This window comes from Lynx rufus, unplaced genomic scaffold (assembly GCF_022079265.1).
Source record: "Lynx rufus isolate CCGP_SWC_20201006 ecotype Redwood Valley unplaced genomic scaffold, mLynRuf1.p SCAF_26, whole genome shotgun sequence".
Lineage (NCBI taxonomy): Eukaryota > Metazoa > Chordata > Mammalia > Carnivora > Felidae > Lynx > Lynx rufus.
The window spans coordinates 6859797-6985413 of record NW_025814841.1 but is presented as its reverse complement, the minus strand read 5'-3'; the positions used below and the strand labels follow the sequence as shown (position 1 = coordinate 6985413).

At 39.3% G+C, this 125617-nt stretch overlaps 3 protein-coding genes, 1 non-coding gene and 2 pseudogenes across 5 annotated transcripts; 4 read left to right on the top strand and 2 right to left on the bottom strand.

Annotated features, from left to right (window-relative positions):
- Positions 1 to 17899: 17899 nt before the first annotated feature.
- FBXO43 (F-box protein 43) lies at positions 17900 to 32582 on the bottom strand. The gene is given in 8 exon segments (XM_047088838.1): positions 17900 to 18148; positions 18252 to 18455; positions 22524 to 22626; positions 25406 to 26876; positions 31550 to 31578; positions 31580 to 31618; positions 31821 to 32110; positions 32208 to 32582. Coding segments are annotated over 8 exon segments (2760 nt in total).
- Positions 32583 to 36511: 3929 nt separating this feature from the next.
- On the top strand, positions 36512 to 39780 carry POLR2K (RNA polymerase II, I and III subunit K). Its single transcript, XM_047088936.1, has 4 exons — positions 36512 to 36584; positions 37174 to 37241; positions 37959 to 38051; positions 38871 to 39780. The coding sequence occupies exons 2-4, from the start codon at positions 37181 to 37183 to the stop codon at positions 38891 to 38893; spliced, it is 177 nt and encodes a 58-aa protein (XP_046944892.1). The 5' UTR covers positions 36512 to 36584; positions 37174 to 37180; the 3' UTR covers positions 38894 to 39780.
- Positions 39781 to 44083: 4303 nt separating this feature from the next.
- SPAG1 (sperm associated antigen 1) lies at positions 44084 to 111444 on the top strand. Of its 2 annotated transcripts, XM_047088925.1 has the most exons (19): positions 44084 to 44197; positions 46789 to 46930; positions 48727 to 48886; positions 56020 to 56145; positions 60303 to 60367; positions 60973 to 61079; positions 61684 to 61789; positions 65075 to 65205; positions 68665 to 68771; positions 73496 to 73655; positions 84321 to 84695; positions 85019 to 85118; positions 90431 to 90583; positions 94883 to 95049; positions 98194 to 98326; positions 100207 to 100333; positions 108861 to 109016; positions 109990 to 110361; positions 110464 to 111444. In XM_047088925.1, exons 2-19 carry the CDS (start codon positions 46791 to 46793, stop codon positions 110593 to 110595), a joined length of 2817 nt encoding a protein of 938 aa, XP_046944881.1. In that variant the 5' UTR covers positions 44084 to 44197; positions 46789 to 46790; the 3' UTR covers positions 110596 to 111444. The 2 variants fall into 2 exon arrangements, with proteins under 2 accessions (XP_046944881.1, XP_046944880.1); XM_047088924.1 differs by lacking the exon at positions 44084 to 44197 and having other exon boundaries at positions 46411 to 46930.
- On the bottom strand, positions 61846 to 61918 carry TRNAR-CCU (transfer RNA arginine (anticodon CCU)). The gene has a single exon. It is a non-coding gene; the product is annotated as a tRNA-Arg (tRNA).
- Positions 71551 to 72657, top strand: LOC124519005 (39S ribosomal protein L39, mitochondrial-like; annotated as a pseudogene).
- Positions 111445 to 116748: 5304 nt separating the features above from the next.
- On the top strand, positions 116749 to 118014 carry LOC124519052 (40S ribosomal protein S2-like; annotated as a pseudogene).
- Positions 118015 to 125617: the final 7603 nt, after the last annotated feature.

Below are 125617 nucleotides of genomic sequence, written 5' to 3'. Positions count from 1 at the left end.
TGGGAAAGAGAGGGGGAGGGTAACCAAGACAGAACTCTGCAGCAAAGGCAAGAAGGGCAGTTTGGCCAGGGCAGAAGGTATGTGGACATACTCTATAATCCCCCAAACAGTATGACATTATCTACCACACAGAAAGTAGTGGGAAGGAAGGTTTAAAAAGTCTGAAAAGTTATATAGGGACACATTGCCTGACATTCACATGTAATATAGAAAATACTGTGAGTGCCAAAGGGAGGTGTTTGACATTCTGGCTCTGCCAGTTATTAGATGTGTGGCCTCAGGCCAAGTTGGTTAGCACTGTGAACTTGAACTTCCTCGCCTGTGAAATGTGGGTGATAATAACCACCCAATGGAGTTGTTTTGAGGTTAAATACTACGTAGTCAGCATTCAATAAACAGTAGGATTCATAAAAGAGCTGAGTCATTAAGTAATACGGTAATTTTTTTTAGAGTTCATAACAATCTTTCAGCCAGGGTAGGAGGGATGGGAGAAGGAAAATGTAAAGATAGACAGAGCAAAGAAATATCATCCAGCACAGTCAATGCTCAGGAGTTTGCACTTTAAGCTTCAGGCCAAGAAAAATTGGAGTTGACAGAAGGACTATTGGAGGCAGTGATATCAGTTAGGACAACTGCCAAAGTCCAGGCCCAGGGATAAGGGCCTGAAATAAGACAGTAGCTGTGAGGATGGAGAAAAATATCTGGCTATGAAAGGAACTTGGTAAATGATTGCAGGCAGGACGTGAAGAAAGGGGAAGAAAGGTTCTGGCTTGGATGACTGAATGGCCAGTGGTACCATTCACCAAAACAAGAAAAAGAGGAAGAAAAACAGCATGGGGCGCAGGGGAGCAGAGAGGTAAGTTCACCTGACCACACTCTTGAAAAACAGAGGTAAAGGGGCACCTGGGTGGCTCAGTCGGTTAAGCAACTGACTTCGGCTCAGGTCATGATCTCATGGTTCGTGGGTTCAAGCCCCGCATCAGCCTCTGTGCTGACAGCTCAGAGCCAGGAGCCTGCTTCAGATTCTGTGTCTCCCTCTCTCTGCCCCTCCCCCACTTGGTGTGCACGCGCTCGCTCTCTCTCTCTCCCTCTCAAAAATAAATAAAATATAAAAAAAAGAAAAAGAAAAACAGAGGTAAATATGTGTGGAATGTGACTGTGGAGGTGAAACAGGGACATCCAGATGATGAAGGTGCCTGATGACCCAACAGATATTGAGTTCTGGAATCAGAAATGGTGCCTAGGCTGGAGATGTATAGATCCGGAAGCCCGGTGAAATAAGGGTGGCTAAAACTATACACGATCTCGCGGTCCGTGAGTTCGAGCCCCTCGTCGGGCTCTGGGCTGATGGCTCAGAGCCTGGAGCCTGTTTCCGATTCTGTGTCTCCCTCTCTCTCTGCCCCTCCCCCGTTCATGCTCTGTCTCTCTCTGTCCCAAAAATAAATAAACGTTGAAAAAAAAAAATTTTTTTTTAATAAAAAAAAAAAAAAAAAAACTATAGAAGAAGAAGAGGTCCTCCAGAGAGAGCCTGTGGATCAGAATCCCGAAGAAGGTCAACGCTTTCGTGGGCAAAGAAAGAGAAGCCAGAAATGGGAACGTCGACATGACAGATGGGAGAACTGGGAGATGGTGGTAACACAGACACCAAGAGAAAAAAGGGGTAGCTAATAAAGCCTTCTCTTAAGAGTTCCCAAACGGCTGCAAAGACCTGAAAAGGTCAGCAGCCTGCTCAAATGGTTAAGTGCAATGCTGCTGAGTGCCCCTCGGAGACTTGATGCTGGAATTGTATGGAAAAGATTGGCTCCAGGGGCGCCTCGGTGACTCAGTCAATTAAGCATCAGACTCGTGATTTCAGCTCAGGTCATGATCTCACAGTGCATGAGTTGAAGCCCGCGTCAGGCTCCATGCTGACAGCGCAGAGCCTGCTTGGGATTCTCTCTCCCTCTCTCTCTCTGCCCCTCCCTGGCTCTATCAAAATAAATAAATAAACTTAAAAAAAAAGAATATGAAAAAATGCCCAAAAAATAAGAAAGAAAGAAAGAAAGAAAGAAAGAAAGAAAGAAAGAAAGAAAGAAAGAAAGAAAGAAAAGAAAGAAAGATTGATTGGCTCGAGAAATGCTGACCTCCTGCTGGAATGTAGAATAGTTCTGGAAGCAGCTTAAAGAAATCTGCTACAACACAGGGTTACGCCAAGGCAACGAGAAGATGGGTGGAGTTGCTGACATGCTTTTTGTGCCTCTATCCTGATGTCTGTCTGTCTGTCTGTCTCTCTCCGAAGTGGACCAACGGTGTGGAAGGGTGAAAATGGAAGGTGCTAGCAGATATAGCCTAAGCCCTAAGCTTAGCCTAAGCTTTTTGAGACTTATCTTCAGCATCTAGCACTGCACGGTGGATATAGAAGCACCGGTGTCTGTTGAATAAAAAGCCAAAAGCAAATAAGATACTTGTCCAAGAAGAGAAATAAGTACCGGAGGACATAAGCAAATAACATCGAGAAATGGTGAAGAGAAGGAAAAATTTTTCTCTGCCCTTCATGGTCTTCCAGCTAGACTGAGTATTAAATTTACATGGGACAGATTAACAGATCAGATTCAACAGTGTACATATGGGGAATTCACCAAGACGTGGAAATTCCAAAGACAGGCAAAATGAGGCATATAGGTCATTCTGAACTAAGAAGGGGGCACGGGTCTGGGACTTCAAAGGGAAAAAATGTAATTCACAGGAAAATGAAAAGGAGTAAATGTTTGGTAAACAAATGTGTCCTGGGGACACTTGGAAATCATGGGACTTAGAGGACTTTGATCAAACAGGCCTTGCTAGGTTCCTCCCTGTCTACCACACCTAGTTCATATCATAACGTAGTTCTTTGTGGTGATGGTTCCCTTCCTGGTGCAGGTCCTCTACCTAAATTCTTTTTAGGCTGTTGTGGGAGAGGTTAGGAGCTTTTCTTGAATCTGCTGGGTTTCAACTACTTTTTAACCCAAAATAATCTTCATGCCAAAGTGACCCATCTTGGAGCAGCCTATCCTTGGCCCCTTCAGTGGTTAGAGCTGTTGGAATCAAACTCAGACCTTAGTGGGAAACAGGCACTGCTACCTCCTCTCTCTGTTTACCTTTGGGCAAGTTCCTTAAATACACAACAGGAATTACAATAGAACCCATCCTAGATATAGCACTCACCTAAATGACAAAGTAAATAATGTACTACTTAGCAAAGTACTTGTTACTACTCACCAGAAGTCTGACCTGAAAACATTTAGTACATTTTTATTTTTTTTAAGTTTATTTATTTTGAGAGAGACAGACACAGCACAAGTGGGGGAGGGGTAGAGAGAGGAGAGAGTAAGAATCCCAAGCAGGCTCCGTGTTGCCACAACAGAGTCTGATGTGGGGCTTGAACCCATGAAGCCGTGAGATCATGACCCAAGTCGAAACCAAGAGTCCCACGCTTAACCACCTGAGCCACCCAGGCTCACCCATTTAGTACATTTTTAAAGTACTTTAAAAATGTAATTATAACTATAAACCGACCACTTGTTTTCAATCAATCAACTGCACAACCACATCACCGTAAAACCACAGAGATAAAACGTTCCTCTCACAGAGTCATTAAAGAGTTTAGAGAAATAAAATGAAGTCATTTATGTAAAAGAACTTGAACAATAAATAGCACCCACCATAAAAATCAATTGGCCTCTTTTTAAAAAATGTACCTGTTAAAGAATGTAAAAAGGTCTTGTACTCAGCACCATTGTTGCCGAACCAAAGCTTCTATTACATTCATCTGGCAAAAAGGAGAAAAGAAAACCTACAGCTTTTTTCTACAATCTATGATTTGCTCTTTTTAAAGAGCCACGGGGGGAGGGGGAGATAGCCCTCTAAATGGTACTTACAAATTCTTCTTCTGTAATATCTGGTGGCTCTGAAACAAGATAAAATATGGCATTATCTCACTCAAATCTGATTTCCTCTTAAAGTAAATGAAATAATTTGAGACGGCACCTAGGCCTGCTTTCTACGTGGGCAAGCTCAGTAAAATGTTGGCCCTCTGTTCATTCTTTGCACATGGATTGAATTTTAAGTTGGAATTCAAGGTGGAAGGGGGGAGGAAAGGCCTCTGGAATCCAGCTTGGTCACTAATTCACTGTGACCCTGGAGTTAACCTTGTAGGCTTCCATTATTCCAGCTGCAAAACGGAGAATTAAGGAAGACAAAATAAGACGGTGCGAACGAGGCGATGCAAACGGGGGTCGGGGCTAGAGGTGGGGGGTGAGGAAGTTCGTAATAAAACGCCGTGAGAGGCGCAGTGGAGCCAGGTTTTCTAAAGCGCGGACGGTGGGGGGCGCCCGGGCGAGGAGAGGTCAAGTCCGGAGGCGGGTGTGTGGTCCCCGCCGCCGCACCTACCCGCGGTGAGCCGCTTCTCCGGCATGCCGCCGCCGTTGCCCGCGCCCGGCGCCCGCGCGGGGCCCTCAGGGCGCCACCGCCGGGCAGCGCCCGTCTCTCCCCGGGAGAGGGAGCCGGACGGGAGCGGACGCCGACGCAGAGCGGACGCCGACGCAGAGCGGACGCCGACGCAGAGCGGCGCGCGTGGCCCCCGCCGCGGCTGAGTTGCTATGGAGCTGAGACAATGCGGGCCGCCGCAGCCCGTCCTCCTCCGGGGCAGGGGGCGGGCGCCGCCGCCAGGGGCTGGGGGACCCCGCGCAGGGTCCCAACTCGCCGGGCCTCGTTCTTGTGGGGACCGCGACTCGGGCCTGGACCCTCGAGCAAAATCCCGGCCGCCCCGTCCAGGAAATTTGGTGTCTCCTAGTGAGAAGGGACTCGCGGGCGAGTGGGGGCGGGAGAGCGGCCCTGATGAGCTGGTCCTGAGAAAAGCAGGCAGAAAGGGGAGTCGGGCCCCAGGAGTTTTCTTGATACTGAAGGAGGGCAGAGCCACACACAGCGCCTGACCTCACCCTCGCTGTGAAAATTGCACATATTCGTGCGCTTTGGGAACCAGATCTGCCCCACATTTTTTGCTCCAGTCGGTTACGACTGCTGCGTTTTCAAGATATCATCTAAGCTTTAAAAATTACCCGAGGAGGCAGTGACGAAAGGACAATAAATTGAGTATGCCCATAGTGTGTATTCCAGAGAGTTTAAAAGTGAAATTCGAAAAAAAGAAAAACGGTACTTCTAATTAGGATTAGGAGGAGGAGGGGGAGGAGATTTTTAGAAAAGTCATGTCAACTCACATTTCCCAACCAACCAGATTTCCACCTCAGGCTCCCTCTGAGCCTAAGAACCCTAAATCCAATTCCTTGCTGTACATTACTCAGTGGTAGCTCTTCCTTGGATGCTTCCTAATCAACATATCCAAAAGGATATGTACATTTTCCATATTCATTATCTTTGAATTTCATCCTTCTAGGTAAATCCCATGTTCAGTAAGTGGTACCTTCATCTTCCAAGGGACTCAAGCCAGAAACCCCGTACTTAGCCAAGTCTACATTGAAGCATTTCTGGAATCCGGAGTCTTCTCTCCACTCCCATGAACAACAATTGCCTTAGCACAGGCCCCCGTTTGGAGTGTTGTAAAAACTTCCTAACTTGTCCCTTGTCCACTGTTTGCTTCCAGAGGAGTTCCCCGTAAATCCCTTCCCCATGCTGAAAGCCAAGCAATCTAAATGCAAATATGACCTATTTAAACCTTCAGTGGCTCCACATTTGCCTCCTAAGGCTATATGGAGGACAACCAAAGCCTGCCAGGGTCCTGCAAGTATGCGAATGCTTAAGCAAGCAAGGAGTCAGACAATGGATGCTTGTAGAACAAGGAACTGTAACACCTGCCTAGCTATATTTATTCCCTTTTCAGTAGTACATAGGCAAAGAGAAAAAACTGTAAACCACTACTTTGACCAACCAAAATCAGAGGGCCAAATGAAGTCAAGGGTGAGTAAGTAAATAGAAAGGTAAAGGGAGGTGTGAGGCAAAAAATCATAGAAGGGTTTTGTCAGCCCTTGCAAGGATCCCAGCTTTGATTCTGTCAAAATGCAAACCATAGAAGTTTTAGGCGGAGAAGTATCATGATCGCATTTTTATGTAAAAGGATCACTCTGGGGGCTGGATAGAGAACGTACCTGAGCACAGGTAGAAGTGGACAGGGGCTGATGGTGGCTCAACCCACGGTGGTAGCAGTGACAGGTTTGAGAACTCAGATTCTGCATGTATTTTAAAGGTAGAGCCAAGCAGATTTCCTGACAAGTTGACTGTGGGAATGAAACAAAGGAAGTAGTTGAGAGTAACTCCAAGGATTCTGGCAGGAACAAACAGAAGGATAGAGGTGCCATCACTGGAGATGAGGAAAGCTGTGAGTGGACCACGTTGTGAGGGAGAGTTTAAGAAGTCTATGAGCCATCCAAGTGAAGATTTTGAACTTGCACTTGATATAGAAGCCCGGAATGTAGGAGATGTGAGTTTGAGAGCTGACATATAAATAGGCTTTTTAGGCATTTGCCTGCGCTGTTTTTGCTGCTAGGGAAGCCTTTTGGCCTTTTTCAAGCAAAAATTTCTCATTCTCCAATAGTGAGCTTGAGTGTCATCTTCTCGAATGTACCTTCCCATTAATTCCTTTCACTGGCCTCTCCTATTGTTCCTGTATCCTTGGTAAAAAAAAAAAAAACTCGTATCTCAAAAACATACTAATATTAAAATAATCTGTACAGAGAGGTGCACCCTCTACCTTCAGTGTCACCTAGCAGACAGTAAACTCCTGGGGATTGAAAGAGATACATCTTATTTCACCCCCAATCCCAACCTCCAACTCACTCTATGGAGTGCTTGCCACTTTGTAAATATTTGTTGAAATATCTTCTCTGCATTGTAGTTATTCTGCACTGTGCCCTGTTCACAGAAAAGATTTGTTTATCCCTGTTTCAGATAACCACACCAGTGGGAGGTCAATTGTTGTTTTATCATCAAGTGTGGCTAACACTAATTGCACACTTACTATGGGCCTCTAACAATATCTGTAAGAGACTGGTATTATTCCCAACAGTTTAGGAAACTGAGTCTTCCAGAGGTGAGATAATTTGCTCAAAGACGAACAGCTTTAAAGTGTTCAAGCCGCAAGCTGATCCAGGTCTGATTCCAAAGCCTTGCTCTTTTACAACCATGCTATGTAGACTTTCTTTCTAAAAATAATCTCATGAGATTTAAAAAACAACCCAAGAACGACAAAGACTGTAATTTGAACCCAAATGCATAGGTTGTCAGTTATTCTAACGTTTTGGTGATTTTATTTTTCTAACAGCTTTATTAGATGTGATTCATATATCATCCAATTCACCTATCTAAAGTGTATGCTTTAGGGGCGCCTCAGTGGCCCAGTCAGTTAAGCATCTGACTCGTGATTTCAGCTCAGGACATGATCTCACGGTTCATGAGTTCAAGCCCCACATTGGGCTCTGCGCTGACAGTGAGGAGGCTACTTGGGAATTCTGTCTCCCTTTCTCTCTGTCCTTTCCTTGCTCACTTGCTATCTCTCTTGAAACAAAAAAACAATAAAACTTTAATAAAATTTTATAAAAAATAAAGTATACACTTCAATGATTTTTAGTACATTCAAAGTTGTGCAACTATCAGCAGAATGAATTTTAGAACATTTTTATTACCTCAAAAAAGTCTCATACCCTTTAGCTATTATCCCCAATTCCTCCTTCCCCCACCCCTAAGCAACCAGTAAACTACCTTCTGTTTCTGTGTATTTTCCTATTCTAGACATTTCATATCAATGGAATCATACCATATGTTGGGCTTTCATGACTGGTTTCTTTCACTTAGCATAATGTTTCTAAGATCCATTCATATTGTGGTATGAATCAGTGCTTCATTCCTTGTTATTGCTGAATAATCTTCCATTGTGCAGATATATCACAATTTGTCCATTCATCAGTTGGTAGACATTGGGTTGTTTCTACTTTTTGGCTATTATGAATGATGCTTCTATTAACAGTCATGTACAAGTTTTTGCGTGGACATATGTTTTCATTTCTCTTGAATATATACCTAGGAGTAGAATTGCTGGGTCAAAAGGTAATCCTGTGTTTGTTTGGCAACTCTTTGTAACTTTACTACCAGTAGCGGATTGAGGGTTCTGGTTTCACCTCATCCTCACTAACATTTGTTATCACCTTTTTTATTACAGCCATTCCACTGGGCGTGAAATGGTTGTTATCTCTTGGTAGGTTTGATTTGCATTACCCTGATGACTAGATTTTATTTATTTTAAAAATATTTTATTCTGTCTCTACTCCCCAAACTAGCTAGTTTTTCCAAAAAGGCCTTTGTCTACAACTAGTCTGTTTCACTGTTGAAAACCAATGCAGTCCCAAACCCAAAGTTTATAATGGGAATTATATCTACATAAATGGAATTAAGTTTCTGTTTATTCTGATTCTGCACATATTGTTAGCAAATTTGAAGGATGTGTTTGAGATGCCTTTGCTTAAAAATAGACTTTGCGGGGGCACCTGTGTGGCTTAGTCGGTTGAGCATCCAACTTCGACTCAAATCATGATCTCGAGGTCTGTGAATTCGAGCCTGACATCGGGCTCTGTGCTGACAGCTCAGAGCCTGGAGCCTGCTTCAGATTCTGTGTCTCCCTCTCTCTCTGCCCCTCCCCTGCTCATGCTCTGCCTCTCTCTCTGTCAAAAATAAATAAACATTAAGGGAACTCTGGAGAGCATCTCAATCTCCCTGTAAAACAGCTAAAATTGTAATGAGAAGCCAACATAACCATGGAACAGAAGTGATATCATGTTAAGCTGCTGTGGACAAAGAAAAATGATCAGGTTTCAAATACGAGGCCCAAACCAAATGTTTCAAGGGCTGGCCTAAATTGCAAAGATTAATTTACATAAAGGCTACTCTGTGGCCTGCTCAGGGGGAGAAGGTACAAGGATTTATTCAGTGATTTTCCCAAGTACTGCTGGAGAGATGTGCTAGGATGTGTATGTGTATGTGTATATATATCTCCTTGACAATCAAAAGTAAACTTTCAGGCATCCTAGCTGTTTAATGATTTAGAAGTACTACTCCTTTCTTGAGTTTGGTGTGGTTAGGTCCCACTTAAGCCTAGTCCTAAACTTTGTTGAACGTGAACAGGAATAGCACCAAAGGCTAAAATTTGTATTATCACTGTGATTTTAATTCTTAATAGTAATGAGACTTTTTTTTAATGGCTGAGAGTCTGAATATACAAATGGACAATGACCAGACCATATATCCCAATAGAACTCGGACTCAAACCCCTGCAGCAACCAGTCTTAGAAACCAGATAACAACCTCTGCAGCAGTAGACCCAGAATGGTCAAGACTTGGTCAGTAACTGCCAGTTTCCCTAATTTTTGTCCCTATTTCCAATTAAGAACCAACCAGAGAAAACCAAGTATGCTTTCCAAATCAATCACATAGGATGCCCTCGAGATTCCAGCTAGCATGCTTCCCTCTCCCCCATGCCAACAACCTCCAATCAGAGCATACCTGAAGTCTTCCCCTTTTTTCACTGTATAGCTTTCCCCCTCTCTTGCTTGCCTTTGAGTCTCTACCAAATGCGTGTGATGGTGACTGACTCCTTTTCCATATATGTAAGCTCTGAATAAATACCCTTTGTTTGTTCTTATTTGGATTGTTTTCATTTATTTCCACATAGCTAAACCATATTTTTAATTTTTACACACAAATGAATCAAAATGACAGAACAGTGCAGTAGATGTTTTCCCTGGCAGCTGGAGGGCAACATCTAATAACTTATGATACCAACCCCCACGGCAGTCCCTAAAGTAACTGCTGTTGTGGCAAGGAGATCAGAAACACAAATTATAAAATTTATATTTTTTTATTTATATTCTTTTTGATAATACCTTTCCTTTCTATGACATTACATATCTATATTAGATAACAACTATATATCCGTATCACGTTTAACTGGAAAACAGCGTTGTTTTTCTATTTCTTAACAGTTCATGATTTTTCGAAGAAAGAATATAATTAGTTTAATACTAGGCAATTTATTAACTTATCCAAGATAACTACCATCTGGACTTGCTGGTTTAGATTTATTATAATTATCAATATATTCCATTACATTACTTTGCTTCTTGCACAGACTGATGAGATCATTCAATTTTTAACCCTTACCCAGTTAAAGTTTTAAACTCTAATATTGCTCTAGGCTATTGTAGTTTTTACAAACAGAGGATATAGTTGACACTTGAACAACATGGGGGTTAGGGAAACCAAACCCCTGCACAGTTGAAAATCCATGCATATCTTCTGACCCCCCCCCCCCGCCAAATTTAACTCCTAATAGCCTACTGTTGATCAGAAGCCTTACCGAAAATATCAAAAGTCAGACAACACGTATTTTGTATGTTATATGTATTATATAATGTATTCTTACAATAAAGTAAGCTAGGGAGAAAGTATTAAAATCCTGAGAAAGAAAATACACTGGGGTGCCTGTGTGGCTCAGTTAAGCATCTGACTTCGGCTCAGGTCATGATCTCCTGGTTCATGGGTTCGAGCCCGCAGATGACTCTGTGCTGACAGCTCGGAGCCTGAAGCCTGCTTCAGATTCTGTGTCTCATTCTCTCTCTGCCCCTCCCCCACTCACACTCTATCTCTGTCTCTCTCTGTCTCAAAAATAAACATTTAAAAAAAAGAAAGAAAATACACTGACAGTACTCTACTGTTTCGAAAAAAATCTACATACCTACATATAAGTAGACCCAGTCAGCTTAAATCCATGTTGTTGAAGGGTCAACTGTACTTGAAAGTTGCTTAGAGAGTAGATCTTAAATGTTCTCATCACAGAAAAAATGTTAACTACGTGATGGGATGAAGGTGTTAGCTAATATGATGGTGGTGATCATTGTGCAATATAAAAGTGTATCAAATGTTGTACACCTTAAATATGCACAATCTTTATGTCAATATCTCAATTAAGCTGAAAAAAGGGAATATTACTTTTCTTCTTTTATTTTAATATTAGTACAATGTCTTGAATGTATATTTCCCTCTTTTTAAATTTTTTTAAATATTTATTTTTGAGAGAGAGAGAGAGAGAGACAGAGCGTGAGCAAGAGAGGGGCAGAGAGAGAGGGAGACACAGAATCCAAAGCAGACTCCAGGCTCTGAGCTGTCAGCACAGAGCCTGATGCGGGGCTGGAACTCACGAACCAGGAGATCATGACCTGAGCCAAAGTCAGACACTTAACCGACTGTGCCACCCAGGCGCCCCAATGTATTTCCCTCTTTTGGTACCAACGCAAAATATCTCAGCTGCCCTAGTGCATAAAAATGTGAACATCATGCTGTTTACTTTCTGCATGTGTAGTTTTTTACCACTTAATTCTAAAATGATGCATATTTCACCTCCAAAGGCCAATATCTTCTACCCCTACACACCTAATGTGTGTATACACACACATTTTAATTCAGCAAATGATTATCATATGGTTCATTATCATATCATGTGACAATCATTATTAATACAACAATTAATGTTTGCTCCATCATCTATCATGCACAAGACATTCTGCTAAAGGAGGTGGAGGGGTGAGTAAAACAGTTCTACTGATGGGGCGCCTGGGTGGCTCAGTCGGTTAAGCGTCCGACTTCAGCTCAGGTCGTGATCTCACAGTTCGTGGGTTCGAGCCCCGCGTCGGGCTCTGTGCTGACAGTGCAGAGCCTGGAGCCTGTTTCGGATTCTGTGTCTCCCTCTCTCTCTCTGACCCTCCCCTACTCATGCTCTGTCTCTCTCTGTCTCAAAAATAAATAAAAAACGTTAAAACAAATTAAAAAAAAAAAACAGTTCTACTGTTAAGGAACTTGCTAATGGTAGAAAACTACAAGAATTTTATACAAATTAAGACATGCCAGAAACACTGTAGTGTTATTTATACAAAAGTATAAATAAACACTAGATTCAAAGAAGGTAAAAATTTCATCTTGTTAGAGAGATCGTTGAAAATGACTCGTGGAAAGAAACTCAGGATTAGCTGGATTTGATGGGATTTGGTATAGCAAGGGAGAGGGGAGGTGGGAAAAAGCAGAGGGGAGATTTAGGAAACCGTAAGGAGTCTAGTTTGGCTGGAACAAAGTGTATAGAGTGGAATAGTGAGAGAGATTGCTAGAAAGTTAGGACCATTAGGAGATCCTGAGTTCAGCTACATTTTTAATAGGAAGCAACATAATTGGAGCCACATTTCAGTACAAATTACCTGGCAATGGCTATTTAGGACAGATTTAGATGGGGAGGAAGTAAAGGCAAAGAGACCTGTTAGGAAGTATTTACAGAAACTAGGTAAGCTGTGATTAGGACCTGAACCAAGCAAGCTCCACCTTCCTGCAGAAATGAGAATACCAGAGGGAAATAATTGGTAGCACACCACTGTTCAAACCAGGACTCACCATCATGGCTCTACTGCTCCTTCCACTCCTCTGGCTCCACTGTCCATGATGAGGGAGCCAGGAGGGCAGAGCCATTGAGCAAGTAAGTACAGACGGCCAAGGCAAAGACCCAGGTGCTAACAAGGTGTTCTAAGTCATCCCAGAAAACAGTGCACTCTTGCAATCCAGCTAAAATATTTTAATTAGCAACTCTGAGTAATAACTATTACCTAAATTTATTACACATGCATTTTTAAAGTTAAGTCAAGGAACATTTCCCCTATCTGGCAATGTCACATTACATCAACGTGAAATACATAAAAGTGAAATGAACTTTTTCAAAGGAGACCCAAAATCACCATAAATGAGTCTTTGGTGCCCCCTTGTGGAATGTTTAGTGTGAGCTTTGAAGTAAGTTACCTTCCACACAGAAACAGTAGTGGGTTATTTCCATCTTTTAAGACATTTAAAGTACTTTCTATATAGGCTACATTATTTTTAAGAGACACAACTTAAAGTAAGGCCATATAGGGGTGCCTAAGTGGTTCAGTCAGTTAAGCGTCCGACTTGATTCCAGCTCAGATCGTGATCTCACTGTTCGCGGGTTGGAGCCCACATCAGGCTGTTCACTGAAGGTGCAGAGCCTGCTTGGGATTCTCTCTTTGCCTCTCTCTCTCTGCCCCTCCCCTGCGTGCATGCACTCTTTGTCACTCAAAAATAAACAAACATTAAAAAGTAGCTTGAACTAAGGCCATATAAATAACCTAATTCAAACAAGAAACATAAAAGATCATATGTTGAAAATGTTCAGTACATTTTTGTCCTAAATTTACCATTTGTGTGTGTGTGTGTGAATCATAAATTAAGAAAAAGTAATGGAAAAACTTAGCTTTTTACAGGGCTAGGTAAGTACCAAAACTGTTTTCTCAATCGCACTTCTACCCTCAACTTTATTTATTAAAGTATTTAAATAGCTGGAATAATTCTTAACATCCATATTTATGCCCATACAAATGTTAGTGCAAAATGATCAGATAACTCTTAAAATGTTGTTTCTCCTTATATCACTTACCATAAGTTTCTGACCATTTGTTTTCCAAACCAGGGGATCAGAAATAAGAAAGTCCTCTCTTTACTGGAAATAGGTAGAAGCCAAAAAGAAAAATAATATTCCTGTCCATTGGCTAACAACGCTGTCGAGGGGGCAGACCATTGTGGGAAAAGATTGTTTCCTATCCTAAATCAGTAGAAGGTAAAGTATTTGTTGGTTTTCCCCAGATTTAACACGCATTTTTCCCTTATGTCCTTATTAAGCAGAAAAAAATTTAAAAATAAAGTGCCATTTTTAATCATCTATCTTGTTTTGCAATCTTTTGGGGAACACAGAATAGACCTATCAATAATCATTTGGTGAAATTTTACTTGTTACTTTCACTCAGTAATCAAAATGTGTAAGAATATAGTAATTACTGGAATGTGTTAATACTTATTTTCATGCCTTGTGTCTTTAGGTTGCAAAGACCTTAGACTGAAACAGTAGCCTTTCTCTGGAACTGAGTTCTCAGATAATAGTATATTCACGTGGTTCATTTAGTTTTCCAAATTATAAAGTTGCAAGGAACTACCAAGATAAGGAACTACTTCATTCAGGCAGAGTTGTTTTTAAATTAGAATTTTTCCCCCAACATGCCAATAGACTTTTCTCTCTTTTTAAGCTTATTTATTAGTAAATAAATATTTATTATTTTATAGAGAGAGGGAGAGAGAGAATTCCAAGCAGGTTCAGCGCCGCCAGAGCAGAGCCCAATATGTGGCTTGAACTCATGAGCCATGAGATCATGACCTGAGCTGAAACCAAGAGTCAGGCGCTTAACCGACTGAGCCACCGAGGTGCCACTAGATTTTTCTTTAATGGCAAAACAATCTTCCTTTTAAGACATGGTAATTATATGCATATTGAATTTATCACTGGGATCCTGCAAAGAGTTTTGTCATGTAAAAGTGACAGACTCCCTCTGGTGGAATCTCCACTTGTTGCCTGTGTGATCTTAGATTATTCAACCTACTTCTTGGTTTACCTGATATATATAAAAACATAAGATAATAACTGCCTTATAGAGTCACTGTGAAGAATAAATGAATTAACACATGTAAGGGATTTAGAACAGTCCCTATACGTAGTAAATGCTCAATTTAGGATTGAATTTTTTTTTCCAAGCAGACATCTTTTATAAGCAAGTTAGAGGTTGACTTTATAGTTTCATTCAGCATAATGCTAATGATATCAAGATCATATATTCTATCCTCATAAATGGTATCTTGTCTTATTCTATTCATATGTAGCCAAATGTGTAGCTATACAAATTAGTACAACACTTTTAAAGAGTTTCAACAGTGATTTCATCGTACACCATTTATTTTCATTTCTCTCACTTATATATAGAAGAAATGGGTTCAGAACCAATAAGTAACTTGCAGAAGGGCACAGCTAGTAAGTAGTTCAGGATATCCACTCAGGCTTTTTGACTCCTAACCTAGCACTCCTATTACATTGTAAGAAAAGTAGCTTCAAAAAATGAGTAAACCAAACAAATCCACTGATTACATGTTTGAAGCTACTTAAATCATTTAGATCCCACTTTTTTGTATAATGAAGCATTAATCACTAAAATCAAGTATTAAGAGATTACCAGATCATTAGGATAGAGTTGTAATGATTTACTTGATAAAAGTTACTAGTGGCACTAAAAAAAATCTACTCGTTCAATAAATATTTATGGAGCACCTTCTACTTGCCTGGCACTAGGCAAGGTCCTAGGGCTGTAATAGTATTTAAATCAAACATGATATAGTCCAGGTCTTCACAGAGTTTATAATCTGATGCAGAAAGAAAATTAAACAAATAGTTTGAATAAAGTAATCTAAGTACCATCCTATACACAGGAAGTACAGGATGCTATGGCAGACACCGTAGGGTAACTGCTCCAGTGGGTTACTGTAATACCTAATAATTTACAATAATTAGGGTGGTGGTGATTATTTTTTGGATAGTTAGAGCCTTTGTTTAATAAAGTTATTCAGGAATACTACATGATTTTCTTCCACTTAACCTACCCCTTAACCTCATTACAAATATAAAACCTACCAATAAAAAGCTTATCTTTTGAATTCCTACCCTGATCTTTTTTTTCTTAAGAATTGTTATTATAAAATCATTAAAATATGTGGTACTAAGCCCTTACACTATTTTCCTTATAACTACTTGACCATGATACTCAAATCCCAATTGAAACCAGAGATATAAAAAATTTGAAACTTCATTGCTAACACTACCTGTAGTAGACAAAAATACATGTAGATTATTGATTTCTAAAACTAACTGTGGTAAATCTATGTTTTCAAAAGCAGAGTAAGATAAAATATTACACTTCAATAGACTGGGCAGCCACAAGACCACAAAGGTGATCCCATGGAGAGGGCAGTGTAATTGCAACACATAAGACAACTACAAAGTGCTTCCTAATGGACAGGAACTAGGATTCCAGATTCTTACACTGCACTACTTACAATTTCAAGGATAAAGAGGCAAAAGAAATGCTTATCCTTCCTTTTTCATTATTCTGTGATAAAATAATAAAAATCAGTAAGATATAGGGAAATAAACTTTTAAAATTATATAGAATAGAAAATCTTGCATTTCAGCTTTTAAAAACATCATAAAATTGGATCTGTGCTTTTTAAGGCTTAAGAAGTCACTTCTGGAAAAAAAAGGGGGGGGGATGGGGGGTTACTTCTGGAATGGCATTTAAGCTAGGAAGAAATCCAGAGCATAAAATAGCAAAAATGTTCATATGACAGAAGATATGATTCGATCTGAGCCACAGAAAGAGAGGTCAAGACAGATTAAATCAGAGTCATCTTTTATTAAAAGAATCAAGACTGGGAATAAGTTTCCTAAACACAAAGAAAATTCAATGAGGTTAATTAAATGATGCTAATAAGTATATTGACCCTGATGTGGAAGATATCTCAGGAAATTACATAGACACTGAAAACTAAACTTGATTCACATCAGTCAGAAAATGTGATATAAAATTCACGGACTGTGTAACTTATTAAAGACAAGTGACAATTTACTTATATTTATATTTAGCCTCCAAACATTCTTTGTGGAATTAGAAGGGTTATAGATGAAATTTAATATTTAGAAGTTAATTTTTTTAGTGAGTTAAACAACAAATTAAAATTTAGAACAGATTTTTGCAAATATCTCTCTAATTCACACTTTAAAATCGTCTTAAAATAAGCGTAAGAAGAGCTTCATTTTACATCTCTGTGTAGAGTGTGTACACAGACATATACACACATCAGTTACCTAAAGACAAAGAAACTGTGACACTATACTCAAATTTTCCCCTCGTTTTAGTAATTTTTTCAACAACAGAACTTACCTCTTTCTTGTTGCTATTCTACAAATGGAACATCCCACCTCAAACCATTTTTGGAAAGAGGTACATTATAAACAATTTAGTAAATCTGATTATTAAAAAAACCCAATCTTGTCCAACTAGTCCGAATTTGTCACAATACTGATGCCCAGCCTAGATAAAACAAGTGGAATCTGTGATTATAGTTCTGGAATGTTTACGTTTATTTTTATTTACTTGGAGAGATAGAGAGCAAGCAGGGGAGGGACAGAGACAGGGAGACAGAATCCCAGGCAGGATCCATGCTGTCAAGCTCAGGGCCCGATGTGGGGCTTAAACTCACGACCCGAACTGTGAGATCATGACCTAAGCCAAAGTCAAGAGTTGGACGCTTAACCGACTGAGCCACCCAGGCACCCTTATAGTTCTGGAATTTTAAAAAATACTTATGTGAAATGCATGACTTTACTAAGATTCTCATTGTGAATAATCATGTCTAATAATTTACTTTTTATGTCTTCTTAGAAATCAATATGAAGTAAATTTTCTTTAACCAGAAGTCTGCTCAAATATGACACTAAATTGAAAGATTGAAATTACTGAGTGAATTCAATAGAACTTCTGAAAACGTTTTATTTATATTTCATTTCAGATACTCATTTTCCAAATCTATAAGGCCATCTGTCTCAAGTTCAAAATTTGTAATATTATTTGGAAAACTATTTTTAAAAAGTGATTGAAGAACATTTCAACACATAGTGATGAAATGCACAATTTTTAAAGGTTACATGAAACAGTTAAATACATACATAAGATAACATTAAAAATTCTTTATTTAAAAACACTGTTATTAAAATGGGTAAATATGACACAGTAAAATACTTTAAAGAAAACAGACATGGAATATGATATATACAAAATAGGAAATAAATCATCATCTGTCATTAATGGGAAAATTTGCATACTTTCAAAATATTCATAATTTTAAGTCAGACAAAACGTTGTTTAGAGGGAATGCTTCTTTTATATTTAAAGTCTCTTTAAAGGCGTTTTAAATTCCGCTTACTCTGGGCACTTCCTGGAAGAGCATCTTTTCTATTTCTTGGCTTTGCTGCTCCTCTGCTACATTCTTCAGACCCATGATAAGCACACAAACATAACACACAAAAGTCAAAACCACAGGCTGTGCGGCTACAGAGTCCCCTTTTCTTATATGGCTGGTACTTAGCAGGGGATTGGCACCTCGGGCAAGGTTTTAATGCTTCATCAATAAAAAGTGTTTTGGCAACCTGCAGTGAAAGCATACACACTAAATCTTCCAGTTTCATATAGAGAAACACTTTAGGTCAAACTCTGAGTATTTATTTCTAATAATTGATGATAAATACTCACCTTAACATATTCTTCCTGTTTACTACTTAAGTGAGTAACAGAAGAGCTTGCTAGAGGTGTCAAAACTTCTCCCCAAGGAGAACGTGTTGAAACTTGTTCTTTCTGAAAACCTGGTATCCTAGCCTGAGCTTGTACAGATCTTAAAGCTGATCGATTTAAAAGATGGAGCCTAGTGGCAGCGTCCTCAACATTTAATAGAGCCCCCTGCGGCAAAAGATAAGAGGGGTCAATACGGTAATATCAAAAGTTCCAGAACAGTTTTCTGATGCACATGTATTTAAATGTTGAAAGTGGTTTCACACTAAATTCCACAAGAATTTTCTCCCTAAGCTTTCCCTTTTGGAAAATTTTTTCTCTCTCATCTAACATTTAAATGTCAAAGAAATATAAATGAACAAAATTAAAACAATAAATGTTAGCTTTAAGTTTGCAAGATTGGTTATTTTTCTCTTTAAGGCATGGGTTGGCAAACTTTTCCTGAAAAGGGCCAGATGGTATATATTTTACATTTTGCAGGCCAGATAGTCACAGCTACTCAACTGCCATTTTAGCAAAAGCAGCTGTAGAGATATGTAAATGAAAGAGCAAGGCTATGTTCCAATGCAACTGACTTTAAAAGCAGAAGTGACGGACAGGATTTGGCCCACAGACTGGCGTTTGCCAACCCTTGTTTTAAGGCAAGGTTTAAGAAGAGGTGAATCTTTTTCAAGTTTGCCACGGGATATCATGGAATTCTCTGAAGGTTTCTTACCTTAGCCACACATCAGAAAAATAATGGGCCTGGTTAGACCATGAAATCCCATTGGGTTGGCTAGTTTTTACATGTAAATACTAGAGTCATTTTTACACTTACATTTTAAACAAGGAGGAAAAAAGGTACCTCTTATCTGAACCAGATTTCCATATTACTTCAATATTCAGCCAAGAAATATTTTCAGTAAGCCTTCTATTTTGTGAAGGTTGATAACTGGCATTCTTAACCAATTATCAAAATACAATGTGAAGCTCCTCGTGTGTCTAACTAAAATTGTGTTTCTTCTCCCTTAATTGTCTCCCTTTCTCACAATTGGCTCCTAACAGTGAGAAGAGTGAAAATATGAGAAATTATAGTAGGATAAGTATAGGAAATAAGGTTAGCTGATCATGAAAAATTCCGTGATTAAGCTTAACAACATATACATAAGTGTGAAGGATAAATATTCATTTTCTGAAATTAAAATGAATACAACTGAACTTTTTCAAGGACTCGATGCATCTCTTTATAGTACATTTGTATAAATAATTTGCAGCCTAGGCCACAAGCACACAACACTGGAGCACACCAAAATTCTGACAAATTTTGATGCAGTTGGTAAACACAGTGTGCATAAATTTAAAAAAATGAAGAGATACATTGTTGAAACACATTTCAGCCACAGATTAAACATTCACTTATTTAATAAATATTTCTAGAACTCCTAAAGGTACCAAGTGAATAAAACAGTGTAACTCCTGTCCTCCTCGAGTTAAAATGTGTGCTGCCATCTCAGAACAAAAGGAGGCAAAGCAGTAAACAAAGGCACATGTTCGTGAATGCCAAAATTTTTCAAACATAGTCACATCATGTTGCCAGAAAATATTTAAATGTGAGAGTGAAGTCACCATGTGGTTGTTCATTTCCATGATTATAAAAGAACAGTGAAGAATACAGTAAACTAAGAAATGCGATGGAAAAGGTGTGGTATCCCAATTCTTATGCTCATTCTTATGGCTGCAAAGCAAAGAGATAGAATTGTGATCTTAATACACACAGCTGGTGTGTGCCTTCCAATTTTCACACATAAGGAGCTTTCAGAGATATTACACAAGTATGAGGAAAACCATTAAACAACTTTGTTTTACAATGTTTCTTTTTGGGTTAATGATACACATTAGGATAGCTCAAGTGGAAAGCAACTAGTCCATATCAGAACAGGAGTGCAAAGTGCACCGGGAAGAATGTTTCTAGGGACAAGAAGGAACAGGAAGAATACCTGATTTGTTTGGACTTACACAGAGGAGATTTCCAGTTCTGGTGGATAATAGGAGATGAATCAGGGATCTGTATAGAGAAACACTAAGCAAAACAAAAGAAAGAAACTGGGCAATTATTAACTCTGGAAAAAAAAAAGTTATATAGGAAAAAAGGTGTATTCATAGTGTACTGCATGTTACAGCTGTCAATAACTCATAATAATCTCGACACATTCTTCATAATGTCAGCACCTAATTCTGACCGACTCCCACATGATGGTGTGGTTACAATGGTGAGACAGGAGAAAGGAATTCAGAGAGACAGGTGGGTGGGTAGGTAGTGGTAGTGGCGGTGAGAAGTTAGAGAACAAACGCTCTCTCTAAAAAGTCAAGAAATAGCAGTAAAGGTGTGCTATTTAGAAATGTGGAGGTAAATCTCAGGAGGAACAACTGAAGAGTTGGAGGTAAGTGACTTGGGCGCAAGAATCAAGAGTGAGAAGGGATAGGCAGGAGAATGTGTTTTGACCTAAGCCTCACAGTCCAATTGGACTTTTTAGACCATGTACTTGTTTTACTCTGAAAAAAAAATTAAAAAGCAAACGAAAATAAGAAAAAAGTTCAAGTAAGGAAAAAAAACTATAGTCTTTGAGAAACAAAGTTAGAAAAGAAAAGTGGTGGCCAGGATATAAAGACAGAATATTTTATCTAGAATTACCTGAAGTGTTGCAAAACACAAGCAGGTTTCTTTCCCTGTAGGATGTACAATGTAAATGGAGCTAACAGGTTAATATTATTAGGTGTTTGCTTAAAAACTGTTTTTTTAAGTAGGTCCTCAGCATATAGAGCAGCACTCTAATAAGATAAGAAGAAGGCAATTAATAATTTCACTATTATAAGCTCCCAGGATCAGAAGGCAGCAGTAAGTAGCCAGGGGCTGTGAATAAGTTGTAAGGCAATATCATAGGTAAGAAAGTAAAACTTTTCTTCAAAGTCAAATAGAAAGTCAATGTTTAAGTTAACTCAGTCCCTAGTATTTCATTGCTATGAGAAACCCACCAATCTGTGTCTAGGTGTTTATATCTGTTTGTACCATGCTTCATCTCAAGTATTGTATTTTGTCAAATTAGAAATTTACATTATTTACGTTACCTAATGAAATAATAATTTATTAAATACTTTTTACTAGAACAAGAATAAGAGCATGAACTCACAGTTTCTTTCAGTAATGATGGGTAGGAAAAGGTTAAAAGTTGTGTATATAATACATAATGGGTGCCAGAGTCATTAGATGCATTACATAAAGTTGTGTCCACAGGAAAAATTAGTCAGCTTCTACAGGACTTTTCCTGTACCCTCAAAGCTGGTCCTCAAATCTTCAAGAAAATACAAGCTTATGATACTTTACCAGTCCTAATCTGCCATGCTGACTCACCTCCAGGCCTTCCTGGATGCTAAACTCTCAGCTGAAACACTCTTCCCTGTCTTCACCTGGCTAACCACTCATTGGTCCTTCAGGTCTCAGTTGAGTTGCACTTTTTCTGAAAAGCCTTCTGTTGATTCTCAAGCATCAAATACTCCGTTTAAATGTTCCAACAGAGGGGCGCCTGGGTGGCTCAGTCAGTTGGGCGTAGGACTTCTGCTCAGGTCATGATTTCATGGTTCATGGGTTTGAGCCCCTCGTCGGGCTCTGTGCTGACAGCTCAGAGCCTGGAGCCTTGCTTCCGATTCTGTGTCTCCCTCTCTCTGCCCCTCCCCTGTTCGTGCTTTGTCTCTCAAAAATAAATAAGCGTTAAAAAAAAAAAAAAATGTTTTCTTAATGTTCCAATAGAACTAATTCTGGCCTTCCTCTAACACACCCGTATTGTAATCACCTGTTTACTTGTAACACCCACAGGGCATCAGCTCCAAGAGAGCAGAGATCATTTCAAAAAGGTTCACAATTGTAATCTGAGCAATTGGCACAATAATAGCCACTCAAAAGGCTAAATAGAAAATGCTATAAGGATATCTAATTATGAATAAGACCCAGCATAGCACCAGTATTCAAACACTGCACACACACCCAAACAACATAATCCCACAAGACGCTCTTGATATTAGGTTATCTACTCCACTTATGGACTGGAAGGAAATGGAGTTGGGGAAAAGTAAAACATTCATGAGTGAATGTTTGGTAAATGGAAAAAGTTAAAAGATAGCAGGAAAACCAAATTAGGCTGTCCAGCAATATGAGATTATTATTTTCACAAATCCATTTGAGAAAAGTATTATATACGTTACCTCAGAATCTGTTTTCAGTTGTGAGATGTAAAATTTCCTCCTCCGATTTGCGTTTTTATCTTGAACAATAATTTCACGCCAATTTCTGCTTACTTTCCAAACACTATAACATAAAGGTCAGTTTTATATTGTATATATTCCACAAAATTAACTTTTTTTTTTTTTTTTGCCAATGGCAATAAGAAAAAGTTAAAGATTCTGGACAATAAATTTAAACCTAAATATTTACATTAAAAATATGATTTGATCTACATTGTTGTTTCATATTATTTCACCATATGAAAGAATTCCTATTAAAACATTAAATATATGCCAGCATTATATCAATACATCATCTTATAAATGGTTAACAGAAAAACATAGTTTTGTATAAGACCAATATGAGCCCACTGAGAGACTGATTAAGAGGATTTAACTTCAAATGTGACCCAACAATAAAAAAATTAGAACACAACATGCAGAAAATGATTATCATCTATACAGTCCAAGAGGTTTTTTATCTGTTTCTCCTATTAAATGTATAGGAAGAAATCTACCATTGTTGATTAAACTTAGCAAATCTATCATTGTTGATTAAACAAATGTAACAACTATCAATAATTCATTAGAAGTAGTAGATGCCAAATAACGATCATTATGATGGCTAGCACTCCAAAGTTCCTATTTTATAAACCAAAGTTTATGAGAATGAAGCAGCTAAAGAAAAAAACCCTCAACTTACATCCAGTGATTGCCTATTTGTCAATAACTTTGGCTATACTAATTATTAAAGAAAAATAATCTTTCAAGTGTTACTCTGCTCTTTTTTTACTACTCTAACTTAAATCACTCAAAGGGAGTAAGACCAGACAGCTAAAAAAAAAAAAAAAAAAAAAAGTCCCTTGTTGTTACAGAGGTAATAAGTACTTGAGTTGTTAAGCTGGCGTACTTCCCAGCTGTCATGGCCACTTCAGTTGCCTTGCCTCTCCCCAAGCCAATACATGGGTCTTATATCAGATTAAGGAGAGAGAAAGGCAGATAGACACCTATTAATGGGGAAGAAATGAACTATATAATTGGATATTTGCCCGTTATTTCAACTGACCATAATCTCTCACATTACCAAGAATAAACACTACTAACATTATACATGCATTCTACAGTACAAATACTATAAATCTGAAGGGGTGGGGAGAAGAGGTAATTATTAAAATATGTTTGAATATCAACTACTCTCACAAATGAGCACCCAAAAGTATTACTCAATTTTTAACTGGTCTATATCCAAATACTCCAGCATATAAAAATAAAATTCCTGTATTTCAGCCATCCCTTTGATTTTATTAAACAACTATCCCATTTGAACATTTTTTTAAAGGCACATACACACAGGTGCACTAATGTTTATTATCCTACTTGGGTTACACCAAGTACGTTCCTGATCAAGTCTATTTAGAAAGGCCTTAAACCTTAATGTGAGTTTGTGGGACACTGTTGGATTAGAAATCAGAGGGCTCAGTTATAGACCTAGATATATTCCTATGTCCTTGAATGACTGCTGGCAGATCACTTAACTTCTCTGGAACTCAGTTTCCTCATCTGAAAAATATGTGACTAGACTAGATGTTTAATGACTAGACTTCCATCTATGAAATTCTATGATCTTCTACAATAGCCTACAATTAATTTGTGGAGGAAAGGTGAAGAAGGGTTCAAAGAGAGGTAGTGGCCATAAAAACAGCAAGGATTCTATGAACCAAACTTTTGACATATCCCTATGGAAAAACAAGTTTACAAACTCTCCCACATGTCGTCCCCCAACTGCCACTTGCAGAAGTCCTGTTCCACAAGGCTTCCCTCCTTCCGGCCATGGCATTCCCAAGGGTCTCGTCTTCTGATAGTCCTGCAACTCCCCAAAATTACCAGTATGAACACAGTCTCACTTTAGTCTTTGTAACCCTAGTTCCCACCCTTAATAATCCTAAATGTCTGTTTCTCTTTAATTATGTAGCAGCATTTAACATACTGAAATTTCTGTTAGCACAAATTCTTGTTTCTAATTCCTTGAAATTTTCAAAAGCAATTACCTTCCATGGCACTGTTGGCAATGAAAATGAACTAATCCGTATTCCCTTGGTCTCTAGAAAAACTAAGCCCTAAAATGAAAGCTAACCGTCGTTTTGTATTCTAGAACTTAGATTCAATAACTAAATGGTATCCTTTGTATGTTGCCCTTTCTTAGACAACATGACATTTTACAATATTTCTGACCAAGTGTCCTAACATTAATCCAATTTGCAATCTGACAACAGGATGTGGACTATTAAATCATCAAATAATTTTCATGGAATAAAGCTTGCCAGTCTTGAAAATTTAAAGTTCGACTTTTAGAAACTCTCTTCCCAAATGACAGTGCCATGAACCTTACCCAGAAGACTATATTGACGCATCTGAAACAGGATTTAAATTTTTTTTAATGTTTATTTATTTTTGAGACAGAGAGAGACAGAGCATGAAAAGGGGAGGGTCAGAGAGAGGGAGACAGAATCTGAAGCAGGCTCCAGGCTCTGAGCTGTCAGCACAGAGCCTGACGCGGGGCTCAAACTCACGGACTGTGAGATCATGAGCTGAGCTGAAGCCAGATGCTTAACCGACTGAGCCACCCAGGCACCCCTGAAACAGGATTTTAAACAGAAGGAACCTATGTTACTAAGCTCTAGTAATATAGTAACTTTAGGGAAGTTCACTAAACCACCTTTGATAAAGTGTGAGACAACCAAAGAGAGAGATAATAAAACAAATAAAAAACAGGACAACTGTTCAACTCATAGAAAAGCTTTCCAATTAAAAAAAAAAAGTGATAAGAAGGAAGTTTTATTTCAGAAAAAAAAATTATTTCTTACCTGAATAGGCTTTCTGCAGTCAAGGAATCTAAAACCATAGCAAGAATATGCTTTAAATTTCTGTATTTTAATTCTGTTAAGACGTCCAGTTTCTCTATACCCATTTTCTTGCCAATCAGTCCTGTAAGTATACACTGAAGCACGGCTATTTGCCCCCCATCCCTTTCTTCTAAGAATTCATGTGCACCATTCTGCTGGAATCTTTTTCTTTTGTTTCTCATGAAGAGCTCGTGCACTAACTGCAAGGCTGGGGTCTTTGATAAATTCTTAAAGCTTAACATCTTAGTGTCACTGCTCAGCTGACTCTCTGAGGGGTCTGAGGCAGCTGCTGGTGTTGTTTTAGAGTCAGAGTGGTCAGTCTGCTTTTCCCCTTCTGTCTCAGATTGTGAGCCATGCTCCTCCAGGGTGGACAATCTTCTCAGCCTTCTAAGATGCCTTGACTTTTTTATGGTGCTCCCCACTCTGACAGTTCCCTTATGTTTCTGAAGTTCTTGAAAAGAACCCTCCTGGTCAGAGAGGGAATCTTCTGATTTTTCCAAGCAAAGTGAGTTAAAACCACTGTCTTCAGGTGTTGAAATATTGCCCCTCACTTTAGTTGAAGGGGAGAGCCTTTGACTTGCATTAAATTTAATGTTTGCTACAAGATTACTTATTGGAGTCACACGTATGTCCTCATCTGTCCCACAAGTTGTTCCACTAACAGAGGAGCCCAGAGGTTTGGGATATGTATTCTCATCATTAACAAACAGACTGCTATCACTAAGGTCATATGTGATAGAGTCTCTAAAACTATTGCCCTGAATCGGAGATAGACATTCAACTTCAAACAGGCTACAGTCATCTTTGGAATCATCAACCGTGGAAGTCTTCTGTTGAGAAAAATTAAGTCTCAGTTTTTGACTGCTAGAGGTTGCTTCTTCTGTCTTCAAAGTACTAGTAACTAAAGGACTAAAACTGTTTTGCCGTGGAAGACCTGAAACATGGCTTGGAATATTTTTTTCTAAGTTGAGAACTTGGTTCATACTACTTTCTAGAGAACCATTTTGTGATTCAAAGTCCCCTGTTAGAAGAGAGAAAGATATGTCCAACCTTCTGCGCTGCAAAAATTTTTTCCCACTGAGTTTAGGAGTTTCACAAAGTTCGGGGCTTTTCTCCTTTTCCTTCCTAGAAAAGACACCTCTCTTTTTTTGAGTTGGAGATTCTAAAGGATGAGTCAAGCCCAGATCTGAAGTTTCAGGATGTTCATGGATTAATGGTGGGCCTTTTCCCTTCTTTCCAAATAATTCTTTACCTGTATTCTCATCGTTGCAAGGCTGTAACAACTCATTGTAGCCACTGTCTTGAAATGAAGATGTGGAACAGTAGCCTCTGAAGCTGGAATACGTGAAATTGACAGGAGAGTCCACCTCATTTTCTGCTCCAGGGCAAGTCTGACCTAAAAGTCTCTCTGACATCTTCAAAAGCTCTGTTTCTACAGAGGAAAACAAATTTTATTCTTCCTTTGAAATGAGGAGTTTGGCAGCTTACACCAAAATACATTTGTTAGGACTATAGATAATAATAGAAAATGTTATGGCAATAAAAAAAAAAGTTACTTTAAAAAACAAATCTACTCTCGGGGCACCTGGGTGGCGCAGTCGGTTAAGCGTCCGACTTCAGCCAGGTCACGATCTCGCGGTCCGTGAGTTCGAGCCCCGCGTCAGGCTCTGGGCTGATGGCTCGGAGCCTGGAGCCTGTTTCCGATTCTGTGTCTCCCTCTCTCTCTGCCCCTCCCCCGTTCATGCTCTGTCTCTCTCTGTCCCAAAAATACATAAAAAAAAAAAAAGTTGAAAATAAAAAACAAATCTACTCTAATATATACTCAAGTGTATCTTACTTAAGCCAACTTTTAACATCCTAAAAACCAAAACTTTTGGGTTATACATATTCACGGATTACTTGATAAGCTTAGTCTAAGCACCATGCACAAATATTTTCTTGAACTACACTTGAGAAAAAAATCTGATGGCATCATTTTTAGATAACCTTATGATATTAACAGCATTGATGTGCATAATTATAGTTTTAATATTTTAGCTATTTCTCTTGGCCTGTATCTAGTCAGTTGGATATTTCCCTTCAAAATTCTGGGTTATAAGTAAAGCTGCTTAAACAAACTATATGCTAATTTTTAAACACGTCTCTGGAAAGGTGTCAAATGAATGCTGTCACTAGATTTAACTGCAATTTGGCTAAGCAACTCCAGGATAATGTTATTCATACTTGTAACATAGGCCTGTCACAGAAATCCAGTCCCCATGACTGCTCTCAACGTCTGAATTTCCAGACTTATTACTTTGAAAAGACTCCCTGGCTTATTGATAAATTACTAATACATTCTTCTTGAGCTAACTAAAATGAACCAGTGCCACATAGACATAGGGCCATTACAAACTTGGCATGTTATGCTTATTCATGTGTCATTTTGTAAATATTTTGAGACATAACATCCACTTGCAGGCCTTATTTCACAGATAACAGACAACTATTCACGGGAAACGCACCCTTTATAATATTCTTGAAATTGCAAAGACAGAATTCAAGTAAATTACTTAATAAGTTACTCAGTAATTATATTTGTAAGAAACAACACAAGGAAATACTCTATTCCTTAACCTTTTTAAACAGTATTATCACATTCCTTCTTTTTATAAACTCAAATCTTAACCCAGAGGGCACGAAGGGAAGAAAATCATCACAGTTTCTGATATTTTTCCAGATTATTCAAAGGACACTAAGAAAACTGTCATTCTTTTAAAGTTTTCTCCAGACCAAATGCATGGTTTTTCTCTATTAAAAGATCCTAGGAAGAAAAATTTTAGTTGACTACAATGGGAAAGGAATATATTTATGCCTAGGTTACACCAGCTAAGTATACAAGTGAATGAGTTCTTAAAAACAACAAATCACTACTCCAACCACAAAACAAAACAGTTTCTTTATGGTAAAATGATCACTGGAAGATTATTACTGGGCAAAGTATCTATGTGTTTTTCAACCTTTTAAACTTACATTCAATTTTGGTAAATTTGATACATGTTCTCTTCCCATCTAGATCCCCTCAGATCATGAGAATGGCTGCTATCTTCTGTACGTGCTTACCAGCCAAGATCATCAAACTTTGCTTTCTATAATTTGTATTATATTTTCAAACAAAATATTAAGTTAATGATATATAATGAGCTTCCAAATTACACCTCTACCCATGAATATTTGCCCCTGAGAATCATTCTATTAAGTTAAAACTAGGTCGCGAAATCTTTCTAAAAAGAGCAAATGTAACAATTCAACGTCACCACTAGGTGTCTCACAGTGCTAGAATCTGGGAAACCGAGGCAAATTGTTAGAAACAAAATGGGGATGCAGATATCATTCTCTCCCCCCAGCAACCATAGGCCACTTGATACAAACACACACACACACACACACACACACACACACACACACATAAATCTAACTTCTGTTCATCTATACATCCGAAGTTGCCTCCAATGTGCTTGTCTCTGCTGTCATCATGCTCATCTTTCCATTTTCCCAAGATGTTGGTCTTAAGCAAAACTTGGTTGTTCAAAACTTAATTTTTAAATCTTTTAAACAGACACATGCAGAATTATGAAATTCCCATTGACATATTTAATTTTACCGACTCAACAGTTCACTGATTAATCAAATGAGCCTCCTTAATACTCATGTTTAAAAAATGTTAAAGCTTATTTATTTATTTTGAGAGAGAGAAAGTGAGAGTGAGAGTGAGAGAGAGAGAGAGAGAAAGTGAGCCAGCAGGGAACGGGCAGAGAGAGGGAGGGAGAGAATCCCAAGCAGGTTCTGTGCTGTCAGCACAGAGCCCAATGCAGGGCTTGATCTCATGATGATCCGTGAGATTATGACCTGAGCCAAAATCAAGAGTCAGAATCTTAACCAACTGAGCCACGGAGGCACCCCTCCTTGACACTCATTTTTAAAAACCAGATTCCTGAATGTTGAGAACATTTATCTCTACAGTGCTCTCAAGAAAGAAAAAATTGGCAAGGATGGGGAGAAAAGGGAACCTTCATGAACTGTTGGTGGGAATGCAAATTGGTTCAGCTACTATGGAAAACAGTATGGAGGTTCCTTAAAAATTAAAGATAGAACTATCAAACGATCAGTAATTCTGCTTCTGGATATTTATCCAAAGAAAATGAAAACACTAATTTGAAAAGATGTATGCACCCCATGCTCATTGCAGCATTATTTACAATAGCCAAGATATGGAAGCAACCTAAGCGTCCATCAACAGATGAACTAATAAAAATAAGGTACATATATGCAATAAAATATTACTCTGCCATAAAAAAAAACTCTTGCCATTTGTGACAACATGGATGGACTCATAGGGTATTATGCTAAGAAGAATGAGTCAGACAAAAACAAATACCATATGATTTCACTTATATGTGGAATCTAAGAAACAAAACAAATTAACAAACAAAACAGAAACAGACTCATAGAGAACAAACTTGTGGTTGCCAGAGGCGATGAGGGTAGGGGGTGGTCTAAATACGTGAAGGGGATTAAGAGGTACAAACTTCTACAGCGACATGCAGAAGAATGAACCTGGATCACTTTCTTACACCATACACAAAAATAAACTCAAAATGGATGAAAGACCTCAATGTAAGACAGGAAGCCATCAAAATCCTCCAGGAGAAAGCAGGCAAAAACCTCTTTGATCTTGGTGGCAGCAACTTCTTACTCAACATGTTTCCGGAGGCAAGGGAAACAAAAGCGAAATTTATTTAGATGGAACCTTATCAAAATAAAAAGCTTCTGCTCAGCAAAGGAAACAATCAACAAAACCAAAAGGCAACTGACAGAATGAGAGAAGATATTTGCAAATGATATGTCAGATAAAGGGTTAGTATCCAAAATCTATAAAGAACTTATCAAACTCAACACCCAAAAAACAAATAATCCAGTGAAGAAATGGGCAAAAGACTCAAATAGACACTTCTCCAAAGAAGACATCCAGATCGGTAACCGACACATGAAAAAATGCTCAACATCACTCACCATCAGGGAAATACAAATCAAAAGCACAATGAGATACCACCTCACACCTGTCAGAATGGCTAACATTAACAACTCAGGCAACAACAGATGTTGGCGAGGATGCAGAGAAAGAGGATCTCTTTTGCATTGTTGGTGGCAATGCAAGCTGGTGCAGCCACTCTGTCAAACAGTATGGAGGTTCCTCAAAAAACTAAAAATAGAACTACCCTACGAGCCAGCAGTTGCACTACTAGGCATTTATCCATGGGATACAGGTGTGCTGTTTCCAAGGGACACATACACCCCCATGTTTATAGCAGCACTATCAACAATAGCCAAAGTATGGAAAGAGCCCAAATGCCCAGTGATGGGTGAATGGATAAAGATGTGGTATACATATACAATGGAGTACTACTCGGCAATCAAAAAGAATGAAATCTTGCCATTTGCAACTACGTGGATGGAACTGGAGGGTATTATGCTAAGCGAAATTAGTCAGAGAAAGACAAAAATCATATGCCTTCACTCATATGAGGACTTGAAGAGACACAACACATGAACATAAGGGAAGGGAAACAAAAATAATATAAAAACAGGGAGGGGGACAAAACAGAAGAGACTCATAAATATGGAGAACAAACTGAGGGTTGCTGGAGGGGTTGTGGGAGGGGGATGGGCTAAATGGGTAAGAGGCACTAAGGAATCTACTCCTGAAATCATTGTTGCACTATATGCTAACCAATTTGGATGTAAATTTTAAAAAATTAAAAAAATTTAAAAAAAAAAGAGGTACAAACTTCTAGTTGTAAAATAAGTCATGGGAGTGTAATATATGCCATAGGGAATATAGTGAATAATGCTGTAGCAACTTTTTATAATGACAGATAATAAATAGACCTATCAAGGTGATCACTTTGTAATATATAAAAATATAGAATCATTGTGTTGTACACCTGACACTAATATTGTATGTCAATTATAATTCAATTTTTAAGAACACTTGTTAGAGAATGAAATACTACTTAACTATATAAAAAACAAATTTTCTTCATTTGTTAAATTGGAAAATCTTACCATCAGTAAATCTTGAGCTCTTAGATGTCAGTTATGAGGGCTTCCAAACAAGAAAATCTTTCACTCTGCCTTTAAAATTCATGCCAAAGTAATACCACTTAAAGAGAAACGTGCAGCAGCACGTGACTGCTAAAATCGGAAAGGTACATAAAGCACATGCTGCAGGGATTATTTCTAACATATGAAAAGGCCTAAATCACTTCGAATTTCCTCCAGCTTTCCAAATAATAGTAATTTCAATATCCTGGTTTTCTCCAGCTAGTCTCGGAACTGAGGAATCTTCCCAAAATCGGGTTTTTGAAAATGCAGTGTAAGCCGCAGCGCTGTCATTGACTTCCCCAAGGTGCTATCGGCGGGTGGGTGGTTAACGGTCTCACCAGGGCGTCCTTTGGCCCGGCTCGTCCCTCCCCGACCTTCCCAAGGCCAGGCTGGCGGCGGCCCGGGGTCGCCTCGGTTCCGCCGCCACGGCTCAGGGCCCAGAACGCCACCGAGAGGCCGAGGGCGGGTGGGCGTCACCAGGAGCGGAGCGAGCGGGCAAGAGGCCGGCTTCGGGGCCCCTCTCTAGTCCCAGCACCTAGAAAGCAAAGTGGGCCCCGGGCGGGCGGACGACCAGAGGCCCGCTAGCGGGCACACACCTGGGCCCCCCACTCCCGCCCACCTGGAGACCGAGACGCGCCCGCACCGACCGGGCCGCGGGGCCAGGCGGGAGGGGAGACAGGCAGCCGCCGCTGGGTGCGTCAGGCAGGAGCCGCCGCCTCGCCCCCAGGGATGCCCGGCTATGGCAACCCCCACGCCACGTTCGCGTGGGGCCGCCGAGATTCCCTCCTTCAGTTTGAACTGCCCGCCCTGAGTAACCGCTACGCGCCGCCGCGCCGCCCCGCCTCGCCCCGCGCCGCCCCTTCCTCCAGCTCCGCGACGCCCCCGCCGGCCGCCAGGGGTTCCGCAGGCTCTGGTCCGGCTTCTCCCAGAGGAGTCTCGTCCTTTTCCCACCCTTCCACCCCACCACAAGCGCAGCCGGGCTTTCTAACTTCATGGGCTCTGTCTCTCCCCATTCTCACTTTGGGAAGCATTGTGTATCCAAGCTACTAGGTCCTGCAGTGAGATGCCAATAAAAATAACGTAGGTGAACGTTTGCTTGACAATGTTTCCGAGATAATCAGGTATAAAAAGCAGGTTACAAACCAAATGACGCCTTTTAGAAGTATAGATACACACAGGATATAGATATACACAGGATGAGGTCGGAACGGTATGACTTTACAGTATCTCTACATGGGATATGCTTGATTATGCTAGACGGGATGTTTTATATTACTCATTGGGCACCTATTCTATGCCAGGCTCCATCCTTCCGCTCTTGGCAGCTTCATACTAGTCTCCTTTATCTGGCTGTTTTCCCCTCTGCCTTTTCCCTACATGAGGCATCCTACCTCAGCATTTTATTTGGGGGGGGGGCTTTACCATTATGTGCTTACATAATTCTCATGCAGAGTTTCACCCATTACTTTTAAGCCAGCAATAGCAGCTACCACCACTCTCCTCCAACTGGACATTTCTGTGTCTGGATGCCCTTTAGCCATCCAAAATGGAACATATCCAAAGTCAAACTCACTAACACCTATTAAGCTCTGCTCTATGTGCCAAGCACTGGGCTAGGTACTGGAAAAGCAAAGATGAGTACACCACAGTTACTGGCCTTAAGGGGTTCACAAGTGCTGTAAGGGAGGAACAGTAGTAGTACTAAGGAAAGAGGACCAACTAACCCTAAGGAAGAAGAGGGGGTGGAACTAACTTTATAAAGACCATGACTTTGGGATGGATTTTGAAGCACAAGTGGCAATTTAAAAGTCAGACAACAGGTGATTGCAATCTCAAAACAAAATGTACAAGAGCAGGAAAATTGAAACAGTTGGGAAAACTATAGTTTGTTATAGCTAGAAACTAAGACTTATTTGAGGAAAGACCGAAGAAAATTCTTGAGAAGGGGAAGAAGCCAAGTCATGGAGAATTTTGGATGCATTTAAGAGAAGTTTATCCTCTAGGCCATGCAGAGCATTTTAGAAAGATCACTCCCATGGCAGAGTGGAGAACAGAAGGAAAAGAAGTGAGGGTGGTTGCAAGAAGACCACTTAGGAAGCTACTACATTACTCTGGAAGCCAGTGGGGCTGAAGAACCTGAATTCAGCATATTCAGTCAGCAGAATCAACTGCATGGGGTGGGGGGAGCACAGAGAACAGGTCTGGAAGAAAATAAATTGAATTTAGTATGTGGTTAGGGGACCTCGGTCTTAGTTGGTTAAGCATCTGACTTCAGCTCAGGTCATGATTTCACAGTTCATGGGTTTGAGCCTTGTGTCGGGCTCTGTGCCGATAGCTCAGAGCCTGGAGCCTGCTTCGAATTCTGTGTCTCCCCCTCTCTCTGCCCCTCCCCTGTTTGCACTCTGTCTCTCTCTCTCAAAAATAAACATTAAAAAAAATTTAGTATGAGGTTGTTAAGTTTGAGGTACCTGTAGGACTTAAGGAATTGATGAATTACATATGCTTCAAGATAGCACCTCTCTGAAGCTGCCCCCATACACCCAGGTAGAGTGAATAGTGCTCTCCCTAGCTCTTCAAACAAATCTCTATGACAGCCATTTTGCCTTTCTCCACACAACATTTGTAATCCTCTGCTGAATTTTGTCCATGTAGCTTATCACCTTCTAAAATACCATATTATTTACTTATCTTGTTTAATGTCTGCTCCCCACTCCTACTTTAATGTAAACAGGGCAGGGAATTTTGCCTATGGTTTTAAAAAATTCACACAGTCCCAAACACCATTTAAATGCTGCCCTTTTCTTTCTCTAGTTAATTTATTTTTTTCAGATATTACGACTGAAGAGCAGAAAAGTATATAACTCCCTTCTATCATTCAAAGAATAATCTTTACCTCCTCCCCCCCCCGCCACCAAAAGTGCAAAAAGGAACCGAGTTACATGTAGCTTGTCCTGACTTTACTCACATATCCCAAATATAAATCACTCACATTTTCCTATTCTTTACCCATCACAGTCCTTGGCCTTTTTGTTTCCCTTTCTGGATTGGATGTTATCCCATTTCTTACCTCAGTAGTCTAAACCCATCTATTTCCCACAAGATCTAATTCTTCTTTTGGGGACCATCCAGCAAAACATAATGAAAGACTTTTCCAATCACCAAGACATGCAAGCTATGCAGGTATATTTAAAAGAATACGATCAAAGAAAATTAAAAACAGAGATTCAGGAGGAATATAGCAACTTGCATCTTCATAACCATATTACAAGGAGTTAAAAGCACTAGTATCCAAGATAACAAGACATCCACCCTCATTGGGAGAAGGCAGTACAGCGGTATCTGGTGCATATTAAATGCTCAAGAAAAGTTAGCTGTTACCAATGATAACAGCTTCCACTGACCACGCTCCCTACTGATCCTAAAACTATCAGTTCCTGCTAATTGGAAAAAGGGTGTTGGAGTGAGAACTAGCATCTACATGGACTCTTGTTGAAATTCTGGATTTCCTTGACACCACTTGTAATTAATCTACCCTTCCATAGGGTCCCAAGACCCATTTGTGTTCTACATGTGTTGATCCATTCTGATCTCCATAGACTGTGTTATGTGCCAGAATCATCTTGATACCTCAACTGGAGAGTCAGAATCCAGGAAAGTTTGCAATGATTTGTTAAACTTTCTGGATCAATCCATTATCTTTTTCTTATGATAACAATAGTTTTATTTAATAATTCTTGTAGTAAAGCCTATTTTGACTGTTGTATTGAATTACCTTCTTCTCTTTGGTTGAGAGGAGGGATATTTTGTAAGAGAGCTAATGGTCAAAATATTTATGCTGTATGTCAGCCTGTCTGTGAAGGAAGAAGCAGGAAAATCCATTGTTTTCCTGGAAATTAAAAAACTGGCAGCGAGGAAGACTAGGAATATGAAGTAGTTGTATCCCCTATGCTGGTCTGTAGAGGTGTAACCAGTTGGAACTCCTCAAAGCAAAAGGTGAAGCTCAAAGTTCTCACGTTGCTGGATGGAAGACTGGAAAGCAGTATATTCTGCTTAATAACAAATCAAAGACAAAATAAATCAAAGATATTAACCTGTTTCTCTGCTGAACTATAATCGTTAACAACTGATCATCCCCTAGATTTTAGTTACTTCATTTTCTTCCTCCTTCTGATATAAAACGTCTGCTATGAAAGAAGCAAACGAATGTAAATGTTGTGAACCAAACTGATATTAATCCCATGATATTTTGATCTCTCAAAAAACACACCTCCACTGAGCAGATCGTTTGTTTCATCTAGGGAGGAATACATGAGATGGAAGGTCAGTAAATAGTTACTGCTACCAATATCCCTTAGTTTTAGGTAGAATTAGTTGGTGTAGCTGCCCTCATACCCACCTTTGCTTTAAAATGAGTAAAAGGAGTGGGTCATGACAAAAGCCTATGAAAGTTTCGAAAAGCAAAAATGAAATTATGCGAAAGATAGGGGGCAGCTGCTTCACTGGTCCAGCACAGGTATCAATCCACTGGAAAAAACGTTATTTGAAAAGTGCTTTTCTACGTGAAAATCAGTGATGGGAGTTGTTGCCGTTGTGTACCTCTGAGTAACGGCTAACCTAGGATTCCAGGGGCACTTGGCATTTTCTTTTAACCCTCAGCCCTCCTGGAAAAGTGTTACTTTCTACTGACTTCCTTAGAGAAACAGACTTCCTCCGATTTGAGGAACTATTGGAATGCTTTGCTTTCCTTAAAAACGAAATAAACTGGGGCGAAACAAGAAAGCCGCAGAAACTAACACAAAAGTTCAAGCTTTGCCGCCTGTGTGCAATCCGGGTTCTCGGCCACGCCTGGGGCGGAAGGGGCGGAGACTCCATGCATCATATACCAGCGCCGGAAGTTGGTTGAGACACAGCGTACGAGCCGTAATCTGGTTAAAGCGCGGAGTGTGAAGGTTCGCCGCGTTACGTGCGTAGGGAATTGGCTGGTTGGGAGTAAGAGGTGGGTATTTGGGTTGAAACTGGAAAGACCCTCAAGGTTAAAAAGGTCCGGTATGGAAATCGGGAGAAGTTGGAGATTGAGGAGTGAATGGTGTTAGTACTTTGGTTTCGTTCAGTTTAGTTTGGCTTTTGGGAGTTACTCTTCTTAACTTCTGTTCGCATGTTTTCCTATTGAGGGATACAGTTTTTTGCTTTCTGCTAAAGTTTGGAAAAACAGGACTTGTGTTAAGTGGAACGCGAGCTTTGCAGTCAGATTCCAGTACCCCTGCCTCTTAGTAGCTGAATAATCCTGCGCAAATTAATTTACAAGCCTGGGTTTCTTCATCTGAAAAGTAAGGGCAGTACCTCCTAGGATTGTTGTAAAGATTATAATGAAATAACGTGTAAAATGTTATCGTGTCCGGTTTGGGGGTAAGCGCGCAATACATTGTGTTTTTGTTTCGTCCTTTAGCTCTACCTATACAGTTTGAAAAAGTACAGGTTAGGAATTGGGACTTTTTTAGATTTCCCTGAGAAAAAATGAGGTATGGTTGGATTTGCAAGGAGCCCCTTTGAGATATTCAATATTTGAGTCTGTGATTTGATTTCAGACTATCAATGGATACTCAGAAGGACGTTCAACCCCCAAAGCAGCAGCCAATGATATATATCTGTGGAGGTAAGGGCACTTACATACATAAAGTGGGAGTGTTTTACTTCAGTTTTGAAATAATTACATTATACTTAGTCTTAAACGAGTCTTTAAAGTTACAAAGCAGAACACCAGCAACCCTAAAAAAACCTCTCATTAAGAGCTCATTTACTCACCAAGAAAAAGTGCAGCGCCCACTACTCTTTTTTCTTTCCTCCTTAATATGTTGATTGTTAAATAACAAAAGTTCAACTGAGTACATTTTAAAGATGTAATAGGCTTTATTAATCCATTCATGAATCTGGCAGCATCCTGTCTAGCAAGTAGATGAGAACTCCAAAGGGTTACAGGAAAGGAAAGGTTGGTAAAGGTAGAGAGGAGTGGAAAAATGAAAATTATTAGCGAAGAATCCTGTGTTTAAGGTAAGGTCACCCTTCTAAGAGGAATGGAAAAATCAGTAAATTTCCTACCGCTGACAAGGAAATTCCCATATTGACTGGTCAAAGGTTGCATTTCTGCAGGGCTGAAACTGCAGTTAGGTTAGGTGTTAGGTCTTGGTTTACTGATTTGGGGCCTCAACCCAAGTGAGGTCATTTGGGGCCTGTAGTTTTCTTTTTAGCATGGCCATAGCACCATACTCTTGAGATTGAGTACATTTTAGTGCTTTGGGTGAAAAATACAGTTAATTTGCTTGTCTGTAATATTTTTCCTCTAGACATTGAATAAACATGCTTTCTTTTTTAGAATGTCACACAGAAAATGAAATAAAATCCAGGGATCCAATCAGATGCAGAGAATGTGGATACAGAATAATGTACAAGAAAAGGACTAAAAGATGTATCCTTTTAACTTGTTAAATATGAAGTAGATGGAAGTGAAGAAAAATGCTTGGGTTGCTAGTCAAAGACTAATTTCTGGTAAATGGTAATAATTTTTGGTCTACTTATCAAAAAAAAAAGCATGATTAGGATTTTCATAATCATTTTTATTTTCATAATAATTAATTCAGATGCATATACTAAATATATACTAGATTTTGGATCTCATAAGTCTATTTTTCAGGCTTCTATATTTAACTTATTTTACTTATACTCATTTTTGAGTTTGAGTTCATGGACAAACTAAATTATACAAAGAGAAATACAAATACTGTATATGAATGCTACCTTATGGAAAAAGCGAGGCTTACAAATTGGCCATAAGACTGAGAGTACATTGTTATGTGGTAACTACAAATACAATATTTTTTAAACCAGTAAGTTACCTTGCCAGCATTGCTTTAGTGTTTTTTGGTGCATTGATCTTTTGTATCATGGAAAGGGGACTAATGAAAATTGAAATCTTTTTTTGTAGTTCTTTTCTAGTTGTTATAGTAAATAGTGAGTTCCGTTCTTTTGTGTGTTTTATTTTATTAAAGTCATTTATTTAATCTCTACACCCAACGTGGGCCTCGAACTCACAGCCTGAGATTAAGCATCACATGCTGTTCCAACTTAACCAGTTAGGCACCCCCCCTTTTTTTTTTAAGTTTATTTATTTAATCTCTCTTTTTTGCATTTTAGATCACATAACTAGCAAATAGAAAGTGACTTGGAAGTGTTAATCTTTCATATAATTTTTAAATATGTGTTTTGTCCTTAACTCAGCTTAATACAGTGGTGGTTTTTGATGCTCGATGAAACATGGAATTCAGAAGATTATCTTCATTTGGACTTGGACTTGCTGTTAATGTTGTATAGCTTTTGATGAGTGTATTTATCTTTATGAATACAACTACATACACATGATTTCGTTTTAAAATTCATCTTGTATTTAGGCATCTATTAATAATGTCTATAAAGAAAAATTCTTTGTTCAATTACATTATTTATAATTTCCTTTTTTTTTAATGTTTATTTTTGAGAGAGTACGAGCAAGGGAGGGGCAGAGAGAGGGGGACAGCATATCTGAAGTAGGTTCTTGGATCTGTGCACTGACAGCAGCAAGCCTGATGTGGGTCTCAAACTCAAGAACCGTGAGATCATGACCTGAGCCCAAGTGGGACACTCAACTGTTTCAGCCACCTGGGCACCCCTAATTCACTTTTATTGTATGTGTAATCTGACACATAGGGAAAGTTAAAAGTGCTTCCCTAAATCACACTTTTAATCAAGACCTAGAATCTTGTAGGGGCCTTGTTGAGAATGAAGTTTACCAGGGCCCTGTGAAGGTCTGATTAAGTAAGTTCCTTGGAAACTACTGTTTTACATCAAATTTGTAAACCCTCCAGCATCATTTTGTATTGAGTATACCAGTGTACTTACTGTCACACACATAATGCATGCATTATTTTGAGTTATATTTTTCATTTGTTACTTGGTATAGGCCTTCTGATAAAATGCTTAACTATTTTTTAAATCTTGGGTGAGGGAAAAGAAACTTCAATGGTTGTTTCTGTAAGGCAAAGTCAACCCTAAGTAAAGTGGATGAGGCAGACTATTAAGGCAGGTGTAGTTTCTGAGGTGCAGTCATTAAGGTAAAAAATTCTGCTTTCAGGATATTAAAAAAGGGACTAGTTTACACTGAACTGTGGTTGGATGTTTAAAACTTTTGCCTTGATCTTAGGGATATGGATACTCAGACACTCCATCTGTTCCAGGATTCCATCACTATGGAATGTCCTCTGATAATCATCTCAACGTTTATTTATTTTTGGGACAGAGAGAGACAGAGCATGAACGGGGGAGGGGCAGAGAGAGAGGGAGACACAGAATCGGAAACAGGCTCCAGGCTCTGAGCCATCAGCCCAGAGCCCGACGCGGGGCTCGAACTCACGGACCGCGAGATCGTGACCTGGCTGAAGTCGGATGCTTAACCGACTGCGCCACCCAGGCGCCCCTGATAATCATTTCAAAGAGTAGATACATTCCACCTTCACTAATAGCTATGTGTATCTGAAATTCAAAATCTTCATCATGCCATTTAAAAAAAAAAACCCTGTGTTTCTACCACCGTCTTTGAATATTAAGTTCTGTAAATTTATTATGTGCTATACAAAGTACTACCATGCTGAAATTTTTAAAGAGTGCTTCCTAGGTCTAGGTTTTCTTTAGCCATGGCTTTCATAATTTTGTAATTCTGCTATGTTCCTTGACCTTGTCTCTTTTAGATAAAAGAGTCCCAATAAATATGATACGACAGTCCCCTAAAAAACTCCCAATACTTTGGATAATGTTGCTGTTAACTTTTTTGTTTCATCCTAGGTCTTTTACATATTGTTAGTTTAATTGAATATTCTTAGCTTGTTAGTTAGACAGTGGTTTAATGGAAAAAGTATTACCACTGGAATCCAAGACCAACATTTCAATCAGTCACCTCTTTGTGTCCCTTTCATCTATAAAAATGGAAGTAATTTTACCTCTTGCCTTTTTAAGGAAAAAAAAAAAGACAAAAGATATATAATTGCTTTAAAAGATTCTTTTGAATAGTGATGTATAAATATAAAAATCTGTAAATCTGAGCTTAAAGTTGAAATATAACTTGTTCCCTACTTAAACTGCTTACCAATGACTATGGATATGTATGTTCATGAAAAATGCATGGAAACAGGTTCAAATCCAGCCTTGCTACTCAGTGACTGGCCAGTTCATTTAACTTCAGCTTCATTGTCAAAATGGAGGAATTTATGATGGTCAGTACAGTGCTTTGAGATTCTGAAGTTACCTTCAGAGATTGAAGTTATGAAAAATTTAAAAATAGTAGATGAAATCAGAAATGGCCACTCTTAATAAAATACATAAGGTATGAAAGTGTAAACAGAAGATGTAAAAATGAGTTGCCTCTTCACATATACAAATCCATGGACACTTCCACCCCTCCTAGAACAATTCTGTGTAGAATATTGGTCAAGGGGGACTGGCTCTTTGAGCAGAGGGCTGGAGGATGAGAAGGAACCTGACATAGCAAGACAAGAGGAAGGAGTATCCCTGAAATTGAGGAAATAGCCAGTATAATGGCTCAGGGGTTGAAAGTAAGCTTGCCTTGTTCACACTTCAGAATGAAGCCCTTGTGATACACACTTTGAGGTAGGCAGGGAGGCCTGCTCACTTACGGTCTCTTGATGGGAGTAAGCAGGAGAGTGATACGGATTAAGATTTGAGCTGTTCGGTGAGAATGGACAATGTAGGAATGGGTGATGGATGGGCAAGCCAGTTAAGGGCCACATGTAAATAGTTCAGGATAATAATGATGGCTGAGCCAGGGTGGTAGCTGTGGAGGGAAGTAAGAAGTACTTGGTTGTAACATAACATTTTGAAGTTGAGGTTAATGAGACTTATTGGTTAGTACTTAAGAGCTTAGTAAACAGTATGGACTTTGGTAAAAGGCTTTGGGGGGCGCCTGGGTGGCGCAGTCGGTTAAGCGTCCGACTTCAGCCAGGTCACGATCTCGCGGTCCGTGAGTTCGAGCCCCGCGTCGGGCTCTGGGCTGATGGCTCGGAGCCTGGAGCCTGTTTCCCATTCTGTGTCTCCCTCTCTCTCTGCCCCTCCCCCGTTTATGCTCTGTCTCTGTCCCAAAAAATAAATAAAAAAACGTTAAAAAAAAAAAAAAAGGCTTTGGGATCAGATATCCACAGTGTCCTTTATTGACTGGCCGTGTGACTTCACCAGGATTCGTTTTCCTCATTTGTAGTATAGGCATGAAATAATAGCACCTACCTCAGAGGTTAGTTGCAAAATAAAATCCATAAAAGCTTTTACCGTAACAAATGTTAACTATTACCACCATTACTGTCTAAGTATTACTGTTTTCCACAAAGGTGATTTTGTTAGTTTTAGGATTAGTCTCCCAGCTACAGGCCTTGCTGTCTCCATACTCTTGAGATTGCTCTTTCTGAAATACAGATTTCATGGCGCTGTCCTGCCGAAAATCCTCAGTAGCTCTCCATTTTGATAAAGTCAAAACTATTGGGAATGGTATATTTGGTTCTTGATAATATGACTCCTTTTCTATCTCTGTCACAAGTTCAGCCCACTTAAACTACTTAATCTTTTGGTTCTAAGGAGATCTCTGCAGTTCCTTAAGCAGGTAACAGGACTTATTTCTTTCTTATCTGTCCTTTCCCATGCTTTTCCCCCTGCGTTGAAATGATCTTTTCTGGTGTTCTTCACCAGCATCAGAATTTTGAAGGATTGTTTTATAGTCCACTAGTTTCCAATCGATATTGGACTCAACGATTTGAGAAGTCCAAAACCATTCTTCTATCTAATTCTTTGTGTGTGATGCCTTTTCTTTCTGGAAAATTAGAGTTTTCCTTGCCAGTGTATCGAAATTTTATAATATGTGCCTTGGTATGGGGCTCTTTTCCACTGTTCTGGTCACTTGGGTGGGTACTTTCAACCTGGAAAGTAAAGCTCTTCAATTCTGGGAAATATTCTTGAATTGTTTAGTAACTTCCTGCCCTCGATATTTTCTTCTCTCTAGGTCTTTTTTTAAAAATCTAGCATTAGACTTCATTGACCTGACTTTCTCATCTTTCCTTTTCCTTTGTTTCTTTGCTCTTTAAAAGGTGCCTTCAATTTTTCTTTCTTTTTTTTTTTTTTTTTTTTTTTTTTTTGTCTAAAGTAAGCTCTACACACAACATGGGGCCTCAGTTCATGACCCCCAAATCAAGAGTCACAGGCTCCACTAACAGCCAGCCAGGCACCCCTCAATTTTAGTTTCTAATCCATTTATTGGGATTTTCATTTCTGGTATAATTTTAATTTCTACAAGGTTATTAGTTTTTCTTCAGAATGATATTTGAATATATATACATTCAAAGAAAAAGTATATATCCATCCTTGTTTCTTGGATGGAAAGTCTTAACTCTATGAAGATGATAGTGATAATTTTCTTTTGCCTACATAGTCTATTCCAGTCATGTTACTTTTTATCCTACTTGTTTATTCAGCATAAATGTATATACATAATTATAACCAGAAGAAAACAGTGAAAAGAAAATTACAGGGCATGTGGAATTACAACCATTTCACCGAATATTTAAAGGATTTCTCCCATGCTGGAAGTTAGAATAGCCAGTATTTTAAACCTAAGACATAGTTTTGAGTGAAGTTTGTTGGCTGGAATGAGGTGTGAAATGGTTATGCATGGATTGGGGCATGTGATGACGTTCCCCATGACAATTTAATAAAGTTTACTAAGGATTATGCTAAAGTTTGAATCTGCCTATAAATATTCAAATTTAACATTCTCTAGCACTGGCAATGGAAATAATAATGTATTGTTAATCATGTTTTTAGCAGAGTTTTTACCACTATTGGTGCCTGCTAAAGGACTGTAGATTTAATTTAAGTGCAGAGAGGAGGGCGAATTGCATTAATTAATTCCTGTTATGTGCCAGGCACTAATCTGAAATTATAAAGTGAAATATATTTCCCCACAAATGATCTCTATTGCTTTATTCATTTGGATTATATTGTGCCTTATTTGCTTTTGTATCCCGATGCCCAGTACAATGTCTGACTCATAACCAGCGCTCAGAAAATGTTGAACACCTGCAAAGGAAGGCAGAATCTTTCATTTACTCTTTTGTCTAAAGGGGAAGGGCTAAATCTGGATTGCCTTGTAGATATCCTGAACATTTAATTATATTTCTAAAATTGAAATGGAATGGTTATCAATTTACAGTTCTTGGTAGTTTTAACTATCCAGAACTGTAACGGCGTTTTAACGCCATCAAAAACGAATGCAAAACAGAAAGGGAACCCTCTCACTTGGACTCTTAACTTCTCCCTAATGATCTGTGCCGGCAAAGCTGGGCGCGGAGGCCAATCAGTGCGGCAGATCGAGGGCCAGCCAATCATTCGCAGAGGCCCTAGTCCCGCCCCCGGCGCTCAGCCTCTGGCCTTTGGGTGCCCAAGCGGGGCGACACTCCCCCCATCTCGGCACCTGCGGTGAATTGTGTAGCGGTCTCGTCCTTCCGCAACGCTGGGTCTGAGAGCCAGGTGAGTACCCGCCGGCCAGGAGTAAATTAAATCTCCCCATCGCAGTTCCCTCAGGGAGCTGGGGTGAAAGGCGGACCCCAAGAAGCAAATGTACGGTCGGACTCGATTGAGGGAGCGAGTTATGGGATGAACAAACGGGCTTTAGTTTCCTGCAGCTGACGGTGGCCGATGTTGGGACGGGGGTTGCTGGGGTCCGCCGGCGGCGACCAGAGCTGGGGAATGGGGAGCAATCTCAGTGTCCTCAAGGGCCCGTTGACCTTTGGGTTGGCTGTAGAGCTGAGGGTTCCCGGCCTGTCCCTGAACAGCCTCCCCCGCCCCTCGGCGGCCGCGCTGTACACAAACCGTTGCTATGGCTGAGGAAGCCATTTCCTTTCGATCTCCGCCTGCAGGGGGCGCTCGGCCCCGTGGTTTCTGGAAAGAAGGTGCCCGGGTGGAAGAAAACCGGTTTTCTTGTTGCGCATCACACTTTGCACTGGAGGTTATTTCTGCCCGCTGATTAGGGCATATGGAAAATGGATGTGGATCAGGATGATGATGAAGAGATTAAATCCAACTAGGACCGAGGTTTTTCCTAATCAAATTCCAAACAGATGTGGAAAGGTTCAAATGAGAGCGAATATTGTATGACTTCCTCTTTGGAACTTGAGAATTAACATTTAGTAAGATGCGCATTGTGCCGGAAAACAACCCAAACAAACATGGTAGTTTTCAAAAAGGATTTTCAGGGAAATGTTAAAACTGTGCAGAATGAAATTCATTTGCTTAGGTAAGACATGGCTCTGTTCTTTCAAATGCTTTTCACTGATGTCTTCAAATCGTGAAATTTCAGGGGTTGCAAGATAAATTCAATTTGAGATCATGTATTTTAATCCTGTTGGATGTTTTTAAGTTTCTCCCATGAAAGATCCTCCAACTCTTTGGAAAAATTCTACTAATGCAACCCATTCTTTTCTGGGCAGCGGCAATCATTTAAAAGTTCTTCATGTTGCTCTCCAGTAACTTCTACCCTTAAGGCTGTCCTTGTGATGGGACATATTCATCATCCTGGGCCTTGCCAGTATAGTGTGCAAACCATAATCTCAGTTCTCAGTTGGATTTCATCCAAGAGCTGATGAACTGTCAATCCCTTTTCTATGCCCAAGTCAAAGCCAGCAGGAACATGGAGGACCAGAAGCACCTCTCTTTCTGCAGGTCTGATGTAGGACCAGAATCCCAGAGGGCAGGCATGCTGGAGGAAATACTCCTGGTGAATTAGACCCATTGCTACTTAATTGTTTTAGAATTTATAAACCAATATGTTTTACTGCAGTGTTTTTAAACAATTTTGACAATGACTCATGATAAGAAATTTATTTGCAACGTGCATGTATTTCCACACATTTGTCATTTGTATAGACATGAAATAAAAGTTTTTACAAGACAAGTATTTAATGGTATGTGAAGTAGTCAGATATTTTTGTTGCTGTTCTGTTCTGTCTCATTATAAGACAGTGCTAATCGCAACTCACTAAATTGATTTCAGGGGTTGCCACCTGCAGATGAAAAGCCTGGGTGTGATGCTAAGTATGTAGGCTCTGCAGTTGCCAACTGAGATTCAGATCCCCAGTTCACTATTTAGTAGTTACATGACTTTGAGCAGGTTACTTAAAATGCCAACTTCCTTATCTGTAAAATAGTAGTTATTAATTCCCCTCTCGAGAGTGGTTTTGAAGATTATGTGAGATAATCCATGGCATACAGTAACTTAGATCCCTAAGTGTTAACTGTTATTACAGCTCTTTACTTAAAATAAAACCTACCTGTTACAGTAGTTGAAAGATTAAATGAGGTAATGTATGTAAAGTTCTTAGGGTGGTGCCCAGCACTCATTTAGAACTGTGTATTTTTTGCCGTTATTATTATCATCATAATTAGCAGCAGTATCCTTAAAGTGAAACTGTGCAAGGCCCCCATTCCCATTTCAGCTCAGCATTTCTTTTTTTAAAAAAAAATTTTTTTTAATGTTTATTTTTTTGAGAGAGAGATAGAGTACGAGCAGGGGAGGGGCAGAGAGGGAGACGCAGAATCCAAAGCAGGCTCCAGGCTCCGAGCTGTCAGCACAGAGCCCGATGCGGGGTTCGAACTCATGAACCATGAGATCATGACCTGAGCTGAAGTTGGACACTTAACCAACTGAGCCACCAAGGTGCCCCTCAGCAAGTGTTTCTTAAAGGTCTAAGGCACTACTTATGTTAGTCCTGAATATATGATGATGAATAAAGTAAGATCTCACAGTCTAGAAGGGAAGACAAAAATACATAATTAAAATACATGTCATGAGAAAGGTATGGGCACAGTGCCATTAGAACACAGATCTGGGAGCTGTTCGTTGATGTGACGGCAGCAGGGAATGTAAAGGCAGGGAATGACTTAACTGTTGTTATCAGGGAGAGAGAGTTTAAAGTGAGCAGCCTTCCTTCTTAGAAAAAACACAGCTCCTTTTCCATAGACTTGAAAAATAAATGTTACAGAAATGCCTAGATGGTTACTACTATCCAAATTAAGTCTTACTATGTATATACTTCATAACTTTTTTCTGTGCTACATTTCAGCCATGACTACCAAAGATTATCCATCATTGTGGGGTTTTGGAACAACAAAAACATTTAAAATTCCCGTTGAACATTTGGATTTCAAGTATATTGAAAAATGTTCAGATGTTAAACACTTGGAAAAAATTCTTTGTGTGCTCAGGTAAGCATTCAAAAATCATTTTATGTTTCAGTGTGCCAATTATATTGTGCCTTCTGAAAGTTGAAACTCTCAGAAATATTGCAGAAATTTTTCAAACATTGATGTTGGTTTTTTTGTTTTGTTTTGTTTTTCCCCCAAGTTAGGTTCCAAAATCATTGTTTTGATCCAGTGGTTAGTTTGGAGGGTTCTGGCTAGGTCTACTTCCAGCATGCCATTTAGGCTCATTAGTATTCAAGAGGATGTTTTTCTTGCTTCCTCCACGTTTTCTAGGAGAAGGTAAAGTAGCCGTGGGAGTAGCCATTGGGAGATAACGTTAGCTCACCAGCCTACCGGTTGATAAAGTTCTTTGGTACTCTCCCCCTCCATACTATCTGCCAACAAAGATGCCAACTTACTGTGAGCTGGTCACAAGGAGAGGATGACGGGAAGATCAGGAAGTAGGACCAGAAGGCAGGGGATCTGGGCCTTCTCAGGGGGAGGACCCCGTGGTGGTGATTGTTAGACTTTAATATACATCAGATATGGTTGTTAAAAATGCAAATTTGAGGGTCCCATTCCCAGAGATCCTGCCTCAGGAAATCTGGAGTGGGCCCCAGGAACATATGTTTTTAAACAAGTGCCTGGCTGGTTGACATGCAGGTGGTCAAGGGAGCCCATGCCAAGAAACACTGCCCTGTGGCATACCAATCTGTGCCACCTATTTTGGATGTGATGGGGGGTGTTTCCTTTCCTTCCTAATATTGCAGAAGCACTTGTGGAGCAGGAATTGTTCCTTTTGAGCACATCAGTAGTATTCCTTTTGCTTGGTGGCAGTTCTGTATTTTTTCCCTTGTGACCCCCTTCCTCATCACTGTGTCCTCTCCTTTTTTTCTCTGTTACCACCTTCAGCCTCCTGTCCTCCCTAAGCATCCCTGCTTATGCCCAGGCAGCGTAGATGTCATAACCTCATCATTTCTGAAATGGAACGATGAAAGATACCATATTTTTCCTTTTTTTCTCAGCAGTGTATGCACCTTTTCATTTATGTTTGGTCAAGGACTGATAAAGCAAATGAGAAGTTTGCATGATGGAAGAGTTTAAAAGCCACGTTATGTTGGTTCCAAGAAATTCTGTGAATGGCTTAATTAAATTACATTGCATTGGTTTGGAACTTATTTTAAAATTTTTAATTTGAAAGTGGGATTTTTTTTCAATTTTTCTAAAAATTTAAAAGTAAACGGACTTACAAGAGAAATGGAAAAGATTGATTTTCCTTAAACAGCCATGAACAGAGTTTTCCATTTAACTCTCTAGGAGTGAATTCTGTTCCTGGAATGGTTGGTTAGAGACGTGTTGTTCTGAACCCTTCCTTCGCCATTTTCTTCCTATCCCTTTGGGGGAAAAAATTGAGCTGCAAACTCCTCCTTGGAAGGGAAATCCAGTCTCACTGTGTGCCTATCTCTAATATTGAATTTCCATTTGTAAGTTAAAATTATCTTATGTAACAAAGTGAACACATGTTACAGAGGAGAGAAAATGTTACTTACTCAACTTTCAAAGTGTGTGATGGAAACTGGTGTCTTTGGGGCTCCATTTTTTCCTTCGCAGCTTCACTCCATAGAGTAACGTAAAAATGGAGGTTGTGCTGGTTGAGGAAGGGGAGTGGGGAGCCCACACTCCGGCCTTCATCCCTGTGCAGGGGCTGCCCTGGAGATCTCCACAGAACCCCTCTGCTCCACAGAGCCCAGCCTGTAAACCACCAGACTACATGATCTCTAAATAAAGTGGTAACTCCAAAGTCTGAATTTTTTTTAAAGGTCTGGTGAGGAAGGATATTATCCTGAACTTACGGAATTTTGTGAAAAGCGCCTTGAAGGCTTGGCTCCTGAAAGTAGAGCTTTGAGGAAAGATAAGCCTGCAGCAACAGCATCCAGCTTTACAGCAGAAGAATGGGAAAAAATTGACGGTGATATAAAGGTATAGAGTGACCCCGGTTTTTGTGGGTTTTGTGACATTGTCACATTAAATATATGTCCACTTCACTTTTCCAAAATCGTAGACTTCTTTGCTTTTTTGTCAGTGAAGGGCTTTTAGTGGCAATCACTTACGTAGTATTGGTTGCTTCTCATACGCAGGAGAATATTGTGAATGTGTATGTTTGTGTCTGTACATCCACGTGTGTATTTTGTTTTATTTGATATGTTTTTTGGTGTTTATTTATTTTTGAGAGAGAGGGAAAAACAGAGCACAAGTGGGGACGGGCAGAGAGAGAGGGAAACACAGAACCTGAAGCAGGCTCCAGGCTCTGAACTGTCAGCACAAAGCCCGACGCGGGGCTTGAACTCTCGAAGCAGGAGAGCATGCCCTGAGCCAAAGTCCGACACTTAACTGACTGAGCCATCCAGGTGCCCCACGTGTGTATTTTAAATGACTGAACAAAATTCTATCCTATCAAAGAAAAATAATTCACTCAGCTTCTGTAAATAGAGCTCTACAAACATGTTGATTTATAATTTCTTTTGTAGGGGCGCCTGGGTGGCGCAGTCGGTTAAGCGTCCGATTTCAGCCAGGTCACGATCTCACGGTCCGTGAGTTCGAGCCCCGCGTCGGGCTCTGGGCTGATGGCTCAGAGCCTGGAGCCTGTTTCCGATTCTGTGTCTCCCTCTCTCTCTGCCCCTCCCCCGTTCATGCTCTGTCTCTCTCTGTCCCAAAAATAAATAAACGTTGAAAAAAAAAAAAAGTTATAATTTCTTTTGTACCATCCTGGTTATTTCCTCAGGATAAATTATTAGTATTCAAGCTGCTTGATCAAAGGATTTGAATAATTCTAAGACTGTTGAAACACATTTGCATATTCTCAGAAAAGTTGTGCCTTTTTGCCAACAGTATATAAGAATGCCCGTTTAAGGCATTCTTCACGGGGGCCCTTGGGTGGCTCAGTCGGTTAAGTGTCTGACTTTATAGCTCAGGTCATGATCTCGTGTTCCGTGAGCTCGAGCCCTGCTTTGGGCTCTGTGCTGACAGCTCAGAGCCTGGAGCCTGCTTTGGATTCTGTCTCTCCTTCTCTCTCTGCCCCTCCCCTGCTTACTCTCTTGTGCACAAGCTCTGTCCCTATCTCTCTCTCAAAAATAAATAAACATTAAAAAAAATTAAGCTCTTCTTCACTGGATACTGTAATCATTTTTTAATCAATTAAATAATTGAAAACATGATAAGGATGTATTTGGTTACTAGCAACATTAAATTTTTTTATCAGTTGAATTTCTTCTTTTGTTAATAGCTATATCTTTAGTGATTTAGCTTTATTGAGGTATAATTTACATTTGATAAAAAATAGCAATGGTCTACATTTCACTGAGTTTTGACACATGTATATGCTATAAAACATTTCTATTAGCCTAAAAAGTTTTCTTGTGCCCCTGTGTAGTCAGTGCTGACTCCACACCCTGGTCCCTGGTAACCACTGATCTGCTTTCTGTCATACGGATTTGTCTTTTCTAGACTTTCCTATAAATGTAGCCATACAGTATGTGTGGTCTTTTGTGTCTTCTATCATTTGGCATCATGCTTTTGAGATGTGTCTACGTTGTTGCATGTTCACGGTTGGTTTCTTTTAATCGCTGAGTAGTATTGAATTGTGTGGGCATCTCACAGTTTGTTTATCCACTTTCCGGTTGAGCAAAATGTTTTCCAAAGTGGCATTCCTGCCAGCAGTGTATAAAAGTTCCTGTTGCTGGGGTGCCTGGGTGGCTGGCTCAGTTGGTTAAGCGTCTGCCTTCAGTTCAGGTCATGATTTCATGGTTCGTGAGTTGAAGCCCTGCATCAGGCTCTGTGGTAACAGCTCAGAGCCTGGAGCCTGCTTCGGATTCTGTGTGTGTGTCTCTCTGTCTCTGTTCCTCCCCCACTCATGCTGTCTCTCGATAATAAATAATCGTTAACAAAAGAAAAGTTCCTGTTGCTTTGCATCCTGGTTGGCAGTTCGTAATGGCAGTTTTGTTAATTTTAGCTACTTTATTAAGTATGCTGTGGTGTTTCATTGTGGTTTTAATTTCCATTTTAATGACTGACTTCCCTGAGTGTCTTTTCATGTGCTTATTTGCCATCCATAGATCTTTTGTGAAAAGTCTTGAAATCCTTTGCCCATTAAAAAAAAATTGAATTATTTGTGTTCTTACTGAGTTGTAACACGCGTATCTTTCATTAGATACACCTTTTGCAGGTATTTTCTATATCCTGTGGATTCCCTTTTCATTTTTTTAATAGTGTCTTTGGAAGAGCAAAGGTTTTTAATTTGATGAAATCAACTTTTCTTTTACAGTCTATACTTTGTGTCCTATTTAGGAAGTCTTTGTCTAATAATCCCAGATCCCCAAGTTCCTTCATATGATTCTTCTAGAAAGTTTCTAGCTTTAACTTTTAAATTTAATTCTAGGATCAGTTATCATTTTTGGATACACACATACAGTATAGGTATTCAAGGTTTCAAGCACCATTTAATGAAAGATTATCCTTTCCCCATGGAACACCTTGGTAGCATTGTCAAAAATGAATTGACCGTGTACGTACGGGTCTATTTCTGGACTCTCTCTATTCTCTTTCATTAATCTAAGTGTCTCTCTTTACTCCAGTACCTCATTCTCTTGATTGTGGTAAGGCTTATATTAAGTCTAAAATTGGATAGTACAAGTCCTCCAACTTTGTTCTCTTTTTCCATCGTTGTTTTAGCTCTTGTAGGTCCTTTGCTTGCCAGTTACTACAAAATAACTTGCTTGTCTTTGGGTTGGGATTGTGGTGAATTTATGGATCAATTTTGGAATAATTGACATCTTAACAATATTGAAATTCTCTGATCCATGAACATCATATGTTTTCTGTTCATTTAAGTCTTCTTTAAAACATCATATGTTTTCTGTTCATTTAAGTCTTCTGTTCATTTAAGTCTTCTTTCTGTTCATTTAAGTCTTCTTAAGACCAAATTCTACTTGGTCATGATGTGTCTTTTTTATATATTGCTGAGTTTTGTCCCAGTATCTTGTAGTTTTTTTTAGTGTGTAGTTCTTGCATATTTTTTAAATTTATTCCTAAGTATATAATATACTTTATGCTATTGTAAAAGTTAATGTTTTTTATTTTTAAAAATTTTTTAAGTTTTATTTATTTATTTTGAGAGAGAGAGAGAGAGCATGCGTGTGGGAGGGGCAGAGAGACAGGGAGAGAAAGAATCCCAAGCAGGCTCTGCTTTGTTAGTGCAGAGCTTGATGAGGGGCTTAACTCACAAACTGTAGGATCATGACTTGAGCTGAAATCAAGAGAAGGATGCTTAACTGATTGAGCCACCCAGGCACCCCAAAGTTAATGTTTTTTAATTTCAATTTTTTTGCTTATTCTAAGTCACTCTAGTTACGAAATTTTATGTATGTACTATGTATTTATTTATTTTTGGTGTGATAAAATACATATCAGAAAATTTACCATCTTAGCCATTTTTAAGTGTACATTTTGTTAGTGTTATATTCACATTGTTATATTCAGACATGAAAAAAATTTTTTTAATTTTTTTAAAGTTTATTTATTTTGAGAGAGAGAGTATGTGCATGAGTGGGGAGGGGCAGGGAGAGAGGGAGACAGAGAATCCCAAGCAGGCTCCATGCTGTCAGCACAGAGCCCGACACGGGGCTCAATCTCACAAACTGTGGGATCATGACCTGAGCTGAAACCAAGAATCACACGCTTAACTGACTAAGCCATTCCAGGTGCCCATTATATTCAGAGATTTTTGAGTATACAGTTCAGTAGTGTTATATTCATCTTGTATAATCAATCTTCAGAACTTTATTTTATAAAACTGAAGCTCTAAACCCATTAAACAACAGTTCTCCAATTCCCCCTGCCTTCAGCCCCTGGCAAACACCATTCTACTTTCTGTTTCGTAAGTTTGACTAATGTAGATACCTCATATCAGTGGAATTTTAATTTCATTTTTTTTTTAACATTTATTTATTTTTGAGACAGAGAGAGAGCATGAACAGGGGAGGGTCAGAGAAAGAGGGAGACACAGAATCCAAAACAGGCTCCAGGCTCTGAGCTGTCAGCACAGAGCCCGACGCGGGTCTCGAACCCACGGACCATGAGATCATGACCTGAGCCGAAGTCGGATGCTTACCGACTGAGCCACCCAGGTGCCCCTAATTTCATTATTTGTCCATTGCAAGTTTATAGTTTATGGTCTTCTTATATTGACTTTGCATCTTGCAATCTTGTTAAATTTACAAATTGGTTCTAGTAACTTTTTTTTAGATTCATTGGAATTTTTTATATCTAGGATCATGTTATCCACAAATAATAAAAGGTATCCTTTGGCTTTTCCAGAATGGCTGCCTTTTATTTCTTTTACTTTCATTATTGCACAGGCTTGGCTCTCTAGTACAATGTTGAATAGAAATGGTAAGAGCAAATATCCTTGTCTTGCTCACAATATTAGGGAGATTATCATTCAGCTTTTTTTTCACCATTAAGTACAATGTTGCCTTTAGATTTTATGATGTGACCCTTTATAATGCTGAGGAGGGTCCCTTCTATTCCTTGTTTGATGAGAATTTTTATCATGAATAGTTATAGAAGTTTATAAATTCTTTTCCTGCATTGAGAGGAAAATAAGATTTTCTTTGTAGCCTGTTAATAAGGTATATTATGTGCACTCTTTTCAAATGTTATACCAGTCTAGCACTCGGGGATAAATTCTACTTGGTCATGATGTGTCTTTTTTATATATTGCTGGATTTAATTTGCTAAAATTTTTTGAAGTATATTTGTGTCTGCAGTCATGAGAGTTCCTAGTCTGTAGTTTTCTTGTAATGTTGTCTGGTATTGGTAACATGGTAATGGTGGCTTTTTAGAATGAGTTGGGACGTGTTCTCTCTTCTTGAATTTTCTAGGAAAGTTTGTGTGTAATTGCTGTTATTTCTTCCTTAAATATTTTCCAGAATTCACCATTGATACCATCTAGGTCTCAAGTTTTCTTTATAAGCAAGATTTTGACTATGAATTAAATTTCTTGAACAGATATACAGTGCTATTCAGGTCATCTTTAGTGTTCTCTCTCTGTCTGGCTCCCTCTTCTTGGCTATTTTGCACCCCGTATCTCTGCAGTCTTTGCCTCCCTGAAGCCTGCACTCTGTTCCTCTGAACTCAATGAGACCGCAGGGCTGTTTGGGTTTCCCTTCCCTATGTTGTAGCCTGGAAATTACAGGCAGTAAATTGGGACAGATGCAGGACTTGCCTCATTTGTTTCCTTTCTTTCAGGGATCATTGTCCTGTGCTACCTATTGTCCAGTGTCTGAAAATCATTGTTTCATGTATTTTATCTGGTTTTCTAGAGTTAAGCAAGAGGGTAAATCCAGTCCCTGATACTCTATCAGGGCCAGGAGGAGATATCTCTTTATTGATTTTTCTATTGCTGTGTTTCTTACTAATTTGTAAGAGATCTGTCGTATATAGTCTAAATTTTCTTTCAATTAGTCATTAGTCTTTTAAATCTTGTGTGTGGTGTTCTTCATGTTTATTCATTAAAAACATTTTATGTAATCACTCTTCTTGGTTTTATCCTTTATTATCTTTTCTTGCATTTATATTTAGGAAAACTTCCTCTCCACCAGATACATATTTGCTGTGTTTCCTCAGAGTTCTTTGTGGTTTCCTTTTGCTGAAGAGATAACTTCCTAAAATGGATTCTGGAGAAATAGTTCTTTGTTGTTTTACTTTATTTATTCAGCATATTTTACTGGGTTGGATAATATATTTGAAGACAATTTTGAGAAATATGTATTCTCTAACCCAGAAAGCTACATTTTTAAAAACTTTCTCATTTTGCCATTTTACTGACTTGAAATTGAAAATCTGGTAATTAATCTATGAGTTAAAATAGTAGTTTATGTCCAGAGTTCTTTGGCTTTATTTTCCAGGGAAAAACAGCTTAGTTTTAGTTGCAGAATCTGCTTTTTCCCAACCGTGTGTTCTTTCTCAGTCACCTCTTGATTTTGTCTCTTCATCTCCCTTTCTTTCATGCTTTTCCCTGCCACTTCTCCCTCTCTGTGCTGCTGCCCCCTGCCCCCCTTCTCTCTTTCTTTCTTCCTTTGTAATTCCTCCTCTTCCTTTTCACCTTTCTTCCCTTACTGTTTTTCTGCTTCTTCTTCTATTTCATCTGTCTGCCTCCTTTTTGTCTCCCTGCCTCCTGACGCAGATAATATAGTTTATCACTATATCAACCATGTCGAATTTAATATGGTTTGACATATATTAGACCCTCACTATATAGCTGCTGAATAATAATAATAGAATTTCACAGATAACAAAGAAACCTCTCAATTTCTGCCTAGAACCTGTAACAATTCAGTTTAATAGACATTATTATGAACCTGTTATGTGCCAGGCACTGTGCTAGGTTCATACATCACGAAGATGAGACGAAGACATAGGTTCTGCCTCCAAAGGAATTTACAGAATGTGAGAGAGATGAACAATACATGGATGATTTTAAATCTCTGTGCTAATACATGGAGGGAGGAGCATTTCGAGTCCAACCAGGAAGTTCAGGAAAAGCTTGTTTGAAGGGATGAGCGTAAGCTTGCAAGATAATGAAAGTAGGAAGGGCAGCACCGTGTGAATGTGTGTAACAATCCTGAACTGTACACTTAAAAATGGTTAAGGTGATACATTTTGTTTTGTGTATTTTACCACAATTTAAAGGAAGAGTAGATTGGGGTGCCTGAGTGGCTCAGTTGGTTAAAGGTCCAACTCTTGATTTTGGCTCATGGCATGATCTCACAGTTGGTGAGTTCAAGCCCCACATAGGGCTTTCTGCTGATGGCGCAGAGCATGCTTGGTATTCTCTATCTCCCTCTGCCCTCCCCTACTCATGCTCTCTGTCCTTAAAATAAATAAATAAACACTAAAAAAAATAAAATAGCAGAAGAACATTACAGATAGAATGGCATGACCAAATTGTCCCCCCAAAAAAGAACACTTAAGAAACTATGATAATGTATAGTCCTTTCTAACACCTGGTTAATTACTTCAAACTGTATGTTCATCTTTCTTCTCCCTCTTCTCAGAGTTGGGTTTCAGAAATTAAAAATGAAGAAAATAAAATATACTTTCATGAAACTGAAACATTTCCAGCGGTGGAAGATAATTTGCCTCCAGTTCGTGGTTCAAACAGCCATCTTCATGTTAGTAAGGTAGGCCATTTTGGTGTGGGGGGTGAGTTGGGGGGGGGAGATGATTGTTGTTTATTGAGGGCGCTAGCTCAGTTTAATCAGAGTAACCACAGTGTGATGTCCTCTGAGAGTTGGGGGTTATCCTTCAGCTGGCCGTGTGCTATTGCCTTCTTGAGTTGGCTGTGTTTCATCACCTGGTGATCAAAATGAAATGCCATTTCCCTTTGAAGACTTGCATCTTGAGCTTACCGCCTTTCTTCATTTTTCATTTGTTATGCCATGATCTTATGTGCTCATAAGATCTAATTCAGTGTGTGAGCATTTCAGGGAATAATTTTATCTGTCCAGTAGAAGCATAGAGGAAATAATTTGTAACATAATTAACTATGGACTTAAAGTACTGAAGCAGTTATATATGTCATTCCTCTGTTTATTGCATATTTTCCCCCTTATTTCCCCAGCCCCTTGTGATGATTTTTCTGTGGTTTATCCCTATTTTGTTCTGTAGACCTGTCCTTTTTAACCCATGGGTTTCATAGAGAAAAAACCTGTTGGAGTTCCAGGTCCATTTATATATATTTTTTTAATGTTTATTTATTTATTTTGAGAGAGAGAGAGCAAGAGAGAGGGTGAGTGGAGGAGATGGAGAAAGAGAGAATCCCATACAGAGCCCAACAGCACAGGGCCTGACACAGGGCTTGATCTCACTAACTGTGAGATCATGACCTGAGCCGAAATCCAGAGTCAGATGCTTAACCAACTGAGCCACCTATGTGCCCCGGGTCCATTTATACTTAACTTCAGGTTAAAACTGAGCTTCTGAGCATCCACCTGACTCGGATATTATAGAATCTAAGCCATTGTCTCATAGGCATTGGGAGTCTCTGGGCTCTCACATGGATCACACATTCCATTCCCTCTCCCCCCAATTTTTTCTTTTATTCCTATCATTTGTGGAAGATTGGCTACCCAGATCTCTTCATTCTGGATTAACTCGTTATTGTTATTCTCATTTCTTCTTTGAATACTCAATTTTATTTAAAAAACATCCATAGCTCTTCATCACACAGCTCTCTGATAATTAACTTTCCTGGATCTTTTTACTCCCCATTAAGAATAACTCATGTAACCAAGGTACACAGTAATATTGTAAGGATGCCACTGTCTGTAATCAATAAATTTGTTTTTATTGGACACCCATTTTGTGCTAAGTCTGTGCTGTAAAAATGTAACAGGAGGTTATATAGTTCAGTGTGGTATTGTGATTATGAAAGTATGATCCGTGGATCCTGGGTGTCTCAGAGATCCTTCCAGAGGGTCTAGAAAGTCAATGCTATTTTAAAAAATAATGCTAATTCTTTGTCTTTTTCTCTGTGTTGACATTTGCAGCAGGTGCAGCTGCTGGTGTCTTAGCACAAATCAAGGCAGTGAGTGGGACCAAACTATACTAGTAGTTACTTTTCTCCACTGCTACCCATTTACAGTAAACATTCCAATTTAACTTAAAAATGTCTTCTATGAAACAACAAGACTTCTTTATTTTGTTAAATCTTGAGTCTTGAGGACTTATCTTTTTACTATTCTGTGTGACAAAATATGAAGTATTCAAAAAAATGCTTCAAGAGCCGCCAAGGTGGCTTAGTCAGTTAAACATCGACTCTTGATCTTGGCTCAGGTCAGATCTCATGGTTTAGAGGATCGAGCCCCGTGCATCGGGCTCTGTGCTAACAGCATGGAGCCTGCTTGGAATGTTCTCTCTCTCTCTCTCTCTCTCTCTCTCTCCCTCTCCCCCCCCCAACCCTCACCATGTCAAAATAAATAAACTTAAAACACACACACAAAAAAACGAAAAGCACTTCATGGTGAAGAGAAATCTAGGTTATTTTGAGATTTGTAGGTTGAGTTCAGTTTGCCAGCTTAAGTAACCACTTTTTCCTGGAACAGTTTTGTTTTTTTTTTTTTAATGTTTATTGATTTTTGAGACAGAGAGAGACAGAGCATGAACGGGGGAGGGGCAGAGAGAGGGAGACACAGAATCCGAAACAGGCTCCAGGCTCTGAGCTGTCAGCACAGGTCCCGACGTGGGGCTTGAACTCACGGGCTGCGAGATCATGACCTGAGCGAAGTCGGACGCTTAACCGACTGAGCCACCCAGGCTCCCCATGAACAGTTTTTAACTTGAAAGAGTGATTGACAGACAAATTGTGGTTATTCAGACTTGGGTGTTTAACAGACACTGTGTTGAAAATGAATCAAGTGGGAGTGTCACTTTAAGGAAAAGAGCTGACAGTGGTTTTTGCTAGTGATAAAATCTGAGCTTTCAAGTGCAGCTTAGAGTATTTCAGAATCTTATATGGCTCTGAAATACTTGTGACAAAAAAATGTCTCCTTAAGGGGATACTTAAAGACTTTCTGATGAGCTCCATGCAGATATTAACAGATACGATTTTTATTTTTATTTGTTTACTTTTTAAATGTTTATTTTGGGTGGGGGGGGGACAGAGGATCCAAAATGGGCTGTGCACTGACAGCAGGGAGCCCAGCGCTGGTTTCAAATTCACCAACAGTGAAATCATGACCTGAGCCGAAGTGGGACTCTCAACCGACTGAGCCACCCAGGTGCCCCAAGATTTTTAAACTGTATAATGAAATGTAGGAATATTTGGAAGATCTGCATAACTCCAAGTGACCGATGCCCAATGTTACAAAATTGTGCATAGGTAAATGACCCATTCAAAGTGGTTTCAGATTGTGACTAACTTTTAAGAAACCATTTAAGAAACTGTTGAGCATTATGGCTATTGTTTGCTTTCCTCTCTTTCCCTTCTGGTGCTTGTAGGGGGCATGTGACCGAGGTTGGGCTGCTGAATGGCAGGGAGCTAGTGCCTGCTTAGGGATGGGCACCTGACCCAAGCTAGCCAATCCTGAATCCTTCCCTGGGATTTCTCTAACTGAAGTTAGAGAGGAGTCATTCTCCTTTTCCTTCCTTCCTTCCTTCCTTCCTTCCTTCCTTCCTTCCTTCCTTCCTTCCTCCCTCCCTCCTTCCTTCCTTCCTTTCTTTTTTTTTCCTTTTTATAAAGACTTTAATTTTTTAATTTTAATTTTAGAGAGAGAGAGAGAGAGAGCATGTGATTGGGAGAAAGAGGAAAAGGGGCAAAAGGAGAGAGAGAATCCCAAGCAGGCTCCGTGCTCGGCGCAGACCCCAACTCGGGGCTCAATCCCATGACTCTGGGATCAGGACCTGAACCAATCAAGAGTCGGGTGCTCAACCGACTGAGCCACCCAGGTGCCCTCTCCTTTTCCTTTCTGATTGGGAGTCCCGTGAGTTTATAATCCCACACTGCTTGTGGCCACTATGCCTGCTACGTGGAAAAAGAAGAGCCAGCGGGGAAAAGGAAATCAGTAGGCAGAAAGAAACAGGGACTGGGGACAAGGGGAGAGTGGAAGAGCTGGAGAGGGTATCAGAATCTTCTATCTAACAATACTGCTTCCTCTTCATCAGTTTGGTTACATAAGCCAATAGTTTATTTTTTTAATAGAATTAGTCCAAGTTGGGAATCTGTCATTTGAAACAAAACTATTCTAGTGCACCAAAGTAGTTAATCTTATTTCTCCAGTGCCTAGGTTTTAAAAGACTGAATGATAGTTCATTACTTTTTTGTTACAAGAAAATCACTAAAAATGAAATTTCACACTGTAAATTTTAAAATTTTATATATGTACTTAAAGTCCTGTAGATCGCTCCCAGAATTAACTACCAATTTAAAATCCTTTTTTTTGGGGCGCCTGGGTGGCGCAGTCGGTTAAGCGTCCGACTTCAGCCAGGTCACGATCTCGCGGTCCGTGAGTTCGAGCCTCGCGTCAGGCTCTGGGCTGATGGCTCAGAGCCTGGAGCCTGTTTCCGATTCTGTGTCTCCCTCTCTCTCTGCCCCTCCCCCGTTCATGCTCTGTCTCTCTCTCTCCCAAAAATAAATAAACGTTGAAAAAAAAATTAAAAAAAAAATCCTTTTTTTAACATACTGTATGTTATAGTTACAATACTGGAGTTGTTATAACTTCAAGAGTACCTATTTTTCTTAGTTGGTATATCTTAATCCAATACTTCACATTGTGTTTATCATAAAATCTGCTAATCTTATGTTAAATATGTCTCATAAAATACGATTTTATTCTTTCAGGAAAAATATTCTAATAATAGACCAACTAAAAAGAAAATCCCAAGGGATTATGCAGAATGGGATAAGTATGTTTTATATTTCTTTATACAAAACTTGTCACTGAAAAATTCTCTATCATAGAATATTGTAGTAATCTCTTAATTATTATAAATCTGAACTACCAAGTTACTTTGGCAGAGTACTAAGAGTATCTGGTCTAAGCACTTTTGATCTTCATTTTTCACTGAATAAATATCTATAGCATCCTTTTGTTTATAAAAGCAACCAAAAATAGGCAATCCTATGCCCACTGAAAAGAAAAGGGAACAAAAATTTTAAATAGATAAATTAATTATAATTTTAATGACAAAGTTCTGAACAGTTTCGGTCTGATTAACATGTATATCCTCTTCCCTCTCTCTCTCCTCCTCCCCTGCTTGCCCTCTGTCTCTCTCTCTCTCAAAAATAAATAAACGTTAAAAACAAAACAAAACAAAACAAAAAAAACCCCATGTAGATCCTCAATGAGTTGCATGGTTTCTAAGAGTGAAACAGGTAATTTGTGGCATAAACCTATTACGCATTTTCAGAATATGTCTCTAAAGGCACAGTGGTACAACTATAAGAATATCAATAATATATTTTATTTTCTTATAATGTACATTTTTCAGTTTTTTTCCTTTCATTTAAGATTTGACGTGGAAAAAGAATGTTCAAAAATTGACGAAGATTACAAAGAAAAAGCCGTAGTAAACAAGTCACATTTGTCTAAAATTGAGACAAGAATAGACACAGCAGGTAATTGGGGAAAAATAAGAATAATTTAGTAGTCTTTACAGTTTACATTTTAAAAATTATAGTAAAAGCTATTAGGTCTAGAAGGTCTAGAAGACCTTCTTTTTAAGCAGTACAGATTTCCATTAAAAGTTCATGGATTTTCTCCTAGAGTTGACCACCTCTAACAAATTCAGTTCCATCCTTTAACTACCTAATTTTATGAGTAATAGTTACACTGAGGTTTAGTAAGACTCAAAAATATAAGTATAAAACTATGTTTTTACTATAATTTTTCACTTTTTTTCAAATCCTCTTTTTCTCCAGATACCTCATTTTTTTTTCCTTTTACCTCAAAATAAAAAGATGTAGCAGTTTGTTTTCATTTGAAGTCCATAGGTGTATAGCTCCTTTAAAGTGAAGTAAAACCAATAATAGAAAAAATCTAAACACTCACAAATTGTGATGATTTAAAGAAACATTTCCTAAAGTTAAGAAACCTTCTATTTCCTTTTATTTCCTTCACAATTTACTGCTTCTGTTGAAGTAAGCATTCTTGGATTTAAATTTTTTAAAAATTCTATTCAATTATATATTTTTTTATTTATAGCAGATAATTTATTTGTAGGTCTAACTGAGAAAGAAAAGACTTCTCTTGCTACTCGTGAAAAGGAAAAAGGAAATGAAGCTTTCAACTCAGGAGATTATGAGGAGGCTGTGATGTATTATACTAGGTGAGCAGATTTTTCTGTGATTTATGTTGCTTTTTTTTTTTTTTAAGTAGGCTCCAAGCCCAACATGGGGCTTGAACTCATGACCCTGAGATCAGGAGTCACATGCTCTACCAACTGAGCCAGCCAGGAACCCTTTGTAGTGGTTTAAACTTCCCATTAAAAAAAAAAAAAAAAAGATAATGTTTCTATTTAATTGTTGAAATGATATAAATAAAAAGTCTTTCAGAATCATTTAAGATATTATACTTATGATTTATCATAAATTTACTTGTGTTTGGTTTGTTTTTTAAATACTTTTTCTCAACCCTTTAAGCTCCCCACCCCACCCCCAGTTTTGACAGAGGTCCTAACTTTCCTATTTGACAGAGAAAATAGAAGGCATCTGAATGGAACTTAACAGAAAGTCCATATAGCATAGAGGTTAAGAATTCAGGTTCTGTAGTCATACTGCCTAGATTTAATCATGACACTTATGATACTACCTCCCACCACAGGGTCTTTGCATATGCTGGGTCTCTGTGTAAAATATTCTTTCCTTTTCTCATTATCTAGTTAATTCTAACTTACCTTCAGATCTCATCCCATGCTTTCCTTCTTTGGGGGAAGTCTTCCTTTACCTCCCAGACAAGGTTAAATCTTTACCCTACTCCACTCCTCCCCACCCTTGACCCCCTATTTATACGCTCTTGTAGCAGTCTTGCCTCTCCTTTTTTTTTTTAATTTTTTTTTTTTGACGTTTATTTGTTTTTGAGACAGAGACAGAGCATGAACAGGGGAGGGGCAGAGAGAGAGGGAGACACAGAATCTGAAACAGGCTCCAGGCTCTGAGCAGTCATCACAGAGCCCGACGCGGGGCTCGAACTCATGGACCGTGAGATCATGACCTGACCCGAAGTCGGACGCTTAACCGACCAAGCCACCCAGGCGCCCCCAGTCTTGCCTCTCCTTTGTGGTACTTATTGGAGGTATAATTTAAGTTCGTGTGATTTGATAGTAAGTAGACTGTAAGCTCTGTCAGAGCATAGTGCCCTTGTCAGTTTTTTTATACCTTTGTATCCCCAGTGTCCAACAAAGTTCTTGGTTCATAGTAGATGTTCAATAAATACTTATATGAGCTTTTGAAGCTCTTATAGTCCTTGAAAAGTAGACTAATTTCCTAAAACATTGTTACAAACTAATTGTGCTTATAGAATCCCTTACACCATCTTAGAAATAAACTCTCTACAAACTTTTATCCACCTTTGAAAAGAAGATTTTCTTTTTCAATGTTGTGTCTCTAAAGCATTTTATCTCCTCTGATTAGGTGGACATACAAGGTATGTTCTTTTATTCAGTATAGTCTTCCCCTTTCAGATAGATGGACATCAATACTGATGTTGTTCTCTTTTTGTAGATTTCCACCAGTGGAGTATCTTAGTCTATTATAGGGAACAAAATTTTTCTTGTCTTCTTTTAAGAAATCATAGAGGGAGGGGCACCTGGGTGGCTCAGTCAGTTAAGCATCCAACTTCAGCTCTGGTCATGATCTCACAGCCCGTGAGTTTAAGCCCTGCGTTGGGCCTTGTGCTGACAGCTCGGAGCCTGGAGCCTGCTTCAGATTCTGTGTCTCCCTCTCCCTCTCGGCCCCTCCCCTTTGTACTCTGTCTCTCTGTCTCTCTCAAAAATAAACATTAAGAAAAAAAATAAAAAAAAAAAAGAAATCAAAGAGGGAAAAAGTAAAGCGGCATGGCATAATGGCTAAAGGAACTCAGACTGCCACTTTCTGACGTCGGGCAGATTCCTCACCTCTCTTGCCTCAGTTTTCTCAGTGTGATGACTCTGGTGTAGTGCCTACTTTGGAGCAGCTGTGAGGACTAAATAAAGCAAATACTGAAAGGCAGGATAACACGGTGGTAACAATAGCAGGTGCTGGAGTAGACTGGGTTTGAGTCCTGATTCTCATTTACTAACTTGTGGCCTTGGGCATGTTACTTAGCCTTTCTGTTACATCTTTTTTTTCATCTGTAAAGTAGGAAGAGCAGTAATATGTCTTTGTGGACTGTAGTGAGAATTAAAGGAGCTTAGTGTTGAGTGCCTGGCACGTGGGAAGTGCTCAGTGTCAGGTACTTGTATTAGTTATTCTTACTTGTATTTTCTGTGTTTGGTCTCTACTCAACCATGTCATTGCTTTATAATTATCTTTAATGATCTTAGTAAATTGCTACTTTTTCTGGCTCTTCCATTTTCATCTTCTATTCTTCTGGATTTAGAAAATTCAATGCACCAATACCCTTGTCTTTCCTATACTTCGGAATACATTATTTCACAGCATTCCAAATCAACTTTTTAAACAGCAACCAAGTAGGTTTTAAGCTCCTTCTCTCATCAGTTATTTTGCATTCATACTCTTAACACAACAAAATGTGCTCGTAAAGTCTGTATTCCTCAGTTACTACTACTCTCCTGTTTTTCTTCAATTAAACTTCTCGGATTAAATTATGAGCATTGCCTTAGAGTTAAATCTTTTAGATTATAAGCTAAACTCCTTTTTTTAGATTATAAACTAAACTCACCATAATAGCTTAATAAAGGGTATTAGTTGTGATTGATTGCTCCATTTTTTTTGTACTAGGAAATTGTCTCTAAGGGGTCAAAACATGTATTTGAGGTTAACTAAACTGGTTTTTTAGGAGATCTATGGGCGTTTAGGTTACCATGTCACTTGTAAAGCCAGAGCCAACCTTAAACTGCTTAACTGGATATTTAAGCATCTGTGTAAATAGTGATTCAGTATGTTTACAGAGCTGTATTTTATTGCTTTTGATCCTGCAGGCTGTATTAGCTTGCTAGGACTGCCATAACAAAGTGCCACAGGCTGAGGGACTCAAACAGAAATGTATTTTCTCACCATCCTGGAGGCTACAAATCTGATCGAAGTATCAGGAGGGCTGGCGTCTTCTGGGCCCCTGTTCTGGCTTGTAGGTGACTGTCTTCTCTCTGTGTCTTCAAGTGGTCTTTCCTCGGCATGTGTCTGTGTTCTAATCTCTTCTTATAGGGACACCAGTGATATTGGATGAAGGTATACCATCATGACCTCATTTTGACTTCATCATGTCTGTAAAGACAATGTCCAAATATAGTTATGTTCTGAGCTACTGGGGATGAGGACTTCAGCATGAGTTTTGGGGACACAGTTCTACCCATAACATGGGCTATGATTGCTCTCTTTACAATTTTACCTGAGTTTCTCTATCTTCATATGTTTTCCTCTGGTCAACTTGTTGCCAATAAGTGTCTCTCTTGTAGGAGTATATCAGTGCTTCCCAATGTAGTGGCCTATAACAATCGCGCTCAAGCAGAACTCAAGCTACAGAACTGGAACAGTGCTTTTCAGGATTGTGAAAAGGTGTTGGAGTTAGAACCTGGAAACTTAAAAGGTAAAAACTATTCATGGAATGCTTTAAATTTACATCAGGATTTGTTAGACCATTTGTACACACTGTAATTATACTAAGAATATTTCAAATACTCTCTAATTTCTATATGTGAATCATCATCTTCATAAAGTGACTTTTAACTTCAAGTTTAACTTAGAATTTGAATTCCTGGTTATTTGTATTGAAGTAGTTAATAATGCCAGGGGTGCGAGTTTGGTAGGAGCAGAGAGAGAGGGAGGGAGACACAGAATCTGAATTAGGCTCCAGGCTCTGAGCTCAAACTCACAAACCATGAGATCATGACCTGAGCCGAAGTGGGATGCTTAACCAAGTGAGCTACCCAGGCTCCCCTATCTTTTTTTTAAATCTTCTGTTTAATGTTTATTTGTTTTGAGAGAGAGAGAGAGAGAGAAAATGAATGAGCGGGGGAGGGGCAGTGAGAGAGGGGGACAGAGGATCTGAAGCGGGCTCTGTGCTGACAGCAGAGAGCCTAGTGTGGGGCTTGAACTCACGAACCATGAGATCATGACCTGAGCGGAAGTCAGATGCTTAACTGACTAAGCCACCCAGGTGTCCCAATATTTGCCTTCTTGTTACTTACTTATCAAACTATCTTTTTATCCAAAAAATATCTAAGTGTAATTTAATACAGATTTTCTAACATTTATTAATATAATAAGCCCACACCAGAGCTCTAGAACCTTCTACCAGTGGCTTTGTGGGCATTTCCACTTATATGTCCATAGACATTTTAAATGTGTCCAAAACCAACTATATGTTTTCACCAACACCAGCACTCTGTTCTGATTTCCTGTCTCTGTGACTGCACAACTTTGCCATGGTCTAAGTCCAAGGTATACAAGTCAGACTTTGCTTTCCTTTTCTGTTATCAAGAAGCAATCACTCCACAAGGGAGTAGCATAATTTACAATAGACTCTATTTCTTTAAAAAAATGTTTTTTAATGTTTATTTTTGAGAGAGAGAGAGACAGAGTGTGAGCAGGGGAGGGGCTGAGAGAGAGGGAGACACAGAATCTGAAGCAGGCTCCAGGCTGTGAGCTGTCAGCACAGTGCCCAATGGGGGGGTCAATCTCATGAACCATGAGATCATGACTTGAGCCAAGTCAGATGTTTAACTGACTGAGCCACCCAGGCACCCGGACTCTATTTCTTTAAGTGTTTATGTATTTGAGTAAATATAAACACTTAATTTTTTTCACATGGAATGTAACCTTTTGTGACTGTGAACATGGGTGTGCAGAAACCATGGGCATGCTGAGGGGAGATCCTGGATCCTGGGAGATCAGCCCTGACTGTCATTACCATGGATTGCCCTCCTTTCACTAGTAAAGTCCTCTTGTGCCTATATTTTGTTTCTGTCACAGAGTATGGGTGGACTCCCAATTTTAGGAGATGGCAGAAAGGGCTTTGCGATCTCCTGATGAGCCCACACCAACACCATGTCAGGCCCTATGCCAGGCACTTGAAATGTATTATTTCTGCTAATTTCACAGTAGCTTAGTAGGGGTTCAGATACTATTATTAGTATACTCATTTTACAGAAGAGGAAACTGAAGCATAGAAAGATTAAGCAACTCACCCACGATCAAACAGCTAGCAAATGGCAGAGACAGGACTCAACACTGGACAACGGACTCCAGAGTCCACATTCAGACACTAATTTCTGTCACCAGAATGGCTTTATGTTTTCATTCTTCCTTGTTTGAGTAATTTCAAAAGCACCAGAATCTTCACTATTTAAAAAACATATTAAAATGGGGCGCCTGGCTCAGTCGGCTGAGCATCTGACTTCAGCTCAGGTCATGATCTTGCAGTTCGTGAGTTCGAGCCCCGCATCAGGTGGGCTCTGTGCTGACAGCTCAGAGCCTGGAGCCCACTTCAGATTCTGTGTCTCCCTCTCTCTGCCCCTTCCCCACTCATTCTCTGTCTCTCTCTGTCTCTCAAAAATGAATAAATGTTAAAAAAAACTTTTTTTTTAAACAAACTAAAGCCAAATCTAGTAATGAGTATGGCTATAAAACATTGTCTTATGTTTGCTTAAGTGAATAAATAACTTCCTCTTCAAAGCTTTATTTTTTACTCCAAATATAATTGTTCTAAATGCAATGTGGTATTTGGATTCATCCTTTGACAGAAAAAGGCATCAGTAGAAAAATTAGTGAAATCCAAATAAAACCTGCAGTTTAGTTAGTAGTATTATACCAATGTTAATTTCTAGTTTTGTTAAATATTCCATAGTTATGTAAGCTGTTAGCATTAGGGGAAGCTGGGAGAAGGTATATGAGAACTTTTTGTATTGCCTTTGCAACTTTTCCGTAAATCTAAAATTATTTCAGAAATAAAAGTTAAAAAAATAATAATTGTTATATCATGCCTATTTCTTTTTTTTTTTTTAATTTTTTTTTTCAACGTTTATTTATTTTTGGGACAGAGAGAGACAGAGCATGAACGGGGGAGGGGCAGAGAGAGAGGGAGACACAGAATCGGAAACAGGCTCCAGGCTCCGAGCCATCAGCCCAGAGCCTGACGCGGGGCTCGAACTCACGGACCGCGAGATCGTGACCTGGCTGAAGTCGGACGCTTAACCGACTGCGCCACCCAGGCGCCCCCATGCCTATTTCTTTGTAGACATTGCCTTCTGCGTAGTCATAGTACTTTTAGTGCAACAGTTTTCATTAAATTTATGTGAAAATGATTTATCCTTTAGATTTTCATGGCTCATTCTTTTTTTTTTTAATATTATTTATTGTCAGGTTAGCTAACATACAGTGTATACAGTGTGCTCTTGGCTTCGGGAGTAGATTCCCATGATTCATCGCTTACATACAACACGCAGTGCTCATCCCAAGTACCCTCCTTAATGCCTATCACCCATTTTCCCCTCTCTCCTGCCCCTACCTCATCAACCCTCAGTTTGTTCTCTGTATTTAAGAGTCTCTTATGGTTTGATTCATGGCTCATTCTAAGACTAGAAGCAAATCGGTCAAATTTACATTTTAAGATAGCATATTAAAATATATCAGATATAAAATTCTCACTTTTCAAAATTTCTGAGCCTGATTCTTCTCAAAATAGTAACTATACAAAGTTCTCTCATTATACCTGGATAATGATGGGGCTATAAAGGCATTCATTATCAGTTTTAAATAGTTACCAAATTAGGGGCACCTGAGTGACTGTTGGGTAAGTGGCCGACGTCAACTCAGGTTATGATCTTGTGGTTTGTGAGTTTGAGCCCCGCGTCCGGCTCTGTGCTGACAGCTTAGAGCTGGGAGCCTGCTTCAGATCCTGTGTCTCTCTCTCTCTCTGCCCCTCCTCTGCTAGGTCTCTTTCTCTCTCTCTCAAAAACAAATAAACATTAAAAAAAGAAAAGAAAAATATGTTCTAACCATGCTAGTGTACATTAAAAGATTTAACTTTTTCTCGGTAAATTTTCAGCTCTTCTGCGCCGTGCCACTACATATAAACATCAAAACAAGCTCCAGGAAGCTATAGAAGATTTGAATAAAGTACTGAATGTTGAACCTGATAATGAGTTGGCCAAAGTAAGTACAGAAAGTGATTCCTCACCTAATTCTATTATTTCTGTATTTATGTTAAAATGGTATCAGTCTTGCTGGATGAATGATGTTGAGAATTAGGTCACAGCTTTAAAAACTAGGTGTATCCCAAACACCCTAAAGTGTTAATATCTATTTGAAGTGGAAGAAAGCAGACTTTTTTTTTAAAACTATTTTTTTTTTTAATGTTTATTTATTTTTGGGACAGAGAGAGACAGAGCATGAACGGGGGAGGGGCAGAGAGAGAGGGAGACACAGAATTGGAAACAGGCTCCAGGCTCTGAGCCATCAGCCCAGAGCCCGACGCGGGGCTCGAACTCACGGACCGCGAGATCGTGACCTGGCTGAAGTCGGACGCTTAACCAACTGCGCCACCCAGGCGCCCCGAAAGCAGACTTTTAAATTGTCCAAAACTATAAGCCTACTTCTGAAGGATATTTATTTATTGATTTAGATATATATATGTATAAGGTGTACATGTGTTGATTAGATACATTTATGTATTGCAATATGATCACCACCTTAGCTTTAGCTAAGACCTCTGTCATATCACATAATTATTTCTCTTTTGTGGTAAGAACAATTAAGATCTAATCTCTTAGCAGCTTTGAAGTTTAGGATACAGTATTGCTGACTATAATCTCTATACTATGCATTAGCTCTCCAGAACTTAATTTATCTACTAATTGCAAGTTTGTACCCTTAAACAACATCTCCCCAGTGTCCTTACCCCACCAGCCCCTCATTATAACCATTTTACTTTCTGTTTTTATGAATTTGGCTTTTGTAGATTTCACATATAAGTGATATCATATAATGGGGATATTTAATTTTTCTCTTTCCTGCAGTGTTGTAAGCAATGCTTTTCTCTGAGCCAATCTCAATTTATCATGCAGAGTGGTATGGAAGTTTCCTAGGTAGGATTAGGCACGCGCTCTATGGCCATAGAAGAGTGCATGGTAAGCATAGCACCACTGACAGTGTTTGCTGCCTGACTGAGCAGACTGATTCATATATGCACTCTGGGCTTTGTTTTGAGGCCTAAAGAGTAGAGGTAAGTGTTGAGAACAGTGAGGGGTCTGAGATTTTACCCTTCTTGCAAATTAACAAGGGAGCCTAGCAGAAGAAGCAAGACTTCTGGGTTAGACACAAAGTATTGTGTTATTCACACTATAGCAAACTGATGAGCTTCAAGTTCACTTCAGTTGCCCTGGCCCCCAAGTGCCCCAGGGAGGTGCAGAGTGGCCCAGATAGATGCTGCACACTCAGCAAGTTTATATCACAGCCAAGGAATCCCAAATTTAGGAATCCCCCATCTTTTATAGTGGAATACAAGCAAACCTATCCAAAATTCTGTTCCAGAAGGAAATATCTTTATTATACTGGAGAGCAAATATACCTCTCTCTTTTCTGAAGGGAAATACTCTCTGTTTTCCAAGGCTGTTCTCAGTACAAACATCCTCAAAAAGATAGTCCGGAACAAATGTCATTTATTGCCTCTGCTCACAACAGATTTAGAAATATGAGAAACCCATGGAGAAACTTTCAGCAGTAAGTTGTCACTGTTTCCACATGCACCTTTTGGGTTATCTGTCTCACTCTCTCAGTAGTAGTTAATGTCCCTGGTGGATTTATCAAGTCAGCATTTCCATGGATTAGGTTTAGGGCCCAGCTGAAAAAAATACGTCTTTTTCCCATAGTATTTCCATTTTATGGTGGTATATTTATTGAAAAGTTTGTATGACAATATTCTTAAAATTTTTTTCTTGTTTATTTATTTTGAGAGAGAGAAGGAAGGTGCATGTGAGTGGGAAAAGCAGAGAGAGAGAAGAAGAAAGAATCCTAAGCAGGCTCCATACTGTCAGCACAGAGCCCAACACGGGGTTCAATCCCACGAACTGTGAGATCACAACCTGAGCTGAAATCAAGAGTCAGACACTCAACCGAGCCACCCAGATGTCCCTCTCTAAAAAAAATTTTTAAACAAGCAGAACCACCTTTAATGTCACTACCCAATATAATTTCATATTTACATATTAACTTTCAAGACTTAACCATTTATATTTTAACTATATGCAAAGATTAACTCAAAATGGATCATATACCTCAGTGTAAAACCTAGAATATAAGAGTTCTGGAAGGAAACATAGGATAAAATTCATAAAAGAAAAAGTTGGTAAATTGGACTTCATTAAAATTTAAAACTTTTGCTCTCTGAAAGACATCATCAGAAGAAAAAACAGGACAAACCACAGACTAAGGAAAAAAAATATTTTCAAATTGTATATCCAACAAAGGACTTGCATCACGAATATACACATGGTCCCCAACGTACAATGTTTTGACTTACAATTTTTTGATTTCCTAATGGTGCCAAAGTGATATGTATTCAGTACAAACTGTACTTTGAATTTTGAATTTTGAATTTTGATTTTTTTCCGAGCTAGCAATATGCTGGGCAGGGGCAGTGAGTGGCAGCTTCCAGTCAGCCATGTGGTCACATAGGGAAAGCGAGACACAACTGTTCTGTGCCCATACAGCCACTGTGTTTCTCACTTTCAGTATTCAGTAAATTATATGAGGTATTCATCACTTTATTATAAAATAGGCTTTGTGTTGGAGGATTTTGCCCAACCATAGGGTAATATCAGTGTTCTAAGCACGTTTAAGTTGGGCTAGGCTAATAAGCTACAATGTTTGGTAAGTTAGGTGTATTAAATGCATTTTCAATTTATGATGGGCTTATTAGGACATAACCCCATTATAAGTTGAGGAAGAACTGTAAAGTTCTCAAAACTCAATAACAAAGAAGCAAACAAGCAAATAATGCAGAATGATGTCTTTAATAAAGAGAAAAACAGGCAGTTATCATTAAATCCTCAAACTGAGAAGACTGAATTTAAACACGATGAGAAAACTGACCCTGGCACTGTCTTTGTGACGAATAAAAACATTTCAACTCCTTATAGTTGTGCTATCCATTTGAGTGAATGATCCTGCAGGAAGTCAATTCTGGGTCTTGTGGATGGACAACCTGGGGACATGTTTAAACCTTTGACCACATCCCAGGAAATTGAATTCCTTACTTTCAAAGATCATGGTCCAGTAGAAATGAATAAGGCTTATTAGCATTCTTGTGCCATGATGATGAGCATTCAAAGATGAATGTGTGGTCAGTTTGGTCAGAGCTCCAGAGGTTTCTGTAATCTCTGGAGCCTTCTGCTATGATGCAGTTCTGGATAAGAGACGTGATAAGTGAATGCCAACAAAAGAGAACCTGTGTTCCTTCACAGAAGATGCTCGTGTTTTAATTTATAAACATCTTCCATTTGAAACTCTGGAAGTGGAAACAAAAATGACATTAGAGATATTTCAAGACAGCAAGTATAAAATGGATTTCATAGAAGAGCAGTCATCTCAGAACCCTGAGAGAATAGTGAAGCTACACAGATTGGTCACTTCATTGATGTGAGTGAGGGTCCTTTTAGTCCAAGAACAAGTATTTGTTTCCATTAGGAAGTGTCAGCAGTTCACAATCTTCAAACCACCCAGTTGAGTCTTGTATGAAGAATCCAGGGTCTGTCTTTACCTATACACTTAAGAGCACATGTTACAATATGGGATAAGCCATTGGAAAGATCTTGGAAAATGCTAACTGAAGCTCAAACTAAACCTACAGAGGAAAATGTACCGACCTAGCAACTTCCTAAAATGTAAATATGTATGGTAAATTAAAATAAATATTTTCCTGTGAAAAAAATAAACTTAAAATCATACACCTACCGTACGATCTAACCATTCCACTCCTATGTATTTACCCAAGAAAAATGCAAGCATATGTCAATACAAAGATTTATGCACAAATGTTCATAATGGCTTTTTTATTGCCAAAAATTAATAACAGCCTAAACATATTTCAATAGGTGAATGGATAAATTGTTATATCCATACCATAGACTACTACTCACAATAAAAAGGAATGAACTGATAGAGATATACAACAGTGTGGGTGAATTTCAAAATAATTATGCTGAGTAAAAAAGTACATATAGTATGATTCTATTTATATAAAATCCTAGAAAATATAAACTAACCTATCATGACAAAAAGAACAGCTGATACAGGGGAGGGCCAAAAAGGAGATAGTTGAAAGAAACAGGAAGAAACTTGGGAATGATGGATATATTTATTATGGTCAAAAGCTATCAACATGTGCATTTGAAGTATACAAGTTTGTCAGCTATACCTCTGTAAGCTGTTAAAAATTGGGGGAAGGGAGGGAAGAAAAATATTTTGATATATGTGTATTTTTCATTCTAATTGGCATAAAACATGTAGAACTTTTAACATTACTTCAAAAAAAATGAGTCATGATTTTGTTTGTATAAAACTGTGTCTCACTGTGTATACATACATGTAAAAATATATGTAGAAATGTCAGAATGTCAGTGTTATCAGAGTGGTAGGATTTTAGGTGGTTTCTTTCTTTTTCATGCTCATTATGCTTTAAGTTTTTAACCATGGACATGTATGATTATAATCAGACAAACCAATGAAGTTGTTTGAAAAAGGAAAGAAAGGTCACCATAAAAAGTGTTATCTTAGATATCTTTATTCACTTTTTAATATCTTCATATTCCTACCTGACAGGATGGTTATGTTTTTAATTAAAGGAAGAAATTTTCTTTAACATGGTGGTTATGTTGCAGAAGACCTTGTTGGAGGTTGAAAGAGATCTGAAAAATTCTAAACCTGCACCTAAGACTGAAACCAAAGGGAAGAGAATGGTAATCCAGGAAGTAGAAAACTCAGAGGATGAAGGTGGAAAGGACAGCAGAAGAAAACATGAAGACAACAGCGGAGATAAGAGTAAAACATGTTTTCTCTTTTGGTTATGCAAAAACCTCCCTTTTTATATGATGAGCTGGCTCAAATTTTCTCTTTCTATCAAAATTCTTAGTCTACCAAACTCTAGCTTTACCTTATAAATTCACAAGCAAGTTTTTTCTTTATGTTTTTCCTAATATAATCTTCCAAACCCATTTTTCTTCTTAACCTGGTACACTTCTCTGGTGTTCAATTCCTGATTATCATGGTATACTGATAATACCAGTAATATTATCATATTATCCATGTACCAGCCATTTGCAAGTTAACCTTAACCTTTACCTTTCTCCTAGATGATTGTTCCGTATATATCTACTTGGTTGTAAACAAAATATGTTGCCTTCACAGGAGTATAGGACAAAGATGAATGCATTGTTGGGAAATTGCTACATGTGCCTCTCAAAAAAATTTTTTATATATGCAAAAGAAATAGGCATAATTTCACCTCTGGTATAACTTTTTTAAAAGAATCTAGACTAGGTAAATTTTTATCTTCATAATACAAAATAATGATAGTTACATCAGCTTTAAGGGGGAAGATCCACCTACTCCCTTGTGGGGGGTAGGGGGGTGGGTGGGCGGCTCTACCCCCTTCTGAGAGTAGCCTCCCACCCCCCACCCCAGCATTCAAAGGGAAAGCAACAGTTTTGAAAATCATTCATGGACAGAACTCAACTTGGCAAGTAACTGACAGAATATTTTAATTTTGAAAGAGAAATATAAAATGTTCATTCAACTTAAAAAAGTAAAGAGGTAAACATTGTTATTTTTTCAGTGACAGAAATATAACGTAAGATATATAGCTCAAGACAATATATGATCAGTGAAGACAGGATAAAGACAAAGGGACCGAAAAAAAAAGGAGGAAGAGAAAAAAGGAAACAGACTAAGAGCACCAGGGAGATAGGAAAAGAAGAGAGGGCATCAAAAGGATTTAAAAAAAAAGAAAAAAAAAGGAGACATTAAATAGTTTTTCAAGGATTGAGACTCACCTTTCAGCCACTTTAAATAAATTCTGGCAGCAAATATTGTTCTACAGGTTTATATTCATCTAAAGGTGTCAACAAGCCAAGTGTCTTAAAATTAAAGGAGATCATTTAAAATCTTACGTGGGGGGCCCCTGGGTGGCTTGGTCGATTAAGTCCCCAACTCTTGATTTCGGCTCAGGTAATGATCTCATGGTTCATGGTTTCGAGCCCTGTGTGGGGCTCTGGGCTTGCGGTGCAGCACCTGCTTGGGATTCTCTCTCTCCTTTTCTTTCTGCCCCTCCCCGTCTCATGCTCATTCGCGCTCTCTCTCAAAAATAAATAAATATTTAAAAACTCTTTTAAAAAATTTACATATAGTGAAAATGGAGTTTTTTGGTATGCAGTTCCAACATGTATATAATTTCATGTGACAGCCACCACCATCAGGATACAGAACAATTCCATCACACCAAAGACTCCTTGCTCTCCTTTTAGCCAAATTCTCCCCTCACCTCAAACCTTGGTAACCGATGATCTGTCATAATTTCTTCAAAAGTTTTTTTGGGGGGACAATACTATTTCTCCTTTCCCACAGGGACTGTTATGCCACAATTGTTAGACCACTTAGTATTGTCCCACAAGGCCTTGAGGCTTTTTTCTTTTTTTTTTTTCTTACGATTGAAAAGTTTCTATTGATCTATATTCAAGTTCACTGATTTTTTTCTTCTTTGATCCCAAATCTACTGTTGCTCCCATTCAGTGAATTTTAAATTTTGGTTATTGTGGTTTTCCACTCTAAAATTTCCATTTCTTAAAAATCTTACATTTCTCTGCAAAGTTTTTAAGTCTTTCTGTCCATTTTGGGAGAGTTTGGCTTTATTTCTTGGACATGGTTATAATAGTCACTAAAAGTCTTTGAGTATTAACATCTGTGTTATCTGGGGTTTGGCATTACTTAATTGTCTTTTCCCCTTGCCAAATGTTAATATTTTCTCTCTTCCTCATTTGTTAAGTAATTGTGTACTGTATACTAGCAATTTTAAATATTATGTGGTTTTCAGTCTTGTTTAAATCTTATGGAGAATTTTTTTAAAGCAGTTAATCTGATTAGGTTAAGGTAACAGTTTTCCTACCCAACTTCTGTGGAATATGGGGTTTTTTTTAAGTTTATGTATTTATTTTGAGAGAGACAGAGACAGCACAGTGGGGGAAGGGCTGGGGGGTGGGGTGGGGAGAGAGAATCCCAAGCAGGCTCTGTGTTGCCAATGCAGAGCCCGATGTGGGGCTTGAACTCACAAAACTGTGAGATCGTGACCTGAGTCAAAACCAAGAGTCAGACACTTAACCAACTGAGCCACCCAGGCATTCCTGTGGAATATGGTTCTAATGTCAGTTTAGTTTCAAGACCTTTGCAATGCTATTTGGATCTGTCCCACCTGTACACAACTCTGTGACTAGCTGGGGTCTGGGCAGTGGCTTCCCCTGTGATTCCGGTCTCAAAATTTTCAGAATGACGTTTAGGGTCACATGCATATAGATCACCTGGAGGGTGCGTCCAGTCCATATACAATTCTTTGCAATTGTTTTCTTGAGTTCCCTTCTCTCTGTGATTCTTCTCTACTCTTTCTGGTTTCCAATGGTTTTCCTTCCCATTCCTCTAGCTAGAAAGCCAGACTTTTAATTTCCCTATTCTACCGCACACTTCCCATGACTGTGTGCCTCCAGGACTAAGCAGCAACAGGACAGAGAAGAAAAGCAATGGGGAAGAATGCTTGGGACACAGCTTCTCTGACCAGAGATAAGAGTTTAGGTACCTACTTGGCTGCTGCTGCCTCTGCAGCTGCTGCAGGATTGGCTGGGGGCTGGGACTGGATAGAAAGGAAAAAAGAAAAAACTAGGTTTTCCCCAACTCTCTCTCATAGGTGCCAGCTAACTTGTTGCTTTAGATAAACTAAATAGAGGGCTTCTCCTGAAGCTCTTTCTCCCCACACCCAGTGCAGCAGTTCTGGGTTTTAGATGGCCTTTGACCCAGGTTAGGAGATATCAGAGGAAAGAAAAAACAGAAACTCACTGCTGGTTTGGTGGTATTTCAGGTTCTAGTTCCTTTTCCCAACTGGGCTGCTACCATTTACTTTTCGGTGTCCTCGTGTGCCTGCTGCATCAATTCTGTTTCAGATTTTTAGTTATATTCAGTGGGAGAGATGGGTGGAGTGTGTTTACTCCATGTTGACAGGAGCTGCCTTTCTCATTACTAGTTTTTTTTTTTTTTTTGAAAGATTAGCACATTTGAAGAACTATGAAAGTGTTTTATATAGATTATTTTATTTAATTCTCAAGAAAGCTATAATGCAAACTTTCATAGATTAGGCAATGGAAGCCTAGACAGTTGTAGTTATTTGCCGCATATGCACTGGCTGTAAGTCACGTGGCTAGGATATGGCCCTAAATCTGTGTGACTCCAAAGTCTATCTCATAAAAGTGGTTACTGGATGCCAACTAAGAAAGTATATGTTCTATACTCTATGAAGTCCAGACTGAACATCACCAGGCTACACTGTCAAAGAAACAGATGTAATTTGGTGTTTATCTCCCTTGTGCTCACTGACTCTTATCAGAGGCTGAACCTATGTTGAGGAACAAGTGAGTTAAAAACCAATGTGATCATTTTTGATTAAAGGAGCATAAGAACTGAGTAGACATTTTTCCAAAGAAGATATTCACATGGCCAGTGGATACAGAAAAGGGGGCTCAACATCAGTCATCAGGAAAATGCAAATCAAAGCCATAATGAGATGTCACCCCAAATGTGTTTGAATTGCTGTCGTCAGAGAGATAAGAAATAACAAATGTGGGCAAGGATGTGGAGAAAAGGGATCACTTGCTGACTGCTGGTGGGAATATAAACTAATGGAGCCACTATGAAAAACAGTATGGAGGTTCCTCAAAAGATTAAGAATAAAACTACCATATGGTCCAGTTATCCTATTTCTGGGTATATGTTCAAAAGAAATGAAATCACTATCTTAAAGAGGTATCTGTACCCTTTTGTTCTTTTCAGCATTATTCCCAATAGCCAAGACATGGAAACAACCTAAGTGTCCTTCAGCAGATAAGTGGATAAAGTAAATGTAAGACACACACTCACACACACTAGAATATTTTTAGGCCACAAAAAAAAAAAAAAAAAAAAGAAGGAATTCCTGCCATGTGCAAAAACATAGGTGGACATTATGCCAAGTGAAATAAGTCAGAGAAAGGCAAATACCGTATGATCTCACTTCTGTGTGGAATGTAAAAAAAAGCCAAATTTGTAGAAATAGAGAGTAGAACAGTGGTTGCCTGGAGTGGGGGCATGGGGGATAAGTTGGTTAGAGTGAAAACTTCCAGTTGTAAGATGAATAAGTTTTGGGGAGCTAATTTACAGCATGGTGACTATAGTTAAAAATGTGGTATTATATACTTGAAAGTTGCTAAGAAAGTATATTTTAAATGTTCTCACTACAAAAAAAAGTTTATGTAAAGTGATGGATGTTTTAAGTAACCTTACTATGGTAATCATTTTGCAATATATGTATATACATATTTATATGTGTATATATGTGTGCATGTATATGTATATATATAAAATCATCACGTTGTACACTTCAAACTTACACAAGGAATGTTATATGTCAATTATATGTCAATAAAGCTGGGGGAGGGAGAGATACTAAACAGCCCTCCTCACAAATAAACATAAACAGGGAAGGGCTAATCATTAAACAATGAGTAATATTCTATGATTAGTAATCTAAGTTAGGATTGTTATGTAATATCATTTAATAGGTTCATAAGATGTTTCTCTCTGAGTTAGGTGGTTATCCCTAACATTAGAACTACAGAGAAGCAATATTCTCATTCAGATTTCCAAGCAGCTAGAGCTTTAAGGGAACCATATCTGATCTTGTCATTCGTGCCCCTCAATAATTATTTTGTAGATAAGTGAATACTTAAAAATATGTGAGATTCCGAAAACAAAAATGTCTTGAGAGGAATGTAAATGTTAAGACCAGTTAGTTCCCTTTTATCAGGAAAGCAAATCCATAGGTGGAATAAATGGCTAGAAGCACAGAGGTAGTCCTTTTAAGATGAAATAAAATCAATGAGGCTATCTTATGCTCACCTTACCGAGTTCCATTGTTAGAGGTCCTGGAGCCTTGGACAAGACAGGAGAAATCGAAGTCACTTCTAGGAAATAATGTGAAAGCCCAGAGGGATGTTATTAGGATGGAATCCTTGCATGTGTTTCCCCATATCACCACATTCCGAGAAAGAATTCCTAGTCATTATGGGGTATGATGCAGGGAGCCCTGAAGGCCATGGAAAAATGCAGCATTTAGTGTTGTTTAACCTCGGCTGATAATGTTGCTCCCTTGCGAGCACCACTTGCGTTGGCCAGGCCCAGTTCATCCCGACTGAGGTATAACATAACCAGTGGATTTAACTTAATAGCTGACAGTTATTGAGCACCTACTCTGTATCAGGTACTGAGACAAGACAAATGATAGGTTTCCTTCACCTGCCCTTCCAAGGACGAGTATGAAGAAATATCTATATGTCAGGCTGATTAGGTCTGGGGATTTGAGTTTCTGGGCTTTCTTGGGAACTCCCCATCTATTTGTGTTTTCTTTCCCTACTGGAGAGCATTTAGACGTGACCATCATTATACAACTAGCTGTCAGAGGCTTTAGTATTTATTTTGTCTTCTTACAGAGTCTGTGAGAAGCAATCAGAGAAAATTAAGCATCTAGCCCCTCTTTAGTGCTGTTGCTTATTCCCCACTTAAAAATGAAATATAAGAAAATTAAATAGTAACTCACAGAAGAATAAAATACAGTTATTTCTCTTGTCCTGGAGTCAGTGGGATCAAGAAGGTGGAAGGGTAGGGATTTCACAGAGTTAATAGACAAAATCATGAAAAGAAAGGTAAATGATGTTGACTGTAAAAGTGAAAAACCTGTATAAGTCAGATGTTATAAAAAAAATTAAAAGACAAATGACAAACTAAGAAAAATGACAAGCAGTTGATAACCTTATAATATGAAGAGCTTTTAAAAAACAATAATCAAATGTTAAAATAGCCCAGTACTGAAATGAACAAAGTGTATGAACAGATAAATCACCAATGGATAAATTAAGTGATCAACAAATTTTGTATTGCTAATAAAAAAGGGAAAAGATTCCTTTTCTCTCCCATCAAATTGGCCAACATGGGGGTTTAAAAAAAAAAAAAAAGAAAGAAAGTATCCTCTGACTCATCAAGGGTAAAGTGAAATAAGCATTCCTTTTTTTAACTTGAGATAGGATACATATATCATGAAATTCATCCTTTTCAAGTTCAGTGGATTTTAATATATTCACAAGGTTGTGCAACCATCAACACAGTCTAATTCTGGAACATTTTTTTATCATCACAAAAAGAAATGTCATACCCATTAACAGTCACTTCCATCACCCATCCCCTGACAACCACTATTTTCTGTCTCTGTGGATTTGCCTGTGCTGAATATCTCATATAAATGGAATCATACAATATGTGGTGTTTTATGTCTGGCTCCTTTTACTTAGCATAATAGTTTCAAGGTCCATCCATGTTGCAGCATGTGTCAGTACTTTATTCCTTTTTATGGACAAATATTCTATTGCATGGATAATACTACACTTTATCTGTTGATGTACATTTGGGCTGTTTCCACTTTTTTGTCTATTATGAATAATGTGGCTATGCAAGTTTTGTGTTTATGCATGTGTTTTTAATTTTAATAACTAGGAGTAGAATGCTGGGTTACACGGCAACTCAGTGTTTATCTTCTCTAGGAACTGCCAGACTATTTTCCAAAGTGGCTATACCATTTTATAGTCCCACCAATATATGAGGATTTTAATTCCTCCACATCCTTGAAACACTTGTTACAGTTTACTTTTTTGATTATAACCATCATAATGGGTGTGAAGGGGTAACTCCTTATGGTTTTGATTTGCATTTTTCTAATGACTTACTATGTTAACCAATCTTACGTGTTTATTATTACTTGTTTAGCTTCTTTGGAGGAATGTTTATCAAGTTCTTTGCCCATTTAAAAATTAGATTGTCTCTTTATAGTTGCATTATAAGTGCACTTTATATAGTCTGGATACTAGACCCTTGCACACAGTTTCTCCCATTCTGTGGGTTGTCTTTTTACTATCTTAATAATACCCTTTTATGCACAAAAGTTGTTAATTTTGATGAAGCTCAATTTATTTTCTCTTTTGTTGCCTGTGCCTTTGATGTCATATATAAAAATCCTTTGCCAAATCCAAGGTCATATAGATTTACCTTTATGTTCTCTTCTAAGAATTTTATGGTTTTAGCTCTTATATTTAGATTACTAACTTATTTTGATTGATTGATGTAGGAAGGGGTCCAACTTAGCTTTTTTTTTCCCCCTCAGCATGTGGAAATGCATTGTCTGAACACCATTTGTCAGATTATTCTTTCCCCATTGAATGGACTTGGACACTCTTGTCAAAAATCAACTGGCCATAGATAAATATGGGTTTGCAGACTCTCAGTTCTATTCTGTTGGTCTAGATGTCTATCCTTATGTCAGTACCACACTGTTTTGATTACTGGAACTTTTAGTAAGTTTTGAAATCAGAAGTGTAAGTCCTTTGATTTTGTTCTTTTTCAAGATTGTTTTGATTATCCTGGACTCCTGTAAATTCCATATGAATTTGAGGATCAGCTTTTCCATTTCTGCAAAAAAGCCTGTAAGAATTTGTTAGGAATTATGCCAGATTTGTAGATAACTTTGGGTACCTTAAAATTAAGTCATCCTATCGGTAATGAAGAGATGCCTTTCCATTTGTTGGTTTTCTTCCAGCAATGATTTGTAGTTTTCAGCGTACAAGTCTTTCACCTCCTTGGTTAAATGTATTCCTAAATTTTATTCGTATGACGCTATTGTAAACGGGACTGTTGTTGTAATTGTCAGATTGTTCATTGCTAGTATATCTTACACCCTGAAATTGCTGAATTTGCTTTTTAGTATGTGTGTGTGTGTGCGCGTGTGTGTGTTATACACACACACATATATATAAACACACACATACAAACACATATGCATAATATAAAATATATATAATAATATATAACAATTATGTCATCTGTTAATAAATGGTTTTACTTTTTCCCTTCCAATATGGATGCTTATTTTATTTTATTTTTTAATTTATTTTATTCTTTTCTTGTCTAATTGATCAGGCTACAATTTCCAGTATAATGTTGAGTAGCTGCAGTGAAAATAGTATCCTTGTCTTGTTCCTGATCTTCAGGGGAAAACTTTTAGGACTCTACCATTGAATATGATGTTGACTGAGTTTTTCATAATTGTACTTTATCAGATTGAGAAATTTCATTTCTGTTCCTAGTTTTCTGAGTGGTTTTCTTTTTTTTTTTTTTAAGTCATGAGAAGGTGTTGGATTTTGTAAAATGCTTTTTGTTTTTACTTATTTTTATTTTTTTAAGTAGGCTTCACACCCAGCGTGTGGAGCCTAACACAGGGCTTGAACTCATGACCCTGAGATCAAGACCTGAGCTAAGAACAAGAGTCAGATGCTTAACCAACTGAGCTACCCAGGCGCCCCAGGTGTCCCTGTAAAACACTTTCTCAATGTCAGTTGTGGTCATGTGGTTTTTCCCCTTATTCTATTCATGTGTGGTGTGTATATTGATTTTGTACTGTTGAACTACTTCCTGAGAGAAATCCCACTTGGTCATGGTGTATAATCCTTGTATAGGCTGTTGGATTTGGTTTGCTATTTTTGTTGAGGAGTTTTGCATCTACCAACTACCCAAACTATTGAAGGCTACTGAAGTAAGTCCTTGTGGCTTTAGATCTAATGGTTCTCTATAGGCCTTATGTAGTTGACACTGCTGGCCATCCATTCCTTTGATATTTGTAACTGTTGAGTCCTTTCTCCCTGAAATACTCTTTCTTGGTTTCTGAGGCAGTACTCCCTCCTGGGTTTTCCCTCATTTCTATATACTTCTCCATCTCATTGGAGGTTTTTCTTCTGATCATCCTTTAAGTATTAGTATTTTTTAAGAATCCTTCAGAAGATCTGAGTGACCTCATCCATACCCAAACTTCGATGAACCTGTTTATATCAGCAACTCCCAAGCTAATTAGGACTTATCTGAAGAGTCAAGATAAGGCCACTCCTCTGAGCTACTTTTGGAGCCACCTCCTGAACAACTCCTCTGGAATGTTCCACAGTTCAGTACCGCCAGAACTCACAGGTCTTTCATGTTTGGGCCTCTGCTTACCTTTGTAGAGACTAACAAAGCTGTTCAAAGACATTTCAATCTTAAGGAAAGAGGTATGACTTTCAGTTCATTTCCCTGGAATCCCATAATCCAGTTATGCTGATTTCTAGCTCTTTTGCTCCAGGACATTCTTTAGCTTTTTCCTTGTGTCTTTGTTGCCCCATTTGTTAACTGGGGATGATAATACTTGGTTTGAGGATTAATGATTATGTAAAGATATTGACCCGTATTAAGTTCCAAATAAACTGCAGCTATTTAGTAATAGACAGACTTGAGGGGATAATGTACAAGGTAATAGAAAATAGTACTAAATTGTCTTGTTTCTGCTGACACTCATCTATGCTTTTATCTGGTTTTATGCTGGGAGGGGACTTGAGCAGCAGATACCAGATGACGAACACTGGAGCCTTGCTCTAATAATCTTACTGGGTCCAATCTCAGGATTTATTGCTATAACAAGATCTTTTTATTGTGTTCATAATGAAGCCCGTTTTGGTTATTACGCTTGTATGTGTGTTTTTATACTCAGCGCTTGCCTTAAGGTGAGCATCCACTGATTTTCATTTAAATATTTGTGGTTTTCTTTTTACTTTCGTTGTTTTTAACGTTTATTTTTGAGAGAGAGAGACTTTGAGCGGGCGCACACACAAGCTCAAGCAGGGGAGGGAGAGAGAAAGAGGATCCAAAGTGGGCTCTGAAATCTTTCAATTAAGATCAAAGGAATTTACGTTTGCATAAGCATTGTAATGGGAAATTTATTGTTTTTAAGGCTCCCTTTAAAAACTTGGTACCTATTTTATATCACTTCTTTGCTAAATTCATTTTTAAATGATTTAATCACTTGGATTTTATTTCACTTTCGCATTATCTTTTTCTCCTAGTCCTTTAACGTAAGAAAATGGTACTCTGATGTTGGGTGCAATTAATTATTGTATTCAAGGTTTAGTAACTTCATTCGTAAATTGTAAATGGGAGAAGGGTACACATATTTTGTAAGTTGTAGCTCGCCACGTATGCTTTGACATAGGGAATGACTTTGGACAGCGGTTCCGCCTCGAACCCGTCGGCGTTTAACGAGTTAACTACGGGGCGGCTTCCACGCACGGCCGGGAGGACCGGGCCAGGCGGTCAGCCCCGGAGCCGACCTGCCCCTGGAAGTGCCGGGAACCGCGCCTCCACGCCCGCGGGGGCGGTGCCCGCCGGGCCTTTCCCGCGACCCGCCCCCTCGGGCGCTGCGCCGTGCGCCTGCGCAGACACCCCCGCGGCAGCCGCGGTAGGTAGTTTCTCCTGGTGATGCAAACGCTCACTTCCCGCATCAACTTCCCACAGAGGGCGCGGAGCCGGCGGGAGCCAGGAGCGCCGCGGAGCCGTGCGCCATGGGCAACATCCAGAAGAAGCTGACCGGCAAGAGCGAGGGTGGCAAGCGGTCGGAGAGGGGCGCGCCGCGGCGGGGTCGGTCGCCAGGGGCCGGCGCGGACAAGCGGGGCCGACCGCGTGCTTCGGCGGCGGCGGCGGAGGGCGGCGCCAGCCGGCACCCTGGCGGCGGGCGGGGCGCGGGAGACCCCACCGCCGCGCCCCCGTCCCCCGCCGCCCCTCTCGGCCCCGCCGGCCTGAAGAGCCAGGGCAACGAGCTGTTCAGAAGCGGGCAGTTCCCCGAGGCGACCCTCAAGTACTCGGCGGCGATCGCGCAGCTGGAGCCTGCAGGTAGGCGAGCAGCGCCCGCGCCTCCCCTAGGGCTGCGGCTCACGGGACCTGCCGGGCCGCCGCCCGGTGACAAGCGCTCGCGTGCGTGCGTTCCTTCATGCGGAACAGACCCAGGGCGGGGTGGCACCGACCTGGGCAGGCAGCACCGTGGAATGCGTAGTGTGTGCGCGGGCAGGCCACTGCGGGCACGGGCCGCTCCCGGGGCGCCGCATTATGGGCGGCCTGCAGGACTGCAGTGTCCCTGGAGACCTCAGTCGTCTTGTGCTGGTGAACTGTGACTGCGCTAATGGATTTTAACCGTGTTTAATTAAATGTGATTTTAGGAAGTGGAAGCGCAGATGATCTAAGTATCTTATATTCAAATAGAGCAGCGTGTTACCTAAAAGAAGGAAACTGCAGCGGCTGCATTCAAGATTGTACCAGGTAAACTGCCCATTTTCAGGTTTCTCAAGAGAGTTTTACCATTCCAGTGTGATGAATGTAGTATTTAATTGCTTACTAAATTTTTGCATGAGTCTGATTTCTTAAGACACTTTTTTAAGACATGTTAATTGAATTATACATGGAAGTCATAAATTCTTCTCTTTCATAAACTTCTTCTAACTGAAGACAGTTAACAGAAGACTGCAAACTTTTTTCATTTCTACAGCCACCACCTTAATTCACGCTCTTTTCATATCCTAGACTACTGGACAAGCCTTCCATCTAACCTCTCTGCCGCCTCCAATCCACTGTAGTGTCAGAACAACTTTTCCTAAAGCATTATTTTTTGTTTCAAATAGGCATTCAGTGGCTCAGTATGGTGTTCCAGATAATTATAGGCTCCTTTTTTACCACGTTGCCCCCTGAACAAGCTTTCTGCTCTCATTTGGTCCACTGTCTGTAATGCCCTCTGCACATCTTTGCTTCTGAAATCCCTGCTCAACTAACCCCTCCCTCTTCTTTGCCTTCCTGGTCACTTGCATGGCTATAACCCTTGCAGTGTCACTCTCACACCTCTGGGCACTTGTGTCATCCACTGCATTGGATATTGAGCTCTGTGAGGACCAGAACCATATTTTACATACAGCTTTGCATCCTTCAAGCACTGTGGTCACCCATGTTACTCAACAAGTTACATACTGAAATTGGTGAATATATTTACATGAATAAAAAGTACTGTTTTCTTGCACTATCAAGGAATAAACCTGCTTCAGGAGCCCTTTGGAAAGAAGCTACTAGTATCTAGCAAATAAATTGTATGTCCTGGTTTGATGTTCACAGTCCTGATTTACTCTTGTGTGGTAAAATTATTACTGTCACCCTGTTTCACTCTCAAAAGTCCTAGTTTGAACAATATGTAGATAACCTTCCAAGAAGATGAACAGTTTAGGGGCGCCTGGGTGGCTCAGTCGGTTAGGCGGCGGACTTTGGCTCAGGTCATGATCTCATGGTTCGTGAGTTCAAGCCCCGCGTCGGGCTCTGTGCTGACAGCTCAGAGCCTGGAGCCTGTTTCAGATTCTGTGTCTCCCTCTCTCTCTCTGACCCTCCCCCACTCATGCTCTGTCTCTCTCTGTCTCAAAAATGAATAAACATTAAAAAAAAAAAGAAGATGAACAGTTAATTATTTTTCATTGATAGTATCAGTATATTGATATGCGTAAAAACGTATAATATCTGTGCCTGAATTTTTTAAAAAAAGTGTTGAGGGGCTTGGATTTCTTTTTCCCGATTTTATGTATTTAAAAGTAAATACTATATGTTCACTTGGGCCTGACTGTAGACCCCATCCACTGTTGTGCTAGCTCACACTAATTAATTGTTGTATTTTTAGAATTTTTTGAGCTGGTTGAAGTCAAATTGGTAGCTTGAAATCTACCAATTTGTTTGGAATACTAATACTGTGAAAATTGGAAAATCCCACAAATCTGGGGTTTTCTCCCTAGGAGGAGAGCCGGTTGTTAAACATTCACCACTGCACATAACTAACCAACAAGACCATGTGAATTTGTGGAATATCAAGCACATTGTGATTTGCAGCTAAGAACCTTGTAGCTCAAGTGTCTGTTGCTAATACCTTTCAGACTGGTCTTAGGTCTTCCTGCAGTAAGCACGTTCAGGACTTTAATTAAAACTTGAGACCCCTAGGGGTGCCTGGGTGACTCAGTTGGTTAAGTGTCTGACTTTTGGCTCAGGTCATGATCTCATGGTTCGAATATCAAGTCCTGAGTTGGGTTCTGCACTGACAGCACAGAGCCTGCTTGGGCTTCTGTCCCACCCCCCCCTCTGCTGCTCCCCAACTGACACTGTGTGTGTGTGTCTGTCTCTCAAAAACTAAACTGTAAAAAAACAAAAACTTGAGACCCCTATAGTTAGGGCCACTGCAAAACAAATGGACTCACTTTATCCTTAAGTGAGATGGTTTAAGGTGGCAGACATAAAATTTGTTGTGTTTCAGTGTCGATCTGGGAGGAAGTCAATGATGGGATTCTAGCCATGGTGTCTAGGGAGGCTAGAATGGAGGTTTGTCTTGAAGAAGAGCAGGAGATGGCCTTCTGGGGAGGGAAGTGGCAGTGGTTTATTTAAGATGTCCTTAGATAAGAGCTGTGTTGTAGGCCAAGGAATCCTGCTCTGCTGGTCAGTGCTGACCTCTGTAGAGGCCGACCTACTTCGGTGTTTTCTTGATACCTGGTTTATGAGTCCCAACATAAGGGGTATGAGATGATTTTACTCCAGAGCAGGGAGTCTCAAACTCGTTTTAATGCCAGAGAAACCATGATTGGCTTTTGCGAACATGTTGAAATCAATGTATTTAAATCTGTGTGAACTAGGAATCATTTAGTAGCAGAAATAGGAGTGTATTTTCTTTTCATCTCAAGAAGATTGCATACAATTTAATGGAAGCCTATTTAGTTTTTCACTTAATTGTCTGCTCTTTGGAGAGTTGTTTTTTCTGCCATGAGCCCTTATTACAAGGCAAGTGGTAGCTGTAGTCAAACATTGAAAAAGAAAAACTCACGGGAGCAAACTTTAAAATAAGGAGCGGAGGGGATCCTATGAATTAGCTTTCGTAGATTGACCTATGATCTATACCTTTGTATGCATTTTGGGAAGAAAATGTTTGATTTTATGTGTCTGAATTCCTGGGGCCTGTTCTGAAGCACTTGTTCTAAGGTTTGTCCCGGGGTGTGCTGGGAGAATCACTACTGGGAGTATAAGGGGTATTGGGAGAGCTCAGGGAGCTCTGGGCCCTGCCCGTCTCCTGGCCACAGTATCTCCATGTTTCTTTTAGACTTCCAGGTGAGCCATGAAACAGGGTTATGATGCCTAAGCTGAAGTTTAAAACCATTATCCTAGAAATTACCTTTGTCGTCTGTTCTCAGGATTCTTTATCACCTAAAAAAAAGTCTTCACTTTTCCCATCTGCCAGAGAACTTTTTTGGGTTCTCTAAACTATACCAAAATATCTTTCAGTGACTTTCCATCAAGGGTATTTTGACAGGCTCAATAAAAATGAATGTTGCCTGATAATTCTTCGCTTTTGCTCCTCTGCTGCTCTCTGCCAGGCTTCAAATTAGAAGACTCTGTAGGGCCTTAAAAGTGTTAATTTGAATAGTTAAGTTTTTGTAAGCTCTGGTTTAAAAATTCTCTGTGTTTTTATGAATGAATGCCTTTTTTTTTCCTTAGCAGAATTTCCATTTATAAGCTCGTATTCATTTTCAGGCTTGTGGTTAAAGAGAAAAAACCTTGCATTTACTAGGCTGGGAGTGCTAAAAATTAAATGCATCATCTCACGCAGTGTTACATTCCACGCCTACCTCAAATCCATCTTGAGTGGCTAAATAGCACCTTGGGCATTGGAAGTCTGTGGTGAAATGGGGTAGTTGTGGGGAAATGAGGTAGTTGTGTAAGTATTACACGTATTTACAGTCCCTCTTCATGCCATTAATATCCCCGAAGCGTGAAACTAAGCTAGATTTAAGGCAGTGGTACTAGTGATAGATCCTGATGCTCAGAGATCTGTTTTCTAGTGTTTAAAAGCTTTTACTTGATCTTCATTTCTAAAATAACTTTTGGAGTGGCTCATTCGGTTAAGCATCCGACTCAAGTCATGATCTCACGGTTTGTGAGTTCAAGCCCTGCGTTGGGCTCTGTGTAGATACCTCAGAGCCTGGAGCTTGCTTCAGATTCCGTGGCTCCCTCTCTGCCCCCTCTCCCGATTGTGCTCTCTCAAAAATAAATAAATGTTAGAAGAAATTTTTTTAAGTTAAATAAAATAAAGTAACTTTTACGGTTTACAAAAGTAATACGTATGTGTTATAGAAAAAAATTTTAAAACCCAGTACAGTACGAAGGAGATCATTAAAATAACCCATAATCCTAATACCTGGGTGGAACAAAATGTGTTATTTTTTAAAGAACTGAAGCTAATTAATGACAGCCTCTATGGTACACAGCCCGGGAGTGCACCCACACGTGCAGTTGAGTATGACGTGGAGAATTGTGAAGGAGTCCCAGTGGCAGATGACTCCAGTGAAGTTCCTTTATTTATAGTGTTTTTGCACTGTTTTGTGGTAGAAAGAGCATTGGTTCAATCAGGTGTTTGCTGAAGTGCTTCCTCTGGCCCAGGCACTGGGAATATAGTGGTGCTTAGGACAGGCGGTGTCCTTGCTTTCCTGAAGCTTAAATTCAAAAGAACTGACATGTGGGCAGATGGCCCCATGTCTCTCCATCCCCTCACCTGCAGAATGAACGTGGGACTGTTTACCCTGCAGGCTTGTGAGAATGTCTACAGTGACCAGCACACGGTAGATGTCCTGTCAGAGCTTGCTCTTTGCCAGGTCACTGTAGACAGGAATAGACAGTAGATCCCCAAGACTGCTGGAGAAAAAGTAAAGCAGCCCTCACTCGTGCTTTCCCTGCAGCTGATCTATAAGCTGCAAGGAACAGAAGAGTTAACCAGAAGAGCAGACCTGCCGTCCCCAGTGTGGACAGTCTGGTGCAGCAGATGCTCACTCATGGGTTATATAGAAAGTGGGCTCTTCCGAGGATCTGTGCACACCATACTTTACAATTTTAGTTAAGTTTGTTAAAACTAAGTATGATAGTTTTCATTCATAAACTCAATCTTTTGATTGTATGTTCTAGTGATGTTAGAAATACTTCGTAGCCTAAAAAGTGCAAGATGAAAATTCATGATTTATAAGGAATTCTCATATACTTCCTTGATTCCCTCCAGTTTATTTTTTAAGCTCTTTGGCAGCAAGTAAATCATAATAAACTGTATGAAGTTCAGAGAGCTGATTTTCAAAATGTATTGCAAGCTTCTGTGGTTCTGTGGTAAGGTGCCTTGTTAAACACATAGGTGTAGATAAAAATTTTCCTTTTAATCCATCAGTAAGTAACAATCTTTTGAAAGCCTACTTTGTACCTGGTGCCACGGTGGGCTCTGTTAGGGCACAGGGGAGGGAAGGGGCGTTGGAGGGGGTGAGACACATTGCCTGCTGCCAGGGAGCTCAGGCTCAGTGGGGGAAAGAGTAAATGCCAGAGTGCTTTGGAACTGTTTGAAATGAGGTATGCAAGTTTGATTGCTCTTCTACTCTGAGTTTGCCTTTCTAGTATGTTCCTAGGTCCCCAATATGGACTGGCAGATACATAAAAATATTTCTGAGAGTCTGGTACTGTAGTGTACGTTCAGTTAGTATAAGTTAAAAGTAATTTTCAGAACAAGTGACATGTAATATTTTTGTCTTTAGGGCTCTGGAACTTCATCCATTCTCCATCAAACCTCTTCTTCGACGAGCAATGGCCTATGAAACTTTAGAGCAGTATCAGAAAGCTTATGTGGATTATAAAACGGTGTTGCAAATGGACTGCACAATCCAGCTAGCGAATGACAGTATTAACAGGTAACCTAACCCGAAGCAGTGCCTGAGGTCTAGTTGTTTTACAATGGAGCTACATTTTTCTCTTCCCCACCTGCAAGAACTACCAAAGTGTAGACTGTTCTGTTATTTACTTTGCATGAATGATCGCCTCCTCTCACTCCCATCAAAACCAAACAGTTCTTTCTCTATAACTTAATTTCTAACTGTCCTGCAGTACATTTTGAGTTGTCCTCTGACACCTTTGTATTTGTTTCCTGGTCCATTTATTACTGTTCAGTAATTATGGTTTTTTTTAACTTAGTGTACAGATCTTTGCTGTTCTGAGTGCACAGCATTTAATTTCAGTATTTATAAATATCTGTGGAGTTAGGAAGTGTTTTCAGTGATGTTGTAAATCAGTACTAATTATAGGACAGGATCCAAAAATGTAGTGAAAACTGCCATGTTGAATCTTCTTCTCCTACAGGGTTTGCACATGCTCATTGGCACCACATCTGTCAGTGGAAACATATCTGTTGTTTCTCCTCAGGAGAACGGATGTCTTCATGAGCCTGCTAGATATTTGTGTTATATGCCCTTTAGACACTCATCTAGGATGAGTATTAACTTACAATGGTGAAATAGCAAAGAATTTGGATCTAATTTATATTATGACTTATTTACCCCCTGAGTGAGCATGGGAAGGTAAGAATTTCCAGACTTCAAATGGCTTTCAGGTGAAATTTGAAAATTACTAGTTGGGCAATATTTCTAATTATGTATAATATTTTCTGATTCCATTTGTCCAAAGTATAATCATGTGCGTTATGCTGTGCCCCGTGTTGGTCTAGTGTACCATGTCCCCCACCCCCCCACCACCTAAAGAGACAAAATGGGGAAAAATAATATAGTCTCTGTATTTAAGCAAACCAGAATATAGTTAGATGAAAAAAACACAAGACAGGTTATCTCCAACTGTGAAAAATGGTTAGGAAGGTGGGGGTTAACAGGCCAGGCCACCTTTGTGTAGACTTCAGTTGTTGGAGAGAGAGTGCCTGAGGTGGTCTTTGAAGAGCACTGATGGGACATGAGGAGACCTTGAGCAAAATTTTAGGAAATGAGAGTGGCATGTTTTGGATTAATTCATTTTATAAAATCATGCCTTACCTTCCTACATTATTTCACCACACTTTGGAGAAAACTGTCGGAAAGATCTGTATGTAGAGCCAATGGCCATCTCCTGGAACGTTCACTCTCTGGTCACGTGGAACCTGTCTAAAAGGGATATATACTGTTTATTGGATCTAGAGTGGGGCTAGCTGGAACCTTGGGCATTCACAGACTCTTTGATCTTGATCTTGTAAAATCAGGCAGCATCACGTGGGAGCTCTCCAGCCATTTGCCCTGTGGCACAGCTGCCTTGCCAAAGTGTCATCTACTGCCACATATATGCTTGAAGGTACTTTTCTTCTTTTTTGTCTAGTTAATTCCTTCCTGTCTATCAGGAGAGGGTCTGCTTCCTCTAGGAAATGACTTTCACAGATACACCCACCTCCTGCCTCACCATACATGTATTTCAGGCTCTCTTCCCAGTGACCCCAGAACACTGTGCCTTTTATTACACAGCTTCCATATTATTTGTAAATTCTCTGTCCCTCTCTTTTTGTAAAATTATTTTTCTCTCATTCTCCTGGAAGTTCTGTGAGGTCAGGAATTGTATTTTATCCATCTCTGTAGTTGAAGTACCTCATACAGTAAATATCCTCAGTAAAATGTGTTGAATGAAGTCATTCCCTAACAGTGTAATTCACTCCTGTGCTCTGCTTTGAATTTGCCCGTCCTCCTCTGTCTGGTCATATCCAAGGTAGTTGGGGAAAATAGAATCCTCTCATGGTTAGAGGTTCTTGTGAAACAAAGTTGGGAAGGCCCCTGAAGTAGCTGACAGAGAGGAAAGGCCTGTTGAAAGGTATTTTAGGAAATAACAGTTCACAGTGATAGGCTGGAAGGTCTGAAGGGAGAAATCTATATCTGACAGGCTGTAATTACATTTCTGAACCTGCTGCACTATATAGTTTTTTAAAGTGAAGTACAATTCACAGAAGGGAAAACTGTTTTAAAATATACGATTGAGTGGCCTTTTAGCACATTCTCATGTTGTATAACCACCACCTCGCTCTAGTTCCAAAACATTTATCGTCCCAAAAGGAAATTCTGTTCCCATTAAGCAATCACTCATTTTCCCTTATCCCAGCCCCTGGAAACCACTAATCTGCTTTCTGTCTATGGACTTCCCTATTCTGGGTAGTCCCTATAAGTGGAGTCCTAGAGGAGGTACCTTTTGTGTTTGGCTTCTTTCACCTACACAGTGTTCTCATTCTTGTTGCGGTATATGTGAGTGCTTCATTTCTTCTTATAGCTGAATAATCCATCATATGGATATATATCATTTTGTTCATTCATTCATCAGATGGTGGACATTTGGGTTGTTTGCATCTTTGAGCTGTTGTGAACGGCCTGCTTTGAACATTTTGTGGACAGGGTTTTGTTTATATACCTGTTTTTGGTTCCTCTTGGTGTATACTCAGGAGTGGAATTGCTGGGTCATATGGGAATTCTATGTTTAAACTTTTTGAGGATTGTGTTATACTTTTTATATGTCCTCATGAAGGTCCTTTTATATAGATTGACTTGTAAGTTTTTTTTAATTGGTTCTTACTGATGTTTTATAAGAAGGTGAGGAGGCTTTTTTTTGCTGCATTTCTTCTATAAAATATCAATTTTTAAAATTTCACTGTTCCTTTTCATGAATCCCATATTTATGCTTTTCCATGTGAGCAACAACAGCTTTTTTTTTTTTTTTTCCAGTTTAAACATCTGTGCTTATTTTGTTTCTGTCTTCCATTAACCATATTCCTCTCTTCCTCTCCAGGAATCTTATATGTTAAATTTCCCTGCATATACTTATTTACTCCCTGGCAACACATCATCTCTTTTCAGCTGCTTCTTCCTTCCTCTCTGCTGGTAATACAAGTTTTGCTTGAAAATTCTTTTTTCTAAAGCTTTTCTTTTTTTTTTCTGCATTTGTGGGTGGTTTTACATTATTTTTCAAAAAAAAATTTTTTTTCACTAAAATATGTGAGAGTTGGTCAGAATAACCAATTTCAGCATAACTGAAATTTCAGTTTAAAAAACTGGGGAAAAAGTATGTGCATTGTATTTGTGTCTAGATAAAAACTATTCGCACAAAAAGTACTATTGAGTTAACTAACTTGAATGCATTCTCCTAATTACCAGTAAACCTTCTCAGTCTTGGGGCACACCTTTTTTTTTTTTAAGTTTTTAAAAATGTTTGTTTATCTTTGAAAGAGAGAGGGAGAGAGACAGTGTGAGCTGGGGAGGGTCAGACACACACACACACACACACAGAATCTAAAGCAGGCTCCAGGCTCTTAGGTGTCAGCACAGAGCCCCATGCGGGGCTTGAACTCACAAACTGTGAGATCATGACCTGAACTAAAGTCGGACGCCCAGCTGACTGAGCTACCCAGGTGCCCCGGGGCATACCTTTTGGAACCAGTTTCATTTCAAATGCATGATTCAATTTTGTTTTAAGTCTAAATATATTTTGTGTGTTTAAAATGATGACACAGTGATAATCGGAGATGTTAATCTGAACCTTTTGATGGTCATGAGTAAATGTCAGTAATACAAGGGCCCTTGTATTAGACTCCAGTATCTTGTCCCTTCATCATTATGTGTTTGAAAACGTAGTTAATGGATAATTTTAGAGGCAAAAAAAATACAAGGTAAGAGTATCTTAGCAATATGGAAATGTTTTAAGAAAAAACAGCATTCCACATTACAGCTTGTCCTCATCACTTTCGGCAGCTAGTCTTGAACACCTGTCTTTGGTGTATGGTTTGGGCATAGAAATTCTGAAGTGCTTTTGGTTATTCTCCAGAGTAATACATTATCAATTTAGTAATTACATTAAATGTTATGCAAGACGTTTCTTTTAGGCCTTCTAAATTTTGCTTTTATTTTTCACTTTTTCAAAAAAATAGTTTTATTGCATATACATTAAAAATATTTTTTGAACCAGTTAGAAAGGCCTTCACTTTTTTCTTCTACAAAAAGGATCTAAAGTTAACATAGTTTTTGGCAACTTTTAAAAGTCCTTCTAAAGACCATTTAAAGGTCTGTGGACAGCAGACAGCTTAAGACTGTTTTCTGCAGGGAAGTACACAAATGCAATGTTTGTAAATCTTACTCTTGATTTGAGCTTCATGGATATAAAAAACAAATGGCATGATTAATCAAGAAAATTCATTTTCTTTTTAGGATAACAAGAATTTTAATGAATCTGGATGGACCAAGCTGGCGGGAGAAGCTGTCACCCATTCCTGCTGTGCCCACTTCCACGCATTTACGAGCTTGGCAGCCTGCCACAGAGACACCCCCAGACCAAGTGGGAGACTCCTGTAGCCATTCCCAGCCTGGCATCACAGGTAGGGGAGGCCTACAATCCTTTCTTGTGCGGGTTGTCTTGAGCTGTGTGTATATCTTCTCGGTAAAGCAGAAGGAGAAGGACATGAACTCAGGCATCAGACCCAGGTTTAAGTTAAGACCCTGTTCTCCCTCTAACTAGTCTTAAGTTGTTTCATGCATCCAGTGTCCTAGTGTGTATGAAAGGAGGAAATGTAACTATCTCATGGAGTTCTTAGGAATAAATGGAGATGTGCATACAAAATAATAAAGGTTAAGTAAGTTAGCATAATTATTAATAAGAAAAAGAAATAGCATTAGTTTACTACTATGCCTATATGTGGCAGGGCTAAAATAATAAGATTGGTGTGTTTGAAATAATAAAGTAAAATCCTACAATGTAAATATCTAGCAGGTATTTTCTTCTGCCTTATATCATAGTTGTTAACATATCTGCATTCCCTTAGTACCTACCTCATCACGTTGTACAGTGTTTAATAAGTGTTGACTTCACTCTTGCTTTCTGCATAAAGCCATTGAGGCCCATTTCTCCTGCCTGCTTAGGAACTCTATGTATATCTCCTTGAGCCTCATCTTGCAGACACCCTGAGATTCCTGAGTCATGATGTTCCAGTGGCTTCTCTTAGACCCTCACCCTCTTCATTGACTAGAAAGAAGATGCAGGGAACATCTGCTGAGGCTTTAAGATTATTTATTTATTGAAATGCTTATTTATTTATTTTGAGAGAGAGGGAGAAAGAGCATGCGCACGTGTGCCAGCAGGGGAGCGGCAGAGAAAGAGGGAGAGAGAGAATCCCAAGCAGACTTGGGGTGAGATTGTGACCTGAGCCAAAATCAAGAGTCGGAAGCCTAACTGGCTGAGCCACCCAGGTGCCCCAGGGCTTTATGATTATTTAGCAGTCCTTGGAAAATCATGGGGCTCTCTGGTTTTCTAGAGTTTGCCATTAGAGCCTCGCACAAAGCATTTGGTCAGTAAAGGGTAGCTGTTTGTTAACAGAGTGAATATACTAACTGTACCGTAGATATGGGATAGCTAATTATAAGCACAAGTATAATCAGTTCTTTCTGTTCATTTTTATGTGATTATTAGAATAGATACTGAAGGTTTAAAAACACTGGGGGAGGAAAAGCTTAAGGAAAGTTTTTCAGCAAGTTATATAAGCCCTAAAACAGAGTAATACTCTGTTTATGTTTTAGGGCTTATATATACTAGATTTATGGGGAGTGTCATTGGCCCCATTGTATGAGATCTTTTGAAACATGACACATTAGAAATACTCTGTGATTGGGATGCCTGGGTGGCTCAGTCGGCTGAGCGTCTGACTCTTGGTTTTGGCTCAGGTCGTGATCTCAGGTTTCAGCAGTTCAGGCCCTGTGTCGGGCTCTGTGCTGATGGTGCAGAGACTGCTTGGGATTCTCTGTCTTCTTCCTTTTTCTCTGGCCCTTCCCTGCTCGTTCTGTCTCTCTCTAAATAAATAAATAAACTTAAAAAAAATTTTTTTTTAATATTCTGTGATTTAAAGTAAAAGATGAGAAGTTACTACTTCATGCCATTGTGCAGGGGACAAATAAGATTATTGTTAATATTCCAAGTTTATATTACAAGTTTAGTGTATTAAGATTTTTAGATTATAAAATTTAAAGATATTTTAAATTTTAATTTATGGATTTTTATATCAGGTGACTCCATTGGGTAATTTACACAGATTTAAAACTTTAGATATTCATACTTTATGTGTGTTAAAAAATTTTGATTGCAAGTAACAGAAAATCTATTGACAGGTTGTAAGGAATGGTTTTGGCTCATGGAACTGAAAGGGCTCAGGCAGGCCCTAAAACCAGGCACAGCTCATCAGGGCTCAAGTTCTGATGGAAAATAATAGAACTGCAGCAGTTTTAGGCTTCATGTGTGCACTTAAGAATGTCTAAAGGGAGAGAGACGCCATTGCTTTGGGTGGCATTAATTTAACAATGAGAAAATATGTTACACCTAAAACCCTAGCTTTTTTATCCTGTTCCTTTCTTGGCCCAGAATCTAATGGTAGTTACTCTAATGGGTCATGTGTCCATTCCTGAGCCAGTCCCTATGATGAAGGAATGCCATGCCTGGATTGGCTTAGGCCTGAGTTCTTGATCAGTGGAGTCAGCTTCCCCTGAACACCTGGGGTTAATAGGAGAGGGGTGATAGCTGAATGAATATCAAGGCACTCTTAGGAAGGGGAAATGGATCCTAAACAGAGAGTCAGCCATGATCACTGCATGATAACAGGTAATGGTAATAGTTGGGACTCTCTCTTTGAAGATAACAGAAAACCCAACCCTTTATGGCTTAAGCAATAAAGGTTGTTTACTGGCTCGTACCGTGGAAAAGTCCACAAGTAATGTAGCTGCAGGGATGGTTGGATTCAGGAATCGGGGATTCTTATTTAGCTCTCTATCTTGACCTCTCTCTTGCTCTTTTCAGCCCATTTTTAGACACACAGACTCTCCCCTTGTATCATCGGATGGCAGAATAGCTCCTCCTTTCCTCCTCATTTTCCACTGGAAAGAGCCAAGAATTTTCAGAAGCTGCCACAGAAATCTTAAGTGTATCTTATTGGCTCTCATAGGCCCATCCCTGACCAATTAGATTATTGTGGCTAAAGAAATAATATGTGCTGATTAGTAAAAAAATAAAGATTACCCCAAATGGTAGGGCTAGGGTACGGTTTGCTTTACCTAAACTACAGGACAGAGGGTGGAGGAGGTGTGATTTTCCAAGGAAATGTGGGGCCAGATGTCTGCCTCAGGCATGAACAGGTTTGTTTGTTCATTTTTCATGAAATAGTTTTCCCACCAAACACTGTAGATGTTTGTATCTTCAGCAGAGGACATACCAATATGGATAAAATAATATAATTACTTATATTTTATTTTCTAATTTGAAAAAATATTGTAATAATTGTGTAATTTTTACTTACAGCCAATTTGTCTTTTTAATTTGTATACCAAGTTTTGTTCCACGTAGACTTCAGCTCTGGATGGTATGTGTGGTCAGGTTAATTTGCAATAGAATATCTACTTACAGATGTACTGAAGATTTTGTAGAGGTGCTTATATGAATCCTTCCTCTTTTTTTTTTTTTCCCCTTGGGGGGTGTCCCATAGATGAAAAAATGTTTAAAACCCTTAAAGAAGAAGGAAATCAATGTGTAAAGGACAAAAACTATAAAGATGCCCTTAGTAAATACATTGAATGCTTAAAGATTAACAACAAGGAATGTGCCATTTATACAAACAGGCAAGTTCTTTGTAACTTTATGTATTTCTTACGTTCATTTTTTTTTTATTAAAACATACAGACAAATTAATTGCCGAATTTTTTTCCCATCATTTTGACAATTTATATAGCATATTGTCCTAGGTGAGTATTCTTTAAAGAGATGGGGCCATAGAAGTTCCAGAGAGATGGAAAGCATGAGGCGGGCTGGGCGTCTGGTTGGTCTGCGACACAGGTTCCGCAGGCCGTCCTCGCCGCCCTGACGTTGCTGCACTGTCCCGTCTTGGCCGTTTGGACCCACTGTGGCTTAGTCAGGTCTGCGCATCATCCTCCGTGTAGGAGCAGGAGTCACCTCCCTTTCAAACTAGTTCTTAAGTGTCCTTTTTCTCTTAAAGTCCTAAGAGAGGGGACCAGCATCCTTCAGTGCATAGCAAGAATAGGCAGATTGTTCTGGAAAGCTGTTTAGAGGCCATCTATACCACATAATGGTAAAAGATTGCTCTAGAAATCTGGTGATTGAGGAATTTTAGGAGTAAGTAGAGTCTGGGGTGATGAGGAAGAAGGCTTAGTTCCTGAAGAGCAGGGACTCCCAGCACAAGATTTCCTAGCTATTTCAGATGAATTCTTTTTAATTTAACTTCTCACTGCTTTGTTTTTGTACATGTTTTCCTCTATTGGCAACCATTTTGCCAAAAATTTTGTCATTAACTCCAACAGGTAGTTTTCTACTCTTCTTCTGTTCAGTCTCTGCGGTTCTGGGCATTAATGGTCACTCAGTTTTCCCTGGAAACCGCCTCTCCTCTTGGCATCAGTGCAGACACTCACTTGCCTGGCTCTTTTCTTCCTCTATGGGCCTTTCTTTCCCAGCCGTTCTCGGGGTTCTGAAGGTGTAGGTCCCTTTTTCACTCTGCATGCTCTCTGAGCCATTGCATCCTCCTTCAGTTCCGTTACCTTTCAGTTGTGTCCCCCCCAAATCTCTGTGTGGGCTCCAGACCTAAGCACTCCACTCCTCTCTGCCTTCCTGACCGATGTGTCCCTCTCCTAGTGTGTCTGCAAGCTCGGATGTCCTACTTCTAAATTCCTCTTGGGGGAGCCTTTCTCTCCGCCCTCCCCTTCACCCATGTCTCATCACCACTGTCTCCTCCGAGATGTCTGCTACCCCTTCCACAGAACAGACTTGTTCCCTCTCGTCTCATTCTCTGAATTGCAGCACGACTAATCTTCCTAAAACATGGTGAACATGTTAGCCCCTATTTGAGAACCCATTGGTGGACTTGCTGGAAGCTCAGGATAAAGCTCAGGCTCCTTGCTCTTCCCCATCTGGCCTGACCGCCCTTCTACCTCATCCCTGCACCCAGCCAGCCATATGGCACTTAGTTCATCAAGAGTACCTTGCTCTCTGTCTTTCACTGTGAGACTCTGCCGTTGCTGGGCCATTGGCCACCCTCTCCCCTCCTCCATCTTAACTCTCAGCCCAGTGCCTTCACACTGGATAATTCTCACCTCCCACTCTGGGCTTCAACTTAAATGTAACTTCTTCTGGGAAGTCTTCCCCGATTACTCTTGCCTTTGCCTCAGCCCCACCAGATCTGGTAAGATTCTCAGCTGTGTGTTCCCAGAGCATCCTGTTCAGATTTTATTATGTTTGCTTATTTTAATTGTCTCTTCCACTTAGACTATAGCCTTCTTGAGGGGCCTGAGCTGTACTTGTTTGCAGTTGTATCTTCAGTGCCATAATTAGAGTATATTGCAAGAAAATGCCATAATTAGAGTAAAATGTTAGGCTTCAATGAGACAGCCAACAGACTTATTGAGCTATGTTCTGATTGTTATTAACTATCTAAATTTATAGTGTTGTCTTTGCATTTCATAATACGTAATTGCTTTCATAATTCTACCAGAGCTCTGTGTTACTTGAAGCTGTGCCAATTTGAAGAGGCAAAGCAGGATTGTGATCGGGCACTTGAGATAGATAACAGGAATGTAAAAGCGTGCTACAGACGAGCTCTGGCTCATAAAGGACTCAAGGTGAGGAAATCTTCATTTTAATAAGTAAATTTCAGCTCTGAAAATAATATGTGGTTTTTCTGAACATGAATTTTGGGAGTGAGATTATCCTGGGATTTAATCCTGGTTCTATGCTAACCAATCCTGAAAGCTTAGAATAGGCCTCAGATTTCCCCTACCTTTAATGTGGAGCTAGATATTTTCTAAGATTCCTTCCAGCTCAAAAATTATTATTTTATTTCCGGATTTTCCGAGGACTTTTGTTAGTTAATGATAGATCCATTTTATGGAACAGGAAGGTTTGTTACTGAATCACTGAAGGCAACCACTGGATTCCTCCACCAAAGGATTGAGGTGTCTGTGGGGTGGGAGGAAGGCATCAGAACGGAAGCTTGGTTCACCAAGTGAAAGTTGGTAGAGACATCAGAGATTGGTGATTTGGGCCTTAAACTGGCTGCTTTAGAGTGGCATTCTTCTCTTAGAAAACCACACCATTATTTGCAAAGAAAGTATTGTATAATTACACTTTTCTTTAGGCTGATTCTTCTGCATGGAAAACTTGAATGAATGTACGTATTTGTAGAAAGTAATGTCACAAAGAAAAGTCAGAACATACTGGGCTATGGCATTTCTTGAAATTGTTATTTCTTAAAAATCAACTTGATTAGGGTCTAATACAATGAAATTCACACATTGTAAGCTTTCACATCTTTTAATTTTTTTCTCTTTAGAGGTTTTTTTAAATTGAGATACAACTGACAACTAACATTGTATTAGTTTCAGGTATACAGCCTAATGATTTGATTTGCACAATGATCACCAGTAAGTCTAGTTAGCAGCCCATCAGCACACATAGTTGAAATTTTTTTTCTTGTGATGAGAACTTTTAAGATCTATGCTTGTAGCAACTTTCAAATATGCAATACAATATTATTAATTGTATCACCATGCTGTGCATTATATCCAATGAGTTCTTTCTTTCTTAACTGGAAGTTTTTGCCTTTTGACCCATTTCACCTACTCCCCAGCCCTTGTCTTGCCTCTGACAACCACCAGTTTGTTCTTTGTGTCTGTAAATTCAGTTCTGTTTTTGGTCTTGTTTTCTAAATTTCACGTACAAGTGCAGTCATAAGGTAAATTGCCTTTCTCTGTCTTACCTCACTTTTAGCATATGCCCTCAGGAGCCATCCATGTTGTTGCAAATGGTAGGATTTCCTTCTTCTGTATGACTGTAAATAGACCACATTTTTTCTATCTGTTCATTCATTGATGGGCACTTAGGTTGTTTCCATGTCCTGGCTGTTGTAAATATTGCTGCCGTTAACACAGGAGTGCAGAGGTCTTGCAGATTTCATGTTTTCATTTCCTTCAGATAAATACCTAGAGGTGGAATTGCTGGATCATATGGTAGTCTTATTTTAGTTTTTTGAGGAGCCTCCATACTGTTTTCTATAATGGCTATATCAGTTTCCATTCCCACCCACAGCGCACGAGGGTTCCCTTTTCTCCACATCCTCACCAGCTTTTGTTATCTCTTATCTTTTGGATGATTGCCGTTCTGACAAGAGTGATACCTCATTGTGCGTTTGATTTCTATTTCCCTGCTGGTTAGTGGTGTGGAGCATTTTTTCATATACCTGTTGGCCATCTGTATGTCTTCTTTGGAAAAATGTCTGTTTAGTTCCTCTGCTCATTTTTTAATCAGATTATTTTTTCGATATTGAGTTCTGTGAATTGTTTGTGTACTTTGGATAACTGCTTATTAGATACAGGATTTGCAGATATTTTCTCCCACTTGGTAGTTTTCATTTTGTTGATGGTTTCCTTCACCGTGCAGAAGCTTGATGTAGTCCACTTATTTATTGTTGCTTTTGTTACCTTTGCTTTTGGCATCAAATCCAAAACCCAAGACCAGCATCAAGGAGCTTACCACCTATGTTTTCTTCTAGAAGTTTATGGTTTCAAGTCTGTGTTCAAGTTTGGTCCATCTTTTTTTTGTTGATATTTGTATGTAGTGTAAAGACAGTGGTCCAGTTTTCTCAACAGCATTTATTGAAGACTGTCCTTTCCCCAGTGAGAATTCTTGGCCCCTTTGTCATAAATTAGTTGACCATTTATGCATGGCTTTTTATTTCTGACCTCTCTGTTCTGTCTTATTCATCTCTGTGTCTGTTTTTATGCCAATACCATACTATTTTAATTACTGTAGTTTTGTAATGTAGTTTTATTTTTTTTATTTTTAAAATTTATTTATTTTTGAGAGAGAGAGAGACAGAGACAGACAGAGCATGAGCAGGGGAGGAGCAGAGAGAGAGGGAGACACAGAATCTAAACCATGCTCCAGGCTCTGAACTGTCACCACAGAGCCCGATGTGGAGCTCAAACTCCTGAACTGTGAGATCATGACCTGAGCCGAAGTTGGACGCTTAACCAACTGAGCCACGCAGGCACCTCTGCAATGTTTAAAATCAGGAAGTGTGATGCTTCCAGAATTTTGTTCCTTTTCAAGATTGCTTTGGCTATTCGGGGTGTTATGTGGTTCATATAGTAAGTTTTAGGATTGTTTATTCTATTTCTGTGGAAAATGCCATTGGAATTTTGAATAGGGATTGCATTGAATCTATAGATTGCTTTGGGTAGGGTAAACATTTTAAAGGTATTATTTTTTCCCATCCATGAGCATGGAAAGTCTTGCCATTTATTTCTGTCTTCTTCAGTTTGTTTCATCAGTGTGTTATAGCTTTCAATGTGCAAAGCTTTCACCTTCTTGGTTAAATTTATTCCTAGGTATTTTATTCTTTTTGATGCAATTATAAGTAGAATTGTTTTCTTAATTTGGTCATTGACTTTTGAATAATGTAAATTCTCATGTAGCCATCACTCCAGTCAAGGTAAATATTACTTGCATCTCTCTAGGAAATTCCCTATGCCCATTTTTCTTTATTTCCCTTATTCTGCCCCCACTCCCAGGCAGCCATCCATCTGGTTTCTATCATTGTAGATTAGTTTTGCTTCTTTTTGACAGTAACATAAACATAGTCCTATAGAATTTACTGTTTGACTTTTTTTTTTTTTTTTTTTTTTTTTTTTTTTTTTTTTTTTTTGCTCAGCATAGCATCTGAGAGTTAATCTGTACTATGTGAATATTAGGAATTGTTTCTTTTTAAAATTTTTAAAATGTTTTTTATTTATTTTTGAGAGAGAGAGAGAGACAGAGCGTGAGTGGGGGAGGAGCAGAGAGAGAGGGAGACACAGAATCTGACGCAGGGTCTAGACTCCGAGCCACCAGCACAGAGCCGATGTGGGGATCGAACTCATGAACCTCGAGATCATGACCTGAGCCAAAGTCTGATGCCCAAACGACTGAGCCACCCAGGCGCCCCAGGAATTGTTCCTTTTTTATTGCTAATTGTTATTACTGATTATACCACAACTTTTTTTTTTAACATATTCACCAGTTAATTACATTCAGCTGTTTCTAGTTTGGGGCTATTAATATAGCTGCTATGATTTTTCCCCGCCCACATGTTATGAACTTGTTCATGAATTGGTACAGCAAGAGACCAGCTGTGAGTAGGAGTGGGGATGGAGAGAGATGGTCAGATCATGAAAGGCCCGGGGGTCATGCTGTGGTGACTAGGCTTGATCCTGAAGGTGGTGGGAACCCCTAAAGGCTACGTGGTCAAGGAGGGCACAATGGGTCAGATTTGCCAGCAGTGTGGAAGGTGGATCACTGGGGACCCAGCACGGAGTAGGGAGATTGGTTAGAAGCTACCAGGTCAGCTGCCTGAAGGAAGGTAATGGCAGAGGGAAGAGAGAAGGCCTATTAGTTTGCCGGGGCTGCCATAACAAAGTACCCACATCACGGGTTAAACAACAGAACTTCATTTTGTTAGAGTTCTTACGGTTCTTAATCTTGAGATTAAGGCGTCAGCAGGGATGGCTCCTTCTGAGGGCTGTGAAGGAAGGATGTGTTCTAGCCCCTCTCCTGGGCTTGCGGTTGGCTGTCTTTTCCCTGTATCTTCACGTTGTCTTCTGTCTGTATATGTCTGTCTTCCACTTTCCTCTTTTTTTAAGGACAGCAGTCATATTGGATAGGACCCACCCTAATGATCTCATGTTAACTTGATTACTTCTTTAACGAACCTATCCCCAGGGGTGCCTGGGTGGCTCAGTCGGTTGAGCGTACAACTCTCCATTTCGGCTCAGGTCATGGTTCCTGGGGTCATGGGATTGAGCCCTACATCAGGCTCTGCACTGACAGCGTAGAGCCTGCTTAGGATTCTCTCTCTCTCCCCCCTCTGCCCCTCCCCCACTTACACTCACTTGCTCGCTCTCTAAAAAATGAAAAAGAACCTGTCTTCAAATTACATTCTGAAGTATACATTCTAAAGTGCTATGGGTTAAGACTTCAGCATAGGAATTTTTAGGAGGGGAACACAATTAGCCCGTAACAGAGAGATTAACTGAAGGTTGTTTGAAGGTAAAGTCGACAGGACCTACTGAGCAGATGGACAGAGGAAGGAACAAAGGTGGTACCTCCAGGGTTACTGGCTTGGGTAGCTGAGTGGTGCAGTGCAATAATGGAGGGTATTCAGGAGGAGGGAGAGACTTGAGTGGGGAGGGGGATAGTTAGGTTTGACGTTACTGAGTTTGAGGTAATTCTTTTAGTTCCTGCCCATCACTGGCGGGGAAATACTAAAAATATATTCTGTAAAACCTGGTTTTGTTGGGAGAGGGCGGTCATGTTTTTCTACAGTGCAGCATATGAGCTGTGCTCGTTGCGCCTTGAGGAGTCAGGACTTTCTGCATCGCACATGCACTGAGGTTGCGCGCAGAGGCTGTGCTGTGACCTCCAGACCATTGGAGCCACGCAGCTGCCTGCCCTCCCTGTCGCCCCTCCCAGTTTGTTACAAAGGATGCAGATGAACAGCCGGGTAAAGAGGTGCATCAGCCCAGGTCCAGAAGGGTCCTGAGCATGGGAACTCCCGTCTCCATGGAGCTGGGGTGCACCACCTTCCCTGCAGGTTTATGCCATGGTGCGCACGTGACCTGACCCCCCCCCCCCCCGACCCGACTCCTGCTTTTTTTGTTAGCAGCACGCTCATTTATAAACCTCATGTATAGATTCCTTAGATGGTATGTGGCACCATGAATTAAGAGAGGCTTCTTCAAAACTCCCTCAGCTTTCTCTGAGCTTGATGAATTCAGGTACGTGAGGGTAGGTGTGTGTGATGACTCACGAGTGTATGCGTGTCCAGACTCTTAGAGCAGGTTTACTCCATGCTGGTTGCCTGACTCTTGGAACTTGTCTTCCTGACGCAATGTGAGAGGTGTACCTAACGAAAGACTTTCTATACTCCTTTGGAATGCATTCTAGAAATTATACTCTGCAGAAAGATGATCCCAAATTTGAGTAATCCAACCCACTAGATTATGAGGCCAGCAGTTTGTTTTTCTGGTTTGATTTCTTGCAGTTTTGTTTATACATCCTGTAGTTTGAGTTATGTGCCAAGCTAATTTAGTTTCAGTATCTTCAAAAGCGACAAGTGCTTACAAAACGCACCAGAAGTCATGCCTGGATCCACTTCCTTGGCGTGTCTGGGAGGGGCTGGCGCAGAGGCTCGCGAGGAGCAGGTGCCCTGCCTGTAGTTAGTAGCACGCGCACACACATGCCAGTTTTAAAAATCACGAGGCTTTCACTTAGAATTCCTTTTTCCCCAAGTTTTTGTTTAAATTTCAGTTCACATACAACGCAATACTAGTTTCAGGTGTAGAATTTAGTGATACAGCACTTAGTGTAACACCTGGCGCTCATCACAGTAAGCGCCTAGATCCTTGATCCCCAACACCTAGTTCACCTGTACCCCCATCCACCTCCCCACTGGTGACCATCAGTTTGTTCTCCAGAGTTAAGAGTCTTCCTTGGTTTGCCTCCTCCCCCACCCCGTGTTCATTTGTTCAAATTCCACATGTGAATGAAATCATATGGTATTTGTTTTAGAATTTCTTTCTTTAATCGAGTGCCACTTACGTACGTGCTAGACTGTGGGAGCGGAGTGGTAAATAAGACATCGTGCTTGCATTAAGGAATTTGCAGCCAATTAATTGGGTATGCTAGAAGGCCAAAAATATCAAAAAGTAACATAACTCTTATTACAGTTTAAGTGCATCTATTAATATATATATTATCACAAACACATGTGATTATATATATATTTTTTAAGGCCTAATGGTATAATTAGCAACTTTGAACGTCTTCCTTTTTGCCAGAGCCATATTTTTCTCTTCGTGTATGCTCTGCTCTTCCCTCCCGCGTGGCTGTTTGTCTTCAGGTCTTGTGTTCTCTGACAACTGTGTCAAAAAGACGACTCCTTTGGGGCGCCTGGGTGGCTCGGTCGGTTGAAGGTCCGACTTCGGCTCAGGTCATGATCTCACAGTCTGTGAGTTCGAGCCCCACGTCGGGCTCTGTGCTGACAGCTCAGAGCCTGGAGCCTGTTTCAGACTCTGTGTCTCCCTCTCTCTCTGCCCCTCCCCTGTTCATGCTCTGTGTCTCTCTGTCTCAAAAATAAATAAACGTTAAAAAAAAAATTAAAAAAAAGACTCCTTCCTCCTCGTTAGTATCATCGGAAACCTTGGTTTTCTTACTTGCATTAGTGATAGTCCATACTTACTCATTTGTTTACTTTTTTATATTGTTTCCCTTCATAAGACAGAAACTTCTATAAGGGCCAGGGCCAAGCTGCGTGACCATTTTTGGGATCTGGCCCGCGGGCCCTTGTCTTCCAGTGTCTCCACTTTTCTGGCTCTTTTTCTCTTTACATTTGCTCGCCTCTGTTTTAACTCTTATCGAAGTGTATTTCCTATTTTCTTAGGTCTCCTTCAACCAGACAGATTGCTCTTTATGCATAGATTTTTCTTGAATGGGTTGAAAAACCATACATACTGACTCTGTGACTCGTGGACTTTCATTTCCAAGGCTGTAGCTCACAAATCTGTTTTCAGGCTTCTCGCTAGGATTCCACAACTGTATTCCCGTTCACTTTCTGGTCATTGCTGCCTCGATCATCCCAAGAATTATCTCTCTCTGTGCCTCAGTTCCCTGACCTTTTAAATGGGGACAAAAGTTAGTATGTACAGGGCTGCTGTGAGAGTAAACTAATACTTTCAAAATGCTGAGAATGGTCAGAGTTAGCAGGAACTACCTCAGCTTGCCCTGCTGCCCCACTTGCTTGCCTTTCGGTATGGTTCCTAGCATGAACACTTAGGATGGAAATACGGTGTCATTTGGGTTCTCTGTAGCTGGTTCCAGCTGTACTGTTGTGACACAATGGTATGTGATTTGTTCCTAATAGTTTATAATGTACTATCGTTTGTAAACAGTTTACCTTTTTTAATGAATTTGAGCAGATTTAAGTTTATCTGTTTAAACAAATCACTTTTGCTGCAGTGTCCTGCTGGACAGAGGGAGAAGGGATGTGGCATCACAGCTAGTCCCCCAGGAACGTCACGTAACCACAAGCTTAGCTTCCCGTGCCCCAGCCTCCAGAGCAGGCCGTTATTGGTAGGTCATGAATACTTAGGGAGGTTATACATCATTGCAATTCTTTGCCTCCTCACAGAATTAACTTTGGCTTAATCAGAACATTGGTGTAGTCTGTAGTTCTAGAATATGGCCTGTCACATCAGACTGATTTTGTGGCCTCTGTCTCAGCTACCACATTCTGCTATGCGTTTAGATGCCTTTTCTTTGCCCTCAACCTCTCCCAGCGTATTGTCTGACTCGATGGAAGAATAAATGTCGACGCTAGCCTATTTGAACAGTATACAACTTTGAAGGGTTTTATGGTACAGGATACGATGTGACGGCTGACATTTGTATCACCCTTTATGGAAGTTCAAACCGCTCGTATTACTACTTCATTTATGCTTGGTACAGCTTTGTGAAAACTCGAGTAGGAAAGCTTTTGTTATCCTTAAAGATGAGAAAACTGAAACTCAAGAGGTTGAATAAGTAGGATTTTGGTGTTTTTTTGTTTTTTTTGTTTTTTTTTTAAGTTTATTTTGGTGGGGGCGGGAAAGACAGAGGCAGAGAGACTGAATCCCAAACAGGGTCCACACTGTCAGCACAGAGCCTGACTTGGGCTCAGACTCATGAACCGTGAGATCGTGACCTGAGCCGAAATCGAGATTTGGACGCTTAACCAACAGCCACCCGGGCGCCCCTTTCCAGTTTTTTAGGTAGGTACTAACATGAGGCTGTTCGTTCATTTCGCAGACAGCAAACGCCTCCTGTACATCCAGGACTGATGGTTGTGATACACAAGTGAACTGGAGTCTAAGAACTCCAGATTCTGTGCTCGCTTTTATGGGTTTTAATATTTCAGTCCGAGACTACTTTGTGGGCCTGACTTTGTAATCTGGGCACTACAGGGAGCCCACCGCACACATTCTGCACCACTCCGCCCCTCAGTCTCACTCCTGCTTGGGTTAATCTGTGCCTCTTCTTTTGTCATAAAAATTATTTTCTCTGCCTTTCTACTTTTAGGATTATCAGAAAAGTTTAAACGATCTCAATAAAGTTCTTCTGCTGGATTCAAGTATTATTGAGGCAAAGATGGAACTGGAAGAGGTAACCAGACTCCTTAAGGATAATGCATCATTCAACAAAGAAAAAGAGAGAAGGAAAATTGAAATTCAAGAGGTATTTGTATTTGATTAACTTTGAAAGTACTCTTTTGGGGATTTCGTAGATGCTAAAATCCTATTTCTCTGAGTTCTACAAAAAAAAATTTTTATTTTCTTTTTACTTGGATGTCCAGTAAAGGCATTTTAACCAGTTATAAAGACAAAACTTTCCTTTGCTATAATTAGCCACTGTAGATCCCAGCTTGTGTCCATCGAGGGTACTGGGAGTCTGCATTCCTGAGGTTTCTCCTTTCTCTCCCCCAGCCACCCCCCACCTGGCCTGTAGTTTGCATTGTTTCTGCTCCAGATTGCTCTGGAAGCCTATTTGCTTCAGGGTACACCTGGAGAATCCTGACAGGACTCATTCAGTGTCAGTGGCCCTGCCAGCCATACCCCATAGGGATTTTTTGATTGATTGAGACCTTTTTAGCACTCTGAAACAAGACTGGCCTAATCGGAGATTTTGGAGTATCCCAGAATCAAACGCTGTGTCTTGCGCTCTAGCTTTTTCGTTTGGCATCCGTGAAGAATGTCAGCTCATGAATTCCTGTGTCCTTGTGGATGCTAATATCATATCCCATTTATCATACATTTCCGCTAAGAGTAAGAGGCGAATATGTGAGAGAAACTAGAAGGATTTCCAAGGAGGGAAGAAAAAATATTTTAAGTTCATGTCTCTGTTAAATGTGAGGAAATATTTGTCACGAAAAAGAGGTAAAGTTGTTATAGGTCTTCTTTCATAGAAAACTAAACCTCATGATCATATTTTCAGTGTCAAAAATTTTTTATACTTAAAAACATACTTTCATGAATGGATACTTTAACACTTCCTAAAAAGAGTAGGTTTTCCTATTCATTATAAAGTATACACTTTTTTCACTTAGAATTTGACTAAAATAGAGTCTACCAGTGTTTTTCAGTTCTTTCCCATTTTAATAATTTGTGCAGTGGCTGTTGTGTCACAGTATAATTTTTTTTTCCTCATGAAGGTGAACGAAGGCCATGAAGAAGAGCCTGAAAGGACCTCTGAGGAGGTGTCCAATGACTGCTTTGCCACCAGGAAGGAGGACACAACCAATGGGCCACCAGCATACTGTGAAACACTCCCGATCGCCAGGCCTACCAGTGCCTATGAATTTGGTCAGGTTATAAATGCCATCAGCACGAGGAACGATAAAGAGGCCTGTGCACACCTTTTAGCCGTCACTGAACCGAAAGATTTGCCAGTGTTGTTGAGTAACAAACTTGAAGGGGATACATTCCTCCTCCTCATTCAGTCTCTGAAAAATAATCTTATTGGGAAAGATCCTTCTTTGGTGTATCAGCATCTTTTCTATCTAAGTAAAGCAGAAAGGTTCAAGGTAAGTGGCAAAACATGGATACTGATTTTTGTTTTAGGGTATCTGTAACTTTAAAATGTTCATTTTTAAATGAAGCTAATACAGTTTTTCTCCTTCTTCCAGATGATGTTGACACTAATTAGCAAGGGCCAAAAGGAGCAAATTGAACAGCTCTTTGATGACCTCTCAGACACACCAAACAAACATTATACTTTAGAAGATGTACAGGCCCTAAGAAGGAAGTATGAGCTTTAAATGAAGGCTATTGTTAGATTTCTTCCATGCATGTAGGAGTTCCAGTAGTGCTAATGGGATGGTATTGTAATAGCGTTGCATGGATAAAACCTGGTTTCAAAAAGATCCTTTGGTTTGGACTGTAAAATATTTTATGTATTTTTATATAGAGAACATGTATATTCTACGATATGCTTTTATTAGTTGTAAATATTTTCCTACGTACTAGAGCTAACATCTTTATATTTAATAATAAGTATATTTGGAACTTGTTCAAGTACATTTTAATTTATATTCTAAATTTTCTTTTAATAACTCATTAAAAATTTGAGTTCCATTCCTTTGGGCCATAAAGGATTCCTCTTAAGTTTCATAGAAGTGTATTTCTTTAAAAGTGAAAATCATTAACAGTGATTATTACATCACCTTTATTTCCTGCTATGATATATATATATGAATACTATTTTATACTACTTCTGGATTACAATCCGCTAAGGTGAAATGTAACACTTAAATCTTACAATATGAAATGATTATTAAATAAATTATTAGAGCTATAAGAGAACTTCTTTTCTCACGTGGAAACATTGCCTAATAATTAAAGAACAAAAATTGGCAAAAATTTCTACTACTTACTACTTTTTACTAGATTTTAAAGTGCGGTTTCCCAAACAACTGTATAAAAGCAGACTAAGCCTGCATTGTCCCCTCCACATTTTCCCCAACGTTTAGATGTTGTCTTCACCCTTTTTTCCCCGCCCACCCCCCCCAATTTATTCCCTCAACAGAAAAGTGAAGTCTTATTAAAATCTCCTTTGTTAACTGGATCAAAGTAAAGGTATTTCTTACAATAAAACATTCAGGTCTCTATCAATGTACTGTCATTTATTGCTATAGTTTTTATCAAGTTCTTTTTCTGGAGCATTCTGTCTTGAGAAGTGAATATCACAGGTGAGTATCACTTTCATTATTTGCATATTTAATCTTTTGGAATTAATAGAATTTTAAAAAATCATTGGGGGTAAATGGTATCTTTCAAACTGACATTTTTCTTTTTAACTGTTCATTAATGAAAAGCTGATTCTCCTTTTTTAATGTTAGTAAACTTTACAGTAGAGACATAAAAAGGAAACTCTTTTGTTGACAGTTACGTACCCAGCACCTAGCTGCACGGGGCTGTCTGGCAGTGGTCACCTCTCCTTCAGAGGAGGTGGAAAGCTGTGAGTGCCCAGCGGTGCCAGTTGTGTGGGTCATGGCTGGAGAAACCCGTTTCTGTCCAGTGACAGCCAGGGTACTGAAGTGGGAACTTCATGACTGAGGGGAGGGAAGACAAGGTGAAGGAACTGTAGATAGGAATATCAAAGAGCATTAAAAGAATGCAGTTCCTCAAGACTTCAGCAGGAAGTCTGCCCATATGCCTCTGGGAGTATCCCACTCAAAGACCTCCCCACCAGATTGCCCCACTGGGTCCACAAGCCTCCCCAAAGCCCTGAGTTAAATTCACGCCACCTCTCACTATGTGCTGGATCCCCGTGCGTGCTCCTGAGCGGGGCAGTGAGAGCAGGCCCGGTGATGAGAGTTTTCTCAGAAAAATGGACCGAGAGTCTGTGGGCAAGGGAGAAATCACACACTAGAGCTGTGGAGCTATAGCACCACCTTCTGGAAAACAAAAGGTTCCAGCAGCTAGACTTGAGTTACAAGAAAAGATGGAAAAGTTTAAGAATTCTGCCACTAGAGGGAGCAAGAAGAGTGGAGCAGGTTCACCCATTCAAAGGCTGAGGACACCTCTGACGTAGTGACACCAGTGATAGTACCTCATCTGACGGCAACCAGTGAAGACTCGGGAGGCGTCTGTTACTTCAAATGTGAAAATAGCCATGCAAACGTACAAGGAACATGAAAAAATATTTCACCCTCCAAAAGACACCAATAATTCAACGACTACACACAAAGACATAGGATGTTGCAGATCTAGCTGATAAAGAATTCAGGATAGCTGTTTTGAAGAACACAACAAGCTACGAGAAAACTCAATGATATTAGGAAGGAAAACATGAAATCAACAGAGAGAAATTACAAAAAAGAACCAAATTCTGGAGTTGAAGAATTGAGTGAATGAGATGAAGACTACTATAGCAAGCCTCTGTCGAATAGAGCAATTGGAAGACAGAATAAATGACTTAGAGAATACAAATTCTCAAATGATGCAGAAGACCAAAGGGAGAAGGGGGCAGAAAATGTAGTTTGAAAAATAATTGAAAATTCCCCAAACCTGGGGGAAAGGACTTGAACATCTAAAGCCACAGAGCTCACATAGATCACCGTAGTATCTCAATGTGGAAACACCTCCCAGACATGATACAAGGAAACCACCAAAAATCAATCCTAAAGACGGCTGGGGGAGTGTAACTTACAAAGGAAGCCCCATTAGGCTGTCCGCGTATTTCTCTGTGGCAAAACCCTAGAATGACATTCAAAGTCTCAAAAGATAAAAACTTTCAGCCAGAGTTACACTTCAGCGATGAAGGAGAAAGACTTGCCCAATAGCCAAAGCTGAAAAAATTTATCACCACTAGGTCTACCCTGCAGAAATGCTGAGAGGAGTTCCTCAAGCTGAAATAAAAAGATGCTAATCAGTGACATAAAACCATCTTTACACTGGTAAAGGTGAAAAATACTCAAATTTAGAAAACTCTAATTCTATAAAATGGCATATTAGCCACAACTATAGTATACCATCTTAAAGAATTAGAATTTTCTGAATTTGAGTACGTTTCACCTTTTCCTTTAGGAAAAGAGTATTAAAAATAACTTGCTACTATAATTTGCTGACAGTACACAATACAAAAAGAAATCTGATGTCAGAAAATATAAGAGTAAAAGATGAATAGACCCTTTATAGACAAATGAAGATAAGTTGCTATCAGCATAAAATGGACTCTTCCATGTATGAAATGTTTTATGTAAACCTCATGTTAAAAAATTCAGATTCACAAAAGATAAAGGGGAAACCATATATACTACTGTGGAAAATCAATTTACAGAGTTGAAACAAACGGAGAGGGGAACAAAAGGGAGGAAAGAACTGGGGAAAAGGAACAATGGAAATCTAGAACAGGAAGGCAACCAGGAAGATGGCAGTTGTAAATCCCTACATATCAATAATTACTCTAAATGTAAATTGAATTCACCAATCAAAAGGCACAGAATGGCTGGATTAAAAAAAAAAAGACAACTATATGCTCTGTACAAGAGACTCACTTCAGCTTTAACACATATAGGTTTAAAGTGAAGGGATGGAAGAAGATACTACTTGCAAGTGAAAACCAAAAGAGCAGGGATTACTGTACTTGCCCTTAGACCAAACAAACCAAGCCAAGAGTGGTAAGAGACAAAGAAGGTCATTATATAATAAAGGGGGTCACTACAGTCAGATGATACAATAATCGTAAACTGTATGCACTCAACATTGGAGCACCTAAATATATGAAGCAAATACTAACAAATCTGAATGGAGATGTGGAGAATAGAATAATAGTAGAGGACTTTAATACTTCACTTAGAGCAATGGTTAAATCATCCAGACAAAATCAACAAGGAAATGTTAGAATTAAATCATACTTTGGACCAAATGGACCTAATGGTCATATAGAACTTTCCATCCAATAGCAACAGAATATATTCTTCCCAAGTACACAAGGAACATTCTCCAGGATAGATTATATGATAGGACACAAAACAAGTCTTAGCAAATTTAAGAAGATTGAAATCTATCTTCTGACCACAATGGTACGCAACTACAAGTCAACAAAAGGAAAGCTGGAAAATATGTAAATATGTGGAAACAACACAATTCTGAACGAGTGGGGTCAAAGAAGAAATTAAAAGAAATAAAATTTATCAACTGAAAATGGAAACAGCAAACCTGTGCAAAAGCAGTTCTGAGAGGGAAGTTTAGAATGATAAATGCATATGTTAAGAAGTTAGATCTCAAACAGCCTCACATTACACCTAAAGAGCTATAAAAAGAACAAACTGAGCTCAAAGCTAGAAGAAGGAAGGAAATAAAGATCAGAAATAAGAGACAAAAAAATACAAAAAAAGAACAAAACATTTTTCAAAAAGATAAATGAAATTGACAGACTGTTAGCTACACTAAGAAAAAAAAAGGCAAAATCAGAAATGAAAGAAGAGACATTACAGAAATACATCGGATCGTAAGAGTCTACCGTGAACAGTTGCATGCCAACAAATTAAGTAATTGAAGAAATGGATGAGTTCCTAGAAACACAGAATTCACCAAGACTGAATCAGAAAGAAACAAAATCTGAACAGATTAATAATAAGAGATTGAATTAGTAATCAAAAGCCTCCTAACAGAAAATTCCAGGATCAACTGGCTTCATTGGCAAACTCTACCAAACGTGAAGAAGAGTTAACAATCCTCAAACTCTTCCAAAAAATTGAATACTTCTAGGCCAATTCTATGAGGCTGGCATTACCCTGATATCAAAGCCAGATAAGGACCTACAGGAAAACTGAAGACCCGTATCTCTGATGACTGTAGATCTGCAAATTCTCCACAAAATATTACCAAACCAAATTCAAGAACACATTAAAAGGATTGTACACCATGACTATGTAGGATTTATCCCTGGGATCAAGCGTGGTTCAACATGGGCAAATCAGTTTCATATACCACCATTTAATAGAATGAAAGATAGAAATCACACAGTCACCTGAACAGATGCAGGAAAAGCATTTGACAAAATATCCTTTCATTTTAAGAACTCTACAGACTGGAAACAGAAGGAACATACACAATAAAGGCCATACATGACAAGCCCACAACCAACTTGCTCAGCAGTGAAAAAAGCTTTCCTCTAAGATTAGGAACAAGACAAAGATGCCCACTCTCACCACTCCTAATACAAGTGTTGGGAACCCTAGCTAAAAGAATTAGGCAAGACAGAAATAAAAGGCATCCAAATTGGAAAGGAAGAAGCAAAAATTTTCTTGCAGTTTATGTTGTATATAGAGAAAATCCTGAAGACTCAAAAAAGTATTGGAACTAATCAATAAATTTAGTCAAGTTGCAGGATATAAAATTGACAAAGAAATCAGTTGCATTTCTGTAACCATAAGCATCTGAAAAAGAGGTAAAAACTATCCCATTCACAGTAGCATCAAAAACAAAATACCCAGACTAAATTTAACCAAGGCAGGTCTGTACAGCAAACACTACAAGACATCATTGAAAGAAATCAAACCTTACACAAATGGTAAAGGATTCCATGCTTGTGGATTGGAAGAATTACTACTGTTAAAACGTCCCTATCACCCAAAGCCATCTATAGATTCAATGCAATCCCTATCAAAGACCCAATGGCATTTTTCACAAACATAGAAACCAAACCAGACAACGACAAAATCCCTAAAACTTGTATGGAACCAGAAAAGAGCCCAAATTGCCAAAGCAATCATGAGAAGAGCAAAGCCAGAGGCATCACACTTCCTGATTTCAAACTATACTACAAAGCTTTAGTAATTACAACAGCATGGTACTGGCATAAAAAGAAGACAGACAAGTGGAAGAGAACAGAAAGCCCAGAATTAAACCACTACATATATGGTCAACTAACATTCAACAAGGCAGCCAGAATACCCGGTAAGGAAAGGATAGTATTTCAACAAATTGTGTTGGGAAAATGGCATAAACACAGAAAAGTGAAACTGGACCCCTCATCTTATACCACTCACAAAAATTAACTTGAAATAGGTCAAAGATTTAAACATAAGACCGGATACCATAAAACTCCTAGAAAAAACAAACAACAAAAAAACAGGAAAAAGTTCCTCAATATTGATCTTATTGATCTTGGCAATGTTTTTTTGTTTTGTTTTTAATGTTTACTTATTTTGAGAGAGAGAGCATGCAAGCAGAGGAGTGGGCAAAGGGAGAGAGAGAATCTGAAGCAGGCTCTGTGCTGTCAGCACAGAGTCCAATGTGGGGCTCAATCCCATGAACCATAAGATCATGACCTGAGCCAAAATCAAGAGTCAGAAGTTCAACCAACCGAGTCATCCAGGTGCCCCAATCCTGGCAATGACTTTTGCATATGACACCAAAAGCACAAACAACAAAAGCAAAAATTAACAAGTGGGACTACATCAAATTGAAAAGCTTCTGCACAGCAAAAGAAATCAACAAAATGAAAAGGTACAGAATCGGAGAAAATTGTTTGCAAAGCATATATTGGGTAAGAGGCTAATATCCAAAATATATAAACATTTTGAGAAAACACCAAGTGGCGGATGGCACTGGTGTTAGTTAGACCTGGAGGGCCTGGGGGTCCTGGAATGGGAGGTCATGGTGGCTTCCACAGAGGCTTGGGCAGCAGCATCCAGGGCTGGGGTTACAGCTGTGGTTGGGCCATGGCTAAGACCAAGGCCAAGGCGCTTGTGGAGGCAAGGTTGAGGACAAGAAGTGGATCCCCATTACCAAGCTGGGCTGCCTGGTCAAGGACATGAAGATCATGTCCCTGGTGGAGATTTCTCTCTTCTCCCTGCCCATTAAGGAATCTGAGATCATTGACTTTTTTTTTGTCCTAGGGGCATCCCTCAAGGGTGAGGTTTTAAAAATTATGACTGTTCAAAAGCAAACCCTTGCTCGCCAGTGGACCAGGTTCAAGGTATTTGTTGCCAGCAGAGATTACAATGGACATGCTGTTCTGGGTATTAAGTGCTCGATGGTAGCCACAGCCATCCATGGGGCCATCGTCTTGGCCAGGTTTTCCATTGTCCCTGTACGGCGAGGCTACTGGAGGAACAAGATCCACAAGCCCCACACCATGCCACGCAAGGTGACCTGCTGCTGTGGCTCTGTGCCAGTGCACCTCATCCCTGCCCAGAGGCACTGGCTTTGTCTCAGCCTCTGTGCCCAAGAAGCTACGATGATGGCTGGTATTTATGACTGCTACACCTCAGCCAGGGGCTGTACTGCCACCCTCTGGGCAACTTTGCCAAAGCTGTTTTTGATGCCATTTCCAAGACCTACAGCTCACTTCTGTGTTTACCAAGTCACCTATCAGGAATTCACTGACCGTCTTACAAAGGACCACATCAGAGTCTCTGTGCAGAGAACCCAGGCTCCAACTGTCACCAGCATATAGTTTCATACAAGAAAAATACACACACACACACAATCCGCACACACCCTCACACTACTCAATAATGAAAACCAATCCAAATAAAAAATAGGCATTTTCCCAAAGAAGATTTCAAAATGGCCTAGAGGTTACATGAAAAGATGCTTAACATCATTAATCACAAAATCACAATGAGGTATCACCGCACACCTATTAGAATGGCTGTCCTCAAGACGACAAGAGAAGCACTGGTGAGAAAGTGCACAAAAAGGAACACTTGTACCCTGTTAGTGGGGTTGTAAACTGCAGCCGCTATGGAAAACAGTTTTGAGGTTCCTCCAAAAAACTAAAAATAGAACTATCAATATGATCCAGCAATTCCACTGTGGGTATATACCCCAAGAAATGAAAACAGGATATTGAAGGTTATGCAATCCCATATTTATTGTAGCATTATTCACAACAGCCACGATATGGAAACAGTTTATGCCCGTCAACTGATGAATGGATAAAGATTATACATACCCATACACAACAGACAATGCAATGTTATTCAGTCACAAGAAGGAAATCCTGCCATTTGTGACAACATGGCTAGACCTTGAGGACATGCTGAGTGACATAAGTCAGAGACAAATACTGTATGATATCACTTTTATGTGGAATCTTAAAGCCAAACTCCTAAAAATAGAAAAATAATAGTTACTACGTAGAACTACCAGGTTGGGGGAACAGGAGAGATGTTTACGTGAACGAACTAGCACTAGAAGATCAGCTAAGTCGTAGAGAACTAATGCACAGCATAATGACTGTAGACAATATTATAAGCATCAAACTTGCTAAGAGACTGATCTTAATTATTCCCACCACAGAAAAGAAATAATTATGTGAGGTGATAAAGATGCTACCTAGCAGTACAATATATAAGTGTACCAAATCAGTTATGTACACCTTAAATTTACACAATATGTCAAACATTTCAATTAAAAAAAAACTACCATACTTGGTTTTGAGCTTTGTGCTAGGCCTGTGTATAGTTTATTACACACTAATTTAATTCTTATAACAACTCTGTTATAGATGAGGAAACTATGGCACAGAAAAAATCAAACACAGAAAATGTATATTAAATCCCTGTAAATTAACAAGGGTTACAAATATTGCAAGTAGTTGATCCAAGATTCAAGTCTTTGAACTTATGCTGTTTAATGGAAAATATTAAACATAATGGAATAATTAGTAAGGTGCCTGGTCTTTAAGTTACAGCTTGTAGAGGCAATGAACATATAAACTACCAATCTTGTTAAACCAATAGAGATGTAATAGTGATCATGTAGAGCAAGAGAAATGCCCAGTACTGCCTGTGAGGTTAAGATAGGTTTTAAGGAGATAACTGTGCAGCCTGAGTTTGTCATTTGGATGAGAAGAGGGTGTGCCAGGCAGAGGAAAGAGGAGACACAAAGGCATCCAGATGCACATCGAAGGTGCATGTTGAACGCAAGTGTGAAATAACAGGGCGTGTTTAGGGAACTACGTGTACTCTTCATCTTAGAGGAGCAGAATGTCTATGTGATAGGCCTGAAGGAATGATAGTTGGATAAAACAGAAAGCTGTATGCTGCATATAAAATGGTAGAAATAGAGTTTTAGTTACAGATGTGGTTCCTCTGTGAGTCAGGCGTTGCCTGGTTTTCTTCCCCTTCTCGGCATACACAAGATGGGACTTCTCAAACTCTGTGATTGGTTAGGGACACATGACAAATCCTGCCAACAGAGTAGAGGTAGAAGTGATGTGTCCCTTCTGGGCCCAAGTACACAACAGCTAGTACAGGCCCTGCATGGTCTTCACCCTTGCTACAGTGACTGAGAAAGGCCTCACATTCCAGTTAGTGGGTTGTAACAAGACGACAGCTCCATCATCAGCCTGATTTTTTGAGTGTTGGTCTGAAGCGGATTCCTACCAGTCTGCATTGGACAGATAGCATGAATGAGAAATAATCCTTTTTTTTTGTTAAGCCACTAAGACTTTTGGATTGTTTAAAATTGTATCCAAAGACTTGGATCTGTTTCTGTATAGTCTTTCCTGATCTCTCAATCCGTAAAACCAACTTCACACTGTTCATCTCCACATGAATGCCTCATAGACACCTCAAGTGTAATAATGCCCCAAACTGAACTCTTTGTTCCCTCAAACTTAGGTTTCACTTGTTCTTTATCTTGGTGAAAGATACCAGCATTCATACTCTGGCCTAAGCTAGAAACTTCAGATTCCTCCTAGACCTTTCTGGCTCTTTCAATCTCCGCATCCAATATTCATTCAGGCAAACTGTTTTATTACCCAGAGAGGGCACATTCACTCAACATCGACTGCTTTTGCACCAGACGTTTCCCTGCTCTTCTCTCTTCCTTCTTACTTCCCAAAACCACAAAGCTAATTCCTAGGCATCCTTTAAAATCCAGTTCAAATGTCCTCTCCCAGAGGCTTTTCCTCACCTGCCTTGGCTGAGTTAAGTGATCTTTGTTTTCTCATAGTGCCGTATGCATAGCTCTACTATAGTTTTAACCACTGTTTTTGTGTTTTGATCTGTGATCATGCTCAGCTACCTGACCTTAACTGAAACAACTGAGGCCATCTCATCTAACTGCTCCAATCTACTCCCCTTTTGACTAATGACCAGATTTTCCCTGTTCCTTCTCTTTTAGAAAGTAATTTTCCCCCTCCTTTCTAGTGCTGATCCCTCATGCTATCCTCTCCTCTCTTCAAGGGCTTTCCTCCCAGAATAAATCCATCTTTTGCATATTTCTCTTTCAATTACAGCCTTCCTCTCAGTCTCCAAACCCACTCAACTCTACCTCACTTAAAGTCCTCTCAATCTCCCAAGTTTCCATCCTTTCCTACACCATATTTTCAAAAATAGATAACTTCTTCCATTTTTCTTTCCTACCTCCCAAATTTCCTTTTTTGAAAGAAATTTGGCCTCTATCTCCCAACACTATTCAAACTACTGCCAACAACATTTATCAGATCCAGAAGCTTTTTCTTTGTCATAAAACTGGGTTACACTGTGGCCTGAAGAGGTTTTTTTTTTTTAAGAGAGATCCTCATCTAACTCTACTCCATTTACATTGAAGTCCAAATAAGAACACAACAGAATATTATGCAGTCTGAAATGCTGGTGAACCGTGACTGTACTGGTTTTGCTCTTATGCTGAGATTGTGGGCAAAGGAGGGGAAACTTGAAAGGTAAAGCGGCAAAGCCTTAAGGGCAGCTACAAGACTGAATCTAAAATGGCTACTCTGGTTCTGAGTTGCTCAGAATGATCAATAACGTATCCAGGCAATTTCAGAGAGCACCTTCTTCATGAGCAAGATCTCAGAATGCCAAGGGCTCTGTAAGTTGACACTGCAACATGATGGACAGATTGAGAATCTGCTGTTTGTCAGGAAAACTTTCATTTCCACTTCTTAAATGCATTTTGGTGAAAACTCCCTTCACGTGACCAACTTGTGGCGCCTCACTGTTGGAAATGTGCTCTTCACTAGAGGACTTCTCAGGAAAAGTATTAAGGGCTGATGGTATTTGTGTGCAAACAGAATAATTAATCATGAGTTACAGATCATTATTTTAAAGCGATTTCAAAGATATGTTTTATACTTGTTTTTCTAATATACTATTTGCCATCTAGGAACAAGATGTAGCAAAGTATGTTCACGTTTGGAATGTGTTTTACTCTCTCAGCCAGTTGCCACCACTTAGACCACAAGGACCCCCAAAAACCAACGCAGAAGTCCTGCCTCTCAGGTCTCCACACAAGGGATATTTGTCTCCAGAATGTATTGAATTTCTTCAAGTTCATAGGTTTTGATGCCTTTTGCCACACGTCAAAGTAAAGAGATGGTTGAAAGTTAATCGATGGTACAAAGATCAATGGAAAACAAGCAGGAGATAAAGAGTATAAGAGACTCTCACAGCTGTCTCTTCTCTTTTTCTCTGGGAAACTACTTTAGAGCATAAACCTGGAATTAAATCCTAACTCTGATACTCAGGAGTAATGAGCTCATATAAAACTCTGTATAATCTCAAGGATTTTAGGTTCCTCATCTGCAAAATGAGGAGGGATATCTTCCTACCATTCAGGGTTGTAGTATGATGTAGTTTATGTAAAATACCTGGCGGTACTTAGTACTTTTATCTTTCCTTCCATGTTTATAATTGCTCTCTTCCCATATGCATATCTCATCTATGTTGCTAGAAAAAGAGAGCTCTTTTCAAGTATTATGGACACAATGTTACATTAAAAAAAGTATTATGGACACGTTCATTATTCACTTACTGGGTAAGAGATATACATTAAGACCCCTCCAATAGAAACAATACAGCCAGAGAAGTGACTAGCCTTGGATATCTGTTACTATCTCCTGGGAATTAGTCATGACAAAGTCAAGAAATTACTCCACAGGTTGAGCAGCAGAGAATCTAACAACATGCATCTTTCTTTTCCAACCTGTCACTGTTTTGAGGTATGTCAACACAAACAGTTGCATATTCAGAGTTTGGCATAGGCTGGTGGGTGCTTAGTAAATGTTCAATAAATGAATCTAGAGGACACTGCCCTAAAAAGGTGCTCTGGTTAACAAAATTCAGATTAGAGAAGTTCCTATTATTGACAAATTTATAATGCTCTTCTAAATATTTCTCAAACAGTGGTTCTTAGAATATTTGCTCAGAATTGCTTGAGAATCTTGAGTCCAAGGGGCTGGGAACTTAACTTTTAAAGTATCTCTTCTAATTCTTAGGCAAGTTGGAATATACAACCCAATATGCCAGAAGGCAAGTTGTGCAATTACTAATACCTGAGTTGCACAAACATTGTAAGTGAACTAAACTACTCAAGACCCTCTGAATAAAGTATTGTGGAGGATAAGTAAAAAGGACAGTTTCTGATTTTAATGAGCTTATGACTAATTTGGAAGAAACAAAACCAAGTTCCAGAAGCTCTAGTAGGGGAAACAAAAGCAACGCAATGTTTGAGTGTCAAAGTTATTACAAGGGCCAAGAGGAATAAATCAAGAACGTTTTCAGGAGAAAGCAAAGTCTAAGCCAGGTTTTTGAACAGACTTGGGTGGATGAGAAGAAAGAGTTCAGTATGATTAAATTACTCTTCTGCGGAATTTTCAATATCAGAAAGCAATACAAACCTAGTAATAATAACTCTGCTGCTGGAAGCTTCATTGTGTAGCAGGTAGAAGCCAGACAGGAAACTCAGGAACCAAACTGACCTGGTTTTCTGTTTTTCCTTAGGGTTTAAATAGTGACCTGTCAAATCCAAAAACTACTAAAAATTGAACCTTACTGGCTACCTTACATTTGATCTCTTCTATGTCAGCTTCTTACCTGAAAACAGGACCAAATATTTACTATAATTAATCAGTGGGTTGGGAGGAACAATTTTAATCCTAATTCATATGTGTGTGAAGACAAGGGCAAAGATTCAACTAGAATGGTTATAATAAAACAGACAAAAAAAAACCAGACAGATAATAACAAATGTTGACAAGGATGTGGAAGAATTAGGAAGTATACATATTGCTGATGGGAATGCAAAATGATGCGGTTGCTTTGGAAGAGTTTGGCAGTTCTCCAAAAAGTTAAACAGTGTTACCATATGACCCAACAATTCCACTCCTAGTATTATACCCAAGAAAACTGAAAACATGTTCACACAAAATCCTGTACACACATGTTGATATCATTTATAATAGCCAAAAATGTGAGAACCCACTGGTCTATCAACTGATGATAAACAAAAATGTGTTATAACCATACAAAATATTATTATTCACCCATAAAAAGCATGAAGTACTGATATATACTACTCCATAGATGAACCTTGAAAACACTAAGTGAAAAGAAGCCATACATAAAAAGCCACATATTATATAAATTTTATGTGAAATGCCCAGAATGGACAAATCTATTCAAACAGAAAGTAGCTTTAGTGGTTGCCAGGAGCTAAGAAGACCATGAGGGATGGGGGTCGTGGGGGGACCACTGGGGAGATGGGAACTGGTTGCTAGTGGATACAGGGTTTCTTTTTGGGGTCATGAAAATGTTCTAGTATTAGGTAATGGTTATGGTTGTATAACTTTGTGAATATACTAAACATTACTGAATTTTACACATTAAAAATGTTACAATATGTGAACTGTATCTCAATTTTTAAAATTGAAGGAAAAAAAAAAGCAAACCACTCAATTCAAATAATAACTTACAGGCAAACTCTGGGGTCCTCCAATCAATCCAAACTGGCCACCCCTTTAAGCTTGTCAAGATTTTACCAAAAGGAATAAAAGGTGAAGATGGAAGACTACTTAGACTGGAAACAAGGTAAGGATGTCTCTTTTACCAGTCCTATTTAATATCTTACTAGAGATTTAAGTCAATAGGTCCAAAAAAATAAAAAAATGTTGCTAATGGCATCTAGATTGGAAAGAAGGATATAAAACTATTTGCAGAGACATGATTGTCTATGTAGAAAAATCCTATGGCTGTACTAAAACTCTTTAGAGCTAATAAATGACTTACAAGTTTGTAGGATTCAAGAACAATCTACAAAAATCAATTGTATTTCTGTATAATAGTAACAATCAGAAATTGAGATTTAAAAAAATATCCGTATACTGAAAACTATAAAGCACTATTGAAAGAAATTTAAAAACTTAATAATAAATGGATAAGCCATGTTCATGAATCAAAAGATTCACTATGGTTAAGATGCCTATTTCCCCCAAATGGATCTATAAATTCAATGGAATCACAATAAAAATCCCAGCAGGCTTTCTGGTAGCAATCTAGAAATTCCAATAGAGAGGTCGCATTCAGATCAGTGGGAAAGGATCGATTATTTAAAAAACAGTGCCTTCACAAAAACAGCTTTCCATTGGAAGAAAATAAGATTGGACTTCTACATTATAGTAAACAAATTCAAGACAGATTAAAGCAAACGTAAAAAATTTAAAAATCTCACAAGAGGGGGCGCCTGGGTGGCTCAGCTGGTTAAGTGTTCAACTCTTGATTTCAGCTCAGGTCACCATCTCACAGTTTGTGAAATCAAGCCCTGTGTCAGGCTCTGGGCTCTGCACTGACAGTACAGAGCCTGCTTGGGATTCTTTCTCTCCCCCTCTCTCTGCGTCTCCCCGGCCTGCATGCTTCCGGTCTCAAAATAAACATTAAAAAAAAAAAAATCTTCCAAGAAACCTAGGAGGCTGTAAGTATAATTTAGGAGCAAAGGAGACCTTAACTATGACAGGAAGTTCTGAAATATAGAATTAGATAATAGAACTTTCATATAGCAAAATTGTGTGTGTGTGTTTGTGTGTGTGTGTGTGTGTGAGACAGAGAGAGAGAGAAAAGTGTGTATGAGAAGCCTCTGAACTATCTTTGCAACTTATCTTTATAGTCTAGAAACATTCCAAATAAGTTTAAAATAAAATGCACGGCAGGGGCACCTGGGTGGCTCAGTCTGTTGAGCATCCGACTCTTGATTTCAGCTCAGGTCATGTTCTTATGGTTTGTGAGTTCAAGCCCCACATTGGCTCCATGCTAACAGTGCCGAGCCTGCTTGGGATTCTCTCTCTCCCTCTCTGCTCCTCCCTGCTTGTGCATGTGCGCTCTATCAAAATAAACAAATAAACTTAAAAGAAAAGAAAGATTCAACCTAATAAAATTCTACATTGTTTATAACATGTGCAGCAAAAAAAGTTAATAAAGCAAATGGCCAAATAATAGACTTGGACAAAAATATAACCTGTAACAAAAAACTAATAGTTATATATAATGCATAGATAATTATAATAACTGTAAATATATAATAGCTATGATAAAGATCCCTTTC

Excerpts from the sequence above, each read along its gene's own strand:
- POLR2K (XM_047088936.1), top strand. The coding sequence starts at position 37,181 with ATGGATACTCAGAAGGACGTTCAACCCCCAAAGCAGCAGCCAATGATA. Across the intron at positions 37,242-37,958 it reads AATGATATATATCTGTGGAG|AATGTCACACAGAAAATGAA; the intron begins GTAAGGGCACTT and ends TTTCTTTTTTAG. Across the intron at positions 38,052-38,870 it reads CAAGAAAAGGACTAAAAGAT|TGGTGGTTTTTGATGCTCGA; the intron begins GTATCCTTTTAA and ends AGCTTAATACAG.
- SPAG1 (XM_047088924.1), top strand. The coding sequence starts at position 46,710 with ATGCCTAGATGGTTACTACTATCCAAATTAAGTCTTACTATGTATATA. Across the intron at positions 48,887-56,019 it reads AAATTGACGGTGATATAAAG|AGTTGGGTTTCAGAAATTAA; the intron begins GTATAGAGTGAC and ends CCCTCTTCTCAG. Across the intron at positions 60,368-60,972 it reads GATTATGCAGAATGGGATAA|ATTTGACGTGGAAAAAGAAT; the intron begins GTATGTTTTATA and ends CTTTCATTTAAG.